This window comes from Canis lupus, chromosome 11 (assembly GCF_048164855.1).
Source record: "Canis lupus baileyi chromosome 11, mCanLup2.hap1, whole genome shotgun sequence".
In the NCBI taxonomy this organism is placed as follows: domain Eukaryota; kingdom Metazoa; phylum Chordata; class Mammalia; order Carnivora; family Canidae; genus Canis; species Canis lupus.
Window position 1 is genome coordinate 31,434,606 of NC_132848.1, and position 142,147 is coordinate 31,576,752.

At 48.5% G+C, this 142,147-nt stretch overlaps 2 protein-coding genes and 2 long non-coding RNA genes across 17 annotated transcripts; 2 read left to right on the forward strand and 2 right to left on the reverse strand.

Moving 5' to 3' along the window:
• Positions 1–14,133: 14,133 nt before the first annotated feature.
• Positions 14,134–54,059, reverse strand: TOM1 (target of myb1 membrane trafficking protein). Of its 3 annotated transcripts, none has more exons than XM_072844176.1 (16): positions 53,841–53,999; positions 37,615–37,699; positions 34,508–34,586; positions 33,477–33,626; positions 33,062–33,196; positions 32,822–32,968; positions 29,461–29,577; positions 27,115–27,248; positions 25,331–25,364; positions 24,903–24,996; positions 23,928–24,048; positions 20,045–20,120; positions 17,516–17,569; positions 16,163–16,222; positions 15,142–15,181; positions 14,134–15,058 (listed from the first exon to the last, which is right to left on the reverse strand). In XM_072844176.1, exons 1-16 carry the CDS (start codon positions 53,890–53,892, stop codon positions 14,907–14,909), a joined length of 1,530 nt encoding a protein of 509 aa, XP_072700277.1. In that variant the 5' UTR covers positions 53,893–53,999; the 3' UTR covers positions 14,134–14,906. The 3 variants fall into 3 exon arrangements, with proteins under 3 accessions (XP_072700277.1, XP_072700279.1, XP_072700278.1); XM_072844178.1 differs by lacking the exon at positions 53,841–53,999 and adding an exon at positions 35,994–36,273 and having other exon boundaries at positions 37,615–37,680; XM_072844177.1 differs by lacking the exon at positions 17,516–17,569 and having other exon boundaries at positions 53,841–54,059.
• On the forward strand, positions 20,424–28,422 carry LOC140642928 (uncharacterized). 3 transcript variants are annotated; one of them, XR_012039294.1, is made up of 6 exons: positions 20,424–20,647; positions 21,451–21,593; positions 21,833–21,923; positions 24,250–24,323; positions 25,546–25,659; positions 28,139–28,422. It is a non-coding gene; the product is annotated as an uncharacterized lncRNA (long non-coding RNA). The 3 variants fall into 3 exon arrangements; XR_012039293.1 differs by lacking the exon at positions 21,833–21,923 and having other exon boundaries at positions 20,427–20,647; positions 28,139–28,420; XR_012039292.1 differs by lacking the exons at positions 21,833–21,923; positions 24,250–24,323 and having other exon boundaries at positions 20,435–20,647; positions 28,139–28,416.
• On the forward strand, positions 53,690–58,895 carry LOC140642929 (uncharacterized). The gene is made up of 2 exons (XR_012039295.1): positions 53,690–54,454; positions 54,572–58,895. It is a non-coding gene; the product is annotated as an uncharacterized lncRNA (long non-coding RNA).
• On the reverse strand, positions 58,120–88,786 carry HMGXB4 (HMG-box containing 4). 10 transcript variants are annotated; one of them, XM_072844172.1, is made up of 15 exons: positions 88,646–88,773; positions 87,658–88,152; positions 84,034–84,132; positions 83,579–83,683; positions 83,232–83,380; positions 82,911–82,989; positions 82,689–82,803; positions 81,189–82,141; positions 69,311–69,392; positions 68,064–68,128; positions 66,982–67,087; positions 66,161–66,330; positions 60,735–60,857; positions 60,140–60,275; positions 58,120–59,796 (listed from the first exon to the last, which is right to left on the reverse strand). In XM_072844172.1, exons 8-14 carry the CDS (start codon positions 82,071–82,073, stop codon positions 60,231–60,233), a joined length of 1,476 nt encoding a protein of 491 aa, XP_072700273.1. In that variant the 5' UTR covers positions 82,074–82,141; positions 82,689–82,803; positions 82,911–82,989; positions 83,232–83,380; positions 83,579–83,683; positions 84,034–84,132; positions 87,658–88,152; positions 88,646–88,773; the 3' UTR covers positions 58,120–59,796; positions 60,140–60,230. The 10 variants fall into 10 exon arrangements, with proteins under 10 accessions (XP_072700273.1, XP_072700272.1, XP_072700270.1 ...); XM_072844171.1 differs by lacking the exon at positions 87,658–88,152 and having other exon boundaries at positions 88,646–88,705; XM_072844169.1 differs by lacking the exons at positions 83,579–83,683; positions 87,658–88,152 and having other exon boundaries at positions 88,646–88,722.
• Positions 88,787–142,147: the final 53,361 nt, after the last annotated feature.

Genomic DNA, 142,147 nt, shown 5'->3' on the forward strand with positions numbered 1-142,147 from the left:
CTCAGTCAAGACCTGCCATTCACCAGGGCTCCGATGGGGTTCTTTGTAGACATAAAGGAGTAGGCCCTCAGAGGAGAGATGGAGGAGGTGTCCGAAGCAGGCAGGGAGAAAAAGGGGTGGCTTGCAGAATGATGGGCTCCCCGCCAAAAGAGGTGCCCTGGAAGGTAGGCGGGGCTGGGAACTTTGCATCTGAAAATTAAAGGATTTAATTTTCCTTTTCCTTTTTCCTAATTAAAGGGAACACAAGGGTGTTTAGGCACAATTCAAGAACTTGGGGTACTATCGAAGCACCCATTGCATTACAAATCATTGTAAATGACAGCAAAAGGAACATCTCCTGGTGAAGTGCTTCCTGTATTTTTGATTATGGGATTAGATGGAAACCCTAGAGCAGAATTATTGGGCCGAGCATAGAACTATTTTGAAGGCTTTTGGAGTCTTGGGACGCCTGGCTGGCTCAGTCAGTGGGGCATGAGACTTGATCTCGGGGTTGTGAGTTCAAGCCCCATGCTAAGTATAGAGATTACTTAAAAATAAAATCTTAAAAAAAAAAAAAAGGCTTTTGGGGCACCTGAGTGGCTCAGTCAGCTAAGTGTCTGCCTTCGGCTCAGGCCATGATCCCCGGGTCCTGGGATCAGGCCCCACATTGGGTTCCCTGCTCAACAGGGAATCTGCTTCTCCCTCCCTGTCCCTCTCCCTCTGCCTCTCCCCTCCAACCCCCTTCTCATGCTCTCTTGTTCTCTCTCAAATAAATAAATAAATAAATAAATAAATAAATAAATAAATAAAATCTTAAAAAAAAATAAAGGCTTTAAAGAAAGGTATATTTACTTGAGAGAGTGTGCTTGAGCAGAGAGTCGGAGGCTCCACCTACTGAGCCACCCAGGCACTACCACTGCCTCCCCTCCCCTCCTGGAAAAAAGGCTTTTAGAGTCTTTTGCCTAGTTGTAGGTAAAAGTACACTACTTTTCATAACTTTATTGCTCATGTTTCAATAGTAAATATGACTTTGGCCACTGGTGCTTAGGGCAGGGGGCTGTTTGTCTCAGTTTGTTTGAGTGATGGCCAGGAGGAAGGACAGGCCCAGCATGGGGGTCAGGGTGCGGGCGTGGGGGTGTGTGAAGGCGCTGAGGGGTCTGGGAAGGAAGGAAGGACTGACGGACACTGGGGCTTCAGGAAAAGGCCTGTTACTTTGTACCCAGGGCAGGGAGGAGCCTTATCACAGGTTGGTTGGCATGACTTTGCCCCCGGGCAGCTGCCTGGGCAGTCAGGTGCACATGTTGTGTGTGCCTGGGATGGGGAGGCGTGGAGTGGGGTGGTGGGGAGAGGTGGCAGGAATGGGTGAGAAGGCTGGCCTTGGTGTTGAAGGTGAGGGAGGCTCTCTCTCTTGCTGGCCCTCTGGATCGCTTGCTCTCTTTCTCACTCCTGGCAGGTGCCTGCAGCAGCCCCTTCCTGCCTGGAGCTCACCTCAGTGCTCTGCAGGGGGCAGAAACATGATTTCCTGAAAAGCCCTCTTTGTACCCCACGTGGAGTTTGGGGTAAAGTTCCAGGAAGCCTTACTATCTGTTACAGGCAGAATTGGGTCCCTCTCCAAACTCATCTGTGGAAGCCCCAACCCGTAGTATGTGACCGGATTTGGAGATGAGCCTTTACAGAGGTGGTGCTCTTAGGACGGCCCTCAATCCAGTGTAACAGTGTCCTAGAAGAAAGATGCCCCGGCGCTTGCACAGAAGGCAGACAAGGGAGGACACACTAAGAAGGCTGGTGGGAAGCCAAGGAGAGGCCTCAGAAGAAACCAAACTGGGGCACCTGGGGGGCTCAGCGGTTGAGCGTCTGCCTTCGGCTCAGGGTGTGACCCCAGGGTCCTAAGATCGAGTCCCGCATTGGGCTCCCCGCAGGGATCCTGCTTCTCCCTCTGCCTGTGTCTCTGCCTCTCTCTGTGTCTCTCCTGAATAAATTAATAAAATCTTTAAAAAAAAAAAAAGAAAGAAAGAAAAAAGAAATGAAACCTGCTAACATTTAGATCTCTGGCCCCTCAGAACTGTGAGAAAGTAAATTTTTGATGATTTAAGGCCCCCGGTCTGTGGCGCTGGGTCACAGTGTTGCCAGCACCCTGACACAGGCTAGACTCAAGGCCGGAAGGGGCCCCAAAGGGGCAGACTCGGTCAACTTCTCCTTCCTCTCCTCTTCTCTCTCATCTATTTTGAAAAAAGGCGTGCAAAACAGCTGACACAAACAGCACACTGCGGGCCGGGGTGCCTTCCCCTCCAATCACACCTTGTCAATAATTTGCTGCTTTTGTGTCTCTCTCCTTTTCTCTATTATTATCTTTCCAGAATCATCTGAGGGTGCGTTGTGGACATCGTGACACTTCACCTGTAGGAGCAAGGACGCATGTCCCCGTTGTCATTATCAGAGTACAGATGTGATGCAGGCTCCTTACTGACCTTTGCTGTCAGTCCACATTCACTCTTTCCCAGGGATCCCCCAGAAACTGTCCCTTGGAGGACCCCCAGACTCCAGTCAGGGTGCATGCCCTCCATTTTGCTGCCATGTTTTTTTTAGGTCTCTCATGGCATTGACTCTTGAAGAATTGTTCGGAAGACACAGATCAGTTGCCTTGAAAATATCCCATGTTTGGATTTATTTTCTTTCCTCCCGATTAGATTCTGGTTAAACATTCTTGGCCAGAATCCAATGTGGTCCTGTGACATCTCCTTGTCAGAGAGAACCAAGGAAACTGAAACCCAGCCAGCTGAGGCCAGAGTTCATTTATTTATTTATTTAATAGATTTTATTTATTTATTTATTTGACAGAGAGTGAGCACAAGCAGAGGGAGGAGAAGCAGGCTCCCCGCTGAGCTGGGGGCTCCATCCCAAAGGCTCGATTCCAGGGCCCTGAGATCATGACCCCAGCTGAAGCCAGAGGCTTAATGGACTGATCCACTCAGGTGCCCTTCAGTACCGGGTTTTTTTTTTTTTTTTTCAACTTATTTATTCATGAGAGACAGAGAGAGGCAGGGACACAGGCAGAGGGAGAAGCAGGCTCGCTGTGGGGAGCCCGATGCGAGACTCAATCCCAGGACCCCGGGATCATGCCCTGAGCCCAGGGCAGATGCTCAACCACTGAGCCACCCAGGCGCCCCCAGTACCAGGTTTTTTATTTGCCTTGACGAAGCCTGTGACTGACCGCAGAGGACAGGAAAAGTGCCTTTGTGTCAAGTGAGGGGTGTTCTTAAACAAAAGGAAAACCGAATCTATTAATATAAACAAGGCTGTTCTCCCTTCTAGAGCCTGGTCGTTAAACACCCATGTAAGATGCAGCCCCAGATCTCTTCAGTAATAAGAGTCTCTGAACGTCCCTGGGCCTCGGAGTTCCTCTCTGTAAAATGGGGCTCATAGTGGTACCTAGGCTTGTGTGCTGTGGAATCATCCGTGTCAAATACTTAGCCTTGTGCCTGGCTTGTAATTAATTGTTCAGCATAATTATTCTCATGGATGTGTTTTCATAATGATAACTATTGGCAGATACAAGCGCTGTGGCTGTATCATTCCCGGGCTTCCCCACTCCCTGGAGTGAGTGAGCGGAGCGAGGGAGAGGCAGGTAAGAGCGGCCAGGCCAGGCTGTTGCTTAACTTGAGCGAGTCCCCCCAGGAGGAGGGACATGGCCTGGAGCCTGAGTGTCCCAGCTTCTCCGCAGGCTGCACAGCTCTCGGGGCACCGTGCCAGCCGTGGGTGCTGGAGTGGTGTCAGGAGCGTGTACACCCCCTGCTCCCACCCCCCCACCGGCCTGGAACCTGTCCACCTGCCTGGGTCCCTGAGTGCCGCTCCCCACCCGCCGGGGACACACGTGTGCCCAGGCAGCCACGCTTTTCTCAGGATGTGTCGCGTGCAAAGACTCTAGTCAGCAGCACCGTCTTATATATTTGAAAGTAGCTAAAAGAGCAGATCTTAAACGTTCTTTTTTTTAAAGATTTTATTCATGAGAGAGAGAGCGAGAGCGAGAGCGAGCGCAGGAGCAGGGGGAAGGGCAAAGGCAGAGGGAGAAGCAGACTCTCCCCTGAGCAGGGAGCCCGATGCAGGACTCGATTCCCGGACCCTGGGATCAGGACCTGAGCTGAAGGCAGACGCTCAACCACTGAGCCACCCAAGTGCGCCTCCTTTTTTTATTTTTAAAGAGAAACGAGACATTTTATATCGTTTTTGCAAACACTGGCAATAACTGCATTAAAAACAAAATAAAAAACAAAACAGAACAAAATCACTCCAGGCCTTGATACGGCTCTTGGCCTGCCAGTTTGAGATTTGAGACCTCCGGGTTTGGGGTTCCCTCCTGCTCTCCGGCTGCTTCTCTGATTGGTCAGTGATTCCTGGGGGGTCGGGTGGGGCTGATCCGGGAGGGGACTTCAGAGATGGTCATTCCTGGCACGTCTCCAAGCTGCCCTGGGTCACCCAGCATTGCCAGGGGCCCAACAGGCTGCATCCCACACACACTGTGTGTGCCGATCATTCAGGGACCAGTGTCCTCTGTGCTGCTGTCATCATTCCTCCCAAGTGAGTCTTCAGGGACAGGTCACCATGGTCTAGTCCTTCGGGAGATTAGTGGCCGGTCTGGGTTTGGACCCATGGAGCTGGAGCCATGTTTCACCTAAAAAAGAAAAGGAAAAAAAAAAAATCTGCTTGTTCCCTGTGTGTCTGGGAGGCCAGGGGCTGTGAGTTGCTCCCAGGTGGGTCCTCGGAGCCTAGCACAGAGCAGGACAGGGTCGCAGGCAGGATGGATGCGGGATCTGGAGCCCAGCCTCCTGAGCTGGGGGAACAGGACTGAATGAAGGGAAATCAGGGAATCCAAGAGGTTGGGGGTGTCTGTTTGTCTTCACCACCAGGTGGAGTTTTTTAAAAAGCAAACTTTAAAAAGGTCACTTAAAAGTAGTCAAAGTCACACAGCTCGTAGGTTGTGAAGCCCAGAAGCGGTGCTTTTTTTTTCTTTTTCTCATTGTGGTAACATACACATAATATAAAATTCACCATTTTAACCAACTGTTATGTAGTTAAAAAGAAAAAAAAAAAGCTTGCAGTTCGGTGGCGTTGAGGACATTCATATCGTTGTGCCACCAGGGCCACCATCCAGCTCCAATATTTTTTCCATCATCCCAAACCGAGACTCAGTTACACACTGAACAATATGTCAGTTAGTTTATGGCTTAATTAATGGGTCTGCGTCGGCGAAATGAGTTCCCATGGGAGGTGGTGAGTGGCCCATCACTGGAGGTATGTGTAAGCAAAGTCTGGACTTGACTAGCCGGATGGCACCACCAGTCTATGACTGCGTTCTCGTCCTTACCAGGTTTCTGTTGGAGGACGAGACAAAAACCTTACCTGTTGCTAACTGAGGTGAGAAGTTTTGCTGTGGGTTTTTTTTTTTTTAAATGTCCCAGGGGACATGATTTGACCTGCAGTTTACCTGTGTTAAAAACAAGCTGCCCAATAGTGAGGCTCCATATCTCTCACACATCCCCCAACCTCGTCAGGCCAGTCTGGGTCCAGCCCCCAGACGTGGCAAGTTCATTCATGCTCCTGCCCATGCCTCACCTTCCAGAAATGTCTAACAGCCCCCTCCACCTCTACGAGTAGCAGCAGAGTGTGCAGTGTACGGTCATCTGGGGGATAAGGTGGGTCGTCTACCCCCCCAGCCTCCCCCCCCCCCCTTTGATGACAGACTCCCAAGTTGTTCGTGATTCAAATGAAAACATACTCAAGGAAGGTGGGCCCGGTGCCTGGGCGTGAATCAGGATTGGTCTCAGGTGTGGACTCTAAGCCACCTTGTGGTTCTTCCGTTCCTCTTTGCCAGCACAGTCATGGAGGTGAATTCTGAGATGAATGACATGGTGAGAAGGTCTGGAGTGACTTGTCTTTTTTTTTTTTTTTTAAGATTGTTTTTATTTATTCATGAGAGACACACAGAGAGAGGCAGAGACAGAGACACAGGCAGAGGGAGAAGCAGGCTCCCTGTGGGGAGCCTGATGCAGGACTCGATCCTGGGACCCCAGGATCATGCCCTGAGCAGAAGGCAGATGCTCAACCGCTGAGCCAGGCATCCTTGGAGTGACTTGTCATGAGCTGAGTCCTGAAGGGTGAGTCTGTTAACTGAGGGCAGGGCAGTGCTAGAGGGAACAGCATGTGCAAGGGCCCTGTGGTCAGGGTGTAAACCATCTGAGGTATGAAAACCTGTGAGTGTACAGGGCAGAGATCTGGAGTGTGGCAAGTGTGGCCCCTCTGGGGCCTGGGAGGTGAGGCCAGGCCAGGAAGTGGGTCTTTAACCTGAGAGAGCAAGGGTGTGTGGTTGGGGTTTGACATGGGGGTGTTGTGAAACCCGGTCACATTAGGCTTTTGACATTTATTCATGGCTGCATGTGAGGAGGAGTTGGGGAGGGGACAGAGTTGATGCCACGTACGCGTCTGAAGCCCTGAAGATCTCAGACCTGGAGACTTAGGTTTGCACCCATCCCCTGCTCCTGCTTCTTCCTCAGTGATTCTGCTGGTCCTGTGCTGACTCAGATGTGAAATTTCACCCCTCTTCCATTTGCAAAATCCTACTCTTGACAAATCCTTGTGAGCAGAGGACTTACTAAAGGTCCTGAGGTCACAGAGAGGGGTGACATCAGGCCCCACGCAGAAGATGCTTTAGCGAGGCACCTGCTATAGGTCTGTTCTTTCCTTCTTCTTTTTTTTTTTTCTTTAAAGATTTTATTTATTTATTCATGAGACACAGAGGGAGAGAGGCAGAGATGCAGGCAGAGGGAGAAGCAGGCTCCCTGTGGGGAGCCCCATATGGGACTCCATCCCAGGACCTGGGGATCACGCTCTGGGCCAAAGGCAGACAGACACTCAACTGCTGAGCCACCCAGGCGTCCCGATAGGTCTGTTCTTCCAAACCTTTTGGGGATGCCCTGTTCCCTACCCGCATCCTCCCTGCATCCTCCCCCGGTTGCCCAGGGGTCCCAATCCCCTCCTCCCGGTGGCTCCAGAAGCACAGGATTCCCTCTCCGCCCCCTCCCCCGGTCTCCCCAGCTTACACACCTGAAGTCATCCTTCATAGACCTGGAAGTGACACGGGTTCACCCTTCCCACCCACCGCCCTGGGCCAGGTGCCATCGCAGCCTTTGTGATACCTCAGGTCCTTCTGCTAACTTGTCGCTTTCACACACGACCAGGTCCAGGCTCCAGCTCACTCTCCTCTGGTTTGATCCCCCTCCTACCTGCCACTCAGTACTTGAGGACTTTGCCGGAGGGACTTGGGGGTGGGGTCCCTGCTCCTCATCCCCCCACCCCGAATCTGTCCTCCGGGTCCCTCTCTTCTCTGGTGGGCTGTGGCAGGGAGGAGGGAAGACGGAGAGGTCTCTTAGCTGGTGCCAGGGTGGTTCTTGCTGTGTGACATCCGTCTCTGCTGGGCCCTCCGAGGTCTCTGTGTGGCAGGTGTCTCTGCAGGCTCTGGGTGGGTGAGGGGCGGGGGAGGCAATGGCTGAATCGGCATCCATTCAGGATGAACAGATGGCAGGGAGGGACCAGCGACAGAGGGCAGTGGGGCTAGAATGTTCTGGTTGTTCTCAGCCTCGGGGGCTCCACCACCCTCTCCTGGCCCTGGAGCTCTGCTGCCGCATCGAGGAAAGCCCAAAGCTGGTGGGCCAGGGGTGGAACTGCTGGGGAGATCAACTGGGGAAGGGCTTCTTGCTGGAAGTTGGGGGTCTGAAAGCCAAGATCCCCAAGTGCCAGGGGCACGGGGCAGCTGGGAGAGAACCAGTGGCTCCTCTGAGTCAAGGAGCCAGATTTGCAGAGTGGAGGGACCAGTGCAGAGGGCAGGGTGGTCCCGACGGGTGACGTGTGACGAAGAGTTAGGGCCAAGGTTGACGGGAGCCATGGTGGTGGCACCCTGGTCAGGGGGGGCGCTGCTGCCCTAAGCTCCGGCCCGGGGAGGCAGGAGGGCGCAGCGGGGCCGGTGAACAGGCCGGTGCAGTCCGCAGTCCGTTCCGGGGACGAGGCTGCTCATTCAGGCTGGAATGAGCACCTGCCCGGTGAGCCGCAAGGGCCAAGAGTCCGATGACGACGTGTTACAGGAAAAAAAAAACAAACAAAAAACAAAAAACAAAAACTGAATTCCTCAGTGCGCCGTAAACTGTTTTATAGACAACACACCAAAACGGGTAAGAAAACTTCCACATCCAGGGACCTGGGTGAGAGTTCACAACCTGCCACACCAGTTGGCCTCCGGATGCAGTATTCGCTGGGAGCCTGGAGCAGGTGTGGGGTGCCAGGGGCTGTTTCTGCACAGGCCTCCCAGCACCCTGAACCCCCCTTCCTGCGAGGGGGCTCTCCCGTGGGAGATCCGCAGTCCAGGCCCCTGGGGGGCAGCCCCCTCCCTGCAGGCGGCCAGGAGGCTCTGCACCTGCATTTGCCTGTGCAAGTGTGCACACACATGTGCTCTCACACGCACCGTGGGGCTTTTCTGGCTCCAGAGCAGCCTGGGCCCTGGAATAAACTACACCTCAGCCCTGCTCCTGCAAAGACCCTTTCTCTCCAGAAAAGAGCATCCGACAAGGCCTGTGCACTTCCCAGCTGTGTGACCTTGGACTGGCCAGTGGACCCTCCCGAGTCTTACTTTTCTAAAAGTAAAGTAAAATGGGAATTTCTTTCCATCCCAGGAGTGGTAAGGGCAGGGTCCTGCCACCCTAAGTGTGTCCAGGGGGCAGGACAGCCCCCTTGCCTTCCTCCTCAGTGGACCATCTGCTTCCCCTTTCTGGGGGCTAGCTTGGGGTGGGGCTGGGGGTGGGTGCAAGGGTGTTCCCAGCTTGGGTTTCACTTCCTTCCTGCCTCTGAGAACGGGCCAAGCCCCCCCTTCCCCTCTTCGCGGGCACCCAGCATGCTAGTGAGGGAGGCTGCGGGGGTGTGTGTGGGGGGGCTGTAACTCACAGCCACCTCTGCCTCCTCACCGATGCTGCAGACCTACCTGCCGGCAGGTGGCTCCCCACCCTGACCCAGGAGCACCCCCCAGGCTGGAACCACGTAGCCTCCAGCGACCTTGCACTGCGTGGGGGAGCAGCACAGTGCTAGGCAGGTCCGGCCCTTCCCTGGGCCCCTGTCTCCCTGTGTGTGACTCTTACCACCCAGGATTTGCGGCCTGGGTAGGTGCGGACTCCTCCCCTGTGTCAGCCAAGTCCAGAGGCCTAGCCTCAGGGTGGAGCCAGGCCGGAAGTGGGGGGAAGGGGCTTGTGGAGCCGCCGGGGCAGCGGCAGGGAGAGGCCATGGGCCTGAGTCAGAGGCCAGGGGACAGGATGGGGCCCCACCGGGGCGCTTCCCCACATGTCCTGCCCCAGGGGATAGAAGGGAACCCTGTGAACTCAGGGCTCTGGGTCTGCTCTAGAACATAATGGGTGGCTTGGGGGGCCAGGGGGGCCCTGTGACCTCTCGTCTACTCTCCGGATTCTGGTCCTTCTGGGCTCGCAAACCAGCTCACGCCTCTGCCCCGGGAGGGGCGGGCAGGGGAGGCGGGTGCTCCCGGGTGGGAGCAGGTGGGCCTGGGAGGGCGGCCAGAGGGCCCGGGCGCCCGCTCCTGATTTAGTCAGCCCAAGCCCTGGCCCCCGGGGCCTCAGAGTGGGACTGTCTTTGGAGAGAGGGCCTTTCAAGAGGGGGTTCGGGTTAGCCGAGGGCACAGGGCGGGCGCAGATCCGATCCGCTGGACGGGGGACGCTGCCCCACGCGGGGGCCGTGAGATCGCAGGGAGAAGACGGCACCCGCGGCCGAGGCCCATCGGGAGGCCTCGGGGACCCCGGCCCGGTCTGCGGCGCCGCGGGGGCTGGGCCGGCTTCTGCGGGGCGCGGGGCGCGGGGCGGTCGGGGCGCGCGGGCGGGGCGGCCGGGGCGCACGGTCCAGAACCGCACCCACGAGGGGATGGCTTTGCGGCAGCAGGGGCAGTGGGACGAGGGCACCGCCCGAGGGGCTCCCGCTGACCACCCCTGAGACTCAGACCTCCTCCCCGCCCCCGCCCGCGGGAAGTCAGCGGATGCGGGAGGGGCGCGGCCCCGGGGTCCCGGGAGGAGCCACCCCAGCGAGGCGAGCGGCACAGCTGCGGGGCGGCGGCCCCTCCCCGGGGTAAGGGGGTGGGGCCGGGCTCCGCTCTGGGGGGAGCCGCAGGGAGGGCGCCCGGAGGGAGCGGGACAGGCTGGCGTGAACGCGCGGGCGAACCGGGTCCCCACGATCCCACGCCCGGCCACTGGAAGCGTGGGGCCGGCGCCCTGTGCCCTGGGGGCGGGGGGGGGGGGCGCTGGCCGCCTCTGCAGCCTCCGGGGACAGGGCTCTTAGGTGCTGCCCCGTATGTCCCCGAAGCCCAGTGGGTGGGAGGGACTAGAGGCGCTGAGGTCCCTCGCCCAGACCCACGGAGGACCCCCCGACTGGCGCCCCCAGCCCCACACGGGCCGGGAAGGGCCGAGCTGGACCCTCGCGGTCGGGGCCGGGAGGTGGCCGCCTCGGTGGTGGGGGCCGGTCCCCACCTGCCCTGCAGGCCCGGTGCGTGCAGCGCTGCCGCCACCTCGTGGCCACCCTGCGAACTGACCCGAGCGCCGGCCGCTCCTGCGGGGAGGGGGCAGGGGCTCTGCAAACCCTCGGGTCCGGGTCCGGGTCCGGGTCCGGGTCCGAGCAGGACCACGCGGAGCAGGACCGCGGCGGCAGCAGCGAGGCCGGGCACTGTGGCAGCAACCGGGCTTGTCCTGGAGGCGGCGAGCACCCGGAGAGCCGAGGCCCCTGAAATGACCGAGTCAGAGGGGCAGTGCCCCGGCGGGGTGTCTGGAGCAGAGGCTGTTCTGAATGGGGGGTGGAGGTCCCACCTGGGCCCACACGTGGGGAGCATCTCCCTGACAGGTGCTGTGCTGTTCGTCCTGTTATTCCTTACCCCAACCCTATGAAGGAGCAACGGTAGAGTCCATTTTACAAGCGAGAAAACGGAGGCACAGAGAGGTTAATAACTTGCCTAAGGTCACACAGCTCAGAAGTGGCCAGGCCTGGATTTGCCATTAGGACAGTTGGAAAGGCTGGAGGCTGACACTAGGGTGAGGGGTGGGCAGGGAGGTCAGGGTGGGGTTCTGGAGGCTCAGGGAAGCCAGGAGGGAGTGGGGGGGTGGAGCCTCCAGCCTGCAGCTCTGCTGACTGCTTCCCACAGCCCCCAGGGGCTGCCTCCTACGTGCCCCTTCCCCAGCGCATGGGCTGAGTTCCACCCATGTCCCTGGCCTGCTGCCACCTTCCGAGGCAGCTGGGCCCAGCAGGAGCTGCTGGTGCCTCATTAATCCTGTCCCTGTCCCGACGCCCCCACCGGCAGCTGGTCCTCTTTCATGTGGGGCCTCCAACTTCCTGCCACTGCCCAGGGACGCCTGGAGCGGGGCCTGGGGCCTCAGACACAGCCCGCTGGGACCAGCGCTTCCTCATGCCCCCCAGCCCCAGCGGCTGTCTCTTGGGTGGGTGGGTGGGGTTCCCCAGTGTTGCCCCTGCAGGGAAACCTACCTGCGGGCCCTGCCACCTGTCCCACCATGCCTCTCCAGCCTTGGGGCCCTATCACAGGCCCTCCCTGACCTCCCGGCCCCATCACATCAGCGCCCTTCCCTTCATCCAGAACACGCAGCGCCTTTTGTCTATCTGTCCTTGTTGGCCCTTCCCTGCTGAGGGATGCCCCAGGCTCAGCGCTTAGAACCACAGCTGGCCCACAGCTGCGCTCAGGGGAACCACACCTGGGCAAGAAAAACGATGTGCCCACTCTAGCCATTGACGTGGCCACGAGCCCCTAGAACCAGCCATGGAAAGTTTCCTTTGCTTCTGCACTTGGATCCTTGTAAAATCACCACTCACCATGGGGGGCCCTGTGAAATGGTTCGGTCACTGTCCTGGGGGACAGAGGAGGGTTGCAGGCACTGGGGTGTGAGCTGAGCAGGGGGGAGAGGCTGCCGTGCAAAGGACTGGGTCCTCCTCTTCCATCACTTAGTGTGTGACTAGGCAAGACCTTGGTTCCGAGCCTCAGTTTCCCCACCTGTAAGCAGTGATCAAAACCGTCAACCACACAGGGCTGTTGTGACTGTGGAAAAGCCCAGGCCAGGGTCCGGCACACAGCAGGAGCTCCGCTGAGGGAGGGAGGGCTGAGGGAGCTGCAGGGGGGCGGGGGAGGGAGCCCACCTCTCACCCCAGGCTCTGGGGTCAGAGGTCTGGGGGCAGATGGTGCACCTGTCAGAGCTCATGAGGACAGTGTGCCCCACCAGGCGAGCAAGCATGAGCGTGTGTCTCAGCAGTCTGGCCAAGCCAGGAGCGGGGCAGTGACTGACCACTCCTGTCTGACCATAGGATGCTGCTGACCTCGGCCATGCAAGGAGCAGCTGAAGAAGGTTCACACTGCGGAAAAGGACTTTATCCCTTGTGTGGAATCAGGCACACAAATCAGCTTGCTGCTCCCGACGCTGGTGGGCTGGCGTGTCAGGGCAGCCAGCGAGGAATAGCCAAGGAAGCGATATGCTATCATGAGCACTGACCCAAGAGGGCGGCAGGCCTAGCAAGATAAAGCAGTCTGGGTCCATTCGGAGGAGGGCCAAAGTCCCCAGCACGTGGCCACTCTGTGTGATAAGGCAGGCTAAGATGGAGGGGGTGCTAACACCCCAGGGGCAGCAGGGAGCAGAAGTGGCCAGTGATAGTGTGGTACATGAACTCTGGCTTCTTCCCAGTTTTGGGTAAGAGTGGCCCGGGCAGGCTGGCAGGGCTTTGCACCCTGGCACGGGGGTCACCTGCCAAAGGACTAGCCCATGTCTAGGAGCCACTGAACACCTGGTTAAAACTGGAGTCTTCCCGTTGCCTGGGCTAATGTCTGGCTCGTGTGCGCGGGACACAGGAGGGAAGCTCCAGTTTGGACCAGCTGAGCCTAGCAGGCATGGAGGGCGAGGGCCTAGGGGACCTCTACCTCACCAAAGCCACTGGACCAGGCCCCTCCCCAAAAAGAGGTGGTTTAGGTTGGAGAAAGAACAGATGTAATGTGCAACTGCCACCTGCTTCCAGGCTTGGCTCATCTGCAAGCCCTGAAGCTTGGCTCAGACAGGACACCCCTGCCCCCCTGCTTAGGGAATGGACAGGCCCAGGGGTGTCCCTGGAGTTCTTTGCCCTACCTCCACCTGGTGGGCTGGCAGGGCTCAGTCTCCTGCACGCTCAGCTCAGGCCACAGCCCTTAGATCACTGGTGCCACCATCCTGTCACTGGTGGGAGCCAGTGGCTGCTCAGAGACAGGCCCAGGCCACACTCCAGGTCCTCCCAGCCCCGGGCTTCTGACCCCGCTGTCTTCCACAGGTTGACCTTTCAGGCAGCTCAACTGCTCTCACCACACAGCAGCCCACCGAGGGCTGGGCCATGACACTCCAGCCTGCCTTAAGCAGTGACTCTCGGGGAGCCAGGAAAGGTGGCTCCTCAAGACCAAGCTCTCAGATTGCCATGCATCGAATAAGAACAGACACCCTGTGCCTGGCTTGTGGCTCAGCTCCCGAGCTGTGTGCCAAGTCACCCGATCTGAGCCTCGGTGCTGTCATTTGAAAAATGGGGACAATGTGCCAATGCACAGGGCAACGCCCAGCACATGGTAAATGACAGCAGCTATGCGGTTTTCTCTGGGCTGGGGCAGCTCATGTGACCCTGAGTCACAGACTTGGCACCTGTGAGATGAGACGGTAACTTCACTTCCCCAGCATCACAGGACAAACTCCATGAGCCTGCGTGTGGCCTAGTGTGGTGCCTGGCACCTGGGCCCCAGACAGACTGTCCACACTGTCACACCCACTCCCACGGGCTTCCCGTTGCTGGGCTGGAGGCGGTCTGAGGGAGCCAGCAGTATGGAGGTGCCCCCGGCACGGAGGGATGCCACGGAGATGGTAGTGGGGCCTCCTGGCAGGGCAAGTGACTGCACCTGCCCGCACCTGCTCAGAGATGTTGCTGGATGCCCCATCCTGCTGTTCCACTTGTGCCATCTGCAGGTGCCTAGCTCCTGGGTGGCCCCCAGCCCGGCCCCAAACCGTCCTTGTCTGGTGAGGCCACTTCCCAGCTGGAGACTGAACGGCATTGCTAGCAGGATGCTTTTCTACCTTTAATTGGGTTACAAAAGACACCTCTCCCAGTACAAGGTCGGCCAACAGGTGGGTGGGCCCAGTGCCCGGGGGAGCCTCGCCTGGGAGGGACAGAGCGAGGATGCAGGGAAGGCAGTGGAGGTCATTGGGGTGCTGCGGGCAACCCCGGAAGCCTCCCCTCTGCAGCCTGGGGCTGGTGAGGCCTCCCCACACCGTGTGCAGTTTCGTACCTGGAGAGCGGGCAGCTTGGCAGAGGGCCACACACCCCGCCCTCAGCAGCTACCCAAACCTGGGGGCCCCACAAGCAGGTGCTGGGGAACAGACCCGGGGCTGTGACAAAGCTTGTGCCATATCCGGCCCCTAGCCAGGCCTCGACTAGCAGTGTGGGCTCCTCCGAGGTTGCATCCAGGAAGGGGATCACCCAGGGCAAGGAGTCACACCAGGGCTACCCGGCAGCCAGCCTGTCTGTCACAGGACCTCCCGGTTTTCAGCAAAGTAGTGGTCGGTTGGGGCAGAGGAGGAGGCAGAGGAGGAGGCAGAGGGGGGTCCAGCTCCCAACGGGGACCTGTCCTGTTACCCCAATTCATCCAGCTGCCCCTCCACAGCCCAAGTGGCGAGGCCCAGCATGGCTGGGTCAGCCCATCGTCGAGGAGGAGAGAAGGGGTAAGAAGCCATCCTCAACGCAGCCTTAACACCAAAGGAGGGAAAGCAGCCCTGGCCAAGGGGAATGAGAGCAGCAGGGGCTCGGGCTGCAGGCTCCAGGCCCCCCCACCCCCCCGCTCATAAGGCAAACAGCGTGTCCTCTTTCTCCTGGCTCTTCTTTCGAGGGGCAGCGCCACGAGCAGGACCCGGGGGGCCCTCGGCTGAGGGGCTGGAGAGGTTGGGCAACCGATCGGCAGCTTTGGCCCGTTCTTCCAGGAATTTGTCAAATTCTACAGGAACAAGAAGGGGACTAGGGTGGGTTCTGCGGCCACAGGGGAGAGGGGCAGGCGGGCAGGCGGGCAGGGCATCCTACCTTCGCTGGTGACGCCCTTGGGCTCCTCCGCGTCATTCCCCTGAGAAGGCAGGAGGCAGAGGTTACCACAGTGGTCCCGGCGGGCGTGGGGTGGGGGTAAGGGTGGACTCAGCCTCTGGCTGGGCCCAGGACCCGAACCTCGGCCCCACCCCTTCCTGAGCTGCAGACTTGGGTGTCACCTGACTGCTCCATGCCTCAGTTTCCCGCTTGGTAAAACTGGTTGTCGAGAAGCTAAGACGGTCATCACACTGAGTGCCAAGCCCAGGGTGGGGTGTGTAGCCCCTGGATCCTAAGTAGCAGTCCCTTTCCTGCCCGGTGTAGGTGGGCAGACTTGCCCTTGTGGTGGGAAGGGACCCAGAGGTGGGGACCACACAGGCTACAGGTGGGGTGAGGATGCCTTTGTGTCCACCTGACATGGGCCCTTGCCTGACCTGGGGCAGAAACACAGCCTTGGCCGCTGGCAGAAGGCAGCCTCTGGGCCTGGGAGCACTCAGGCCCTTGGTTGTTGGTGCCCAATGTGGGGGCGGGAGATGCGGGGGAAGGAGCCCGGATGGGACAGCGGAGGCTGGCTGCCCCTTCTGCTCGGGGCGGGGTGGGGTGGGGAGGCGCAGGGCTCTGCAGACAGCCTAGGCCCCTGCCTCCTCCGGGGCTCAGCAGTCTCCTGGTCTGTAAGACGGGGCTGCTGCAGGTGCCTCGCGGACAGGCCTGGGGGCTCAGCGCTGCCATGCTTACCCTCAGCCCCCCTCCTCCCCTCGGGCTGACGTTCCCAGGGACCCATGGTGGCTCAGGCAGCTGTGAGGTGTGCAGTGCCCAGGCCGCCTCAGAAGGGAGTGCCCCGAGGGGGTGGGCGGGTGGTGGGAGGTGTCCCACATGGATGCTCCCGTCCTTGTCCTTGTCGCTGTTCACCCTGCCCCAGCCCCGTGACCAGTCACTTCCTCATGAGAGAAACAGGGGCCAGCTGTCAGGTGGATGAGGAATGCGCCCGAGGCTTTGCTTCTGGGCTGGGGGGCCCCCGACTCACCACGTCAGTGGACAGCCACTGCTCGATGTCCTCCATGAGGCAGGCCTGGGTGACAGGGATCTGGAAGGAAGGGGGGGGGGGGAACGGCAGTGAGGGGCAGTGCACTGGGTGGAAGGCCCCATAAGCTTGGGGCCCATAGGTTGGCCGGCCTATGGCATCACCCCCAACCCTCAAGCTTCCTCACTTATGAAGTGGGGCCACATGTGCCCCACACCCTTCTGGGGAGGTCAAGATCCTGGTAACCCCTCCAACGTGGCTCCTGCCACCGTGCTGGGCTGTGGTCAAGGGGGACGCAGGGCCAGCAGCTAGGCGGGGGGGGGGGGGGGACGTGAGGAAGGGACGGACCCCCCTGCTGCCACATGCCAAGCGTGTGGAGGAGCATCTGATGGAAGAGTATTTGAAGTCCAGGGAGGAGCTGGCCTTCAGGGGTGGGGTAGGGAATGGCTTGGGCCAGGGGCGGCCGGCCTGTCTCCCGGCCCCTCTGGGGACTCTGAGCTCATGGTGGCGGGGCGGAGAAGCGCCGGAGTGCAGGGAGGTGCCCAAGTGCCCAGACAGGCCAGGCTGCTGACTCGGGGGCTGTGTGGCCGCTCACAGGGCCTTTGGCTCTGTGCCACAAACACGGGGGCTGGGGGCTTCCTTCTATGGTGTGAGGACCGGGGGGAGGCTTTGGGACAGAGTCGGAGACGGCAGTCTGTCTGGCCCTTCACACGTGTGGCTTGGGCAGGTTACTTCTCTGACCCGGCTTCCCCCATCTGCAGAGTTCACTCGTACCTACCTACTGTACCTACTGTCCAGGCTGCTGTGGGAATGAAAGGAGGGGACGGACAGAAGGACTCTGGCAGGGGGAGGTGCTGAGAAGCGCAAGGTACTATTCAGCTACTTTGGGAAGAGAGAGAGATGACAGTCCATCCCCAGCCAAGCCAGTTCTGTCCCCAAGTTCACTGTCCCCAGCACCAGCGGGCCCCAGTGGAAGCAGGGCCTGGAGCGGAGCAGGAGCCCACTTTCCGGCGGCAGCACATCCTCTAGCTGCCCACACCAGCTCCCTCCCCACTCAGCACTCTGCTGGCACTCAGCCCAGAAGGCCCAAACCAGACAGCCCGTCACCTCCCAGCTGCCAGGCGGGCCACCTGGCCTTGCTTCCAAGTCAGGAGCCAGTCAGGAGCCGGAAGCAGGCCCCAAGGAGCCCTGGAAGCGGGGGCAGAGGGGGTGGGACTGCGCTGAGTGCTGGGTGGGGGGTACCCACAGCACCCCTCATTCCTAACGGTCCCACCCCCTCTAACAGCACCCCCTAGGTGGAACCCCTGCTAGTGGCAGCCTTGGCTTTCGGGGTCAGCCAGCCTGGTCTCTCCTCACCATGCCTTGTCTCATCATCCAGGCACTGAGGCTCTTCTCACTGCTGCCTCCCATCTGGGTGAGAAAAGGTCACGCTGTGGTGGGAAGGGCAGGGACAGGGCCACTGGTATGCTGGCAGCCTTCTCCAACGTGGACGCTCCTTTTTAAGTAGGTAGGCCTATTACCACCTTAGGAGGCCTCGCATGTGTATGGGTGTGTGTGTGCATGCATGTGTGTATGCACACCTGTGCAGGTACTGGTGCTGCGGTGACAGGTAAGGGGACCAGGAAGCAGCAGAGGGTGTCTCTACAGAGGCCCTGGGACCCCAGAGTCCTGAATGTGCCGGGCAAAGCTTCTCCTCCCTTTCCAGAATGATCTTGGGGACAGACCTGAGCAATCCCAGCATGCAGGCAGCTGTTAGCCAGTCCCCTGGCTGTCCGGGGACTCTGATGGGTGTCCCGGGATTGGAACACTGGCTTACTCAGTCCCCTTGTGTTTATCGACCGGCAAACAGGATTCCTGAGGACCCGGATGATGGGTGGCAGAGGGGGACTGGAGTCCTGCCTCCCCAGCCCTGGACAGACCGGCTCAGAGTGGCACACGCTGTCCAGCACCCCCAGTCGCGGGACTCATGAAGCCTGGGGCAAACACTGGCTGCCTGTAGAGCTGGCTCTGGATTCCATGCTGTACTTTGCTGCTTGGAACCCAGCCTGACAGTTAGTGGGAGAAAGCCTTACAACCACCCAGCCAGATGTACACACCTTGGGAGCAGGTGGTTATGGACAGTTTTAAGAACATCATACCCTCATCTGATGGAAGCTGCTTAAATTTCTCGAGTGATCAGAGGAATAAACAGTAACTCAGCAGCTTCTGCTTTTTGGCAAGTAGAGGTGTGTGTTTTCTCCTTTTGGCTAACTTGCAATTGCAAGGTGGTGTAGGAGATCCAGGTTCTAGTTCTTTGGTGCCCCTGACGTGTGTGGCCCTTGCTGTGTGTCCCTGGGTGAGTGACACCTGTCTCTGGGCAGCAGCTCCTGCAGCTGCAACTAGAAGGGGTTGGCTGTAGAGTTAACCTCTGCCCCCGAGAGACCAGGTGGCCCGAGAGGGAACAGCTTCCTGCAGGCTTCCAGAGTGTTCACATTCATCTGGATTCCAGGAGCCAGATTTTCTGGAGAGTTCGCCTGTGTTCCTTAGAACTCTGCAGCCATCTGGGGCTCTTACTACCAGCACTGGCTGTGGGGCCAGAAAGACCAGCAGCTGTCAAACAACCTCGCAAAACCAAGCCTTGGTTTTCCCGCCTGTAGGTGGGGAGAAGCATCCAGCAGCACTGGGAAGGTGAAAGGCCTTACTCTGTGCCAGGCGCTGCACTAAAAATGTTAAACCTGCTGCCTCACTTGGCCTGTCAGTGGATCTCATCTGCCCAGGAGGATAGTAAGATGCCCTGAGGGTCTGTGTGAGGCCTCAGAGAGGCACACACAGGGCACAGGTTGCACAGATGACCACTTACAAAGGAAAAGAATAAGAGGCTCTGAGACACGGGTGTGAGTGTGCTCTGCTTGGTGCCCGGGCACAGTACATGCACGTGTGGGAGGCGTGTGAAGCTCGAGCTGCTCCTGCCTCCATAGTGCCGGGTCTTGCTCTGCTCTGACTTGGGAATGATTCCTGAGATGCTGGGGACACCTCTGGGGAGTCGCTGGGATGCCCTACCCGCAGGCATCATGGGCAGCTTCATCTTTCTACGTTCCCCTCCACTCAAGACGGACCATGACCTTCACCTCACACGAGGCTCCTAGCTGTCCCTCAGGCTCTGTCTCCTGTCACTCAGTACCACCCCCTGGCCTCAGAGGCCCGTGCTGTCACCGGCCCTCTCCTCTGCCAACCCTTCGCTGCTCCTGCCTCTCCGACCCCCGGGCCCTGCCGTTTCTAACTGCCTCCCCAGGAGCTACACTTACCGGAACAAGAATTCTCGCCACCCCAAAGGCATCCAGGGATGAATTCAAAGGGATGAGAACTATACTTGGAGTTCCTGCCAAGGTGGAGCAGTCGCCCAGAGAGGGTGCCCACTGGGCACCTGGCTAACAGTCCCCCATATGGCCAAGCACTTCGATGGAACTAAAATGGTTCCCAGATGGCCCCCTGCAGCTTTAGGGTCTGTCCTTTGGGCCTCTCTGTCCACACTCCTGCAGACAACAGGTCTCTGGAGGATGCTGACAGAGCTCTAACTCCGCCAAGCACCTTGAACGCCCCTCCAACGCATCCTACCCAAGGCCGTTACTCAAGTTGGCGTTGTGCCTCAGGACGCACAGCTGGGAAGCCGTGGCGCTGGGATGGGAGCCCAGGCTACGGAGTCCAGCTCTCTGGCTCACACTCGGGCTGTCCAAGTCCTTGCTCCAGCCCTTCCTCACTGTGAAGTGGGAATCACCACACTAGCTGCAAAGGGCCAACTGCAGAACCACGTGAGGAAGGGGCCAGGGCTCAGTGCACCAGGAGGCCGGTGGGCAGGTGTTCCCTGGCCTTCCTTCTGGACAAGGTGGTAGCGGACCCTCTGCTTACCGCTCCAGTGCTCTGCTGTCGGGCATCCAGGGCTCCCGCCAGACCATCTCTTGCTTGGGGGGCTTCATATTTCACCCTGAAACACAGAGACCCCCACAACCATGAATGCTGCCCTTGCTGTACCAGGTATGATGGGATGCAGGGGTGGGTGGGGACGAGCCAGACTCACATCCTGTGTGGACCTGCCTGGGTAACGGTTGACCTGGGCTCAGACATGTGACTATGACAGGTGGCGGCAAGGCTGAGGTGACAGAGGCTGGTGTCCGCCAATGGCTCTCACTCCAGGGATAAGAAATAGCCCCAGTGCCCCATGCCCATGGAGAATTTGTATCTCCAGAACCTTCTTTGAGGAGCTTCCACTTTGTGATGTAATAAATCGTGGTTCTGCGTAAGGCCACCTTTGGATGGGGAGTTCCCTTCTGCTACTCAAAACAGCCATGCAGACGGCTGGGTGGGATGCCATCCCGCATGGCTCTCCAGCATGAAGCTCTCCCCTGCCCTGCCCTGCTCTGGTAGCCTGGTGGAGGGGCCTCTAAATTCCTGGGTGATGCCAGCCAGCCAGGCAGGGCACAGAGCACCGGGAGGGTGTTTGCTGTGTTTGAGGTGAATCTCGGGGGGGTGGGGGGGGCGCCAGAGGCCTTGGGGACCCAGCCCTGACTCTGGGAAAGAGTACTTATTCTCCCTCTGAAGCATCAGCAGGAGGGGAGGGCTCAGCAATGTCCCAGCCCAGCCTTGAGGGGAAGTGCCTCACACAATCGCAGCCACAGAAGAAAAAGCCCTGCACTTAGGGGTGGGCCAGGTCAAGGCTTCAGAACTGGGGCCCCGTTGAATAAAACCCCTGCAATGCCAAATGGCCTTCCTGGGAATGGGGGAGACCTGGCACTTCAAATGGCCTCTTGAGTAAGACCCCGAATTCCCAGGCAGCTACTTTGACAGCCCTGCCACCCACTACCTCCTGCAGGATGCAGAGTTGGCCAGGAGAGTGCAAGCATTAGCTAGCTCATCCCCCAGTTACGTGGCTCCTTCCACTGGTGAGCTTCGGACTATCTGCAGGGCTGTGCAGGGGGTGGTGGTGGGGGTGGCAGGCGGGGTGCTCACGCCCTCCTGGACAGCAGCTTTGCAGGCCTGGCTGACTCTGGGCAGTGAGAGCCGCTGAGGAGGAAGTGATGGCTAAGACTGAGCCATACGTTCTGACCCAGGGAAGACCTGCCCACTCAGGCTACGGAAGTAGCCATGTTGCTTTCCCTCTGAGACACGGCAGGTGTGTCATGGAAAAAAAGTAGAGTAAGGCACGTCCAGCCCTACGAACATACAGAAACTGATCCTTTTCTTCACTCAAAAGAACTACATGTTCTTTCCCAATTACATCCCCCACCTCTGCTTTTCTGTGTCTCTCCAACCCATAGAGCCCTGAGGACGAAGCCTGGCTGTCCCCTGGGCCAAGCCTGTGGCAGTGGAGGGCTGAAGACACTCCCACCAGAGGAAGCCCACAAGGCCCATTCCCAGCTGTAGATGCTGGGCCGGTGTCTGCTGCAAACATCCAGTGCAGGCAGGAGTGGGGACGGCTACCCCTCAGAGGGGTGTGGGGGGCTGGTGGACAGGGGCTGGAGCTAGTGCCACCTGGATGACAGTGGCACTGGGCGGGGGGGGGGGGGAGTGGAGCGTGTCCCCAGGATGATGATACAGAAGAAGGCGAGGAAGAGCAATCCACTTCCAGCAAAGCCTGGCTAAGGCACTCTGAGTCTGGCTTATTGAGATGTTCCCTATTGCTCTCATTGGCGTCCCAAGTGGAAAGGCCTGGTCAGCTAGAGGCCACGATGGTGGCAGCTGCCGTCGAGGCTGGAGCAGAAACAGGGACTCACAAGGAGCCAGCTTCCTGGTGAGGAGATGCAGAGCTGGTACAGATTAGAGGGAAGTGGGAGGGATCCCTGGGTGGCGCAGCGGTTTGGCGCCTGCCTTTGGCCCAGGGCGCGATCCTGGAGACCCGGGATCGAATCCCACATCGGGCTCCCGGTGCATGGAGCCTGCTTCTCCCTCTGCCTGTGTCTCTGCCTCTCTCTCTCTCTCTGTGACTATCATAAATAAATAAAAAAAAAAATTAGAGGGAAGTGGGAGCCAGAGAGGCAGAGGGAGGTGTGGGTCAGACACCAGGTGGGCAGAAGAGGCCTCAGAGGATTCAAGTGCCCTGGGAAACAGATAGAGGAGGGGAGTCCAAAGGCCAGTCAGGGCTAGAAGATCCAGCTGAAGCTGGGGGGGGGGAGGGGCGGGTAATTACCAAGCAGAACAAAAAGGAACTCGATGTTAGGGCACTCTCATCCCTGTGGGGTGCTTTTTGCTGTGGGGGAAACTAGTCCCCAGGAGGGCCTGCGAGGACCCATGACCCAAGAATGTATATACAGGATGTGCCCTCCCCTGGCATCTCATGCTCCCCCTGCCTCTGAGCTTTGTACTCACTGTTCTTTAGCCTGAAATGGCCTTCTTGACTCTCATCCTGGAGGTCCAGCCCTGAGCCCCCTCTGTAGAGCTGCCTGCCACGACGTGTGTCCGCGGTGCCTGGCCTACCCCTCCAGGACAGCATGTAGTGTGGCATGGCAATGGTCTGTGCATCTTATTTCCCATGAGGTTGCAGGCTCTGGAGAGCAGGGACTAGGTAGGCTTTTCTCTGTCCCCAGGGCCTATTCCCCAAAGAAGCGATGGCACAAAAGCAGGCCTCAGCCAGGATGGCAAGCTGGACTACCCTCCAGGCTGCAAATCCCACTGGACTCATTAGCTTCCCTCCACACCATGATCTCACAGTGCCCCAAATTCCATGGCAACCGTGAGCTGCTGGGCCCTGAGCACCGCAGCCTGGGTGTGCAGACTCCCAAAGATGCAGCTCCTAGCCCGGGCTGCCTACGGTCAGCTGCCAGGGCTGAGTAGCCCCATGCAGCCAGGCTGGCTGCAGCCTAACGGATTTGACCTGGCTGTGGTGTGGTGAGGACATTCCAGGGCCCCCGGAGGCCCACTGACAGTTCCCAGATAGGGCAAGGTGGGGAGGTGAAGGCCATTCAAATGACCACAATGACCACTGGGGAGCAAGGGGCAACTGGTGAGGGAATCCCTTACTCTAGAGCTCTCCTTGGCTGTAAATCCTGGCTGCCCACAGCTTGGTCCTGGGTCCTGAACCAAGGGCTGAGAATAGCAAGCAAAGCTTCTCCTGACACACCTGTATGGGGCCAGTCCCGAGAAGCTGAGGCAAAGGGCCAGCCTTGGCTGCTGAAAGCACCTCCCTGAAAACACTTCCCAGGCAAGGACAGAACCCCAGCTCCAGTGCAGAGGGGTAGGCCCAGTGGAGCCATAGGGACTTTGGGGGGAAAGTTAAGGGTGGCTAGGGATTATCACAAATGACCAGACGAGTCCCCGAGGTCTTCTCAGGGATCTTCCCTGCCTGCCCTGGAGGGCCTGTTGTGTGGCCTCCATGTAGTGGTGGTGGCTCAGGCTAGAGATGCAGTTATGGAACTAGCAGCCCTGGGCTCTCAACCTAGTGCTGCCAAGGATCAACGGCCTGACTTGGGGCAAATGACCCAGCCCTCTGGGGCCTTGCCTTCCTCCTCTGATCAGATTATGTAAGATTCTGGCATATGGTGGTTCATCAAGGCACAGGGGACCCTTCCCTCGCCCAGGCCTGCCCAGGGGGCACCAAGTCTGCCTCTTGGCTGCAGGGTATCTAGGCCACAAGGGACTGATCTAGAAGATAGCAGCTCTGCCATCCCGAAGAGGGCAGGGGGCTGTGCGCCCTTCCATGTGGTGTGCCAAGCAGCTGGGTTCAGGGATCCTGAGCGGCTCTGCCCTGACAGGGAGCAGCCCAAACTGCAGGGAACAGGCTGGGCCCGGGGCCACTCACTCTTTCCGTTGGTCAGCCAGAGAGCTGCCCCGGGTCAGTGCAAACATGTCAAACTCGCCTTCCAGTTGGCCAGAGGCCTCCAGAGACTGCAGGCCAGCCCTTACGCTGCTGGAACCGAGGTCTGCGGGGACAGAAAGACACATGAAGGGCCCACCAATGGTCCCTGCATGCTAAGCAGCAGTTGAGCTGCCAGGCCCAGGGAGGACTCTGGAGAAGCACAGGGTGGGGGGTGGGGACAGTGCAGGTGTATGGCTGGGGCAGGCCACCTGCTGGCTGAGGGACCGCGGCCATGTGACTTCCTCTCCTTATGGTGGAGGCACAGGTCCCCGCCCAGGGCAGCTGTGAGAACAGGAAACCTGCCTCGCACATCTGGCACAGTACATGGCTGAGCATTGGGTGAGTGATCAGACGTGTGGCGGCGTTTTCAAACAGCCTAGTTGTAGCAGTTCAGAGCAGGCCCTTGATGACTTCCTAGGGCTTGGCACTGGCAGGCAGCCAGCAGCAGGGAGACTCATCACAGTGATGGTGATGGCAACTGCTGGCATGTCCCGGGTGCACACCTTGGGCCCCCTTCATGCGTGTGCTTACCCAGTCCTCACGGTGATCCTGGAGGAAGGGCCCGTTCCTGCCCGTTACACAGGAGCTAAGGGGACACGGGACATTCAAGTGACTAGCCTAAGCTCACCCAGATGGCTCATATCACAGAGGATTCGGTGTTGAGGGGCGACCACAGAGCAGTGGGCTTCTGAGGTCCAAGGGGGCTTGGGAGTTGCAGGCTGTGGGGGAGAGCCCCCTGCGTTCAGTCCTGGGTACCCAACCTTGCAGTGGGGCTCAGCCTGGTAAGGTGAGGTTTGGGCTGATGTTGTGCTGCTGGCACTCCAGCTCCACCAGTCTAACAGGAGGGCACCTCCAAGCTGCAGGGGTGCCCACAGCAACATGATGTGCCCTCGGCCAGAAGGGGCACACTGCACTTACTCATTCCTGCCAGCTGGGACGAGAGGCTGCCAGTGGCCACCTGGTCAGGGCCCATGTCGATCAGGTCAGCCGCCGCCTCGGCCTCTCGTGGGGCCTGGGGAGAAGGGAGATGCCACCGTTGCTCAAGGAGTGCCCCAGTGCCACAAGTGCCCCAGTAACCAGGACAGGGAATCAGGGAGTCATCCCCACTCTGCCTCTAGCTCAGCTGCACCCCCTGGGAGGTGGGGAAGAACCTTGGGCATCACCTGGTGGCAAAGCCTTAGTTACCTTAAAGGAACAGTGACATAAAACACGAGAAGGGGACTTCTCTCTGAGCCTGGATAAGGAGGCACATCCTATGCTGGATGTCCAGGGAGGGAGGTGAGCACAGCCCTCCTCCTCTTTCCCATCAACAAAGGCATGATCTGGGCCCAGAAAAGTGCCTTTACCTTGCCAGTCTGGCCTGTTCGGAACCGTTCAAACCTATGAAGACAGAAACGAGCAGTCAGAGAGGCAGAGAGGCCCCCTCAGCACAGGCCAGGCAGAGCTCTTCACACTGCCAGCCTCCAAATCAATGGTAGTGGGTCAGGATTAGGGTGACAGGTCCAGTTTACACCTGCTATCCCTGGGCAACTGTTAACAGTGCTCCTCATTTGCTTGTCAGAGTGTCTCAATCGAATGATCAATTCTCTGGCCACTTGTCATGACCGGCAGTAAACTAACAAACAGGAACAGGCTAGAACAAAGAGGAAAGTGGAGATGCACGGCACACGGCAAGGTAAGTGCTGTTTTATCAAATGTGTTCAGTGGTGAGTGAGCCTACTGACGTGAGTACGTGTCAGTGGCTCTCCTGAGTGGTGTCAGCACATCTCTTATGCTGCATCATGGAGCCACTGGGATTAGCCTCTGACAGGCCAACAGGCTGCTGAGGTGGCTGGAGAGAGCTGTGGTCTGCTGAGGCCCGGCCCTATCACCTACTGAGTAACTGTGGGTACGCCACCTCTGAACCTCAGCTTCCTTGTCTATTCCAAGGGGGTGATAGAGAAACCTGCCTCTCAGACACAAGGATCCAGTGAAGACACTATGAGTAGGATAGGGAACTAGGAGGCAGCAGGCGTAGGTCAGGCCTGATGCCTGTGGGTGTCAAGAGGCCCCAGTCATCCCCAGACTGGGCCCTTGGGCCACCTCAGCCCACACCCCAAAATGGCAGAAAGGGACTCTTCTATTCTACTGGGCCAGCAAGCAGGAAGTGCTGGGCAGCTGTGGCCCACAGGGGTCCCTCCCCTTTCTAGACTGACTCAGAATCACTCAGTGTCTTGCTGGATAAAGACAGGAAATGAACTGGTGAAGGCTGGATAACTGTCTTGGCCCAGACTCCACTGGCTGCTAAGTGCTTACAGGTGTCACTCTGTAGACTCTTAGTCACCCCACGGGGCAGGCACCACCATGAACCTCATTTTCAGATACAGAGAGAGCCTGGTGCCCCTTCTGTAATAGCACCTGAGTGCCCTCTGGGGTGCTGCTCGTCTCCCATTTCCTGTGATTCTGGTGCGACTGCCTTCAAGGGGCCCTCTTCCCTTCCCTAACTGGTGGGTATAATGGAGCTGAGCCAATCAGGCTCTCTTGGAGAGCTGACTCTTGAACAGAGTGACAGATAGTGGGTAAGTGTTTGAGGCTTATTTCCTGAAGGCAGCACCCTAGAGTCATGGTCCAGGAGTTTCTGCCCCGAGACCTCTGAGCTGTCCTGGGATCTTTCTTTCCCACACTGCGGGTGGGACTCGCTGTTGTACTCTTAGGATTCTGAAAGCTATCCGTTTCATAAAGGCTCTTCTAATGAATCCATTTCTTGCTAAAGTGAGTGTCATGTAATGTGCAAAGAGTCAAAGAGCCGTAGTTAAGTCAAGTAGCAGGTCCACGGCCCCAGAGCCAGGCAGCGGTGGAGTGAGCAAGGACAGTGAGCAAGGATAGAGCAGGCCTGTGTGCAGGGACACGGGGGCAGCACAGGGGGCAGGCACGGGGGGCAGGGCACACTCTGGCAAAGTGAGAAGTGGCTGGAAGGCGGGGTCAAGTTCATGCCCACTGGGGAAGGAGAGAGCTGAAGGCACGCGGTCTAGTGTCTGAGAGGGAGGCGAGAGGAGCTTAGATGGTGTAGAGAGGGAGCCAGGGGAGGGAATGGGCTAGGGCAGCTGGCCAGAGGCTGGTGGTGGTGGTGGTGGTGGGTGTGGTGGGCTACCGTTCGTGGCGCAGGAACACGTTGTTGAGGTTGTCGTTGATGATGAGCAACTCCTCGGTGAGCTGCTCATTGGCGATTCGGGGGATAAGCTCCAGAACCCGCTGCTGCATGGCGCGGCACGTCCGGTTGAGCTCCTGCAGGTGGAGGAAGAGAGATGGTCACAGCTCCAGGGCCCAGAGCAAGGCCAGGGCTCGGGCTCCAGCCTCTGTGCCACCCTGGATGATGGAGGGGCTTCCAAACCGGACTCCAAGCTCCACAGGGAGAGCTTTCAGGGTTCCATAAACAAGCCTCTGGATCCCACCTCCAGTGATCTACGCCAACACCGAACACGCAGCAGACAAGCCATACGCAAGACAGAGCAGCTGGTTTAACCTGGCTTTGTGCCGAATTCTCATTGCCACCTTTGCTTGGTTGAAAAACCAAGAATACAAAGCGTAACTTCTCTTTGGAACAGTGGAACAAAGCGTAACTTCTCTGGAGGACCAGGATCTTTTGGTAACCAAAACAAAAAATTAAACCAGACCACTCTAGCTGTTACCTGCAAACTCCGATTTTGAATTTTTCCCTCATTATTTTCCCTAAATTATTTGTTTTTTTTTTTTTTTTAAAGATTTTATTTTTTAATTCTTATTTATTTATGATAGTCACAGAGAGAGAGAGAGAGAGAGGCAGAGACATAGGCAGAGGGAGAAGCAGGCTCCATGCACCGGGAGCCCGACGTGGGATTCGATCCCGGGTCTCCAGGATCGCGCCCTGGGCCAAAGGCAGGCGCCAAACCGCTGCGCCACCCAGGGATCCCTCCCTAAATTATTTGAGAGCAAGACAGCGAGCATGAGGTGTGGAGAAGAGCAGAGGGAGAGGGAGAAGCAGACTCCTCGATGAGCATGGAGCCCAACGTGGGGTTCGATCCCAGGACCCCTGAGATCATGACCTCAGCTGAAGGCAGATGCTTAACTGACTGAGCCACCCAGGTGCCCCTTCCCTAATTCCTTTTTAAATACTTTTTATGTTGGAATCATTTCAGATTTGCAGAGAAGCTGCCAAGATAATAAAGTTCCTGTGAACCCTTCATGCGGCTTCTCCTCAGTCTGGCATTTATCAAACTGAAGACATTAACGCTGAGCCAATGCTATGAACTAATTCCAGACTTTCTTCAGCCTTGCTGTTTTCCCACTAACGTCCTTCTGCTCCAGGATCCCATACTGTACTTAGTCACCATGTTGTTGATTGATTTTTAATCATTAAGTTATATATTTAAGCTCCTTTGGGCAAGAGAAAAAAATGAAAAGCCACAGCAGTGTAAGTTTTTCATTTGTAAGACAGACTCTTTCTTCAGGTTCAAGCCACTAGGTGGACAGATGCCTGGGTCACATGTCAAGGTGCAAAGTCGTTGGCACTTTTCTCCAGGAGGCACCACGAGGACCAGACGCTGCTCTGCTCTTGACATTGGTTTCTTTTGCACCCTGTTACCCACCTCCTCCTAGAAATTCCTCATCTGCCTTCATGTGGGGCAGGGCGGGCCTGAGTGACTTGCAACACCCTGTAGACCTCCCCTCTCTTCCTCCTGTGACCAAGCACACTTGTGGCTTTGTACTCACTTCCTTACACCACCCCCCACCTCCTGCCCTTTAAGAGCAAAAGAGCAGCAACTGGAGCCAGGCTCCTGGGTCCAAATTCCAGCTCTGCTGCTTATTAGCCATGTGACCCTGGGCATACTCCATGACCTCTCCTTGCCTCAGTATGCTGATCAAGAAAACAGGGATAATGACAGTACCTCCCTCTTGTGGGGTGTGGTGAGGATGAAATGAATGTATGTCTATCAGGTGTTTACATCAGAGCCCAGTGCATGAGAGGTGCTCATTACTTATGAGCTGTCACCAGGAAAACCCAATCACTCACACCTGGGGACTCCTGGGCCCTGGGGTCTCCCAGCTTTCTTGGCACCTCTGTGAACTAACCTCCATGGGTAGGGTGGGGCCTCAATGGTCCCCAGCTGTGGATGGGACTGTGGGAGTATTGCATGACACCTAGAGCAAAAACCTGTGGCTCCCACCAGCCCCGGGGCCCAAGACCAGCTGCCCTCTCCTCTCAAAGCTGGAGCTGCTCTCACCCCTGCCTGCTAAGCTCTGTGTTCTGAAAGGGGGAAATCAGAACCATCTTATAGATGAGGAGACTGAGGCAAGAGGAGCTATTTTGTTCAAACCAGGAAATGCTAGAGCTCCGAATTCCCATGTGAGGGAGTCCAAAGTCCTTGATTTCAACCTCTTCCACTGTGATTTCAACCTCCTCTTCTTGTTCAGAGTAAGTCACAAAAACTGTGGCATGGGTGGGGAAGGTGGGGCTCACCTGTAGCAGCTCCAGGTCTGCAGGCTCTGCCTGGGTTGGCACCAGCTCCGTCAGCATCTCCGACATCACCCTCACATTCCCACTCACCATTTCGAGCTCACTGCGCAGCTTCGCAATCTGAAACACACCATGGGCCATGGTGAGCTAAGCCAGGCGTCCAGAGCCAACCACCGCCGCCAAGGAGAGTCTGGCACCAGTAGCCAGGGCAGGGGTGAGGGCCCCCAGAGGAGCCGACCGCAAGTACCCTCTGGGCTCCTGAGCCACAGCCCTGCACTAGGAGGCCTCGCGTGGGCTGCCCCTCGCCCCCAGACCCCCTCAAAGAGGTGCTACCAACCGTCACCATCTCTAAACTGGGGAGCCTGGGTCAGGGAAGACCAAAAGGAGTGGAGCTGAGAGTTAAGTGCAGCACAGATATGGCTGGAGGGTGCTAGCAGCTCCTGGGGCCCAGGTGGCAGCTAACGAGGCCCCGGGGGGGGCAGCTCCCAGCCACAGGGAGATGAGAGAGTCAGGAGGCCTGCTTCCCTCCCAGAGTGACAGGATCTTACTCCTCCTTCTCCTAGGACGGTAGGATTTTTACTCCCTTCTCCCGTCCTGTGAGGACAAGATGTTGTCTTGTTCCTGGTTTGCTACTCCTGGCCTATTCTGGTATCCCAGACTCTCCCAAGTGTGAGTTCCAGCGCCACTCCCCCACTGGAGTATGATACTCAGATTTAGTACACGTTAAAAAGATGTCAGCAGATTTTCAGTGATTGAAGGGTTCCGAGGTCTTGGCTTGGGCAATTGGTGGAAATCATGTTGCACAGTCTCCACACAGGTGAGGTGGTGAAGGGCCACTGGGCCAGTGTCTTATGCTGTGGGGCTCTGTGGGGTGGTGTCCTCAGGAGCACTGTGGACACTGTGAATGTCCAGGAAGTGATCGGTATGGAAGTTCTAAAATTAATCTGCACAGGGATGCCTGGGTGGCTCAGTGGTAGAGAATCTGCCTTCAGCTCAGGACGTGATCCTGGAGTCCCGGGATCGAGTCCCACATCGGGCTCCCTGCATGAAGCCTGCTTCTCCCTCTGCCTGTGTCTCTGACTCTCTCATGAATAAATAAAATCTTTAAAAAATTAAATTAATCTGGACAAAGAATCCCTTGCCATGGAATACCGCATGGGTCTAGTATTAAGTGGCCTACACTTGGAGAGATGCATGTGACCTAGCTGATTTCAGAACAGGAATGTTACTATATTAAATTCACGATGCCTGATAGCACCTACCATTTACTGACCACCTATGAAGTGCCGAGCATTTAAATTTTACTGCTAATTAAACTTTACCATAGTCTTAACAAAGCACATATCACTATCCCAGACTTTATAGGTGAAAAGAAATGGGGGCTCAGACAAGTAGTACATCCACCGAGATTCACAGATCCCTTCCAAACCCCACAAAAACATCTGGTGTTTGGCCTAACTGAACACTCTCGGTGTAAATTAGTGGAAAGACTACTGACCACAAGCCCAGCATGTCCGGGTCAGATGGGACCTAATTACAATGGAGTCCGGGAGTGCTATCACTGCCTACCTCAAAGCCTTCCTACGCCCCAGGAGACAAAAGGGGAGCTGCAAATTAACAACCCCTACCTGGTTTTGTTTAGCAAGAGCCTCTGGCAGTGGATGTAACCAGTCTTAATCCACACAGAGGTTAGACTTCAGGCAAATTGATGAAAATCATAACCTGGTTACATAAAATTTGGATTGTGGGGTGATTTTACAATTTTTATGTACCTTTAATTTTTTGTCCAGTTGGGAAAACTTTTCTAGTAATACTTGTAACTCTGGGAGGTGAGTTTATAACTTGCTGTAAGATATCGAATACAGGGCAGCTCGGGTGGCTCAGCGGTTTGGCACCACCTTCAGGCCAGGGTGTGATCCTGGAGACCTGGGATCAAGTCCCATGTCGGGGTCCCCCTGCATAGAGCCTGCTTCCCGCTCTGCCTGTGTCTCTGCCTCTCTCTCTCTCTGTGTCTCTCATGAATAAATAAAATATTAAAAAAAATATCAAATACAAAAGTTTCTCTTCAGGTAGGTTGGGATGGGAAGGGACGCTGGCAGGTCTGTTCATAAATCCAAATGAGAGTGCAGGAGAACAGTGGATGCACTTTAGAAGGTCAGGTTTCACTTTGTTTCCATCACAGACCTGCGTCTCTCTCCCCTGTACTTTTATTTATTTATTTTTAATAAAGATTTTATTTATTTATTCATGAGAGACACAGAAAGAGAGGCACAGACACAGAGGGAGGAGAAGCAGGCTCCACGCAGGGAGCCCGATGTGGGATTCAATCCTGGGAATTCAGGATCAGGCCCTGAGTCAAAGGCAGATGCTCAACCGCTGAGCCATCCAGGCATCCCTCCCCTGTACCTTTAGCAGCTAAGTTTTCACACTTAGCTGATATGATGGCTCTGGAGTTCTTACCACGTCTCAAAAGGGGGCACCCCAACAACACAAGGCCTTGACCCGCATCCCAACAGCCATGTCTAAAATGAGAGTGCACTGGGGCACCTGGCTGGCTCAGTCAGAACAGCATGCAGCTCTTCATCCCAGGGTTGTGAGTTTGAGCCCCACGCTGAGTGTAGAGATTATTTAAATCCATAAACAAATAAATAAATAGAACAAGCGTGCACCCAACACACACTGGTCACAGTGGCAGACATCCCTTGTTGGGGTGGCCAGTCTCAGCAGGTGGTCTTGACCCACTGCTCTCAGAGGAAGAGAGAGAGGAGCAGAAGCTAAGTCAGCGTGCTATGGGTCTCTGGTGGGTGAGCTGAGCCTGCAAAGCTACACACACAGCCCTAGGAAAACCTGCCCCGGCCCCCGGCATCTAACACTACACCTCAAACCTTCTTGAGGTTTATGTGGGAAGCATCATAAGGAAGAGTTTAAAAAATTTTTTTGTGCAGATAAGTTTAAAACTGTTTTTTTAGCCAGAACCTCTGTTCAAATGGAATCTTATTTGAGCACATAAATCCCACAAAGAAAATGCAGGTGCTGTGGTTGAAGAGGCTGCCTGTTGGGCACTCCCCACCCCACCCCCTCTTGGATGCTGCCTCAAGGGCTCCTCGGGGTACACGGTACACAGTACACAGTTTGGAGAACCGCTGGCTGGGGTGCAAGACAGAGCCTGCTGGGAGTCAGGCACCCTTGAGCTTGAATCCCACCACCATCTCTGAGGACCTGTGTGTGGCTCCGGGCAAAGGAGTTTGTCTAAGCCTCATTTTTGAAACAGGATGAATGATACATACCCTATGGGGCTGCTACGATGACATACCGAGAGGGGCCCTCCCTGACCCACGCGTGGCTCTGACTCAGGTTTCTTTACCTGCTCAGCGGTGGGTGTGATGGGTGTGTCACTGGGGAGCGTGGCCGGGATGGGCAGGGAGGTGGTGTGCTGGGTGGAGTCTCCTCCATGGCTGGCGTCAGTGCCCACGGAATTCTGCCCTGATGGTACCTCAGAGCTGAACACGGTCTAGATGGTGGAAGGTGGGATCAGCGAGGCCAGTGGGGTGGGTGGTGATCCCCCACCTTCCCTCACACTGCTCCCCAGGTGGCGTCTCCTCACCCTCTGGGGCGTGTGGATGGGTGACAGCATGTCCAAGTCGGTCATCGGGAATTCCAGGCCCTTCCTCCGCAGGTCCTCGTACACGGCCACCACACCTGTCAAGTCAGGTGAGCTGCGGAACGCGTCAGCCCAGGACTGAGAGGGGAGAAGGGGACACGGCCGGTAACCACTGTTCACCGTCTCCCTGGTAAGCCGCCTGCCCATCCCCAGAGAGCAAAAAGTCCCTCCCTGATTGTTGGTGTCTGGGTTACGGCCCTGCCAAGCAAGGCCACCCCACACTCAGACCCTTCAGTGAATGCATAAACAAGACGGCCCCACACGGCCCCGCAGGAGAAACAGACAGAAGCAAAGGGGAAAAGAGCAACAATGGCGGGGCAGCCTCCAACGCCCTCCCGGCCTGCCCGCCTGCACTCACCTGGATGAGGTTGAGCACCTTGTCGTGCACGATGGTGGGGGGGTTGTTCTTGGGCAGGATGGTCCTCACCAGCACGCCCTCCACAAAGTCCTGGCTGGCCACCAGCAAGTGGAAGCGATGCCCGCAGTTCTTGACGCAGGTTTCTAAGACCTGGAGGCCGGGAGGCACCCATGAGCACTCATGAGGGGAGGGGGAGCGCCCAGGACCCCATCCTCGCATTCGGTCTCCATCCCAGAGGGGCTGAGAGGGGGACCGTTTCCCTAGAGGGAGACTCTGGAACCCAGAGAAGCGGGGACCGTGCCGTGATTCGGGGGCTGGTGTGCTGGTTAGCGGCCCCCACTGAGGGGTGCCTATCCTGATGCTGCTTCTGAAGTGACTACTTCAGGGGGCGGGTAGCTCTCCAAGTGGAAACCAAAGTGAACTTTCATAATCAGTTGGTGACCCTGCAGCCCCAGAAAAAGGCACTGAACTTCCCTCCCTGCTTCTTGTTCCTACTGCTGGGCACGAGTGCCTTTTCAGCGTAGCCAGACTCCCTGGATGCGAGTGCTGCTGTAGGGGAGGCTGGGACACAGTGCTCTCATCTCCATCCCAGCCAAACTCCTGAGACAGCCAGGATGTCCCCTCTTGCCTGGCTTGTCCTCAGCCACTGGGATTTGCTTTATGTTCATTTTTCAGGGCATCCAAGGGCCAGTCAGCACCCAGTGTGGCCTGCCAGGCTTTCTGCCCTGCCAACGTCTGGGTTTACTGAGCTTCTATGTCACCTGGCAGGTTCTGTGGCACAAGCTCTCCGTGACCCGTTCTGGAGAGATGTGGGCCCCTCAGTCTGTTCCCCAGGCCAGCAGGTTGGAGAGAACTTTTCCAAGTGGCTTCTCATGCCACTCTGCATCTGCTAGCACACACAGGACAGCGCTTCGCCCGCAGACCTTTCCTTCCCAGCCCTTGCAAGAGGAGCCCCAGGGCGGCTGGAGTCCTGCTGGGCCTGGGGGGAGGTGTGGTTCTACCATGGACACACGGATGGACAGGGCACTCACCGTGAGAGCCAGCATCACCTCATGGAAATTCTTGTTTCCTACGATTCTCTTCTTCACTGCTCGGAAGGCATCTTTGGGACTGGGCAGGAGGACAAAGGGAAAGATGGGCTGAGGAATGGAACCTTCTTATCCAACACATGGGGCTGCCTGCCTAACTAAGGTGAGGAGGCATGGAACACAGGCCATGGCATTTATTTGTCCTGTGTCCTGTTGAACACGTAGGTTTGAATCACTACACAAACTGCCTGGCCCCCAGAAGTCCTCAGTAGGTCACAAAATACCTGGCAAGGATTCTCCGTGTATGGACCCTGGACCCCCTGCACCAGAATCCCCTGGCGGGGGAGGCATGATGGTTTGTCAAACACGTAAGCCCCAGGCTCCCAGCCTAGACCCTGAGCCAAGCCCTCGGGGAGGCTGTGTGCTCACCATGCCCCCGGGGGCTCCCTGTACACTGAGGTTTGAGAACCAGTCACCTGCAGGCATAGAGTCCCAGTGCCCCTTCCCTGGCCTCCCTGCCACATCCTTCTACTCGTCTAAGTAGCCACACATGCTGGCACCATGCTGGGTGCTGGGGACACTCTGGGGAACACGCGGCTCTGCTTTCAAGGACCACGTGTCCCGGGGAGACCCACATCCATGTGGGGAGGGAGAGAGGCCTGCAGTCAGAGTGGCTGTTGGGGAGGGGGCTCAGGGGAGTCCTCTCAGAGGAGGTGGCATCCCAGCTGGGTGTGAGGAAGTGATGGAGACAGCTGTGGGCGGCAAGGGAAGTGGTTCAGGCAGGGGTGGGAGGGACTGAAGGGAGGCCGAGTGGGGAGGCAGAGGGAGAGGCTGGAGAGGCCCAGTGGTCATGGTAGGCAGGATGGAGACACCCAAGTACGGGAGGGAGCCCTGAAGGCCTTGGCGGCAGCCTGAACCCCCACCCTATCGCCCACCCCACCAGAACTGCCTCACCCCTGCGTCCTGTCCTTCCACACTGTTTGGGTGAAGTCCATGTGGCCCCAACTGCTCTGGCCTAAAAAGCTTTGGGGCCCCCAACTTCCATGCCTACCTGGTGAAGGCACAGCTAAAACCTGCCTCACCCAAGGCTGTCCCAGTCCCCCATTTCCCTGGTGCGCACTGCATTGTGGCTCCTACCCAGGTGCTGCCTGGCTAAAGAGGTGCCTCCCAGAGGGCAGGGATGGCATCTCCTTTGACACTTTGCCTTGACAGAGCCCAGCCCGCTCCAGGAGCATGAGCAACGATTCCTATGTCTCCTGTGGCCGGATGTCTGCCAGCCATCTGTTCAGTGCTGACCCTGTCAAGGTCAAGTCAGGAAAGGCAGAAACCCTGACACGGGCCCCCCAACATGGGTGAAGGCGGCAGGGAAGGAGGGAAGGATCCATGGAGGCCTAATCAAGGCTGTGACGGAGAGGACATGCTGTATGTTCATTTTTCTCTGGCGGGCTGGGCCCCTCTCCCAGGACAGGGCACTGGGGCCCCTCCTCACCCTCAGAACTCCTCGCCTGCAGCCTCAGCTCTCTAAAGGGACCTGTCTCCGCTTCTCATAGAGGGGCCCATAGAGACTGGGAATCAGAAGTCCTGGCTGAGGTGCAATGGCTGTGGGGCCTCTTGTGTCTAGTAACAGGTCAGGAGCACAGAGTGGATGACAAGGAGGCCACAACACTGTGCGGGGTAGACCAGAGACTTGAGTTTAGATGACAAGCTTGGTGAGGCCAAGGGTCCCATCTGCTTTGCTCACTGCTGGTCCCTAGTGCCTCATGCAGCGCCTGCAACACAGGTAGTGCTCACATCAACGGCAGCAACTGAACCCACACTCGCATGAGCCCCAGTTCCACCAATGTTTACGAGGAAGCGGGGGCTTGCTTCTCCAAGGACATCCATGAAGCCCCCAGGCCTTCCCAGAGGCTGTGAGCATCCCTGCCCTCCACCTTTTATCTCGGTAGTCCTCGTCTGGTCCTCGTATCTCAGTGCTGTTGTCGTCTGCTCACCGCTCTCCAGTTGATGCACAGGAGGCCAGGGTGGCGCAGGTGTCCTCTACCAGCTGCTTGGCAAGAGCCCCGAGCACCACTGGGGATGCAGAAGCTGCCTGCAGCCACTGTGTGCTGAGCTGGGTGCTCCTTGCTCACTGCCTGCTTCCAGCCGGCCCCTCTCCCCACAAAGCACTACCTGGCTAAGAGGGACCTCACAGGCCAACTGGATTATCCCAGTGAGAATGGAAGAGGTCCTGCTCCGGCTGTTCTGATTTTCCAGAACAAAGGCCTTGTCAGGCCGTCCTTCCTGATGGCTATAGTGGTCACACCATATCCCATCCTTTCTGGGTTCTCCTGAGAAGGACACTGACCCTGCTTGGCCTCTCTGCCCCATTCAGGACCTTGGGCTTATTGCTGGAAGAATCTAAAAGAGCTTTACCTCTGAGGATAAAGACCTAGGGAGGTACAGTGACTTGCCCAAGGTCACACGGCTGGTCAGTGACAGCTAGTCAGAGACCAAGAACCCACGGCCACGATGCCTCCACCACAGCATGCGCCCCGGTGTGACCTGCATACTGGAAATGTTGAGGCGAGGCTAACGCCGATGGGTTCTCATTTCTGCTTTACTGTCATTGTCTTCTCTGTGTCCCCTGACCCCAATCTTAAGGAAATGAAAGTCTATTGCTCATAGAGAAAGCTGGGAGTCCCCCCCTGCCCATTCCAGGCCACAGAATGCAGAACGGTGCTTGGGGCCATGTCCCAATGTCAGGGGCTGCCAGCTGGCCTTGTCCTGGAGGATGTGGCCCAGGGATGTTCTAAGGGGTCTAGTTGACCAGGCCACCACTGAGAAACACGCGTGGCCTGACAACTGCCAGGGGCGTGTCTCTCTCTGGTCCGTCTAATGACAGTGTTGGGTGGGATTTTGGTTCCCAAATGCCTAAAACACCACACTTCTGCCTAGGGTGGGACCTGGACGATGTCTGCAGCCCTCCTGGTACCAAGGGCCACCAGCAGGGTCTACCTGTGTGCCACAGCAGGGATGGGACAGGAGTCCTCCAGAGGGGAGGGCAGGTTGGGCTGCTGCCGGCCATCCCTGGGCCCACCCATCCCCACTCCAGTCTCTCCTGCAGGCCTCACCCTTCCTCCGTCTCGTTGATGATGTCACATATCTCCATGTTGAGGGCCCAGTCCTCGCTCTGCAGGGAGCCATCTGTTGCCTTCTCTGCAGAGGAGAGAGCACAAGTCACAGTGTGTGTGTGTTGGGGGGGGGCGGCGGGGTGCCAGATGGACAAAGTCAGATAGCTGCGTGCAGGTGTGTGGTGCGGGGCCAGGGTGGGAAGAGCCAGGGCAGGAAGAGCCAGGGAGGAGGAGGAGGAGGAGGAGAATGACAGATGCTTTCTGGGCACCCAAGGAGGGCCAGGCCGTGTGCGAATGGCTACCTGCGTTGTCCCGTTTTGTCATTTAATGCTTTTTTTTTTTTTTTGGGGGGGGGTGCTGTACTCTATCTCTGTATATTTACTCTTTTAATTATGTTAAAATACACATAACACTTGCAATCTTAACCATCTTTTAGTGTATAATTTAGGGGCATCAAATATACTCACAGTGTTGTGCAGCCATCCCCACCAGCCATCCTTGCCACCTTTTTCATCTTGTAAACCTACAACTCTAACTCCCCACTCTCCCCTCCCACAGCCCTGGCAACCACCAGTACACTTTTTTTTTTTTTTAAGATTTTATTTATTTGAGAGAGAGAGAGAGACCAGGAGCACGAGTCATGGGAAAGGGGCAGAGGACAGGGAGAAGCAGACTCCCCGCTGGGCAGGGAGCCCAATGTGAAACTTGATCCCAGGACTCCAGGATCATGACCTGAGCCAAAGGCAGATGCTCAACCACTGAACCCCCCAGGTGCCCCAATACAGTCTTTACAGCTCTGATGCCCTACGTACACCATTACATGGAATCGTACAGTACATGTCATTTAATTCTCAACTCTGTCTACCTATGCAATGAATGGGGCCAGGAATCCAGCAGCCCTGGCCTTATGGTGCTTGTTTTTGACATGACATGGTGGTGATAGTGTTTTATTTTTGTAAAGAAAATGTCCCTTGTTGACTCTGTTATCTTTTGGTAACCATTCACATGGTTCAAAATGTAAACGGTTCCAAAGTGGCACACAATGGAGAGTAAATCTGTCTCCTGTGTCCCAGACCTAGGGGCCCTTCTGGACCAGTTTCCTCTCAAACCTCCCAGAGACATTCTTTACCTACGAAGCAAAGGGCCTGGAGTAGCTGAAGTCTCGCCTCCGTTACCAGCAGCTGGCCTGGCCTCTTCCCCTTGGAGCCAGTGTCTGTCTGAAGACTGGGCGGACACCAGCCACCCCGCAGAACAGCCCCAAGGGAGCGGCAATAATACAAACAAGGCATCTGCATGGTTCTTGCCACAAAATAGATGCTCGGTAAGGGGCAGCGGTTCTTTTATTTTTACATTGAGGTGAAGCCTGCATCACATAAAATTAGCCATTTTAAAGTATACAATCTAGTGGCAGTTAGTGCACTCACAATGCTGGGCAACTGTGACCTCTACCTGGTTCAGGCCAAATCAGAGGGTAGGATTTCCAGCCTGGAGTCAGCTACAACATTCTCAAGGCTGGCAAGGCCAGGGTCATTCCCCTCTGCACTCTTCTAGACTCTATCCTCATGCAGCCCAGTTTTTCATTTTTGTTTAAGTAGGCTCCACATCCAGTGTGGAGCCCAATGTGCGGCCTGAACTCACAACCCTGAGATCGGACCTGAGCTGACATCAAGGGTTGGACACTTAACTGACTGAACCCCCCGGGCGCCCCATTAGATAAGCTCCACAGAGCACAGAAATAGTCCAGTCTCCTGCTTTTTTGGGGCCAACATTCTAGCTTACAAATTACTCCTGGCTGGCATGCAATGTACCTTAGTTAGGACTGTGGGACAAGATAGGACCGGTCAATGTTTTAAGGTTCAGAGAGTAATAAGACCCTTGGTGTTCTGACGCTGGGCACTATCCACATCCCCCTCCATCACAGCCCTATCCTCTAGCTCCCAGACCTGGCTCCTGCTGGCACAGGGCACCTGCCAGCACGGTGCTGTCAGTGGTCTGGTGTCGACCAACAGCTCCTGAGGGACCAGGCCCATGTGGCTTGTTATCTGATGTGACTGTACAGCTGTCCTGCACAGGGGACCCTCTGGCTCTGTTCACCCAGAGAGCTGAGGCTGTGGGGGGCTAAGGGGCCCCTCACTTGCTGCACAGCTACTCATGTGTCAGGTCTGCTCCTGGCACTGGAGATGGAAGCAATGGTGGACCAGGCAGGCACATGTGGTCCCTGCCCTGTGGTGCCCAAAGGGGCTGAGGCAGACTGAGAGCCTAGGCCCTGTGACAGGGCAGGGCCCTTTACTAGCTGGGCAGACAGGCCCATTCTGCAGGACGATGCCTGGGCTGGGCTGGGCTGGACTGCACTGGGCTGGCAGTCAGCTCCCTAAAACTGGTTTCTATGATGTTGGTTTTGAAAAGGCCTGACCTTGGTTCCGCCTGAGGTCCTGTGGACAGACAGACGCTAGGGTACCTCAGGGTATGAGCCAGGCAGCTGGGACACCCAGGTAGGGACCCAGCAGCAGGGCAAGGTACTTTACTCCCTAGACTATGGCTGGGGGAGGCGATGAGGAAGGTTTCCTTTAAAAGGGCTGAAAGATGGGCTTGTTTGTCCCACAATGATGTCCTGAGTGTGGCTCCTTTGTGTCACATCGCCCACCCTTGGGGACTTGCACACTTACTGAGCCATGTGGGAAGAACTAAAGAGAGGTGGACGGGTACCTCTCTGTGCGGAGGGAGCCAGGCTCCTTTTTGGAGGATGTGGGGGGACAGTGGCTAATCAAACATGTGGAGCCTGCTGCTCCTTCAGAAACAAAACCTTGGTGACCCCCAGTCACATGGGCCAGAGGACTGTCACCCCCAGCTCCCGGCCACAACATTCTGCCAAGGCCAGCTGCCTTGACGACTCCTGCCTTGCTTCTTTCCCTCCATGTCTCCTGCTGCCCCAGAGTGAACTTTCTGAACCTAGAAGTGATCATGTCCCTCTTGTGTCCCAAATCCTCCAAAGGCTCCCCCCGGCTCTTGGCCTGACCCACCTGCCCTTCCTCAGAAACCCTTTAACTCCCCAGTTACAGATCAAGCACTGTGAGCTGTTTAAATAGGAACACAGCTGGATCCTCCTGGTCCCACGAGGTGTGCATCACTGACCCTACCTGAGGAGGGGACTGACACACAGAGTGGTCACACAGTGGTCCCCAGGGGCCGGGGAGCTCTGCCCTTCCAGAAGCATCCTCCTGTCCCCTCGTCCCGGAGCCCTGGCTCCACCAGCAGACCTCTCAGTGTTAGAACCCGCTCCTCCCACCCCCGCCAGTGACCCCTGAAAGTGAGGGGCACCTCTCTTCTCCTGGGGGAGGAGCATTTCAGTCTTAGAAGGGATTCAGGTCAGTTTGGAAAGGCAAGCACTAGGTAGGCTAAGGGGCAGCTGGGGGATTTATAAGCCAGAGGAACACCATGGCAGGGAATTGGGGGGTGCAAGAGGACAGGGAGCACAGGTCTGAGCCCTACCTCAGCAGAGCTCCAAGTTCTCCAGTCCTGAGGGGGCAGAGCCATGCAGAGGACAGAGTTCTTTTGGGGAATGGGGTGAGGGGGTCAAAAGGAGGTCTCAGTCAGCGTAACCAGGGAGAGGAAGAGGAAGAAGAGGCAGTGGAGACACAAGACCCACCCGGGCCATCTTGGCAGAAGAAAGGTGTGTCCAGAGCAGGACAGGCACAGCCTGTGCCTCGCATGCCAGCTCCCTGCAGCTCTGGGGAGTTTCCAGACTTCCTTAATGAAGAATTCCACGGAGTGGGCATCCTCCACTGAGGGCAGAAATTTAAAGCCATAGGAATCTGGGGATATTTGTTTTGTTTTTGTTTTTAACCACAAAAGTAACTCAGCTTGCTATTTTAAAAAGGAAGAAAAACAAAGAATGATAACCGGCTTCCCACCCTTTGGGCTATGGGTGGTAACCTTCAAAGGTCCCGGGCAGCTGTTCTGCTCTTGTCCCCAACTCCTGAGGACGCCAGGCCCTGCCAAGCCCCGCCTGGGTTCAGGCCGCAGGGCAGCTGTGCAGGGGCTGGCTATCCTTGGCTGTGGATCATGAGGCCCTTGTCTGCCTGTCCTCTCCGTGTCAGGCCTTGTGCAGACATCACCTTTCCGGGAAGGCTCCAGAAAGTCTGCCTGGCACAGTGGCAGGTCCAGTCAGGCTGGACAGCAGCACAGGCTGCAGGAGTGGGATGAGTCTAGCCCCATGTCCTAAGTTGGGGATTACAGGCCCACTCAGTCTCTGTTCCCTCCTCTGTAAAACCAAGGTAAGACTGCTTGCCTCACGGGCACTGTGACATTTCAGCCAGATGTCAGGTAAAGAGCAGTAATGAGTAACTGCTAAGTACCATGACTGTGACCTGGGGCGAGAGCAGGCAAGAGTGGCCACCACAGACACAGCTCTTGGCCCCTGGTCCCAGCCTGCTGATTCTTGGGGGAGAGGTACTCCCCACAGTTGGAAGACAGTGGCCTTCTCGGCTCCTTCCACTGCTTTGGAGAAGTCCACGTCTGTGGGCGCTTGGCGGAACCAGTGGTCAGCACCACACACTTAAACCTCACTGAATATTTGCTCCTGCGTCAGTCTTGGTGGGAGCAGCATAGAGCTTTCTCCCCACCACCCTGCATATTCAAATAGTCACCCAGTCTGTGAATTCTAGCCACTCAGTGCATCTCAGTTTGTACCCAGTCTGTCATCACAGTGGCAGCTCTTGTTCAGGCTCTGTCACCCTTCCCAGGCCTGGAATGTCACCTTCACACTCTTCTCTTCAAACATTATTTCCAACTAGAACATCCTTTCATCTGCAAAACCAATCAGGTCCTGCCCTCGGCAAGTCTATGGTCCAGCAGGAGGCCACCACTGCCATCATAAAGTTGAAAGTGACACGACAGAAAAGACTGGGCACTGAGATAGGACAGGGTGTGAGATCTGGATGTGCTGACATAGAGAAAGAAATGAGCCAGCTAATCCCTGCTCATCTTTTAAGGCCCTACCCCCATGCCAGCTCCTCAATATATCTGCCACTGGGTGGACTATGTCACTGTGACCTGGACTGTCATCCTGCACTGTGTCAGTAACACCATGAATAATAGTGACAAAATGACTGGCATTCACTGAATGTCAGCTTGTGCAAGCTGCTCAGTATACCTCCTCTCAGGTCACCTCCCCACAGCCTCTACCATGCATGGGGGCAGCTGGGGTCCAACACCTAGAAGTGGAGGAGTGGGGATGCACAGAGGGGCCTATGTGGCTCTAAACCCCAGCACCTCTCACTCTGCCCCGCCCTTCAAGGACAGCTCTACCCAACTAGGGTGGACCTGGAGCTCCTGGAGGCCTTACCTCTGGTGGCACAGAGAGCAGAGGCTTGTTGAGTGTTTGTGGAAGGCCAACGGCCCTCAGATTGCCCTGCTGCTCTGGGTTCAACACTGAGTAACTGCCCCGCCGTCCTGCTCTGATGCTATACAGTGTGTTTCTTGGATGGTAAGCTCCCGTCGCCCTTTCCATTTTGAACCCTTGTGATATTGGGGTGGCTCTTATAAATGATGACCTGGGCAGTTTTTTCTTTTCATTCTCCATGGCATTTTAGATTCAATGAAGTGCGGCTTGTGAGCAGTGAGGGATGATCTTCAAGGCCTGTGACAACCAGCTGACCTAGTCCCACCTAGGCTATGACAATGACATGGTGTGTCAGCTCCGAGTGGCTCCCACATACCTTCTTTTGAGACCCTACCCCAGCAAGGGCGGCACAGCCATGTTCCTTTTAGACCACATTTACAGATCACCATCTTTCCATTGGAAATCCCACCTGCTCATGTCACTCAAAGGAACCACAGTGATCCCTTTGGGGACTTCCTTTCAGTTTTTAATCTTTGGGGATTTTAAAAAACACATTTGTTTAACTTTTTTTTTGAGTGTATAATGGTACTATGGCTAAAGGTTATTTTTATTTTATTTTTCAATTATTTTTTTTTCTTAAGATTTATTTTTATTTATCCATGATAGACAGAGAACGAGAGAGAGAGATAGAGGCAGAGACACAGGCAGAGGGAGAAGCAGGCTCCATGCCAGGAGCCCGACGCGGGACTCGATCCCGGGACTCCAGAATCGCGCCCTGGGCCAAAGGCAGGCGCGAAACCGCCGAGCCACCCAGGGATCCCCTAAAGATTATTTTTAAAGAAGATATTCCTTACCTTTTAGAGATATAGGTATGAAATATTTATGAGTGAAATAATATGATGTTTGGAATTTGCTGTAAGCAATACCTGCCCTCTGTTCGCTTCCTTGTTCCCTATCAGCCATCTGCCTCTGTCCTCGGCCTAGTGCCCCCATCCCACCCACCCACCCTTCTACTTGCTTTCTCTACACCTTCTGCCAGCCCATCTCCCTCACACCCACCTCTCTGCCCGCCCACGACATTCTCGCAGCAGTATTATTTGTCCAGCCCTGTGGCAGGTGCAAGGGAGGCAAAGATGAAGAATAATCCTTGCCCTGCAGGAGGTCCTAAAGGTGGTCAGGGATGACAGATGGACAAACACTTTCAGAGCAAAGTGACATGATCGAGGCCAGCTCGATCAGGTGCCAGGGAGCCAAGAGACAGCCAGCTCAGGGTGCCAGAGAGCCAAGAGACAAGGGTGAACACCTGCAGAGGGAACAGGGAAGGTCTGAGCTGAGTTGAGTACAAGGTGCCGGGCTGGGCAGGTGGACAAGGGAAGTTCTTGGGAGACGTACAGATTTGCTGAATGAAGGAATCAATGATAAGTCGGGAAGAAGAGGACAGAAGGGCTTGCAGGTCAGTCTCAGGCACTGGGAAGAAGTGACCTGAGGGAAGGAGATAATCCCAGGGGGAGCAGGCAGCCAGAGGAGAAAGGTGAGGCTGCTGAGGCAGAGGGAAATATGCCCGCGGCCTGGGGTGGCCCATCGTCAAAGTTGGCACGGATCTGCACCAGAACCCACAGGGGCGGACCCTGTGCAGTCTCCCCAGCAGCTACTCCTCCCTTCTCTGCCCAGAGCAGCAATCCCATTCCCTTGGGAGCTGCTCTGGAGTGGGCAAGCGACCCTGTTCTGGTCCCTGGGGAGAAGTGGGGGGGTGTCTGCTGGGCAGCGGTGGGCAGGTGTGTCCCTTCTGGAACACAGAGGCACAGCTCAGGACAAAACCTTGAGTGTTTCAAAGACACTGTTGAACAAACCAACCCTGCAACTTCAGACCAAACTCAGCTGTGGGCTGGGGCTGTACTGGGGCTTGCCCGACAGGACTTGGGGTCCAGGCCCATGGCCCCCGGTACCGCTCCTTCAGGGCTGTGTGCTGTGAACTTGTCTCCCTTCCAGGAATGTGCTCCTGCCTACCTCCCCACCTTAAATCATGCTTGGAAGCCCAGCTCAAGGTTAGGTCACCATGTGGAGCCTGCCCTGACCCCCTCGAGGGCCTGCTCCTTCCCTCATGGGGCCAAAAGCATTTTGTACAGGCCACACCTTTAAGTTCTGCTTGGCGGGATGCTAAAATAACCCTACAGAATTGACTTGTTTCTCTTTCTCCCATTAGGCTGTGAGCTCAAGGGTGGAGATTATTATGGCTCAGGAATTTGGTACAGCAGACAGGACCTGGCCTCTGATAAACCTGCGGTACGTGTTTGCCGAATGACTAACTGAATGAAGGATGAGGTCATACACAGCAGGATAATAGACCTTTGTAACACTTTAAGTGAAACACTCCCACCCTTCAGCCTCTATGGATCTCTTAGTAGCTATTGTGTAGAATCCTAATCTTTCTCCCAACTTGCAGTACTTTCAGTGTTTTTAAAAAAGATTTACTTATTTACTTTAGAGAGGGAGAGAGGGAGGGGGAGCGAGAGCAAGTGAGCTCCTGGGGGCAGAAGGAGGGAGAGAGAATCTTCAGCAAACTCTGGGTGGAGCCGACAAGGGACTCAATATCCAGACCCTGATGAGATCATGACCTGAGCCAAAATCAAGAGTCTGTGGCTTAACCACCTGAGGCACCCAGACGCCCCGCCTTTGAATATTTTTAAAAAGTACCATGTCCCCTCTTTCTGTCCTCCGCACTAATGTTTTCAGTTCCTGTGACCACACCACCCTGGATGTGATCTCTAGAGCCTTTGCTATTCTGACTGATCCCCTCGGGGTGCAGGCCAGCTCAGCAGTCCTTCTGGAAAGGCAGCGTGGGAACTCCCGCACCTGCCTGCACTGGATCCTGTATTTGCATTAACACACTCTGGACTACATTAACTATTTGTTAATTTTACCTTGTGGAGCGGACTCCTACAGAATTTGTCATGAAAGCCACTCACTCTCCACTGGCCACAGCGCTTAGCTTTTCTAGCCTCCCCTGGAGCTAAAGTGGCCATGTGACACAGGTCTGGCCACTGAGAGCCGAGTGGACTCTCAGGCAGCTCCTAAGCAAGGCTCTGCTCCCCCATAAGAGAGGCAGCACAGTGTCTCCTGCCATGGGGGGTGGGAAGGGAGGAAGAGGACAGGCGACAAGCAATATGCTAATGGTGGCGGTGGGAGAGAACCACAGAAAGAGCCATTACAAACAAAACCATTCCAGATCGATCCAGGTATCTTCACTCAAAAGGAAACCCAGCAGCCTCCTTTCAATTCTAAGGGGAAGCAATGAGGTGCAAAAGTTAGAAGAGTGGGATCTGGACACAGACAAATTCTGCTTCAAGTCCTGACTCACTGGCTGTGGGACCTCGAGTGAATTCCCCTTTAAAGAAAAAATTATTTAAACTCTACACCTAATGTGGGACTTGAACTCATGACCCCAAGATCAAGCATCACATGCGCTACTGACTGAGCCAGCCAGGTGCCCCCATCCGGAATGAATTCCTTAAACTCTCCGCATCTCAGTTTCTCCCCTGCATCATGGGATTAAAAAAAAAAAAATCATCCACTTCCCAGGGCTGTCTGAGGAGGAAATGAGGGAATGCATTTCAAGTGCTTTGTATCCTACCTAGCACACAGCAATCATGAAAACAAATGTTATCGACTACAAAAATATCAATCAAACAATTAACGTTTGAAAGTTTCAACACCCAGCTCCACACTCAGCATGGAGCACAACATGGGGCTTGAACTCACGACCCTGAGATCAAGAGCCGAACTGAGATCAAGAGTAAGATACTTAATGGACTGAGCTGCCCAGGCAGGCGGCCCCCACAATAAAAGGTTTTTATTTTTTTAATTTTTTTTAATTTTTATTTTTTTATTATTATTATTTTTTTTAGGTTTTTAAATAACACACATACAGAAGCCATTTTTTTCTCGGCCAGCAAACTTGAGGCCTATGCTCCAAATGAACAAGTCTCTTCAGACCCAGTGGAAAGTTCTACCAGTTTCCTAAGTCGCTGAGCTGTCTTCCTTAAAACCCTGGCTGCCTCTCTCCTGCCATTCTGCAACCACAGGCCACAAGAGGAACTCTGAAATACCTTACAGAGGGTATTACTTCTGCAACCCACAATTTGAAAGTCAATGTAACTAACTATAGCCCTAACTGCAGAACATTTCAGTTAAGAGGAGTGGCTTTGGCGAAACTGTCTAGTAAGAGGGGGCAAGGCTGTGAGAGGAGAGGCTTGACGTGGCTGGCCAAGGTGCCCGTTACATTCTTTTCCCTCCTCCACTGTGAGTGTAAAAGACGTTACTGACGACACCCCCTCCCCCTGTCGGTTCCTCTTTCTCTCATTTCTCTCTACCTATTGAGATGAATCTATTTCTTTGGATTGGCTCACATGAATGTGGAGGCTTGGCAAGTTCAAAATCTGCATGGCAGGCAGGCCAGCAGGCTGGAGCCCTAGGGAACAGAGGAGCGTGAGTCCAAAGGCTGTCTGCTGGCGGAATTCCCTCATCTAGGGAAGCCAGCCTTTCTGCTATTACGACTGTCACTTAATTAGATGAGGCCCACCCACACCGTGGAGAACAATCTGCTTTACTCAAAGTCTACTGATCTCCTCTGAAAAATAACTTCACGGAAACATCTAGAATAATGCTTCGCAAATATCTGTGCATACCATGGCCCAGCCAAGTTGACACATCAAGTTAGACACGCCAGGGTTTATACTGTATCAATGCAAACAAGTTCCCATCAAACAGGGGACACCTGTGCACTCTTAGATTCTGTGGGTCTCTGCCCCATGCAGTCTGGTGGGCTCTGTTCTCTCCTTACCTCCCCCTTGGCCCTGGCTCTTCCCTTCCCTCCTGGATCTTCTCCTCCCTCCTCATCAGGAACAAAGCCCAGTTCCACCCACAGATCTCACACAGCAGTTTGGTTCTCCACAGCACTTTTCAGTGTTCTTTCCAATGTTCATGGAGGCAGGGGTCTCAGAGGTTTTGTCACCTGCCTGGGAGACACAGGAAGTGCCAGGAAAGGGCAGAGTGGGCGCTTGACACCAGATCTTCTGATGCAGGGTCTAAGTTCTGACCCTATTCAGACTGCTGGCATCAGAGTGACCCAAAGGTGTTTCGCAGGATCACGTCAGGTGGGCTCACAGGCAAACTTGGCCATTTTTAGAGTCACATATTTACTTTAAAGTAGAAGAGAAAAACAAACATGAGTTATTTCATGATTTCATGGATATAATTACACAAGATGAGGTCATATTAAAAACGCTGAGCCAATAAAAAGAAAATACTCTGAAAATAAAATGAAAGGTGGCACAGGACAGATATAAATCCTAAAGGTGGCACACGAAGGACAGCAGTCTACAGAGTGCTAGCCTAGACTGAGACCTCCTTGGTAAGGAAGTAAAGAGTTAACTTGTCCTGAATCCCGTTTCTCACGGGGTGATGGCTCCAAGTTAATTAGAAGACACTGAAGGTTCTGTTCTGTTTTGTTTTGTTTTCTAAAACCAGAAGAGCGGAAATCCGGCACTTTACTCTTATTTCTTTGAGCTCAGTGAGGGAACAAAACCTATTCACCAGTTCTATCCGCAGGATCAGGCAAAGGCTTTAATTCCCAGGGAAGAATCGGATCCACCCCACAGCCTGAAACCTGACCTGTCTATGAATGCGGCTGCCACCAGCCGGAGACTGCGCATGGCCCAGTGACACCAGGCCAACACAGAGGCTGCACTGGAGCCGTGGCACTGGGTTGATGCTTTGGCTCTGGCACTAATGTAGACTATGCCCCAGCGACGATGATAACACCAGTAAGAAAGATCACAGCAGCTAATAGCCACTTACTGTCTGGCAGGCACTGGGCTGAGTGCTTCCCAACACCACAACCTCCCAACACGGCAGAACAGCAGCCCCAAGTGATACGTGCTATTATTGTCCTTATCCTACAGAGGTGAAACTGAGGAGCAGGGAGGTTATGTAACTGGCCCAGGTAATGAAGCTGGTGGAGGCTGAACCAGGGCTCAGACCATCTTGTGCAACTCAAGAACTCATCCGGGATGCCTTACCGCAGCACGTACTATGTAGCCAGTTGACACAAAGTCCTTTCTTGACATCGTTCCCTATTACCCTTCTGACAAAGACTTGTACTCTGAGCTGGCTCCAGCACTAATAGATCGGGGCACTGGAGCTTTAAGACATGAGGGTGCCCCAGGGCACACTTTGGGAAGTAGGAGGGAGTCTGAGTCTCAGGGCTGGAGCCTCCTGGGCATCTGTGACGTGGGGTTCTTTGGGATCCCACTCTGAAGAATGCTGCCTTCCATCGCTCTGCATGTGGCCAGCTGGTCTGATCCAGGTCAGCAAACAATGAACACATGTGCCAAGTGAGAGTGCTTTCGTATGGCCCACAGGCTAAGAACGGTTTTCATAGTTTTAAATGGTTGAAAACAAATTCAAAGAGTATTATTTCATGACATGTGAAAATGATATGAAATTCACATGTTAGTGCCCATAAACAGTCTGACTGGAACGCAGTCCTGCCCATTCACCTACACAGGGTCCATGCTGCCTTTATGCCTAAGGGCAGAGCTGAGTGGTCATGACAGGGTCCACAGGTCCACAAAACCATAAATATTTACTGTCTAGCCCCTTCCAGAAAGTTTGCAAATCCTGGTCGAGTCCTTCCTGGCAGCCACTGTGGGAATCCTCCTTACAGCCTCCCTCCCCTCTGGCCTCTGCATTCACCCCTCCAGCAGTGGGGAGCATGCAACATATGTGCCAGATGCTAGGGTTGCCTGTGCTGATCCTGAGCTCCCCTCGGTGACATCGCTCTCTGCCCTCCAAGCCTGTGGAGCCGTTCTACCTCTCCTCTCAAGGCCCTTAGGCTCCCTTCTTCCCTCTAGTGTCCATCCTTCCCTGTCCTTTACCTGTCCCCTAGGCTGTTCCTCATCAGTGCTCTGAAAGTAGAAGGAGAGTGGTAGCCCATTACAGACAGGCTATGGGCAACAGAGAGGGGACATGCCATAGTCAGGAGCAGAACTGGAGCTGGGCCCAAGTCTCCTGTCTCCCAGCTTGCCATTCCCTAGACGACATCGCTTGAGCAGCCAATTTGATTTCCAGCTCATCACTCCCAAAATGGCACTCCAGAGGGCCCGGGGTGTTCTCCCTACTAACACGCACATGGCGTTTCCCCTCTACAACTCCTTCCTGCAGCTCCCCTGGCTTGGTCTTTGTGGATCCAAGGGCAGCTTTGCCTGACTTCTTCCCCTCTCCTGTCCATCCCAGAGCTTGGCCTTAGGCTCCAAGTTCTCCCATCATATCCAGTTACCACCATCTCCACCCCAAGCACTGGGGGCTGGTCCTCAGGGATTGCCCATATTTACAGCATCTGTTGTTTGCAGCTTGCTTTCTGAGTCAGCTGGATCTCTGACTCAAAGTGCCAGGGGTGAGCTGACGGTCAGAAATGGACAATGGGCTTCTTGGGTTGCCTTCTGACGTCTGTGTATGAAACAACCCATAGGATCTGTCCTCAGAGGATACTGGGAAGGGTTTTGAAATCCTTGCAAGAAGAGGGCTCTGTCAACACCATCTAGTGCTAATTATCTGGAACCCTTTCAGCCACAGGCTGCTGCTCTTGGGAAGCTCTCCTACTGAACGATAAGGCTGAGTGACCTGGCAATGTGCACAGACTCACGTGTATACCATAATCAGCAAAGCTAATCTGTGGCTCTTGGAAGGCGGGACTAACATAAATCCCAAGTATGCACTGATCAGCCAGATACAGGGTGGTGAGGGGTAGGAGAGGATGGGTGCTCTGGGCCAGAGAAACCTGGGTCCGGATTCTGACCCCGAGTAGCTGTGAGATGATATGTTCTCTCACACTTCTGGTAAAATGGAAAAAACAGCAAAACCTTATAGGGTCACCGTGGATATTAATAACCAGGGTACCAGCATGGTCCCTGGCACATGGTATTTGCTCACAGGAGGTCACTTTCTTTTTCCCCTTTCTTCCCTCCTACTATGGGCTAGCAACCATGCCAGGTGCCAAGGGTCCTGACCAGTAAGGTCCAGTCCCTGCTCTTAGGAAGTCTAGTTTAGCTGGGGAGACACATATGTGCAACTACTAACAGAATGGGACAGGGCTCCATTAGTGTGCGATGGTGGAAATAATAGAAACAATGATGAGGACAGCAAGAGCTAATTCACTCACAATGTGCCAGGCACTCCCGGGGCGGGGCGGGGTGGGGGGGTGGTCCTCGCTTCACTCTCACTACCACCCAACCCGGAGAGGCAGATGCTCTTGTAGCCACCATTCCACCCAGGAGGAAATAGAGGTTCAGAGCCCAAAGGCAGAGAATGAAGAAGCCTGAGGAATGGGGATGATGGAAGAGCATGAAAGCAACAGCTGGATCTGAAGGGGTCAGGAAGGGGGTCAGGGAAGGCCTCAGGGAGGAGGTGACAATGTCTGAGCTTTGAAGGATGCACACTGGAGCAGGCATTCCACGAAAGTGCTTGGGTATGAGGGTGGATGAGAGCTTTATGAGTTGAGTGACATCCCTGATAAGTACCACTGGAACTCGCTGTGCTCAGGGATGCCAATTCTACAGGGCCCTACTCACAATAGGGGGGTGGAGTTGGCAACCTTGAGATTATTTTACTACTATAGTTTACAGAACTACTAGGTCGTCAATAATCACAGGCAATCTCTTTCTCTAAAAGAGAAAACATGGAATACTGAAGGCATTTGCTCAAATGGCAGCTATTCTTCATTTAATTCTACTTTGAGAGCCTCTTCAGCTTTGGTTCAAATTTCATTGGTTCTGGGGAGTTCATCACACTTCACTACCAATTCACTGGGGGCCTGGGTGAGTCAGAGTCTCCACCTTTTCTCCAGCCTCTGTCTTCTCCTGTGTAAAATGAAGGGGATGGGCCAGAATGGAAGTTTTCAACATGTGGTTTCCAATCCAGTGGCATTAGCATCACCTGGGAATTTGTCAGTAATGCATATTCTTGGGCAAACTCCAGACCTACAGAGTCAGAAACTCTTGGGGTGGGGCCCAGTCAGCCATCTGTCTTTAACAAGTCTTCCAGGGAATTCCGATGAGAACCCTGAGTTAGAAGACCCCCAGGGTAAGGATCCTTCCAGGAGTAAAATTTGGTTTGGGCTCTGAAGTATTATGACTTAGTAGTATTCTCTTTGGACAGAGTATTTCTTGCCACAGACAGGCAACCCTCAGGATAGGAAGAGAAGCTGTTTTTTTTTGACTAGCTAAAGCCCAGAGCCCAGGTGAGCTTTTCTACAAAGGTTCAGCAAACGTGGCTGACTTTGAAGGTCAGAATTTTTTGTTTTAAAGTAGGAAGTCTCAAACTTGGCATGTGATGAGAGCAGTGGTATCTGTTGTTGGAGAAATAAAGATGAGGGGAGAGCCACTTTCTCTTTTCAGCTCCAAAACAATGACTTATTGCAGGGTGTGTGTGTGGCAGGCAGTGGGGAGGGTGTTCCTCAGAGGGCAGCTTCACCTCCCTGGTCCAGGAGCGCTCTGGTTCGCAAATTAATCCTGGACTTCTACTCTCCTCTTGGAGAAGTCTGATTACAAAACCTCACAAGAGCCACTGACAGCCTTGGTGCCCATGACATCGCAGAGCTGGGTTGACAGTTAAGTGAAGTTTGGCTTCCAAGACCATAAGAAAGGAAAAAATGTCTAAAAGGTCCAATTTTCCCAGTCTAGACTGAACGCTAAGGGCCATCAAGAGGTCGAAGGGAGAATATCACAGTTTCCTAATGCGGGGAGGCACATCCAGGCTGTCCCAAAGGGGAAGTGTTAGCGGTGTGGCCCAGGGCCTGTGGTTCCTCCCCGTGCTGATGCACAGCAAGGAGCACCTAGGAGACTCTCCACACAGCTATTTCCAGGGATTCCTGACCCTCACTTCCTGGCATCTCCCTAACAATGACGATAAATATATATTATCACTTTGTTTTATATTAGCAGGGCCATGTGCCAGGCACGTTCCCAGTACTTTACAATTATTAAGGAGCTGAAGCTTCACAACAACCCCACGGAAGCAGGGGCTATTAATATGCCCCTAATTATAGGTGAGGAGGAAACAGAGGCGGCGATGTCAACAGAGGGCAGGAAGAGTCGGGAGGCCGGGGCTCGGAGTGAGCCTGTGCCTCCGGCCAGAGTGCCTGGCCCACCCGCCTACGAGAAACGAAGGAGGCGGAATCAGGAGGTTCCTGAGGTCGCTTCCAGCTCGGGAGCCTGCGACCGTGCCGCCGGCTGCTGCTGGTCTGGCGGGATCGCCAGGGTCCGGCCGGGGGCCGCGCGCAGCAGGGCTGCCGGGCCTGGTCCCCGCAAGTCGCCGGCCCCGACGCCAAGCGCGTCTCCGGATCCTGGGCGAATGGGCTTCTAGCCCCTCTCCGGTACCTGTGTCCCGAGAGCCTGGCGAGCCAAGAGGGAGACGGCCAGGCCCCGGCGGCCGGACCCGGGCTGCGGAAGGGACGAGGGAGACGGGCCAGTGGCCCGAGGGCCGTAAACCACGCTGCCCCTTCAGCCCCCGAAACTTTCTCCCCGGATTCGGGACCCCAGCAGCCACGCATTGGCTGAGCCGCGGCCACCAGGACCCGCCCCCTTTCTTTTGCTATTGGCTAGCCTAGGCATCCACCACAAGGCGAGGCTTCCTAGTGGAGCGCGGCTTTTGTCAATCAAGGTGGGCGGGAGGCTGGGCGGGGCCAGGTCGGGGAGAGACACGCCAGCCTAGTTCTCCCAGCCTCCCTCCAGAGGGTGGCTTGGGACCTGGAGGCGCCCCGGGGCCCCCCGGGGACCGAGGCTGGGTGCGGGGCCCTGCGGCGGGGCGAGGCGGCGCTCCGGGGACTCACCGATGCGCTGGCCCACCGGAGAGCTGAACGGGTTTCCCAGGAGAAAGTCCATCGCTGCGGGCGCCTCAGCCGCCAACCGGGGGAATCAGCTGACGGCAACCGCCGCGCTGCCGACCCGTCACGTGACGCGCCGGACGGCCCGCGAGGAGGCGCCTGCGGAGGCGGGGCGTAGGGAGGCGAGCGTGGCCACAGGCCCCGCCCCTGACGTGAAGGCCACAGGCCTCGCCCCTCGAGCCGGGCGGAGGGCGATGACCTCACGGCAACTCGCTCGGCGTCTGCGGACGTCACGCACGACGTGGGGCTGGGCGGGCCAGGGGCGTGGCCTCTCCAAGCCCCGCCCCAGGCCTTATTCAGGGGCGTGGCCCAGCACCGCGAGCTTCAGCGGAGCAGGGTCTCGGAGCCGGGAAGTGCCTGGGGTAGGGTCACAGGGCAAGCTCAGACCCGGTTTCACGCCGGTGACGTCGCTAGGCCACGCCCCCACCGCCGGCGGCGACAGCATCTCTGGCTCGTCGTCTCCCAGCCCCGACAGAGCGCTTCCTCCCTGGACACAGAACCAGCCCAGTGACCCGCAGCGAGGAGCGGGCTGGAGCCCGGAGTAGCAGAGGCACCCGGAGGTGGTCACGGGTGGGCCTGGGACCCACCTCGGCTGTGATTCACACAGCGAGCTTCCATTTTTTCCGGATGCTGGAACTAGATCAAGGACTTTCTTCTTCTCTCTTTTTTTTTTTTAGGTCATAGGCTCCTTTGAGGACTTGAAGAAAACCATCAACCTTTCTGAAGAAAAAAGGGCAGAGAGACAATTTAACGTCAGGGACTTCCTAGGGTCCCAGAAGTCAGTGGACCCCAAGTTACGGACTTTAAGAATCTCAAAGGCCTTTCCTAGTTCTAGGATTCTGCTATCTTCCAACCTTCCTGTGTACCATGTTTTAGATATTTCACCTACACATTAGATCAGGTCGGACCTATTATGCTTTATTCTTTTGGTCATATGCAGTCTAGATACAATAATCACTGCTTTGGTAGTCTGGGCTACTGCTGGGAGCTTTAGTACTTAATCCACCACAGTATGTGATTTAAAAAAAATAAAAGATTTTATTTATTTATTTATCAGAGACATAGGCAGGAGAGGCAGGCTCACGGTGGGGAGACAGACCCCAGGACCCCAGGATCACACCCTGAGCTGAAGGCAGATGCTCAACCATTGAATCACCCAGGTGTCCCCAATTGGAAAGGCTAGGAATTGTACAAATATAGGATGATGGAGAACCTAAGCTAGAAGTTAATCACTTACTTATGTTGACCTGTTTGAGCATACAGGGGCTGATACCTTTACTGTACAATATAAGAACTTTATGGAAGTCATGTACTCCTGTGCTTCAACAGTGCTCATGAGACCTATTCATAAATGCCCTTCTCCTCACCAGGCTAGCTACTCCGTGAGGGCTGGGATACTATGTCTACTTGACTCACCATCATTGTCTAGCACAGTGACTAATATATGAAAACTTATTTATTTTTAGAGATTTTATTTGAGAGAGAAAGTGAGCAGGGGGAGAGGCAGAGGGAGAACCACAAGCAGAGTCCTTTCCCCCACCCCAGCAGGGCTGGATCCCAGGATCCTGAGATCATGACCTGAGCTGATGTCAGAGGCTTAACTGAATGAGTCATCCAGTTTCCCCTGAAAATTTATTTATTTTAAAATATTTTATTTATTTATTCATGAGAGACACAGAGATTGAGGCAGAGACACAGGCAGAAGGAGGAGAAGCAGGCTCCATGCAAGGAGCCCGATGTGGGACTCGATCCCGGGATCCAGGATCATGCCCTGGGCCAAAGGCAGATGCTCAACCGCTGAGTCACCCAGGCGTCCCTCCCCTGAAAATTTAAATCAACCTACCAAATAATGTATTTGGACTATAAAGGGGTGGGAGGATGTACATTTAAGATGACTTCCATGTCAGGTATCTTCCATGTTTTTCTTCATTTAAGCACATTGCAGTTGTATTTTAGCATAAACTTCTTTTGAATTCTTCCATTAGCAACCTTTAACATGCTCATGTTTCGTGGTTATTTCCCTGAATGAAGTTCTTACCTCCTTGCACCACTCTGGTTTAAAGTGATTATGGGCAGAAGATCTTGGATATATTGACAAGAATTAAACAGCCACAGGTTGTATCCTTCATGGTGAAAGCAGAAACAACACCCATACTCTCAAACAGGGAGTGAAATCATATCAATTTCATGCAAACAGAATACTGTATAGTTCTTAAATAAGAAATGGAAATATGTGGATTTGCCAACACAAAAGACAGGAATGTAAATGGCAAACAGTAAATGTAGTATAAAACTGATCAAAACCATATTTTAAAAGTGATTGCTGGGCACCTGGCTGGCTCATTGGTTGAGCATCTGCCTTCGGCTCAGGTTGTGATCCCAGGGTCCTGGGATCAAGTCCCGCATCTGTCTCCCTGTGGGGAGTCTGCTTCTCCCTCTGCCTGTGTCACTGCTTCTGTCTCTCATGAATAAATAAAATCTTTATTTTTTAAAAGATTTTTTATTTATTTATGAGAGATGTATAGAGAGAGGCAGAGACACAGGCAGAAGGAGAAGCAGGCTCCCTGCAGGGAACCCAATGCGGGACTCGATCCTGGATTCCAGGATTAGGACCTGAGCCGAAGGCAGACACTCAACCGTGGAGCGATCCAAGCGTCCCATAAATAAAATCTTGAAAAGTGATTGCTAAGGGGCGCCTGGTTGGCTCAGTTGGTAAAGTACATAACTCTTGTTCTCAAGTCCTGAGTTTAAGCCCCACACTCAGCATAGAGCCTTTATTTTTGTTTTGTTTTGAAGTGTTTGCTAACAAGGAACAAACTCATTTGGTAAACAATCTGCTTTAGTTTTTTTAAAAGTGTTTTAGTAATATTGATATCAAATGCCTTCTTGAGGGTAAATATGTCCTAAGACTGACATATTGCATAAATGGAATGTAATCTATTATATCCTTCAAGTCCTTTTAGACAAAACTCAAGATCCTCTGCCTCCAAAGTTGAAAGACAATAGTATGACGGGAAATGTGAGGCCTGCCTAGCAGAAGCCAGCCAGGACAAATGGACATTGGAACAATGGAAAAGTCTCAGGAGTCTTCCTATGATCCCATTTGCTCAGGACTGTAGAGAACAGAGGATTCTGATGGATTCCATACATGATCTGACTGTGAAAGTGATTTGGGGCAGAAAGGAGCCTAGGCCTGGATCTGCTGTTATCATGTGCTGCTTCTGGCTTTGCCATTTTCTAGCTGCGCAAACCCAGGAAGAGCACTTTTCCTCACCTGTCTCATTTGTAAAGGGGGTAAGGTACCTTTACCTTTACCTCTTGAGGCTCATGGGTGGATTCAGTGAGAGAAAACATGGAAATCACTTTTGTCACTTAGCACTCTTGGTCTCTTTCTTGTAGGCTCTCCGAAGAGGTCATATTCCACTATTTATGACTAGTAACACCTTGGGTTTATGTTGAAATTTTAACCTTAAGAGGTCAGATCTCCATATATTAAATGGTCACTGTGTTACTAGACATTTGTTTCAGGCTGGCTGGCAGTGGGCTTGGAGGTGGGAGTGACCTTAACGCTAATTTACTGGTGGGACTTCAGACACCTATAAAGGTGAAGGGACTTATCCAACATCACTCATTAGAGTCAGGACAGGACTAAAACAGCATGAAATGTATCATGTCTAAGCACGTGGTTCATATGTGATCCTTAATACACAACTGATATTTTCTTGTGTTAGGCCAACACTGTAGAGTATATACAACTTCATCTATCAGTGAATAGAGCCCCTCTTATCAGAGCCACTGGTTTTTAGTTTGCAAGAGAGTAAGAGACTCTACAATGTAAAAGTTAATAGAGACAGAGCAAGATGTACGTTAGGAAAATGGCTAAGGGGGTCCCTGGGTGGCTCAGTGGTTTGGCGCCTGCCTTTGGCCCAGGGTGTGATCCTGGAATCCGAGGATCCAGTCCCCACATCGGGCTCCCTGCATGGAGCCTGCTTCTCCCTCTGCCTGTGTGTCTCTGTCTCTCTCTCTGTGTGTGTCTCTCATGAATAAATACATAAAATCTTTTTTTTTTTTAAAAAGGAAAATGGCTAAGATCAGAAACTTGGCCTCATTCCAGACAGATTTTTCTTTTTAAGAAAATCGCAGTGGGATATCAGTAGAAAATGACAGGTTTTAGTATTTCACAGCAACTTGGTCAGCAACAGGGAAAAGATACCTGAGACTGGACTACAAATATTAAAAATGTGATTTTTAATAATATAAGTACAAAATTTTATTTCTTTATACAACTGTAATGGGATTTGGATCAAACCGCTAGAATTTATTTAAAAAACAAAATAAAACAATGATATAAAAACTCCAAGAAGGTCTGAATCCAAAGTTTTTCCTCTAATAGTACCAAATACCACAAGGTACAGATTATTATACAAATGTGTACAAATTTAAATACAAATACAGTAGGGTTGGGTTTGAAAGGAAAACAAACAGAAAGCAGGTCCTCATCAGGATTTCATTAATGTGCACAAATGACAAGGGTAGGACTGACTTCTTCCATGCTAATCCATGTCTTCCAGGCCCCTCCCTGATAGACCCTGGGTCAAACAGGAAACTTCCATTGGTACAGATGAGGTGTGGCACAGGGTCTAACAAGCGAAATCAAATCCAGTTTTCTGCTCCTTCTTGATTTTGGTTCCCAAACATACCCGTTTCCTTCTGTTTCCCCAGTTAAGCTTCATGACTGCTCTGAGCTAAGGGCCAGTCAGCAGCCAGAGTACCTTCAGGAAACAAAGCCCCATGAGCACACTGGTGGGGAGAAGGGAAGGGGTTAAGTCAGGTGCAGGCTGGCTGCTCAGTACTCAAAGATCTACTTTGACATGGTAGTGCTCTGTCTAGGCCAGGGGAAGAAAGCAGTTACCAGAGCTCGGTTTTGGCAGGGAATCTCACACCAAATTGAAAAACAACCCTGAAGTGCTCAACTGTCTTCTTTGGAACTGGGAAACACAAGTCTGGTTCTTTGGAAAAGTGGGGAGTTGGGAATGGTAACATTCCTTTTAATTTTGCTTTCTTGACATTATTGAATTAGAAAGAATTAGAATCCCGGCATAATGATTCCTTTTTGAGGCACGATACCTTAAAATGTAGATGATTTGGAGTTTTCAGAGGAGACCAGAGGAAAGGAGGAGGCAAGAAATGACAAATCTGTATCTTCCACATGCTGTTGCTGGTGGAGGCTTTTGTTATTAAATTATATATACAGAAATTTACAGGATAAATTAAAATCAAAGAGATTTTAAAGAGTTAAATACACATAATTAAAACACACATTCACACGCACACATAAATAAACCTACATGAGAATCGAGTACTTTTTTTGCAATTCACTTATGTGTGGAATGCAGAACACTGGGTATCTATCTGCCCACCAGGCGAGCCAACAGGATGAACCCAAGAATCATGCTGGGCAAAGTTCATCTTTCCCAACCATCAAGCAACTAAGCAGCAAAAACCTGTGAGGACTCCGTGCCTAAGCTAATGCTGCCGATGGAAGATACCAGCAGTTAGCTCTACAGATGAAATATTCTGGGTCAGCTCACAATATATGCAGTTCAATTTGTGCAGTAACAGCTTTACACTCTCCAAGGTGTTTTATGCTGCTGGGGCTCACATAACTCCTTGGCCCCTACTGAGGCTGCTAATGGTACCAATGATTACAAGAAATTTTGAGACATGGACACCGGTATAGCAGGAATTGGAATGAACCCCCTACGAAGTTCACCTAAGCCACTGCAGTAACTGTAAGATGGGAATGATTTCATCACTTCCTACCTAGGTCACTTCAAGTTGAAAGGCTTTGTACGTTCACTCAACTGGCATCTTCCCATAATCTTTCCTATTACATTTCCGACTGTAAGACAGGTAAGGCAAATGGTCAGTGATGGGTCTGGAGGTACAACTGAGTTTGGAAAAAAATCACATTTTAGCTGTCCATAAAGAGATGCCCTTGGCACCCTGAACAAGCCCCCAGCCCCTAAGTTACATTGATTTTTAAGGCAGATTTATCCACCACAGGAGAAAAAGGAATCCCAAGCCCATATTCATGCCAAGGTTTCTTCTTGGCTAAACCTTTGCCATTTCATAAAATTATTAAAAGCAAAGTAATTACAGTCCTATGTATATATTGTACACTTTATATATATATATATATATATATATATTTATATGTATATATATAAAAATTTAAAACCTACACCCAGAGGCCAGTGAAGGATCTGGAACAGTCATATATACACAAACCAGCAATGGAGGACGATAAGGTCTCTGTCCCGGGACTCTTTGTGGTCACAGTCCAGGCATGATGTAAGCAATGTTGTCTAGTGTGTTTGACTGCAAAACAAGGGAAAAGGTTTAGCTGAAGAGTACTTTACCCTTAGTTCCCTGAGGCCTAGTTCTCTGTTCAGAGGAGGGAGTTGAGAGTTGGAGAGAGCAGTGTGAGCTAAAAGCTGGCACACTGCTGTCTACTATGCTAGGAGCTTCTCTGCTGGCTCTTCCCATGAACCCTTGTGGAGATGCAGAAGACTTGTGTACTTTCTTTGGGTAGAGGAGAAGATAGGCACCAGAGGAGCTGCAGCTCCCTAAGGGCTGGACTGTTTTGGGAAATGGCCTGTTTTCTAGTTGCACTGAGGGCACTGTACAGTACCACATTCGTGGGCCAATATACAGAGGGGGCGCCATCTGCCGGGAAGCCTTACAAGCCTGTGCCTGATAGAGCTCGTTAAGGTAGGGCCTCGACGGCTCCCAAGGGGTCTGGCTGAAAAAAATCCAAGGAAAACAAGGAAAACTCACCAAGACCTGTTTGGGACAGCCGTTCAGTTCAGGTAGTTGTGTGGTCAGACACGCCAAGGGTCCAAGCGCACAGATAATGGAATCCAGAAGCACTGACAAACTGCCAGACACAGCCACCATGCCCTGAAAGGAGAGCAGGAAGAGACAGCAGGTTGTAACTCGAGTCCCACTCCTGATCGAGTTGGTTTCTTCACATTGTTTTTTAAGTCTTGCTAGTTCTCTGCAATTTGCAGCAGAAATGGAAGTTATCTGCTTTGATAACTCTGTGAATCCTTTAAAAAGAAAACTTTTACAATACCTTCCCAGGTTCCTTTTCTATGTTCCTAACTCATCTTACCCTCTGTGCAACGAAGGGTTATGACTTAAATCAATCTACTCTGGAAAGCTCCTGGGAAGATTTGTGGAGGTCATGTGTGCAACTCCACGAATATAGCTCAAATGTGCTAACTATGAGAGTTCTACAGCCCTACATGCTAACATTTAACGTAAACATATGTGTACTTCTCCACGTATGTGGTCTCTGATAGCTGATGATACAACTTTTCTGGGTTGAGTTGTTCACTCTCAGAAAGAAGTGAATCAGGTTCACTTCAAATTTTAACATCTTGCACAACTCACAATGTTTCTCCCCCTGTGATTCAAACAGGTAAGAAATAAGAGTACTTGCTGCCAGTGTGCCTATCCTGCTCTGGTATTATCTGCTTTCACCAGAAGCCCTGTGGGACTATGCCATCTAGGGAGGCAGCACAGCAGCGTCTGAGAGAGAAGAGCCCTGGGCTCAGGACTGTGGAGGGCCCTCACTCACTGCTTCAGTCCTGGGCCAAGATGCTTCTTATGCTGTGTCGGTTAATGAGCCTACGCACAGGGGATTAAGGGAAATAAAAGGTATAAGGTACTTGGGATTGTCCCGGTTATGTGGCAAGTGTTCAAAAAGTATTAGTAGTTATCATTATTACCAACATCTTCGTCTCCCAAACTGCACTTCTGGCTGCCTGCTAGGTCTCTCACTGTGCTTCTAGATCTCAACCTGGTATAAAGAGAAATCAATCACCTCTTCTACTCTTAGCATTTCTTCTCTGCTAAACTCACCACTATTCACACGACTGTCCAGTCTCAATGCCTTGCCAAAGCTGACTCTTCCTTCCCCCTCTCCTCCTCTCAAGGAAGGCTATGCAGCAAGGGGTTAAGAGAATGGACCTCAAGGTTGCACCACAAAATTCAAGCCTGTTTTAGCACTTGGGGCTGAATTCCAGAGCAAGTTACTTAGCCTCTCTGAGTCTTTCTATTTCTTCTGTAAAAGAGGGGGAACACAAATTCTGGCCCACAAAGCAGCAGTGTGAATTTCATGAAAGAATCCACATGAAGCACTCTGAACCAAAGACGGCTGAGAAAGCAGTCCAGACGTGACAAAGATTTGAATTAATTCAACAACTATTTAGTGAGGACTTACTATATGCAGAACACCAGTAGTTATGGAGAGGGTATAAAAAGGAATAGGATATGATTTCTGCCCTCAAGTTGCTTATAATTCATTAGGAGAATCAGACATAAAATATCAGCTACAGTTAACTGTAGGGTAACAGTAATGGAATAACATTATTAATTGCTAACTGGTCTGGACTGCCTTACTGTTGTTAGGGAACTTTCCCCCAGTTTGGGTCTCTCTTCATTCCCAATCTAAAATAGAAGATATTTTCAGAGAAAGCCAAATGAGAGCTCTGATCAAATCCCTCCCTACTCAAAAAAAATTCCTGCAGTTCCTCAATAGTAGAGTATAAACATTTGAGAGCATCTAAGACCTTCTATAATTTGGGCTATGGCCTTAATTTCCAGCCTTCCTTTTTGCCTTACATGTTAGATATTCTAAATTGTCATCATTTTATTTATTATTTATTTATTTTAAAGATTTTATTTATTTATTCATAGAGACACACAGAGAGAGGGAGGCAGGGGCACAGGCAGAGGGAGAAGCAGGCTCCATGCAGGGAGCCCGACGTGGGACTCGATCCAGGGTCCCCAGGATCACACCCCAGGCTGCAGGCGGCACTGAACCGCTGTGCCACCGGGACTGCCCAATTGTCATCATTTTAGCAGTAAAACCTTTTTTCAAATAAAACCTGATGTTAGGAAGAAACAAAACAAATGAACAATGGGGGAAAAAAAAGAGAGAGAGATGGGATGCCTGGGTGGATCAGTTGTCTGAGCGTATAACCCTTGGTTTTGGCTCAGGTTGAGATCTCAGGGTCCTGAGATGGAGCCCATGTTAGGCTTCATGCTCAGCATGGAGTCCGCTTAAGATTCTCTCTTCCTCTCCCTGTGCCCCTCACACTCATGCTCTCTCCGTCAAATAAGTAAATAAAATCTTAAAAAGAGAGAGAGAGAGAGAGGCAAACCAAGAAACAGATTCTTTTTTTTTTTTTTTTTTTTTCAAGAAACAGATTCTTAACTATAGAGAACAAACTGATGGCTACCAGAAGGGAGGTGAGCAGGGGAATGGGTGAAACAGGTGATGGGATTTCAGGAGCATACTTGTCAGGATGAGCACCAGGTGATGTATGAAGTATTGAATCACTATACTGTATATCTGAAACTAATATTACACTCTATGTTAACTAACTGGAATTTAAATAAAAACTTAAACATAAGAAACCTGATGTGGAATTCCAATATGTAAAACAGCTAGAAGGTTTGGTTAAAGTGGGAGTGGGGGGCCTATAGCCCCACTGGGGCTCCTCTCATCCATTTCTGCAGAAGATCCTGAGGTCGAGAAACACAGATGTGTATGGTTTTCTGGTTTTGAACCAGAAAACCTCTCCTGACTCCCCCTAACTCTCTTCGTTCTCTAGCTACTCTCTCTGCATCAGCTAGCACAGAGCAACAGAGGGAGCCAGGGTTAGGAGCAACACAGGTTGGGCTCTGTCACAGTGTATCAACTTGTAATAGTCACTTAATTTTATTAGGCTCCTGCTATCCAATCTATAAATGAGTGACATCCATGTTCCTTAGAGTATAGTATGTAATTTCTAGTGGCATATAGGTGAACATTAATTATCTTGATATATACCTACCGTGATATACAGTATTAAAAAAATTAGAATATCAGTTTTGTGATGTCAAGGATATCACTGTGAAAGCAGATAGATTTATTTAAATAAAAATATAAGATAAATAACAGTGTGAGTAATACAGGGAAATCGCAAAATTGTGAGGATATATGCAAGTGACTGAAGCCTGCAAAAAGGTGGACTGGAGCGGGTGGGGAATTACTGCTAATGGGTGTGGAGTTTCCTTTGGGAGTAAAGAAAATGTTCTGTAATTAGTTAGTGATGGGGCCACAATTCTGTGAATATACTGAAAACCACTAAATTCTACAGTTCCAAAAAGGTGAACTTTATGGTGTGTGATCTATATCTCAACAAGACTGTTACATAAAATAGAGTGGGCTGGGGAACCTGTGCAAGTTTTTCCCTTTTCTGGTCATGTGTATGTGTTACTATCTCAAAGCAGCTGCTCTCAGAAGCTGGCTTATTTTATTTATTTTTTAAAAAGATTTTTATATGTTTTAATTTATTTATTCACGAGAGACACACACAGAGAGAGAGAGGCAGAAACACAGGCAGAGAGAGAAGCAGGCTCCATGCAGAAGCCGGATGTGGGACTCGATCCCGGGACTTCAGGATCACACCCTGGGCTGAAGGCAGGCACCAAACTGCTGGAGCCACCCAGGGATCCCCTCTGGCTTGTTTCAACTGCCGATTATGTATATGTTCTACCTTTCTAGTGAGACTGTAAGTTTTCTAATGATACCATCAGGAAGCAACTCAGATTTTCTACTCCCCCACATTTTTGGAATAATGTCTACATACTTAATAAGTATTTGCCAAACTAAATGGAAATATCGGGGGAAGTGTGGAGTATGGAAGGTGCATAAAACAAATCATTTTTACTTCTAACTTTTTAGGAAACTAAGAATGACTAAGTATGAAAAATAAATAAGGATCCCAGAATATTTTACTCTGGAAATATCTAGATCTATTCAAATATCTGAGTCTATATGAAAATACTTAGTTGTTTTGAAATTTGCTAAGTTATTGAAATTAGCCAAAAAACTTAGATAATTTTCATTTTTTGTCGCCTCTGGCATTTTATTTGTTGCATAATAATTTGACTTCCACAGAGAAGCAAGTGAATGGTTTTATACTCCTATACTGACTTCTCAGCTTAGAAATAAATGGCTTTAGTAGCTGAGACTGATTTCTTTGCTGGAATGTCCTATTAGGACCCAGTGGAAACCTGAGATACACTACTGAGTTAGCCAAGGGGGCGATATCATTAGAAACTGAATATGGTAATAGAAATGGAACATGACAGCTTTGCAGGTTAAGTGATTTTGAAATTGAAGCTTAAAAGGACAAAGCAAAGATCTCCCTAGGGCACACAGCACTGTATAATTCAACGCTGAGTAATGAAGAGCTTGAGAACCTCAATTTCCCTACTTGCTACTTCTTTTCTTTTCTTTTCTTTCTCTTTCTTTCTCTTTCTCTCTCTCTTCTTTCTTTCTTTTCTTTTCTTTCTTGGATTTATTTATTTATTTATTTTAGAGAACATAAGAGAGAGCACATGGGCGGGGGTGGGGGACAGAGGCAGAGGCACTGAGCAGACTCTGTACTCAGCCCTGTGACACAGGGCTCAGTCTCACGACCAAGATCTTGGCCTGAGCCAAAAACCCAGTCAGACCCTTAACGGACTGTGCCACCCAGGGTGCCCCTTGCTACCCATTTTCAGAGAAGTAGAGGTACTCTTAATCCCCCATACAGCTTACTCTGTTTATTCGAGACTTTATTGGAAATGTGCAAAAATTCAAACTTAGTGATTAAAACTTCCATGGGATTTGTATTCATTTTTTCCCCATTGCATTTTTAAAAAAATCAAAATGAGTTACAGGATTATATGTCAATTGTATCTCAATAAAAATGGGGAAAAAAGTTATAGGAGATCCTTTTTTTAAAAAAAAAATTTTTTTATTTATTCATGAGAGACAGAGAGAGAGGCAGAGACATAGGCAGAGGGAGAAGGAAGCTCTCTATGGGGAGCATACATGGGAATCGATCCCGGTACACCGGAATCATGACCTGAGCCAAAGGCAGATCTTCGGCCACTGAGCACGCAGGCATCCCAAGTTACAGGAAATTCTAACTCCTTTTTGTACCATTGTTCAATAGGATGGTGTAAGTGTAAACTTTGAAGGCCAGTAGGAAGATTCCAAATCTCTAGATGTTTTTACTAGCATGTATCTTCTTTGTCATTGTCTCCTGAGCACCTGGCATAATCTAGCACACAGTAGTAGTTGCTCAATGGATGTATGTGGAAGAAGTAAATGGATTCACATCCTATCAGAAATAGGCTATGCTGACAGTCACACTGACCTCAGTTTCCTGTAGGCGGTGTCCAATGAGGCTTAAGGACTCTCCCAGTAGCTGTAGATGAGCAGCAACATCAATGGGTTCTGTCTCAGGGGCTTTGGCTGGAGAGGCTGGCAACAGCATGGTGGTGGGTGGGGATTTCTTTTGGGGTGACAGTACTCCTGCAGAGGAAGCTGAGAACAGAGATGAAACAGAGAGATAAAGCTCACCTGTGGCCTGGCACACCATACAAATGTTCTTACAGTTTTCCTCCTTTATGAGTTATACCTGGAATTAGCAAAGCTTTGGACTGTGGGCCAGATATGGCCCATCACTTGTTTTGTACAGCCTGTAAGCTAAACATGGCTTTAAATTTTTATATGGTTGTAGAAAAAATAAAGAAGAATATGTGACAGAGAATATGGACATAAAGACACAAGACCTAAAGTATTTACTCTCTGGCCTCTTAAAAAAAGTTTGCTAACTTCTGATTTACATTTTCTACAATTTTTTGCAACCTGTAATATTCAGTAATAACATCTGGGTATCAAGATCTGCTTCTGATGTAGCTGCTCTCCCGATTTCTAGTAAGGCAGCAAGATTCACAACACTCTAGGGATGAGAGGGCTACAGTCACTACCTTTCACTTTTTTTTTTTTTCTTTTAAAGAATTTATTTATTCATTCATGAGAGACACAGAGAGAGAGAGAGAGGCAGAGACACAGGCAGAGGGAGAAGCAGGCTCCACGCAAGGGAGCCCAACGTGGGCCTCAATCCCGGGTCTCCAGGATCACACCCTGGGCTGAAGGCGGCGCTAAACCACTGAGCCACCTGGGCTGCCCTACCTTTCACTTTCACAGGAACTTCTGAGCAGGATGCTTTTCTTTTCACAGTTGTAGCTTCTGCTTTGTTCTGTTTGTGTTGAAGATACTGAGCTTTTTGCTTCCAAATCTGTAGTCAGATCAGGGCCAAATAAATTATGATAAATGAAACAAGACAAGACGTAAAAGGAAAAGCAGTCATGGAAAGTGAAGGAAAGAAAGGGAAGCCTGGAGGTGGGTAGGCAGGGGTTGAAAAGCAATTTTGAAGCTGAAGGGTTACCAGATAGCCCTCAGATGCTAACTACAGTGTAACTTAATGGAGAACTATAAATGTGCCTCTATGCTAATGGGTAGGTCTCGGCATCGATTTTGCAATCACTCGTGGATCAAAATGTAAAATCACAGGGTAAACATGTGGGTCAGTATGATGCCCATGGGGTTCAAATAGTTATCTTAACCTGCTGGTTGGTAACGCCAATCACAGGATGACAATGACATGGAAAATGGGAATGGAAAATAACCTACGTGGGTGACAAATATTTTTGTTTTACCCAGATGAATTCCCAGACCACCTTTACAACAGCTGGTTGGGGAGTGACTGGAAATGATTCTGATAGGACTATTACCTTGTCTTCCTGTCTTCTTGAAAATGGGGTACATTATTTGGTAATGGCCAATGAGGATGATGACCTGCAACTGGCTCACCTAGGAAGCACAGCCCCTATTTTTATTATTGGCAGTAACCAGGAGGCAGATGACCTTCCTCCATTCTCAGACATAGCCTCACCAGTGGCTGTTTGCAGGAAAGGGCTGATTTTAGATTCTCTTTTGACCCTTAATCGCTGCCCAAGTTAGGTCATCTTTTGGCTCAAATGTAAGGTTGTTGGAAAACAACTAGGTGAGGCTAGAAAAGATGGCTTCCCTGAGGCTGAATCTTCACTAGAGCACACTGGCACAGCCAGTGTTAACACCCTCTGACAAACCATTTTCTATTGATTTGTGATTTTTTTAAAATGTTTTCACTGTTGGCTGGATGGGCTATAGGAGAATTACACATTTTGGAAGGCATAAAGCAATGAAAACTGTGTGTAAAAAAGTGTACTTACCAGTTTGTCCTTTTCTGGCAACTGCTTCCACACCTCAGCCAGTTTTTTACTAAGTTCCCCAAAATCTGACATAGAGAGTAAAAAGAATGTAACACAGTAAAGGTCTGACTATAAACCAAACAGAAGATTGGTAAGAGCAAAAACTAGAAAAAGGATTTTCTAGCTCGGATTTAAATAGCACAAGGTTCTTTCAGAAAACCAAACTAAAAGCCCATCACTTCTCTTGATTCTTTTCTCTAGGGAGGCAGAGGGCTATTTTGGTGGTTATGAGATAGGCTCAAATTCTCCCATATCTATTCTCCAGGGATTTATCCCTTGAGCATCTTTCTGGTGTCTTTTAATTTGATCTCATTTTATTTTTTATTTTTTAAAGATTTTATTTATTTATTCATGAGAGATGCAGGGAGAGAGAGAGGCAGAGATACAGGCAGAGGGAGAAGCAGGCTCTATGCAGGGAGCCCGACGTGGGACTCGATCCCGGGTCCCCAGGATCACGAAAGCAGGTGCCAAACCACTGAGCCACCCAGGCTACCTTAATGCGATTTCATTTTAAGAGCTTATCAACTTAGGTTAAAGAAAACACGTTCTATAGAATTTGATAAAAATGGTTCAATTTTTACCAAGTTTTGAGAGCAGAGACCCAAAGGATTTCCCTCGAGCAGCCCAGAAGCAGTTCTCTAGATGTGCAAAGTTGCCCTTCCATTTGTGCGGCAAGGTCATGCTTTATAAAGCACTCAGATCTTTCATGGTACTTTCCCTGTGCCTCACAACAACCTTGACAAGCAGGTTGTGAAGCTATTGTACACATTAGGCAAATGAGAACTGTAGAGGTGAAGCCACTTGTCAAGGTCTGTGGCGGAGTCTTTTTCTCACCTCACTAACTTCTGACACAGAGACAAATATGAGCAATGTAAGGCCTCTCGCTGTAACTCACACCCAAGAGCCAGATAAAGGGAAAGGTCAGCTGTAGGATCTTGGAGATAAACAACTACGGATTTATGTACTGTGCTTCAGAACATTTATTTTTACTCAGTTTCCCATTTTATCAGTTTAAGAGCTATCAACAGAAAACTTATCTCTTTTATGGATGCAGTGAACTTGGATGAAATCTAAAGCGACTTCAGAACCGAGGAGAAAAATGAGATTTGTGTTATTTTAATAAGATAGGAACAAGGTGCCTGCTGACTGGCACTGCTGCAGAGATATAAATGGAAAGTAAAAAAACTGAAGATTGGAAATGTTCTTACCTATACCTGGATGGTCAGCCACGATGGTTACCCGATACTCTTTACAGAAGACCTGGTAGGCTGACATGTTCTTCTTTTTTGGCTAGTATCACATAAAAATAGAACAGGATAAGACTTCATTAGAATACAAGTCAAGTAACCTTGAATCCATGGTTACAAAACAGAAAGAGACCTCTACTTTTTCATTAAGGGAAGAGTTCTAAACCCCTAATCAACTTCTCAAGCAGGATAACTTTTAATTATATTTCATTTGTAATTATATTTAGTATTTATTTAATAAAATCACATGCTAAATTATTTTTAGATTTCTCAGGTTGTTGCAGCTACTTGATAATTACTTGTAAGGCCATTCATTCTTCCTACACAAAATCCCATGTTACACATTTCTTTGAAAACTACGTGCTGAGAAAACCTTTACCTCTCCTGAGCTATTTTGCTCGCCTTTGAAAATAAGAACCATGTAATTTCCCTTTACCCTGGGACCAGAAAGCCAAGAGCCAAATCTATGTTCATTTTGTTCCTCTGGTTTTGATTTCTTATCTTATAGTTTCCTGATCTTGCTTTTCCTGTTGCTTGTAGTTTATCATTATGTTATTACTCACATTCTTGTGGTCCAGTGCAAGAAGTAAATAAATAGCTGAAGACAATTCTTTGGTAGTCAGTGTAAGATGAGCCCCTCTCACTTTAACAAACTGCTTTGTGCTACCTAAAGCATGTTCATTCTTCACTGTATTATGACACCTCCACAAGCAGGGAGAGAGGAGTTACAGGGTTTAGCAAGGTGGTACAGCAAAATGGAAAGATTGTGGGTTTTGAATGCCACCAGATCTAGGTTAGAATCCTGACCATACTACTTATTAGCAACACAAACTGTTTCATTTCCCTGATCTTTAGTTTCCCTTTAGTTTAAACGTGGGTAATACCATTTAACCTAGGGGTGGAAATTAATCAAACAGTATCTGGCACTTCCATAGGTACTTGATAACATTATTACAGCATTATTTTTCTGGTAGGCAGAATTCTAAGATGGCTCCCACGATTTCGGCCCCTGGTGTACACTGCCCTGTATAATGCCCTCCCCGTGAGTGTGGGCAGGACCGGTGAATGTGGTGGGAAATCACTCTCTGATTGTTGTTATATGGCAAAGGGAACTTTGCAGACGTAGTTAAGGTCCCTAGTGAGTTAACCTTTTTTATATGTAAAAAATTATTTGAGAGAGAGAGTATGGACACGTGTGTACACGCATAGAGTGAGCAGGGCGGGGCTGGGGGGTACAGAGAGAGAATCTTAATCTTAAGCAGACTCTGAACTAAGTGCAGAGCCGGAAGCAGGGCTCAATCTCACAACTCTGAGATCATGACCTGAGCCAAAATCAAGCGTTGGATGATTAACTGACTGAGCCACCCAGGTGCCCCATGGCCCTAGTGAGTTGATTTTGAGTTAATCAAAAGGGAGAGCATCCTGAGTAAGTTTGACTTATCCTGAGTAAGTCAGATGAGCCCTTGAAAGAGATGAGACACAACAGCAGACACCCTCTTGCTAGCCTTGAACTTGAGGAAAACAGTTGCCATGAGTTCTATAACTGCAAGGAACTGAATGCTGCCGACAGCCTGAAGAGGACCTCTTGTGTCAGAAGAGAACCCTGCTCGGGGAACACCCTGATTCAGTCTTGTGAGAGACCAGCAGAGAACCCAGTTGAGCCCTGTCTGGACTTCTGATCTATAGATCTATGAGATAATAGATGTTGTTTTAAATTGCCAAATTTGTGGTAATTTGTTAGGCTACAATGGAAAACCAATTATTAGCTCTTTTCTATTCACTCTGTATTTTTCAAAATAGAAATTACAGCAACCAAAAAGCCAATACAAGGTTTTTTTGTTTTTTTTTTAACATAAGGAATGTTGGTAAAGAATAACAGGGTAAAATCATTTGACCTCAACAGATAAAGGAAACAGTAGCAAGGTCTTTACTTTAACCATTTCATCTACATAGAGAAGGTCCTATTTATGGAGATTTGGTGAAGCCAGTCCTGTTTTAAGATGCTATGGAAGTGAGTTCTGGGTGCATCTTTAATATTAATTTAGAAGCAAGCTGCATATCCCCAAATGTTCTAAGGGTTCTAACTAAGGCTCAATTCTTTCAAATCCCCTTTTATGGGCCACAGATACAATGGGGTAGAGTTCATATAAGTTCTATATTTGGCCATTTGTGAGAGAGAGGGATGGACTGATTAGTCTAGATGATTCCATGAACTTATTTTCTTGGAGCTAGTGTGACAAAGAGCATAATCCTGCTTTCCTTAGAAAGTTCCTGTATATCTTAGTGTGTGCAACTCGCTAATCAAGTGTGATTCTGTTATTTGTAGCTAACATAATTTTAAAAATAATTATGGCTCCTGAACCAATGCCAATGACTTCACCTGGTGCTGAGAAGAAACCAGCTGCACTGGGCTGACACTCTGTCGGACCTGGAGTCTGTCAGCCTTCGTTGTGAAGCTGGCCTTCCTAAGGGATTTTCAGGGAAACTTGGACCCCTTACAATTTTTACCTTATGTGCTGACCTGAGATCCTAACCTTTGTGCTAAATGCAACCCTCTGCTCTGTGTACTGAAAGTCTGGAATTCAAACTGAAGTGTTAAACTTTCTCCAGGGCACAGAGATTTTTCTGAATGTAGCTTAGTAGTTAGAAATATACAAATAATGATGATCTCTATGCATACAAGACATTTCCACATGGTTCTAAATACAAGGCCTTACTGGCTTTCTTACTTACTTACAAGGCCTTACTCTAGACTTTCTAATGCAAGAAAACATTCAGCATTGCAAAAGCATCACAGTGTTTATATCTGGAGTAACAAGGACTCCCCTTAATACAATGTTAATATTTCAAAAACTTGGATACTTTATTATTAGTAGCAAGTGACTCCCAACAAATCCACTTGCTAAGTATGACTCATGATGTTGTAACTGTGCAGCCAGAACCTCCTTTTAAGTGTTTGATGACATATAGCACAATACTAAGACCTTTCAAAGAGTAACTTCTTAATGCTCTTTATAAAGCAGTCATGTTTATAGTTTTATAACTTTGATGATCTGAGGAAAATCTCTTCAAACCCACCCAAAACTCTAGTTTGAGAACATTTTTAAAGGATAAAACATCTGAGGGTTAAGGCAAAACATAACTTGTAAATCTTAAAAATAAAACTTGGAATAAAAAAACAAAACAAAACAAACTTGGCTTGGGGCACCTGGGTGGCTCAGTTGGTTAAGACTCTTGGTTTCAGCTTAGGTTATGATCTCAGGGTCATGAGATCAAGCCCTGTGTTGGGCTCCATGCTCAGTGTAGACTCTACTCAAGATTCTCTCCCTCCCCCTCAGCCCCCCTTCTGCTTGCGCCCATGCACGTGAGCTTTCTCTTGCTCTAAAATAAATAAAAATAAACAAAATCTTAAAACAAAACAAGGGGTGCCTGGATGGTTCAGTCAGTTAAGCATCCGACTCTTGATTTCAGCTCAGGTCATAATCTCAGGGTCATGAGACTCATAGGGCTCTGCACTGGGAATGGAATCTGTTTAAGATTCTCTCTCCCTCTGCACACTCTTCCCCTCACACCCCAATAAAACAAAATGAAACGAAATGAAGCAAAACAAAACCCACAAAAAAACCCTTGGTTTTCTTCTGCTGATGACAAAAATCCAATTGCTTCAGTGATATTAACACTATGTAGGAGATGATGTATAAAAGCTTTATCTGTAGAAACTCATTTAAACCTTACAGCAACCCTATGAGGTAAATTATTATTGCCATTTTATTTTTAATTTTTTAAATTTTTTAATCTTTCCACCCAACTTGGGGCTCACACTCACAACCCCAAGATCAAGAGTTGTTGAGCTCTACTGAGTCAGGTGCCCCAATCCTGCCATTTTAAAGACAAGGAAACTGAGATCCACAGTCATACATGTAGGAGTCAGCTAGCACCTGAATGAATGCAGGCAGTCTGGCTTCAGAGCCCGTACTTGTAACCATGATACCATCTGATGTTCTTCTGAACTAATTTGACCGAGATCCCTAAATCTGATCTGGCTAAAGGAAAGGGTGCCAAAGTAGTAAGGTTTTCACACCAAAGCTTTTATTCAAACCATTCTGAATGGAAATATTTCTAAAACATACTCTATACTTCTCTCTCATAATACGCCACTGAATACTAAACAACATTTCTATGTGGTGGAAACAGCATGGATCCTGCAATCACAAAGACCTGGGTGCAGATTCCTGCTCTGCCTCTGAACAGAAGGGTGCCCTGGGCGGGTTATTTCACTTCTTGGAGCTTATTTTTGAGAAATGGAGATTATACTGCCTTTACCTAACTGGGTTCCTGTAAAAATTCACTGATACACCACAGATAAAACACTCAGTGCAGCCTTTAGATCATCTTAAAAACCAAAGACAGAGCTGTTCTGTTGGTAATTTACTAATTGTGACTCTGCTCCACCATTGCCTTCTAGAAGGCAGGTCCACCCTTAGGAGCTTTATCTAATCTGCTGGCTCCACTTCAGTCACAAGGACTTCCTGCAATTCTCTGAACGTCCTCAGCCTTCTGGTATCTCAATACCTTCATTCACAATACCTTTCATTCCTCAAATGAGATGCCTTACTCCTCATCTCTACCTGTTACTTCCTATTTGGTCCTAAGATTCAGTTCAGATGATAATAGCCCGCCCGAGGAGACCTTTTCTGACATCCCAGGCTTCCCTTGTACTCACCCCTGCCCCTGGCACCCCGCACAAACCTGTGCTAGGGCTCGACTCACTGAAATACTTTCTGACCTCTTCCTACACCCAGAGTGCTCTTTGATGGGAAGCTGGCTGGCACAGCATCTTATTCATCTTTAATCCACTGCACCTGGCCACTGCCCGGCACAACTAAAGAGCGGAAGAAACATGCACTAGATGGATAACAAAGTCTCAGAATTGTGTGTGAAAGGGGCAGAGTTTGAATCCACTTCATTACCTCCTCTGATTTTCATAGGCCCCTAAAGGTGCAGCGGGCTGGGTACTAGTTTGCCCTTCTAACAAAGAACAGGAAAGGGTCAGAGAGGTCACGTGATTCATCTCTGGCCAGCCTGCCTTCCCCCTGCACCCAGGAAACGCTCCAATGAGCTGCGGGAAACTTGCTTTTGCTTCTTGGAGACCCTGTTTTCTTTCTAGATCTTCACGGTTGTCTGAACAGGTGAGATAACTGCAGAGTCTGCTTCCTACGTGGTGGGTGTTATACAATAAAGAAGAGCAAAACAAACACAAAACCATAAAAGCATAGTCCCCTTGCTTGGTCTAATACGAGAAATGACCAGATGAGGAAAAAAAGCTTTAAAAAGATGTTTTCAAGCATACGTTATGCGTTTGAAGAACTTGAGATAAAAAACAGTAATTATAACCATGGGTATTTATAGGGCCAGGCCCTGGACTGTGTTATGTGTATCTGCTATTAATCTAAACAGCTGCATTTTGCAAACAAGCAGTGAGGAAGCATCACCAAAGAATAGCTGGTAAGCAGCAGACTAGAACAAGGACCCCAGGCTGTCTGCACTTCATCATACTCTGCCTCTTTGACTTAGAAACATCTCTATGTCTCACTTAGACTGATCTCAGACACTAGCACATGGTGTTGGTATCCTTTGACCTAGAACCTACTCTCAGCTTTGACAAAGACACACAGCACTGGACAACCATCTCTGGAAGTTTTAGAAAGGTATGTGGTATAGCTGAAAGAGTTCAGGTGTGGGACTAATGAAACCTCTTAAAATTCCAGCTCTGTAATGGGTATTATATAAGGGTGATGCATCACTGACCTCTACTTCTGAAACTAAGAATACATTATATGTTAATTAATTGAATTAAAAAAATCCCAGCTTCACGTCTTTTCTTCTCAGCTTCTTCCTCTGTCAGATGGGGCTACTAATACCATCAGTCAAGACCGTTAGAGATGCCAAATGCCCAGGAGAGCCTGGCACACAGCAGGCACGCACTAGACGGTAGCTACTGACTTTTACCATTTATCACTGTTGTCACTCAACTTCAGTTTTACCAGAGGGATAATGTGTGTAATGTCATCCCAAGTCTAGCTATAGCTGAGACTTTAGTGTATCACTCCATCAACAACAGTGTCTCAGTGTGCTGGATACGAAGCTATCTGGCTGGCCTCAGCTTGCTTAGAGGAAACATGAACATTCTGGAAACATACAGATAACTGAAGGAATGCTTCTGAAGTGGCGACATCACACATATTATTTTGAGTGGTAGTGAGTGGGCTTTTATTGATTTAGTAAAACCCAAAGTAAGGTACTTTGAAAAGTTACTGGATCCTGTTCCTCTAATACAAACAAAAACTTCCACTCCACTGGGATGACCTTAAAGGGGACATCATCAAGGTATCACCAGATGATTGCTCTACAACTTCTCAGAAAGCAGGATTCAACAACAAACCAACACACAAGCAAACAAATAAAAACCGCACAAAGTCCCTCCCCAAACAAAATTCAGCACTGAGAGCATTACCTTTCACCAGAGGCAGAGCCCAGTCCCTTCACCTGTATCAAGATTGTCCAATTAGAGTTCTGCCCCTGCTGCCTTAGCTTCTCACTTCTGTGTGGACTGTGCCAGGCTGGCTCCCATTCTCCCTGCTGCAGTGGAACTCCTCATCCTCTCTACTGGGAGTCCAGTCTATTCTCGAACAGTCTGCTCCCTGACTTCTGTGACACTGGCCCCTCTCTGGTTTCTCCTCCAACACCACTGGCTCCCTCTTCCTTCTCTGGTGTCCCAAGGTGCACGCTTTATAGGATTCTGCTCTGGGCTCTACTTCCTCTTATCAGCTCATGGATTTCATTTATTGTATAGGAACACTCCAGTTCTCACCCTAGTTTCAACTGCTCTACCGAGTGCTAGGTCTTGCATTTCCAATGCTCTCTAGAATGTCTCCCGAGTTTAAGACTGTAACAAGTAACTTTTATCAAATGCTCACTAATATGCAAAGCCAGAGTTCCTGAACTTACCTAGGTGCCCATGTGGGTTTTCATGCGGTACTTGTTTTTTACCATAGCTACCATGGAAGACTAGCTTTGAAAAGACATGGTACTGAAAGGAATATAACATGATAAGATGTTATAACCATGAATTACCTCAAACTAGTAGTTCCTAAGGTTTCTGACTGATGTCACATACTATTTCTCTTGAAAATTTAATATATTTAAAATATCCAGTGGTGCCCCTGTGAGTTGGCTGTGGCCCCAGGGGGCCTTGGCACACTGTGGTCCTAAATAAATCCCTTTACATTTATTATTGTTTAACCCTTAACAACCTTATTGGGTAGGTTTGTTGTCATCGACACCTTCTATATGGAGAAATTATGCAACTTGCCCAACAGCATATGGTTTCTAAGTAGCACAGCCAGGATTTGAACTCAAGTGGTTTGGCTCCTTAGCCCACACTCTTAACCTTCGATATGCTGAATCTCCTGACACTTCTATCTTAAGAGTCTAAACCTGACTTATCTTCTTTTCCCAAAATAGCCATTCTTCTTGATTCTCTCTGTTGTTCCAGTCCTGGTCACAGGACCTAAAGTAGAAAGGGCACACAGAGGCTTTTAGCACTCATTATCAGTTGGCTTTCCCATCTCTGTTTGTTGTAGTTGAGGGAACACTATTCCTGAGACCTTCCTTTCTATCTCTAGGTGGACTTTTAGATAGTTCTTTTTTACTGAAACAAAACCAAGGGAAGGATTTTTTTTTTTTTTTTTTTTTTTTTTAAACTCTACAGAATGGGGCACCTGAGTGGCTCAGTCAGTTAAACGTCCGACTCTTGATTTTGGCCCAGGTCATGATCTCAGAGTCGTGAAACTGAGTCCCATGTTGGGCTCCACACTGGGAGTGGAGCTTGCTTGAGATTCTCTATCTTTATCTGTACCACCCCCTACCCTCACTGTGCATAAGCATGAGCACTCTCTCTAAAAAGCAAAAAACACACTCCACAGCAAGTTTTCCTGCATAGGTCAAGTTTTAAAAAACATGGTACATGTTCCATAAATACTTGTTCGATAAATGACTACATTCAGAGTATGACTACCTCAGGTTTGGACAGTCATGATCAAATACTGGTTCCTAATAAATTTTTTGCTATAAACAAAAGTACCTTTTTTTTTTTTTTTTTTTTTTTTTTAAACTAGCAAGTGCTAGCCACATGGAGGAATTATAAGTAAGTCCTGCACCGGAGGAGATTATAATTTCAAAATCTTCGGGGCCATTTTTATACTCGTTTATGCTTCTGCTTTCCCAGATCTGAGTCCTATTGTCAGATCTTGTCAGTTTTTCCTTCAGAGATTCTCCTGAATCTGTCTCTTCAGCTGTTTCTATCGGGCTTTTATAGTACCTGATACCTTGGCCTATAATAACCTCCTGGGTGGTCTGTTACAATCTCTCCTCAGTCTCACCCACCTGCTGCAGTGCTATCACTTTATTCTTAAATGATCACTGAGAGTCTATCTAAGTCCTGCTCATAAGCCCAAAGTGCCTGCTGCCAAATCCTTAACTAACTCAAAATTCTTTACAATTTGCACCTGACCTACCTTTTCAATACTGATGTTTGCATCCATATAGTCTATCACAAAATGCCTAGCAAGGACATTAAGGAGCTGAAGGTAGGGTGACTAAGACAGTCCCCAGGGAGCTTACAGTCTTTAATAAAGTAAACGGAATATGCACAAAGAAAGCTCCAACACAAGGGACAAAACGTGCAGTGACTTCCCACAGCCAAGGTGTTATGGGAAGTCAGAAGTTAATTCTGCCTGGAGGGTCAGGATGTCTTGGAAGAGGCAGCATTTGATTAGGTCTTGAAGGGAAGGCAGAGCTTTAATAGATGGAGAACAAAGACTGCCATAAAAACAAGCAAAGGAACAGAGGTAGAATGTAAGGGCCAAGTCTGGTTTCCACACGGTACATGTGAGGCAGACTAAGAGGTACAGCTGAGAAGGAAGATTTAGGGCTAAATCCCAGATAATTATGAATGCTTGACCAAGAGTTTGGACTCTGACATTTATTCATTCCTTCAGCAAGTACTTATGGACTAACTACAACAGGCCAGACTGTGGGTTCAGCACTAGGTATGGAGTGGAGAGCATGACAGACATGATCCTGGGCCTCTCAAAGCTTACGCTCTTACGTGAAGGCAGTAAGGATCCACTGAAGATGGTGAACCAGATGTCAACATCAAAGTGGTACTTAAGAACATTCTGGCATCAGTGTATACTAATTGCATTGGGGAAGAAACAGAAAGGAAGCCATGTATCACATTAAGTACAGGGAGGGATGAGGCCCAAGTTGGGATAGTGGTAATGGAGGACATAAAGTCATGGAAGTTATTAAGGAGGAATAATATTAGGCTCAACACTTGAGTGGATATAGGCAGAGGAGAGGGAAAACAGGTAAGAGACAGATGTAAAAATGAAATATAAAACTGGGAAAAAAATCAGAATAGTGGTTGGCTCCAGGGGTAAGGACTGACTGGGAAGGGGTATGAGAAAGCTGTTTCAGATGATAGTAATGTCTGTATCTTGACAGAGGTTTGGTCACGTTTGTGCGCATTTGTCGAAACTCACCAAATGGTATATAAACATGTGTACGTTTGTGCATAAGTAAATTCTAGTGGAAAAAAAAAAAAGCCCTGAATTCAGATATTAAACCTAAATTAATGATATGCAGGCTGAAGTCTTTAGGGGTGTGTATGGTATCTATAATTCACATTATAGATGTATAATTTACATTATATTTATAATACATTATAAAAGTTGGATTGATAGATGGACAGGTGTGTGATGAAGCAAAGAGCAAAACAGTAATTACAGAATCTCATTGGGTGGCATATGGTGTTCACTGTACAATTTCAAAGCTTTTTGTTTGGAAAGTTTCATGATGAAGTGTTGAGAAAAATGATTATAAGCATATAGTTTCGGGGCAGCCCAGGTGGCTCAGCAGTTTAGCGCCGCCTTCAGCCCAGGACCTGATTCTGGAGACCCAGGATCGAGTCCCATGTCAGGCTCCCTGCATGGAGCCTGCTTCTCCCTCTGCCTGTGTCTCTGCCTCTCTCTCTCTTTGTATCTCTCATGAATAAACAGATAAAATCTTAAAACAAAAAAAAGCATATAGTTTTGAGTTTGGGTTGACTGGAAGGACACAGGGAACACAGAAGCAGGTGGAGGAGGAGCTGCAGGTTTGGGAATCTGGATGATGAGCATAATTAGTGACACACGGGTATGAAGAACCCAAGGCATCTAGGTGGAAATATTTATCAGGCAGTTAGAAACGCAGGATTAGAGTTCACTTGTTTTGCTAGGCTACTTCGTAAATGTCTTTCTGCTTTCTTGTGTTCCCTTCCACTGAAATCCTTTCTCTTCTATAGGCTTTCTCTGACCACCCTGCCCTCCTCTATTCAGTGCTGTAAGATTAGTTATGGCTCTATCATATATTACTAGAATGGAAATTCTCAGGAGAAATAACAATCTTACACAGAATATGTATGATTTAACGAAGCAATTTTCAAATAAACAAATGAATATAAACCTGACCTAATAATTGACTATCCAGTTCTTTATGCTTACACTCATTCTTGGCTTGGAAGGTATAGTTTTGCTTTTAATTTCTGAGATATACATACTTAAAAGGCACTCTTTGGAGTACCTGGGTGGTAGAGTCAATTAGGCATCTGCCTCTTGGTTTCAGCTCACATCATGATCTCAGGGTGTTGAGATCGAGCTCTGCACTGGGCTAAGCACAGAGCCTGCTTAGTTTCTCTCTTCTTCTCCCTCTACTCCTGCCGTGCGCACGTGCTCTCTCTAAAATAAAGAAATCTTAGGAAAAAAAAAGATAACTCTTTGTAGTGGGAAACATAATTTACACCTCAATTACAGACTGAAGTGAAACTGCCATTTCCAAATTCTTAATATACTTGACTTTTTCCTTCTTAATATCGCCTCTTTAATCTGACATTTCAGTTTGCATTACTCTAAACAAAGGAAGAAAATGGTTGTCCTTAGGTGGAAAAACTAAGTTTTTTGACCTTCTTCTTTCCACAAGTCTGAATTTCTAAATTTCTATAAAATTAATACATTACTTTGATAACAGGGGAAACAGCTTATTTTTTTTTTAACAGAAAACCTTTAGTAACATAGTCTCAGCCCTGAAAGTACAACTGCTAGATTTCTTGAGCTGCAGGAAAGTTCAACCAAGGTCGCTGATTTCTCCTTCCTATCTCCTCAGCAATCAGTGTGCTCCTGAAGGTCTGGAGCTATGTCCTGCCCAGCTTGGCACCTCTCTACACCACCTAGAGCACTGGGCTGGGTAAACAGCAAGCACTTGCCTGTTGAAAGAACATACATTTGACACTAAAAATAATACCAGAAAGTGGCCCACACCAGTTAGCGGAAGGCCATTAATTCATTCCATTAACCTGGGTCATTATTTTCCTAATTTTGAAAATGTGTTTCCCAAAATGAACTAGAAAATACCTTTTCATCTCTCTCAACTGCCCCAGGCAGACAGTGCTGCCCAGTGAAAGGAACTGGGTTCGGCTTCTTCCGTGAATTCCAATTTCAACGGTATCCCTAAACCTATGCTTGGCACGATGGGAGACCACCATTATCAAAAAACCCATGAAAAATTAAGATTGCTCCTGTTTTTGAACTGGAGAGACTTGGTCCCTGGCAATATCTTACACCTCATGTCATCCCATGAGATTGGCCTCACCACACTCCCTGCGGTTCACCTCAGCTGCCTAATTCCAAGTCCACTTACTACTATCATCACTCACTCCCCAACACTTAAAAAAATGGTTTACCTTTTCTCCTCTCTCTCTCTCTCTGTCTTTCTCCTCTTTTTTCTTTTTTTTCTCACCGTGCCCATCCGTGTGGAGGCTGGGCAGGGGAGGGGGAGGGGCAGCAGCTCCAGTGTGTGGGACGCTGGGAGGAGGAGGGCCAGGTGTGACCTCTCCTGCTGGGGCAGCTGCAAGGCCTGAACTTCTCTTGGACTTGGAGTGCCGCTTCTCTTTATGCTTCTCCTTGTCCTTCTTCTTTTTGCTCTTCTTGGACTTCTTTTTCTTCTTGATTTCCCGGTAAGAGTCATCAATGACTAACTCCCCGGCCTCTAGCTCCCCACCAGAGGAGGAGTCCGATTCTACCAGAATAGGTTCAAGTCCTGAAAGATCAAGGTTAGCACTGTGGGGCTCTGGGAACTGGGAGGCATCTGACCCACAGCCTTCGGGGCCAGGAGAGGAATGTGGGTCTGAGGAGGACTTGTGCTTCTTCCGGGCTGTTTTCAGAAAGCTCTGTAACTCGTGTCCTAGGAGTAAAGCACCTTGCTCATCCCGAGCTGATTTCTTAGAGGATTTTTTCACAGTAGCTTGTTGAGAGGGGTACTGAAAAGGCTCCTCATCAACTGAGCTGCTTCCCTTCTCCTTTGGTGAGAGAATTAGTTTCATCTTTAAGCCATCAGGCTCACGAAGGGTCAGTGTCTCTGTGTTAACATACAGCGGTTTCATTTTTTTTGATTTGTGGGAACCACCGTCCTCCAGGGACAGGTCCCCACTGCTTCCACTTACTTTCTTCCTGTGGTGTTCTTTTTTACTCTCTGAATGACTTGAAGAACTAGAGGACTTTTCCCCTGTCTTTTTGGAGGGTTTGGAGCCTGCTGCCAGTGGGGAAGTGATGGCTTTCAACAGGTCCATGGCTGTATCGGCAGATTGCGGGCTGGACTTTTTCTTTTTCTTCTGTGACGATTCCAAAGACGAAATGTCTGGAAATAATCAAGAGAAGTAATGTCCACATGACAAACCAACTTCCAACAAGTTTCCTCTCTCACCAAAAACACTCAACTAATGTGAGGAAGAGGCTAAGAGAAATGATTTGAGGGGAGTCCCTTCAACTGATTCCTGATGATACCCGTGTGCTTCTTGGCTTGGTAGATGTTGCCTGACCCTGGACACAGTTCTTGCCACTGAAGTTGTTTCTCTGCACTGAGTCTTCACAGTAACCAGAGAGGACAGACCCGGAAGAATGGACTAAGCTGTGGGATTACGAGCAGTTACAATTTCGGTTACACTGCAGACAGAGTGTCATTTGTTTCAGTGTTCAGGATAAGCCCATTCTAGTAAAGGGTTAGTCTCATCAGCTTTGCGTATAAGAGAGCTAAGAAAAACTGGTTTTGTGAGTGGATATGCACTGGACTAAGAAGTAACCCACAGGTGCAGGCCAGAGGGCCCAGGACTACATATGGCAAAGGGGTGCTAGGTAATAATGGGCAGAAGATAAGTGGATGATTGAGGGGAGAAGGAACCTGGTACCTGGTATATCACAAATGAAGACTGTTCTTCTATGCTGAATCCTCCAAAATACCAGCCCTCCACCTCTCTCCTCCTTCACACTGGTTTATCGGCACTCAGAACAAGAACCACTGTCCTGTTAAATAGGCCACTGAGTCAGCAACATCTGGATCCCTTTCCCCTACCCCGACTCCAAGAACCAGTGATGTGTTCATCCCACCTGCTGCCCTTTCCCCTCCTTACCTCCATAGTAGTAATCATCAGAGGAGTGCTTCCTCTTCTTCTTATGCGTGTCCGTCCCCAAGAAATAAAGTTCACTATCCTGGAATTGAAGAGGAAGAAGAATTGACCAAGGAGTAAGACGATGAAGCAAAGGCAGTTTGGCACCAATTTTGTTCTCTGAGTTCTGACTTAGGAAGACAGAGCAAAACACAGGAAATATTAAAAATAGCGAACGATGTTTATTTTTTTTAAGGTTTTAAAAATATACTTCTTTCCTCAAGTACTAGGACATAGGATGGGAGAGAGTTAAAAACTTGCCTAATTCAAATGTTTCGAATTTACCTTTAACTTCTTCTTGGAAGAATTTCTGACCTGAGCAGCGATTTCTTCCTCTTCCCTTAAAAAATCTTTGTAAGAACGTTTCTTTTCTCGTTGGCTTCGTCCAGCAGCTAGTCCTGTGTCCTCAGAGTTGTGATCACCATCAAAGCAATCTGAAAGCCAGGTTCGTTTGGGAAAGGAAATGAGAAAGGTCAAGTAAGTGACAAACAAATCACCATGTATGTAATCCAACCGTCCCTCCATTTCCAAGTTAAAATAAGGTTTCAACAAGTCCACTGGAATATAGGACTAAGATCCAAGGGGACAAGAGTATTTTTTGATGACCTGGCTGCAAATGACAAGAACCAAACCTGAAGAAACAATGCTTCCACGCTATGCAAAGGCCCAATGTGCATCCTCAGACATGGTTTCTTAGTTGTGATTTGGCAGGTGGACACAGACTTGCAGAGGTAAGGCTGAAAAGAATAAGGATTCATGTGCTGTGCTGCTCTGTGGGAGTCCAAAATGTGATTCCTATCCCCAGACTCCTGCACACTGGAGCTGGCAAGGACCACGAGTGCTGCAGGCGATCACCCCAATAGACTACAGAGACTTATATTTCAGCTCTCATGTTGGAACCCTGTCCTTGTTTTCGCTTCCATGGGCCCAGTCTGGGGATGATGTGGAGGCTGAGTGCCTTAATATTGCTCTGGACCATCACTGAGAGTCCAGGCTGTGATGGCCAGTCCTGGTCTCTATGTCCATGGGCTGCAAGAATCGAAGAGGAAACCCCCTTTGGAATGCTTCTCAGATTAAGGGGTCATACCTTCTTTCTTCACGGAGTCATCATAAGCCATGGCGGTCCCGCAGGGCCTTTGTGAATGTGTCACTGTGTCCAGGCTCCTTCCCGTCTACAGGACCAGGTCTGAGAAACAAAGAAGGAAAACCCTCCTGTAATGCGAAATCACTGTGGAGAAGCAACCTTCCAGATGGAAATGCGTAGTGATCCAAGGGCAGACTGGAAGGGCAGCAAGAAATAAAGGAGTGTCTTGTCACCTCCTCATTCTGTTTGTAAATACATTGGGGTTGAAACTGCAGGAAGTGTGCTGGGCTTAATTTGATTTATGAGTTAGAGTTGTGGTTTGGTGAAGTATATAAAACACCTCTCATGTAATAAAAAATAGCTCAAAATTATGAGAATTTCTGAAATGCCAACAGGGCTGACAAGACTGAGATGGTGAATACTGACATTAAGTCAGTAGGAAAGGTTCAATCGTGGCTACAAATGCACAGATAAAGCAAGATGCAGAGGAAGACAGATTACAGCAAACATTCCAGACCGTAAAATCCTACCATGTGGATTGGTGACAGGTTAACAACTATTGTACTGCAATTTACATATGAAAGACATTTAGAGTGTACTTTTTTTGGTATGCATTTTGTTGGCCTGTACGAATTTGCTCAAAACCGTGGAGGTGTAAAAGCAAAGACACTTCTTATATTAGTTGGCCACATGATAGCTTTCAAGGCTATCAGGCCTTTCTAAAAGGCTAGGTGAAAGTAAAGAAGAATTATCATTTGTCCATTGGTGGTGAAGTTTTTATGATTATTAAGATTTTCACTGATTTGAAGTTACTATAATGTAAATATTCTAAACATCATTTTGAATTTGTTAAAATCTTTTTTTTGGATGTTCAAGTCTACATGTCTACTTTGACTTTGACAATGACAAGCCACAGACTGCACTCTAAGGTAAAGCTCTTCAAGTACTTTAAGGACAGGCAATGTCACAAATCCTGCAGGAAGTCTTCGCAGGAAATTTAAGAATGACATTCTAAATATATGAGAATGTTCTCATCCAGTTAGTGAAATGCTTACAAGGTGATCGGATTGGTTACTTATTACTTATTTAAATTTTATTTTACCTTCATTGCTATATGGGGATTTAGAAATGCTGAAGGGGCTCTTCAGTGAGACATTGCCAGTCTCTTCAGGTGGGTATGAGTAATATTGAAGCGCGTAACTTTTGTGAAAGAAAATCTAATTAACAAAGGGAACTCTCTTAAGAGTCACATTTAAAATAAACAGAAAGAAAAAAAGGCTTAATTGCACAAGTCAGATAAAATACAATGCACACACATGCCTAAGTTGAACATACAAAGAGAAAAAGCATTACCAAGAATGATTTACAAGGAACATTAAGAAAAGTAACATAAAAAAGCATTTCTCCACTTCCCTGAGAAGGAGAAGGAAGAAAGGACTTAGTCAAAGTTAAGAAAATCTAGAGTGAAGTAAAGAAACCAAACGAACTGAATTATTTTACTGATAAACCAGAGAACTGCTTGCCCTGAGGGCTTTATAAGGTCAGAGCTCATGTAGAAAAATGAGGCAGCATACATATATCATGTAGCCAGCTCTTCATGTTCCAGTATTCTCAACTTTCTCAAATAGAAATTCCTGCCTTCCCCTTTCCACACAAGGGGTGCTGACTCCAAACGTGGTGAAGGAAGGGGGAATGTCATTGGGAATCAAGTCCATTCATTTGAAAATCTTATCTCCTCTCACTGGCACTAAAACATACTGACTTTATTAGAAAAAAAAAAAATATATATATATAGGTCGGTCCCATTAGTTTTCATAGACCGACTGGTAATGCTAAGAAATACCACAACTTGAGACCTCAAGTTAAATGTTTTCATGCCAAATGAATTTTGACTAAGAATGTTTAATAATAATCTTAAAACATTCAATATCATAAATATGGCCACCAGTCTGTTGTCAACTAGAAAATACACTTCTAACTGAAGCAAAGGCAGGCCCTGAGACTTACAGTTTGGCCTTCTTTTGAGTAACATCAAAACTAACATAAAACAGAGTTAACAGCAGAGTGGGAGTAACTACCTCCAAAGACGGTATGAGAAAGAAAACCATGATGTGACTTCTCAACTACGAAAAAAGTGTTCATGGTCTCATAACTGACTTCTCTGAAAAACAATGACTGGATTTAAAAAGTTGTGAAAGGGAACAGGAAATTGAGTTGATCTTCCGAAGCACAGGCCAACAGAGAAAACACGAACTGGTGTTAGCATTATGTATTGGAGTTAGGCCTGCTACTATTTAAATTTTCATAAAAACATTGAGAAGCATTTTATAAATTACATGCCTAAATAAGTTGTAGAGAAAAACTGAGTGGGGCCTGAAGGCAAGGCTGATTCACTAAAGAAGTAGAAGAGGCAAGAGTTAAAAAAACTAAAATTAAACACAATGGACCATGCCACTCACAGCTTGGGCAGACTGATGGACCTTGAATTTTTAAGTTCTTTAAAATCAAGATACTGCAGTTCAGGGGTTAGTTTTGGTTGCTGACTCACAAAGGAAAGATGAAACCAGATAAAGAAGTCTCAAGCAATAGTATGGAAGAAAGGCAGAGTTAGGACAACATTTATAGAGGATCAGATGATCCTCTGATATTCCTTCCCGGTCTTGAATATTATCCATGATAAATTCAGAGTTCAGGGTTAGGCAGCAGATTGTGGGATTAACGAAAGTGAAAATACTAGATTTGATTTTCACATTGGAAAGCAGGGGCCATAATTACATTAAATGTTGGCAAAAGTAAAACAGGTGTTAACACCCATTCTCCTGAATTCCATCATGTAGGAGCTTATAGAATTCAATGTTGTCAACTTTAAGAGGCAGGGACAGTTTTACGATTATGTTCCTCTCCGTGTGCTAAGCAATGACAGCGTAAGTGAAAGTTCATTATTTAATGTCGCCTATGGAGGCCAGAAACATGTCATCACAAAAGATGTGTACTTATGCAACGTGCAAATTGTTAAATGGCTCTTCTGGGACTCTTCTTCAGGGTTTGAAAAAGGGGGAGGCGCAGCTGCTGGCCCACTTGTAGAGAAGTTTGTATGCATTTTGTCCAGGCACAGCTTTGGGGATAACCAGAGTGATGAATGAAAAAAGCAAAAATCATCAGATACAGTATTTTCTTATGTTGCAGGTCCAAACGATAATCATTGGGGAGGTGGTGGTGGTAAAGTTTCAGAAGGTGATTTGTTTGAGGTAACCTGAGCCTCAGCAATCGCTAGCAAGCTTCTTCATCCCAGAACGTAACTGTGTTGAAAGAGAGGGAACAAAGTAAGCCCCCTGATCCACGTGGCCGGCAAAATCCCGGAACTCCATCCAGGTCTAGCGCGGGGTGGGGTGCGGGCCTGGCTGCAGGGTCCGCGTTCTCTTCCAGCACTCCCTCGGCGGACTCAGGCCGCCTGTCCGTGCAGGCGAGGGAAGCCAGGTGCGCGTCCAGCTGTAGCCAGTCTCTGACTCGTCGCTGCTGTGGTTCACTTCCAGGAGCGCGCTGGCCTCGTCAGTTTTGCAGAGCTCCCCTCCAGTGTCAGCACACAGCCACTCCGAATTCCTGCCCCTCCCTTCTCCGGGAACCTACCTATGCAGCACTCACAGCCCCTGCCAGCTCGGCCAACTGCGGAGATCCCGGCAGCCTGGGATGGGGATTGAACCCTCTCACTGCATGGCAGCTCGGAACCACGACCACCGCACAGACTGGCTGACAACACACATTTCCAAAAAGCCACCGATACAAATTTCGACAAGCTCTGTCCAATCAACAGGCTTTCCTTTGATTTTTTTTTTTTTTTTTTTGTTCTGCTCTAAGGGAATATAATCAGCCACCTGCTTAACCGGCGGGGGGGGGGGGGGGGGATGGTGCTCCTCTAAAGCACCATATAGAGTGAATCTCCAAGTAACAGCCGTGGGGGGAACGGGCCCGTACGGAGACCACACTGAGAGGCACGTTCCGACAGGACGCGCCACAGCGGGCTACTTAGACAGGGAGCCCCCAGGACCACCATTTTTGCGGCCCCCACGCAAACCAATGGGATTCTCCCGGCCGTTTTGCAGCAACAGCTAGTTCAACAAAGCTCTGTGAAGAGGAAAAGAAGAGAGCTCCTCGCATCCTCTCCTGCCAGCCCAGGGCCCTGCCCTCCCGCGCCGGCCCGGGCCCCCCGCACCCCGGGTCCCGAGCCGCACCGCCGCCCCGACTCGCTCCCCGCGGCCCCGCCGGCCTCCCGGCGCCCCCGAGGGCGGAGACGGCCCCGGCAGGGGGAGGGGCGGCCCCGGCCCGCAGGCCCCCGGGGCGGCCGCACGCCCCCTCCCGGCCCCGCAGCTTTCCCGCCTTCCCCATTTGAACGGCTCCCGCCCGCCCTCCTTCCGCGGCCCGCTCCAGCCCCTTCCCGGGGGCGGCCTGAGGCCGCTACTCCAGTCCCCGGCTCGGCCCCGGGGCTAGGCCGCGCTGGGCCTGCGGCGCCCCCGCGGCGGTGTCGCGGGCCCCGGCGGCGGGTGGCGGCGGGGCGGGGCCGCGGCCGCCTCGGGGAGGGGGCCCAGCCCGGCCTCGTGGGGGCTCCGCTCGCCGCTACCTTCACTCGGCTCGCCCGGATCCCGCCTCAGCGCCGCCGACCGCCGCCATCTTGGAGAAGGAGAGAAAAGCGCGAGCGGCCAGGCAGCCTCAGTCGAGCCCAGAGCGCAGGCTCCGGCTCGGGAAGGGGAATCCCGCTCCGCACGGAGCGCCGAGCGCATCGAAAGGAGCGCGCCGCTCGCGGAGCCCCGGCTGGCGGAGCCCGGGCCCGGGAGTTGATGGCGAGTTTTCGGTGGGGCCGGGCGTGGGCTGGAAGCTTTACGACCCTTGTATCGTTCAGTCCTCGCTGCGTCCCCCGTGAGGTAGGACGCTGGCTCACATTTCACAGATGAGAACCAGGCTCAGAGAGGTTAAGTGACTTGCCCGGCCGCGCACAGGTGGTTGCAGGAGGAGCCAGGTGCGACTCCACGTCTTCTGATTCTTAACCAAGTGCCCTTTCCTTCGAGATAGTTTTATACGTAAATGCCGTCCCCGAGAAGCCCACATCGTGCAGATTAAGAGCAGCGGGGCTTATTTGGAGTTTGGCATTGCTGTTCGGGTGCTTGGCATATTTCGGATGACGGGGAAGCACATATAAAATAATTCGCATGGTGAATCGTCTGCATTTCTCCTCACAAATGATCTGCATTTAAAAGTGGAAGCAGGGATCCCTGGGTGGCGCAGCGGTTTGGCGCCTGCCTTTGGCCCAGGGCGCGATCCTGGGGACCAGGGATCGAGTCCCACGTCGGGCTCCCGGTGCATGGAGCCTGCTTCTCCTTCTGCCTATGTCTCTGCCTCTCTCTCTCTCTCTGTGACTATCATAAATAAATAAAAAAATAAAAAAAAAATAAAAGTGGAAGCAGTCTTCAGACAAACGAAGGGATGCCACACACAGGAGAGAGATTTGCCCTGATTTGCCCTGGAGAATTTGGACTCGTAGGTAGGAATCGCTGTGTGAAGATCTCCGTTCAATATGAAGATAAGCTCATTTATCTAGAGCCAGGTCAAGGGTGTTTGGCTACTTTGTTAGGTAGTGAGCTCCCCGTTGCCAAAGGAATTTAAGAAGCAGCAGCTCGCGTCCTAGTTACTGTAGAATGGATAGGTTGGAGATCTAGGTTGGCTTCTAGAGTTGTGAACCCCATGAAGCTCTGTGCAAAATGACGTGTCCGTACACCTGTGTGTTTTCTGGGGTTTAGATCCTGTCAAAGATCAGGAATCCCTATCTTAGTGGGCTTTCTAGGCCAGAATTGGATGGGTGCTTGCAGGGGATGTAGTCATTCTGCACACTTGCAGGCTTAGAAATTGAGACCAAGAAAAGCGGGTGATTTGACTCAGAATGCACTGCCGCTTCGTGATCAGATACGGATTAGAAGCCAGATTGTTGGACTCTTAGTTCAGTGCTCTTTGCACCAAGCGATGCTCTTTCTCCCTCTGCACTGAGTAGAATGTTGGATTCTATTGGATTCTAATCATTGTTTTTAAGTTTGTAGGATGCTGAGATGTTCAAAGAAACATTCAAAGTTGTTGAATTTAGTCCCAAAGTGTAACTGTGAATAATAAAATGACCAGAAAGGCCCCATTCTGCTCACCAAAAAGATTGTCAGTAAGTTTCGCCAAAAGATATGGGATTGCTCTTCCGGGATACCTTGCCCGACATTAGGCTTCTCTGTGAGGTATTTAAGAGCGGTGAGGATGTATTTCCCCTCCTGTTCTTCAGTATGGGTCAGGATGCTTTCAGATGGAAGCAACATAATCCCAGTTCAAAATAGTTTGCTGGGAAAGGAGAATTTATTGGCTATTACTGAAAAGTCTGGTACCTGTGGGTGTGGCTGGATCCAGGGAGGGACTCAAGTCTCTTGACAGAGGTGCTTTCCTCTGAGTTGGCCTTATTCTCAGGCTCCAGGTGATGACTCCACCTCCAGGCTTTAGCATCCTTGCTACTGCTCAAGTCCCTGGACAGGCAGTTTCTTTTACACATTTGATTTGTTTTGGGAGACTCACTTGCCTGAATTGGATCACGTATGCAAACAAAAAGCAGTCGGTATGAGCAGAGGTGCGGGGTGTGCTGAGGATTTAAACCAGGTCACATGCTTACCCCTCCCCCCCACAGCAGGATAAACTCAGGAAGTCAGGGGTATTGTCAGATGGGTAAAGGAGTCCCAGGCAGGCAAGAACAATAGGCGTCCACCCAGCCGTACCACTCGCGTGGGCCTGCCTGCCCCAGGGTCCCGTTTGTCCAGTTCCTTCTTTTATCCCACCTGAGGTTGGGCATACTGAACTATCGCCCATCTTAACCTCCTGGAGACCTTAAGTCTATCACTCCTCAGTCTGTTCCCTTCTTCCAATCTTGTATCACTGCATGTGCAGTCATTCATTTAACAAATATTGATTGGAAACATGACATGCGTCAGGCACTCTCCTAGGTGTTCAGAATAGAACAATGAACAAAACTCAGAGTCTTTGACCCCCCCTGGAGCTTACATGCTAATGGGGGGGGGGGGGAGAGAAAATAAATAGACACCATGTTAGATGGTGATCAAAAGTGGAGAAAAATGCCAGGTGGGGTAAGACATTGCAGGAGGGAGTGGCGGTAGGGATTGTTAATTGAACTAGTGATCAGAGAGGTTCCTCTGGTGGAGTGGAGGCTGGGGGCTCCTCTGATGAGGTGGAGGCTGGGGGCTCCTCTGGTGAGGTGGAGGCTGGAGGCTCAGGCTGGCCTTCTAGTCAGAAGGGGGCTGGTGGTGGCGGCTGGGAGGCCGTAGTTCCTGGAATGGGATACAAGGCCTTCCTCCGAGCCTTGATGGAAAAACATTCTCGACTGAGTATCTTGCCACGGTTCTTTTGTTTCTGTGACTTGGAAAGGGAGAAAGGAGGATAGCTTGGTAGTCCAGGGTGGGGAGGGGCCTGGTCACAGTGGGCTTTGTGAGGCAGAACACCCTGTCCCGTGATGACACGAGGATGGCATCTGAGATGTATGAAGATCGGGTGCTGCCAGGGGCCGGGGCTGTCCTCTGGCCCACTGCACCTGAGTAAACTGCCCAGTGCATGGTAGTAGCAGGTGGCCCATCCAGTTGTGCTGGATTTGGACACTTTCACCTTCGAGTTGTTTTTCCAGACTTTGCCCTCTCCAGCTGTGTTTGGAGCAGCTTTGTTGTATGAGGCCCAAAGGATATGTACATGACAGGGCCCTTTTGGCGGGCAGTGATGGGACCTAATTAAAACTGCCATAAGCAGCAAGAACTTTATGGCTCATGTGAAAAAAACACCACGAGCCAGAGAGAAGCTAGCTGTCTAGGCCTCCGGGTCCAGAGTTTTCAGATCCCTTCCTCCTAGGTCTATTCTCTCAGGTTGGCCATCCTCATGGGCCTGGAGTCATGGCCGCAGGTAGCCCAGGCTTCTGTGTTCGCAGTCTCCCAGAGATCGGAGAACAAGGAGGGCTTCCCAAGACCTGCTCCATGGGAAAGAATCCCAGGGAAGAATGATCGGTTGGCTTGGAGTCATGTGGTAATTCTGTCTTGTGATGGCCCATTCCTGGCAGAGCCATTAAGTTGGAACAACTAACAGAGAGTCCTTCCACAACTAACAGAGGAATCTATTCTGGGAGGACAAATAGTAAACCCTCTGTAATAAGGCAGTGATTCTCTGTTCCTGTTTTTGAGCAGCACCTATTTTGTGCACAGCCTTGATTCTTCATGTGCCTTGATACCTGCCCCAGCCTCACTGACTTTCTCCCGGTCCCCTGGGCACACGGTGCCCTATGGCATCCACCCCATTGTGCACACGTGTCCTTGTCTGTAGTCAGCCGCCCCGTGCCCCGCCCCCCGCCCCGCTCCTCTGCTTTTGCCGACTCTGTACCCAGAAAGCTTCTATTTATTCTTCATGATGTAGCTTGAATCCCCTCTCCGAGTCGTGCTCTGTGTTCCCACACGCTTGGTTGCGAGCTTCTACCCCTGCACCTCCCACCCTGCGCTGGGGTAACCTTTTGACATACGTCCTTTCCCCGTTCTTTGGGGATAGGATCTTTGTCCCTCCCTCCAGCCGCATGGTAGGTATTCAGTGAATCCTTTTGATTGTGTGTTGTTGAAGGAAGAGTGGGACAGACCATTTTTCTTGGGACTCAAGGCGACAGAGGTGAAAGCTGCTTTTGGGAGAGTTACAGAAGATGTGTCAGGGACGGATTTGGTTTGCCCACTCCATCGCTTCCCTTCTGCAGCAGAGGTCAGTGCTCAGACTTCAGGGATGGCCACATAACTCCAGCCTGGTAATCATAATCCCCAGCTTGAGCTTTCCTGGGGCAGGAGCTTTCGTCTGAGAAAGTGAGAAGGCACTGAACAAGCTTGAAAGTACTCAGTGACTGGATCAGACTGTCCCCTGCCCCTTCCATGCTCTATTGTATAGCCAGGGATCCCCCCGCCCCCCCGCCCCTTGGTATAAGCAGGGCTCTTCTGTCCTTTGGAGCCCAGAGGAGCTCCCCAGTCGCCAGGCTCCAAGAAAGAGGAAGCCCTGGAGCTGGTCCTTGTCTGTGGGGTATGGTTGATTGCATAGAGTGAGAAGGCATTCTTGGTGGAAGAAACTGAGTAAAGGGAGGCAAGGACACTCAGGACCACGTCATATCCTCAGAATGACAAGCAGTGGGATCAGCAGTGGGAGTGCTGGGGGAGGTCGGGGCCACATGGAGAGTTTGTCCTTAGTCTGGAGGGGCAGAGCCAGCACCTGCCCTCTCCTCCCCACTTGGCTGTGCTCTCCCCCACTGCACATTTCTAGTTGACAGTGGTGACCCTCTGTTTCTTTTTTCCTCCCCCAACCCCTGCAGGAAAATATTTTAAGTTTATAAACTCAGGGGCACCCGAGTGGCTCAGTAGTTGAGTGTTTGCCTTTGGCTCAGGGCGTGATCCCAGGGTCCTGGGATTGTCCCGCATCAGGGTCCCCACAGGGAGCCTGCTTTTCCCTCTGCCTGTGTCTCTGCCTCTCTCTGTATCTCTCATGAATGAATAAATAAAATCTTAAAAAAAACCACTTACAACTTCAAAATACAAATATTCATGTACCTACCTCACAGATTAAACAGATGTTAACATTATTCTACTTATATTAGCTCGTTTTAAATTTTTATTTAATTTTAATTTTTTTTTTTAGGGAAAGAAAAGATGAATACAGGTTGAGTCCCATCTCTATCTCCAGTACCAATAGCTCATTCCCTTCTCTCTTTTCTCAGAGGAATTGAAATTGGCCATGTTCTGATCACATATATGCATGAGAGGTAAGAGTAGCCTAACTAATGATTAAGGGCATTAATTCAGGAGCTGGACTCACTAGGTTCAAGTCAAATTCCATTACTTTCTAGCTGTGTGACCTTGAGCAAGTTCTAGACATCTCTGGGCCCTAATGTCTCTCTTCTCAAAATGGTAATAAGGAAAGTGAAGCTCTTACACAGCAATGCCTGGCTGTTCTGTGTTAGTTATTATTATTCACAAACACTATATGGTGTTATGTTGTTTGTGCTGTACTAGCACTGTTTCACAAAGCTATCTAAGTAGTATAGAACCATTTGGTAGCACTTTGTGTTTTTTATTCAACATACCACGTTTGGGAGACTTTGCTTCTAGCCAAATTGGAATAACAGGGATGAGATTTCTCTTGTTGCCCAAAACAATTGAAAAACAAACAAACAAACAAACAAACAAAAATAACCCCAAAACCCAAAACAGACAACATATAGGAGACAGGAGTTTTCGGACCTTGAATATTAGGCAGTATGGGACAATGATCTCTAAGATGTGGAGAACAAAGTGAACCCTATGATTGCCTTGGTTACTGCTTGAAGTTTCCAGACTTCAGTGTAGGGAAGGGTAGCCCAGGTAGAGCCTGGTGGTCTCCCCGAGTTGAGGAGATGGATCTGGGAGTTTGGAGAGGTCGGGGTGGCTGGGATTCTCAGGCAGAGTATGACTGAGGAGAGCCCTCCCCAGGAAGAGCTCTGGAGCGCCATAGGGAGCCCCCCCTCGAGTCTTCTGCTGATGACCCATCACTGCATGTGTGTCAGGAAACTACCTAAAGCCAGGGAAAGAACTGTTTGAAAGTATTAGAGCAATCCCTGTAGTTCATGCAGGGCCGGGAATAGTTCAGGTTCTCATCAGCCCAAACAGAAAACCCTTGTAATTCCTGGGGTGTCTGTCAGAGCTCAGTTGTGGGGGAAAGCTAGCTCAGAGTAGAGGCTACTCTGATCCTACCTAACAAAAAAACAAACCTTGGAAGGATCAGACTGTTTCCAAGTAACTTAATTGTATCATAGACCAAACTCTAGGACTATCTGTAGGAATACAAAATATCCAGGCACACCCAAGCTAAAAATTCACAATGTCTGGCAGTCAATAAAAATCACGAGGCATGCAAACAAGCAATAAACTATGACCCATAATGAGGAAAAAAAATCAATCAATATAAACAGACCCATAAAAGACATAAATGATAGAATTAGTAGACAAGGATATTAAAAGAGTAATTATAACTATATTCCATATGTTCACGAAGAGAGAACAAAGATTAAGCATGCTAAGCAGAAACAGGAAAGGTATAAAAGGGATTCAGGAAGTCACCTAGTTCTGGGCAGATCCTCCCACTAAGTACAACTAAAATCCCCCAAAACAGGGGCGCCTAGGTGGCTCAGTGGGTTGGACATCTGCCTTTGGGTCAGGTCATGATCTCGGGGTCATGGGTGATATCAAGCCCTGGATCTCAGGGGAGCTCAGTGGGGAGCCTGTTTCTCCCTCTTCCTCTGCCCCTCCCCCTGCCCCCTGCTCATGGTCTCTCTCTCTCTCTCTCATAAATAAAATCTTAAAAAAAAACCCCAAATAACAAATATAAGAAGACACTGATAGGGGCACCTGGGTGGCTCAGTGATTGAGGCTCAGAGCGTGATCCCAGGGTCCTGGAATTGAGTCCTACATCGGGCTCACTATAGGGAGCCTGCTTCTCCCTCTGCCTGTGTCTCTGCCTCTGTGTGTCTTATAAATAGATAAATGCAATCTTAAAAAAAAAAAAAAAAGACACTGAAAGATGGGGAGAAGAAGGTAGATTTCAGAACCCAAACAATGTGTCCTTCCTTTATCTTATACAAAAATCAACTCAAAATATATTAAAGTCTTAACTGGAAGACTGAAAACTGTAAAACTGCTAGAAGAAAACACAGGCAGAGAGCTCCTTGACATTGGTCTTGGCAAGGATTTTTGGGGGCTATGATGCTAAAAGCTAAGGAAATGAAAGCAAAGATAAACAAGTAGGACTCCAAATTAAGGTTTCTGCACTATAGAGCAAACAGTCAACAAAATGAAAAGGTACCCTATGGAATGGGAGAAAATAATGACAAGTCACACACACACACACACACACACACACACACACATATTTGAGGGTGGGGAGCAGAGGGATAGGGAAAGACTCTTAATCAAGCTTCACACCCAGCTTGGACCCCAATTTGGAGCTCAGTCTCACGACCCTGAGATCATGACTTCAGCTGAAATCAAGAGTTTGATGCTTAACCAACTGAGCCACTCAGGCACAAATCATATATTGGGTAAGGGTTTAATGTCTATGTACATTTATGTACAGTTATGTACATATAAAGAATTCATGCAAGTCAATAGCATCAGAATAGATAACCCAATTAAAAAATGGGCAAAGGACATCAATAGACATTTTTCCAAAGAAGACCCACAGATGGCCGACAGAAGCATGAAAACATACTCAGTGTCACTAATTCACAGGGAAATGTGAATCAAAAGCACAATGAGAGATCACTTCACACTCGGTAGGATGGCTATCATCATAAAGTCAAAAGATAACAAGTGTTGGGAGGATGTGGAGAAAAGGAACCCCTTGTGCACTGCTGATGCAAATGTAAATTGGTCTATCTGCTGTGGAAAAGTGTGGAGGTTATCTTCAAAAAATTAAAAATAGAACTACCATGTGATCCAGAAATCCCACTTCTGGGTATTTACCCAAAAGAAATCAAGGGACAGTCACCATCTCAAAGAGATACCTGCATTTTTATGCCCACTAAAGTATTATTCACTATAGCCAAGATATGAAAAAACCTGAGTGTTGACAGATGAATAGATAAATAAAATGTGATATATTATCTATATATATATCTGTTTATATCTATATATAGATATTTATCTATCTCCAAGGACATGTGAAGTGAAATAAGCCAGAAAGAATTATGTGCCTCACTAAATAAAAAATACCAACCCTTCTCCCCCAACCCCAAACTTATAGTAATAGAATGGTGGTTACCAAAGCTGGAGATAGGGGTAAGGAAAAAGGAGGGATATTGATCAAATGGTACAGACTTCCACTTAATAGATAACTAAGTTCTGGAGACCTAGTATAAGGTATGGTGACTATAGTAAATAACAGTGTATCATATACTTGAAATTTGCTAAGAGAGTAAATCTCAAGTTTAGGACACACGCACACCACATGCGCGCACACACACGTGCTGACTAGGGAGGTGATAGATGTGTTCATTAGTTTGTGTTCATTGTTTCACTATATATATATATATATATATATATATATATCTCAAAATTTTATGTTGTATACCTTAAATACATATAGTAGTAGTATTTTTACCTGTCTGTAAAAAAGAAAGAGTCATAAACTTGCAAACGTACATAGAGTTGTTCATAATATTTCCTTATTCTTTTGGTGTCTGCAGGGTCTGTAGTGATATCCCGTTTCATTCCTGAATTTGTGTTTTCTCTCTCCCTTTGTCAGTTTTATTGATCTTTATTTCACTGATTCCCTCCATCGTTTTTATGTTTTCAATTTCATTGATTTCTGTTCTTTATTGTTTTCTTTCTGCTGACTTCAGGTTTGATTTTCTCTTCTTTTTCTAGGTTCTTGAGGCAGAAGCTTCAATGACCAATTTTAGACAAATCCTTCTTTCTGATGTATGCATTTAGTGCTGTCAATGTCCCTCTTAGCTGCCGTCCTGTGAGTTTTGATATATCGTATTTGCATTCAGTTCAGTGCTTTTGTGTATTTCTTTGAAACTTCCTCTTTAACTCAAGGATCATTTAGAAGTGTGTTGCTTAGTTTTCAAGCATGTGGAGATTTTTCTGTTATCTTTCTCCTCTTGATTTCTAGTTTGATTCCACTGTGGTCCATGAACACAATAGGTAGTATTTCATTATCTTGATTGTGGTGATTGTTTCATTGCTTACCTATGTCAAAACTCCATCAAATATCACACTTTAAATATGTGCAGTTTCAAACATGTCAGTTATACAGCAAAAAAGGTGTCAAAACATAAAAAGAGACTCAATTTCTAGAAGCATTTTCATGTCCATTGTGATATTATGCATTATAGTCAAGATATGGAAGCAACCTAAGTGTCTGTTGACAGATCAATAGATCATTTATCTATTGATAAATGAAATGTAGTGTATGTATACACATACATACATAAGGACATAATGTGAAGTGAAATAAGCTGGAAAGAATTACATTGTGGAACCAAAAAAAAAAAAAAAAAAAAAAAAACAACCTCACTAAAGCAACTCTCCCACACCCCAAACCCAAAATCCTTAAACTTATGGTAGTAGTAGAATGGTGGTTACCAGAGACTGGAGGTGGGGGTAAGGAAAAAGGAGGGATATTGATCAAAGGGCACAGACTTCCAGTTAAAAGATGAGGAGTAAATTGGACAGCAACATGCAGGAGAATGAAACTGGACCCTTTCCTCACACTACACACAAAAATAGACTCAAAATGGATGAAAGACCTAAATGTGAGACAGGAATCCATCAAAATCCTAGAGGGCAGCAACCTCTTTGACCTTGACTGCAGCAACTTCTTGCTAGATACATCTCCAAAGGCAAGGGGGAAAAAGGCAAAAATGAACTGTTGGGACTTCATTGAGATAAAAAGCTTTTGCACAGCAAAGGAAATAGTCGGCAAAACTAAAAGACAACTGACAGAATGAGAGAAGATATTAGCAAATGACATATCATAAAGGGCTAGTATTCAAAATCTGTAAAGAACTTACCAACACAATATCCAAAGAATAATCCAATCCAGAAATGGGCAGAAGACATGAACTGACATTTCTCCAAAGAAGGCCTACACATGGCCAACAAACACATGAAAAAATGCTCGATGTCAGTTGGCATCAGGGAAATACAAATCAAAACTGCAATGAGATACCACCTCACACCAGTCAGAATGGTGAAAATTAACAAGTCAGGAAACAACAAATGGTGAGGATGCAAGAAAGGGAAACTCTCTTACACTGCTGGTAGGAATGTAATCTGATGCAGCCATTCTGGAAAACAGTATGGAGGTTCCTCAAAAAGTTGAAAATAGAGTTACTCCATTACCCAGCAATTACATTACTGGGTATTTGCCCCAAAGATACAAATGTCGTGATCCGAAGGGGCACCTGCATCCCAATGTTCACAGCAGCAATGTCCACAAATAGCCAAACTATGGAAAGATCCCAGACATCCATTGACAGATAAGTGGATAAAGATGTGGTGTATATACATAATGGAATGCTACACAGCCATCAAAGACCCAAAATCTTGCCATTTGCAACGATGTGGATGGAACTAAAGGGTATTATGCTAAGTAGGATAAGTCAATCAAAGAAAGAAAATTATCATGATCTCATTCATATGGGGAATATAAGAAACAAAACCGAGGATCATAGGGGAAGAGAGAAAAAATAAGACAAAATCAGAGAGGGAGACAAATCATAAGAGACTCTTAATCAAGGAAACAAACAGGGTTGCTGGAGGGGTGGGGGTGGTGGATGAGATAACTGGGTGATGGGCATTAAAGAGGGCATGAGATGTAATGAGCACTGGGTGTTATACAAGACTGTTGAATCACCTCTATCTCTGAAACCAGTAATACATTATATGTTAATTAATTGAATTTAAGCAGAATTAAAACTAAACAAAACAAAAATATGACTAAGTTCTAGAGACTTATAAAAGGGGTGCCTGGGTGGCACAGTTGGTTAAGCATCTGACTTTTGCTCAGGTCATGATCTCAGGGTCCTGGGATTGAGCCCCATGTTGGGCTATGAGCTCAGCAGGGAGTAGTCTCCCTCTCCCTCTGCCCCTCCCCCGGCTCCTGCTCTCTTTCACTCTCTCAAATAAAATCTTAAAAAAAAAAAAAAAAAAAAAAGCATCCATAGAAAAAGAGGATGTATGCACACAGGCTTGCCTCTGTAGGCCCAAGGCTACTATCCCTAGAAAAGTCTACAAGTGAGTTTGGCCCTTGGCTGGTGTCTGGGAACTTGGCTTTTGGGGGTGCTTCTCAGATATGATGAGCTGAGAAGGACACTTCACCTTCTTCCTCCAAACCCACAATCTTGGCCTAGTTGTAAAAAAATACACAAACACACTCTAAATTGAAGACATGCTACAAAATACCTGACTGGTACACCTCAAGACTGTCAAGGTCATGAAGAAAAAGAAGATAGATAAACCGTCACAGACCAGAGGAGAGTAACACAACTCAATGCAAAGTGACATTCTGGATTGGACCTCAGAACAGCAAAAGGTCAGTGATAGAAAACTGGTAAAATCCAGTCTACAGTGTAGTTCACAGTAATGTACCCACATGGGTTTCTTGGGCTTGATGAATTTACAACAGTAATGTGAAATAATAACATTAGGGAAAGGCGAAACTGAGGGGTGAGTGAGAACTGTCACTTTTGTCTGTGTGAGTTTTCTGTAAGTCTAAAATTATTCCAGATAAAAGGCTTATTTTATTTTATTTTATTTATTTTATGTATTTATTTTTTAATTTCATTTAAATTCAACTTGACATCTAGTATAACACCCAGGTCTCATCCCATCACACGCTCTCCTCAGTGCTGGTCACCCAGTTACTATCCCCTCCACCCCCCTCCCCTTCTACAACCCTTTGTTTCCCAGAGTTAGGAGTCTCTCATGGTTTGTCTCCCTCTCTAATTTTCCCCCACTCAATTTCCCCCTTCCCTTATGGTCCTTTCACTGTTTCTTATACTCCACAAGTGAGTAAGACCATATGATAATTGTCTTTCTCTGACTGACTTATTTTACTCAGTGTAATACCCTCCAACTTCCTCCAAGTAGAAGTAAGTGGTAGGTATACCTCCTTTCTGATGGCTGAGTAATATTCCATTGTGTGTATATAGACCACATTAAAAGGTTTATTTTAAAAAAGATTGTCCTTTGAGGAGGTAAATACAGTTGATGAATCTCTAGTTGGACTGATCAGGAAATAGAAGAGAAGGCATAAAATACCAGCATTACAGATCAGGCTGTAAAAGGCGAGCACACACAATTATCTTTGCTCTCAGCCTACCTTGGTGCAGGTACATCCAGGTAGTTAATTTTCACAGCTGTAGAGTACTCTGTTTTTGAAGGGTGCCAGATTTGATTTATTCATTGTCATCACTACGGGCATTTACATTGATCCAATTAAATGATTATGATAAGCAGTAGCACAATAATCTTGTTCGAGTCCCTTGTGCATTATTATGTGAGCATTTCCTTGAGGAGACTCCTGGGAATGGAAATGTATCCTAGGGCATACATTTACCTTTGCCGGAGATTGCCAAGTTTCTTTCCAAGTGGATGAATGGATTTCTGTATTTTTTCTACCTTTGACTTCCTAAGGTCTGTTCTACTTGATTTGCGGGCTTCTATCTCTCTCTCTGCTCCACTCCTCCCCTCCATGAGATGGCTTATCAAAGTTGATCCTAGGTGATGGAAACAGTGTTGCCCCCTTCATCTGGACCTGAAATAATCTTAATTACCTCTTGAATTTCATTCTTCCAAAATATCCTCAAAGCTGCAATTTCCTGGTTAAATCCAGCATAAGAGAACTCAGCATGGTGTGTACATATTTGCCCATTCCCCAAGCCACCCAGGAATCTGAAGATCATGCTCATAGATACCAGTCTGTCTGCTTGGTAGCTCCAGATATATGTCTGATTCCCGTAAGAACTCCTTTTGGTACCTGGCTGGTCTCATCCTGTTGGTTTCTCAGATGAAAGTGACATTCAGAAAGGTTAAGTGATATATCTAAGGTCACACGATAAATTGATGGCAGGATACATTTTTGGTGTTCTTACCAAAGATGCATAACCAGAATCTAATTGTGAGCAAACATCAGACAAACTCGAAACGAAGGACATTATTCAATGTGACTGGCCTGTACTCTTATAAAATGTCCGTACCAGGGGATATGTGAGAAATCTGTACCTCCCTCTCAATTTTGTTGTAAACCTAAATCTGCTCTAAAAATAGTCTTAACAAATGTCATGAAGCATGCATGTATACATACAGACACACACAGAGATGAGTAAGGAATTATTGCAGGTTAACAGAGATAGCAAATGAGCACAATAATAATCCTGGAATTTTTTTTTTGCATAGATGAGTTTTTTGGGGCAATTGGTGACACCCAAATAAGGTTCCTGCAGTGGATGGTAGCATTGCATTTATGTGAATTGTCTGTGATCATTGGGCTACGGCTGTGTAAGAGAATGTCTTTGTTGAAAAACATGCACTGAAGACTTGAGGGCAAAGGAGCATCACACTTGCAACTTTCTCCAGATAGTTCGGAGATGACACAGACACCCAACTATCAAGAGGGATGAACGAAGAGAGGGAGAAGGCATGTGTGATACAAGTGCACATGTGGGGAATTTGAGGGAAGGGCACTCGAGAATTCTTTGTGCTATTCTTGAAACCTTTTTCTCAATCTGGAATTATGTCAAAATATGTCAAAAAAGAAAATTCTCCCTTAGCCGCATCTACCTCACATTGCGTAAGGGCCCTCCAGGCATCCATTCACATGGTGGCCTTTTTTTTTTTTTTCTTTCTTAAAGCCTGTGATGGCTTGGGAGACAGAGAAATGCTGGGGTGGGAGTGGGTACTCTGGAGATGAGTACACTCCCCCTCACTCTCCTGGGGTCTGCAGAGTGGTGGGTGATGTGGACACACACCCTTTCTACCCTGCACAGTGGAACTGGGGCCTTGGGTGGGTTTTCCTGAGTACATAGCGCAGGTGATTTCTTCAGAAGAGTTGATTCAGAGGCAGAAAAATATGCCAATGTCAGTACATTATCCTTAAAAAATAATTTACATATCAAAATGCCCTTTGTATTAGAAAGCACTTACATGTGGGTCACCGTATGGATTCTTAGAACCACCCTTGAAGTAGACACTTAATCGTATTTAGATACATCTTAATTGCGGGAAAAGAAACCGAAGCTCAGAAGGGTGGTTACTTGCTTCAAATCAAAGTACAAGTAGCTGTACATCTAGATGCTGATCTCTGAGCCTCTGATAATGATTCTACAGCTCTGGGGGTGGAGGGTGGGGCTGCAGGCTGCAGAGGATCCTGGAGGAAGCTGATGGCGGAACTGACCCTCCTGGCTTTGTGCCCGGCAGGTGCACTGTCAGTCGGGCCCAGGGCTCCTTGAGGCCTTCCTCCATGTGGCCCCTAGAGGGTGCTGCCGGCCCAGTTTAGAAGTGATTTTCCCGGACCTATGCTGTGGTCAGAGGAGGAATCAAGCTGAAGTTTCAGGGTCCTTCACTTGCACAGACCCCTTCTACTTTTGTACCCAATTTTACATTCATAACGGACTATTTTTCCCTAAGAGGGCTCTCTGAATGAGCTTCCCTAAATCTATATTCTTCTGGTTGGTGCAAATACTTTAGTAGCTCAGGGTACGGAGCCTGGACGCTTGATGCTCTTGAGCTGCACAGACAGTAGATTGCTCAGGTTGCCAGGTAGGGGGATGTTGGATAGACTTAATCTCTAAGTCTCCTTCCAGCCAGATGTTTACTCTAGATTCTCTCCGTGTCCTCTCTTCTTTCTCTGCTCTGCCACCTTTCCTTTGATTCCCTCCTGCCGCCGTTTCTGCTGTCCCTTCCGGCCCATGCGTAGCGTGGCCAGAGCCTTCTTGGCTCAGCTGCCAGCTTTGGGGGAGGTCTTGAGTCCTCATAGGTGTGGTGTTTTGGGTTTCTGTGTCTGAGAAATCAGGGATAACACTGGGTGAATGCAGCGGGCAGGTGGAGGGAGGGGGTGAGTCAACCATTCCTCTACTATCCGTGAAGCAGCAGGGAGGACTCTGCTCCCTTCCTCCTTGATCCTCCTCGCTGTTACCCCTGGCTTTTTCTTCCAGTCTGCAACCCAGGCTGCCAGGGTCACAGTGGCCGGGGAGATGTCAAGGACCTATATAGAATGGCCCTCTGCTCACTTCTTGGACCTCATTTTTGATTTCAGTTCCACTGCTCTGATGGTTCTTTTGCAATCTCCTTCCTGAGCTTGTCCCTACATCTTGCAGTTCTGCAGGCTTGCACCCTCCCTTTTTTTGTACACCCTCCCTGGGTAACCCTCCACTCCCTGGGTGTCTACCATAGACGTCTGGGTGACCTACAAATCTCTCTGCAGCCCAGGTGCTTCCGCTGGGCTCCAGACCCATCTTCATCATCATACTCTGCTGCCTTCAACTCAGGGCGGTCAAACATTTTATCAGCTTTATCGAAGTATGATGTATATACGATGTGGTTGACCATTTCAAGCGGGCAATTTTAAGTGTGGACAAATGGTAATGATACAGAACATCTTTTTTTAATCATCCCCTGAAATTTCCTCATGTCCTCTTGCCTCCCTCACCTCTTTTGTGTGTGGCTTATTTTCACTTGCCATGTTTTCAAGATTCACCCACATTCTGATACATCAGTAGTCCTTTCCTTTGGTATTACTGAGTAGAATTCTCTTGTATGGGTGTACCGCAATTTGTTTATCCACCTACCAGTCCATGAACAAGGCATCCAAAATTAATCTGCAAGCCAGACAATCTCACCTGGGTTTGAGTTTAGACCCTGCCATGTATTACTTGTATAATCCTGGGCAAACTGTGTTACTTCTCTAGGCCTCATGGCTCTTGGCTTTGCCGTGGGGATGTAATACCTTCCATGGAAGGTTGCAAGGAGGATTACATAAGCTCACCTGGGAGAAGCACCTGACATTGCGTCTGTACTCAGTCACTGGTTGTCAAACAGATGTACCAGGCCTTGTCAACCAGGTGGGGTACACAGTACACCTCTGACAACACCGCAGGCAGGTCCCGAAGCTCTTTGGTTATTTGCATCCGAGAATAGGATGCAGTTCCATGTTCTCTCCGGTTCAGGTGGATCTGCAACCCCAGGGACCTGCCCTAGAAAGGGGATGGGGAAGGTTGAGAGCAAAGGACCCCCATGCAGACGTGTGCTCATTATCCTGCCCTCTGACCACCCTCAACCCATTGCTGGCAGTGGGGCTCCCTGCTTCCTGCCCCTCCACACTTTCTCCAATTCTGCTCTTCCCTCTTCGGTTAGACCTGGATGGGAGGTCAGAAAGTCTGTGGCATTGGCACAGACTTGGTTTCCTTCGTTTCAGGTAGCTGGGAACATGGCTGGGGTGCCTTGCCTTTCTTGACTCTACCAAAGTGCTCACCAGCTGCTTTCTCGGGCAGCCCTGAGCCCCTCGGCAGTGGTGGCAGCAGGAAGTGTGGACAGTCAGCCGCCAGCAGCAGCCCCATCCCAGGACTGATGAGTGCTGGTGGTTCCTTTGTCCCTTCGGGCGGTGGCTCTGGGACTGCTTTTCCTCCCGGCCCCCAGCGCTCCGCAGCAGGGAGGACTTCCCCCTGCCCAACGGGCCGCTTGCCCAACAACCACACCCTTGTCACTGCCTCCCTCCTTTTGCTTTTAACTCCCGTGCTGGTGTTTTCTGGGTCATCTCACACATAAACCTCTTGTTTATGGAACCCAAGCTGACAGAGCTCTAACCTTTGTGAGAGGCTTTCCTGTATTGGCTGGGGTGGAAGAGGAGAAGGGGTACAGGGAGAGAGAGAGAATCTCAAGCAGACTCTGCATTGAGCACTGAGCCGGACCCGGGGCTTGATCCCACCACACCGGGGGTCACGACCTGAGCTGAACACAAGAGTCAAACGCTCAACCACTGAGCCACCCAGGGGCCCCAGTTTCAACTCTTCTATTCCTTATTTTGGGAAATACACTCTTCATCCCTAATTCCCTCCTCTCATATCCAATCAGACACCAAGTCTCATCAGTTGTACCTCCTAAGTGTCCCCACATTCTTCCCTGTCACTCCATAGCCTCTCTAGGTCAGCCCTCCTCATCCATATTGGTGAGGAACGAGGACCAGACAGCTCTGCTCTGGCGGCCTAAAAAGGCAAAGGGTGTTTATTTATCATGTGCAAAAAGTGTGGGGCAAGCAGGCCAGAAGTGAGGCAGAAGCCCTGCGACGTCAGCAGGGACTTTGGCTCCACCGTCCTCAGACCTCACAGTCACAAGATAGCTGCTGCTTCTCTGAGTATCGCTTCCACCTTCCGGGCTATAACTAATTGAGAACCTTTGTCTTTTTATTGGGGAAAAACCCCTCCCTAGGGTCTCCTGTCTGTATCTTTTTGGCTAGAACAGTGTCACATGAGTTCCCCTCATTGCAAAGGAGTCTGGGTAGGTGAGTGTTTCACTTTACAGCCTCAAAGTAGAGGGCGGCAGGGGTAGAAGGGTACAGATGGCTTTGGGTGGCTGGTCCCAGCGTCTGCCAGGTCATCCCTTATGGCGGCCGCCTCCTGACTGAGCTTTCTGTTTCCATCCTCGCCAGGGCATTCCTGCTGATGACCGCCTGTCTCAGCGGCATAAGAAACCCCTATATCTAGTTGCAATATAAATGGTAGTAATCATGCTAATGGCAAATGTTTATTAGGTGTGTAACTTGTATGTTGACATCCAGGACCTGTGAGGTATAATCCTCAAAGCCACTTTATGGTTGTCTCCACCCCCCACCCCCACCCCCGTCCCTCGTCCCTCTAATTCTGGCTCATGGAGAGCTGTCTCCTCTCTGGTCCTAGTTGGAAACTCAGGTGGTCCGAGTGGCTGTACTGGTCAGCTGAGGGAAGAGAAAGTTCTATGGTCACTTTAAGGTGCAAAACAGACCTATATTCAGAAGTCAGAATGTCCAATCTATCAGTGGGGACTTTGGTGTCTTGCCAAGTAGTGTGCCTTTCTCTCCAGTGAGGGGCAATGGCAGACAGGGTGCTGGCTTTAGAAAGGGTGATAGTTTTTCTCTCTTTTCCACTGAAAGCTGCTATTTCTGATCCCTCTGGGGTTCTGGAGCACTGGGGAAGGCGGTTGCGGGGGAAAAGGGAAGGGGATGGATCAGGAAAGTTCTTACTTGTCTGGTAATGTCATCCTATGACTTCCTGAACATGGGTCTGGCAGGTTGGAGCTGACTTTCTGTGCCAGGCACCGTAGGAATCTTCTGGAGACCCTCCTGCTGTCCTCAGCTCCTGTCCTATTTCCCTGGATACTTGCTGGCCCATCAGCTCCTGGATTTTCCACAGCCCACTCCCACAACCCACTTGGTTGACAGAGGTTTTCTGACTGCACACCTGTGTCCTTCCCAGAGGGTGACCCTGAAATGAACATTCGTGTCCAAATGCTTTATGAAGTTGGTGCTCCCAGGAAAAACCTGTAAGCAAATTGGGCGAGGAGGGGGAAGGGAAAGAAGCCAAGCTAACTCTCGACTGTAGGTCAGCCTGATTCCGTGAGAGGCTCAGGTGTGTCTTTTATTTTTTTTATTTTTATTTTTATTTTTTTAAATTTTTTTATTTATTTATGATAGTCACAGAGAGAGAGAGAGGCAGAGACACAGGCAGAGGGAGAAGCAGGCTCCATGCACCGGGAGCCCGACGTGGGATTCGATCCCGGGTCTCCAGGATTGCGCCCTGGGCCAAAGGCAGGCGCTAAACTGCTGCGCCACCCAGGGATCCCAGGTGTGTCTTTAGAGCTCAGAGCCTGTCCCCACTCTCAGCAAGGTTGCTGGGCTTTCGTAGTCTGACACAGACTATCACTGGCTAAGAGCTGCCCCTGAGGGGACCCCCAGCAAAGCTGCAAAGCTGCAAAGCTGCTCCAGTAGCCCCTGGGGCAGGCTTCCAAAGAGAGTTTGCAGCTTCAGCCTTTAGGAGCAAAGCAGTGAGAGGCTGGGAGGTGGGCACAGGACTGGGAAGAGCCCCCGAGGGAGTAGGAGGGGAACAACAACAGTGTCCCCAGTACCATCCTTCCTGGCTGGTTTTATTTTGTTTCCTAAGCTGATTTCTTTTCTTTTCTTTTCTTTTCTTTTCTTTTCTTTTCTTTTCTTTTCTTTTCTTTTCTTTTCTTTTCTTTTCTTTTCTTTTCTTTTCTTTTCTTTTCTTTTCTTTTTTCCATCAGCCCCCTCCTTTATCCTTGTGGCTTTAATCCTCTTGGAGTTTCTCCGCTAAGACTCCCTTTGAAGAGGCTTTCCCAGTTGCCTGGGGAGGGAGGGCAGGCAGCTAGTGTCTGTGCCTGAGGCCACCCTGTCACCCTGCCATCCTCCCACCATCCATCACAGCTTGCCACCGTTCGGGTAAACTTGGACACACGCTTTGTGTATTTCCATAATGTTGTCAGCTGCCCATATAGCATCGAGAATATATTTCCCCATTTTAGAGTGCTGGTAACTCAATTTATAGCAATTTATTCCACAAAAGCAGACAGTAACTCAACTGGCAAGAGGAAAAAAAATCCTACCAACCCACCACTGTCTCTCTGCGCTGGAAATCAAAATGGTAATGCATGGAATAGATTTCTGCAAGTAATAGGCTTGGTCGGCAGACGTGTGAGCTGAGTTAAATGCCTTTTAAGTAAATCTCCATGTGAGTTATCTGTTCACTCAGACGTGCATGCGTGGAGACAAGGAGGCTGTGTGGACGGTCGGCACGCGCTGTAACTTCCATTATCCCACACTGGGATGCGTTGTTAATAACCACAGCCGAGGGGACTGCAGATTTCCCCATCACTGCCAGCTGGCTACCAGTGTGATGTTGAGGGATTCATTCGTTCATTCATTCGTTTGTTCATTCACCAAGCCTTTGTGAGACCCAGGGTGCACCAGGCTGCATGCCAAGCGTTGGAGGTGCAGAAACACAGAGATGGAACCCGACCAGACCCCAGCACAGAAGAGCTCACAGTCTGCAGGGGGAGACAGAGGCACAAACAGGTCCGGTAAATAATAGAGTGTCCGCTGCTATGAGAGTGGGCAGGGTCCGGGGCTCTGGAGTCAGACTACTAACATTTGAATCTGGGCCTTGCCACCTACTTGGGCAAGATGCCCAACTTCAGTTTATTCATCTCTAATATGGGGATAGAAATTGTTCCTCCTGGGGCACCTGGGTGGCTCAGTGGTTGGGTGTCTGCCTTTGGCTCAGGGCATGATTCCAGGGTCCTGGAATTGAGTCCCACATTGGGCTCCCCACAGGGATTCTGCTTCTCCCTCTGCCTGTGTCTCTGCCTCTCTCTGTGTGTCTCTCATGAAAAAATAAATAGAAATCTTTAGAAAAAAAGAAAAAAGAAATTGTGCCTCCTGAAGAGTGGATGGGTGGAGTAAGTGACAGATGCATAGCGTGGTGCCTGAGTATAGTATATGCTCAGTACATGTAGTATGTGCTCAGTAAATGGTTGTTGCTATCATAGGTGCTGACATCCATACAGGGCCCCGTATAAGGAGGATCAGGAAGGTTTTCTTTTTTCTTCTTTCTTTTTTCTTTTTTTAAAGATTTATTTATTTATTTGAGAGAGAAGGAGAGTGTGCATGGGAGGGGGGCGGTGGCAGAGGCAGAGCGAGAAGCAGACTCCCTGCTAAACAGGGCTCCATCCCAGGACCCGAGGACCCCAGGACCCTGGGGTCATGACCTGAGCCCAAAGAAGATGCCTAATGGGCTGAGTCACCCAGGCACCCCCAGTCAGGAAGGTTTTGATGGAGGAAATGATGCATCTCCAGAGATTTGATGTTACTGGCACATCTATGCCAGGGAAGGGACTGAGTTAGGGGAAGGTGCTGGTGTTTGTAGGAGTCTGCTCAGACTTCCAGAACAAAGTGCCACAGACTGATGGTTTCAACAACAGACATTTATTTTCTCACATTTCTCACAGTTCTTCTAGCTAGAAGTCCATGATCAGGGTTCCAGCTGATTCAGTTTCTGGTGACAGCTCTCTTCCTGGCTTGCAGATGGCCACTTCCTCTCTGTGTCCTCACGTGGTCCTTTCTTTGTGTGGGTGTGGAGAGAGAGAGAGACAGAGAGAGATCTCTGTGGCTCTTCCTCTTATAAGGACACTAGTCCTATTTGATGAGGGTGTCACCCTTATGGCCTCATTTAACTTTAATTACCTCTCCCAAAGCCCCATCTCCAAATATAGTCACATTGGGGTGTAAGGCTTTAACATGTGATTTTGGAGGCACACAAACATTCGGTCCAAACAGTGTGGTTGGAATGCAATCTAAGGCTCCTGTTTCCCTACTTACTGCATAACCTTGGGATCAGTCATATTTGGTCAATAATATTTGGCTAACTCTGGGGACTTTTTTTTTAAAAAAGATTTTATTTATTTATTCATGAGAGAAACAGAGAAAGGCAGAGATATAGGCAGAGGGAGAAGCCAGCTCCCCTCAAGGAGCCCAATATGGGACCCAATCCTGGACCCTGGGATCAGGCCCTGAGCCGAAGGCAGATGCTCAGTGGCTGAGCCACCCAGGTGTCCCTCTGGGGACTTTTATCTGGATTAATTCAGGTAAAGCTTTGTGTTGGAGAGATAGAAGGTGTTGAAGGCTATGGTTATTCAGTGCAGTGATGGAGTAGGATGTGGCTCCTGACAGCAGGGAGACGCAATGAAAAAAACAGAGAATTTTGGTGCCCACCCATGGAGAGGTTGTCCAATCCAATGGCTCACTGCCCCACAGGAAAAGTCAATACTCAGGTGTGTGCAGCGGTTTTAACTCTGGTTGCCAATCAGTCTGAGATTTCCACTCCTGCTGCTTAGGACAACCCACGCTGCAAGAGCGATTGGGCCTTTGGCATTACCAGATGCCACACCTGTCACTGACCAATCAAAACTACACAACAGGGGCACCTGAGGGGCTCAGTTGGTTAAGCATCTGCCTTCTGCTCAGGTCATAATCCTAGGGTCTTGGGATTAAGTCCCACATTGGGATCCTTGTTCAGTGGGGTGTCTGCTTCTCTTTCTCCCTCTGCCTCTCTAACTTCTTGTGTTCTCTCTCAAATAAATAAATCTTTTTTTTAAATTTTTACTTATTTATGATAGTCACACACACAGAGAGAGAGAGAGAAGGGGGGGCAGAGACATAGGCAGAGGGAGAAGCAGTCTCCATGCCCCGGGAGCCCGACATGGGATTTGATCCTGGGTCTCCAGGATCGCGCCCTGGGCCAAAGGCAGGCGCCAAACCGCTGCGCCACCCAGGGATCCCAAATAAATCTTAAAAAAAAAAAAAACTCAAAAAATGTGGATCCCTGGGTGGCGCAGCGGTTTGGCGCCTGCTTTTGGCCCAGGGCGCGATCCTGGAGTCCCGGGATCGGGTCCCGCGTTGGGCTCCCTGCATGGAGCCCGCTTCTCCCTCTGCCTGTGTCTCTGCTTCTCTCTCTCTCTCTCGATGTCTATCATGAATAAATAAATAAAATCTTAAAAAAACTAAAAAAAAAAAAACTGTGCAGTAGACCTTCTCATTGGTCCTCTCTCATTGGTGCATCTGGCCTCCTTCCTCAGCAGTGACATGAATGAAACACAAAAAAGAAGACTGCACAAGCTAACAGGACCGGATAACAAGCTGATTGTAGATCAGTGAACCTCAGGAATGCCCTCAGCAGCTCGGGGTTACAATATGGCAAGCTAATTCTATGGAATAATCATCTTGGCAAGACAAGTGTGTTTTGAAGGTACCATTGCCGATGGACTGATGTTAGGGTTTCCTACAATGTTAAAAAAAATCATAACTTATATAAATTGTAGGCCACCTTGTGTCTAGTCTCAACATGAATCTCATGCAAAGAACTATCAGTCCAGAATCCAAAAGTAACTGAAAAGGTAATTACTTTTTTATTGCAATCCCCTTGTGAAAATGACAAAGGGAATGTACATTGAAAGGCACAGCAAGACTTTTTGAAGCTCCTTTACTGTTATTTTTTGTACTTTTCATATCTCTCTCACACACAACATCCCTCTACCCCATCTGCTGAGCTATAATGTCCCTCTTGGTTTTGTCCCCTACAATCCACTTCAATAACTCATTTATTCAAATTTGTATTGAGTCTCTTATGTACCAAGCTCTCTGAATACAACAGCACACCAGATACCTGAAGATCTTGCTTCCTCAAGTTTACATTCCTTTCCAAGTCAGTTTTGTTGAGATATGATTACATTTACACTCTTTGATAATGGATATCTAGTATCATCTACACCCTCCCTAGAAGATTCCTAAAAGTTGCTTGTCCTACATGAAATCAGTAACTTGTAAAGGACCATTAGGGCAAGAAAAACAGATCTTAGATTCAGAAGGGACTTTAGAGATCATCTAGTCCAATGCCTAGAGGCCTAGATTGAGGGGGTCCCACCCTCTGTAGTACTTTTGGAATCACATGGCTTTACCTTGGCTTATACAGCATATTGTCTCAAAGAGATAGTTACCTTTCTATGCTGTTCACTGTAGCAATCCAACCACCTGGAACAGCAGGTGCTCCATAAATAATTGTTGACTTTTGGATGGATGAGGAACTCCTGATTATATGAGGCAGCCTCTCACTACTGAACAATTCTAACTTTTAAAGAAAATTCTTGATATTGAGCCCAAATTTACCTTCCTATCACAAAGTCTTTTTTTTTAATTTTTATTTATTTATGATAGTCACAGAGAGAGAGAGAGAGAGAGAGAGGCAGAGACATAGGCAGAGGGAGAAGCAGGCACCATGCACCGGGAGCCTGATGTGGGATTCGATCCCAGGTCTCCAGGATCGCGCCCTGGGCCAAAGGCAGGCACCAAACCGCTGCGCCACCCAGGGATCCCCTATCACAAAGTCTTATTCTGAGTTCTGCCTGCCCAGAATGGCAGCTGTCAAAGCTACCCTAAGACCAATTTAAGACAATTTCTGCAGCATCTTTTTAGGAACTGTTTCTTGGTGTTTATTGCTGAGCCACAAAAGGGAATTACGCTTGGTGCTTTGTCTTAACATCAGTGTTCTAGTCTTTTTTTTTTTCTTTTCCTTTTCCTTTTTCTTTTCTTTTCTTTACTCATGAGAGACACACAGAGAGAGTCAGAGACACAGGCAGAGGGAGAAGCAGGATCCCTGTAGGAAGCCCGATGTGGGACTCGATCCCAGGACCCTGGAATCATGCCCTGAGCCAAACGCAGATGCTCAACCACTGAGCCACCCAGGTGCCCTCTAAAGTCTTTTCAGTATTGGGATTTGAAGTGCTCCCCATATTTGGACCAACAGAGACTCAGCTGTCTGGGGAGGGCTTATGTGGGTTGTAGAAATCAGTAAGCTGAAGCTTTTATGGGACTCATCACTCTGATCAATATATTGAACTTGAGTGTATAGATACTGTTGCTATGTGCTAGATATTTTAACTTATTTATCTGTTCATTCAACCGTTCATTTGTTTATTCAACCAGCATTTATTTAGCACTTACCATGTGCCAAGCTCTGTGTTAATCACGACAGATCCTGGGAAGAATGGAAAACCTCTTTCTCAAGAACCTCAGTCTGGTGAGGGAATCAGACCTGAAGATAAATAATTGCAATACCTTGTGATACATAGTATAATAATCATCTGCATCAGGCACAATGGGAGCTCCAGAGATGGAGGATCGATTCTTCTTAGCAGATGGGGTCAGGGAACTCCTCCCTGAAGAATTGACACTTGAGCTGAGTTTTAGAGGTGAACCAGATATGGCGTTGAGGAAGGTATTGGAAGAAATCCCCAGGTAAAGGTGCAGACAATGCAAACATTTGGACGGGGCACAAAGAAGCATCATGTGCCTGGGGAACTAGATGTGGTTTTGGATGGCAGTGCTAAGGCATGTGGGTAGGAAAGCAGCGCACTGGAGAAGGAGGCAGGGACCTTTCAGGACAGCCCCATCATTGGCTCAGAACCACTTGTGTCTCAACACACTTTCACTCAATCTTCTGTGTTTCATGTGGAGTTCTTGGCTTTAAGGGGATAAGAAAAGGGTGGCCAGATTTTAAAAAGTCATTCAAAAATTGGAATATGCTTGAAAGTTGAGATATACTGCAATGAATTTTCATATATTCATCACTCAGATTCAACAATTACCATGTTTTTGCACATTTACTCTATTCTTTTTTTCCCCTATTTTCTGTCTGAAATATTTGAAAGCAAGCTTCAGACATCATGGAATTTCATTTCAACATCCCAGTACTGTTTTATGTATTTCTAAAAAATGGTCTTTTTCTTATATAATCACAATGCCTTTAACACACAACAAAATTAACACTATTTTTGTCATATCACCTAACGTATAATTTATATTAAAAATATTCAAAGTGCCTTGAAAGTATTTTTAGGAGGTGGGTTGTTTGACCTGGGATCCAGGCAAAGTTGGTGGGATGATTTTAATCTGAAGACTTTGCTCAATAAATGTTATCAGTAAGGGTGTTAATGGGCAGGCTTGTAGGGTGGCTGTAATAATCCCCACCTCCTGGCACACATGCCCATGTGTGATTCCTCCACGTGAGTGGAAGGTTAGAGGTATGACTGCCTCTAACCAATGGAATATGGGAAAGGTGAAGGGATGTCACCTCTGTGAATATGTTCTGGAAGATTCTGACTTCTGTTGTACTGAACGATTCCCTCTTGCTGGTTTTGATGCAGCAGCTGCTGTGCTGTGAGCTGTTCTGTGGAGCAGCTCTCTTGACAAGGAACTGAGGGCAGCTTCCAGCCAACAGTCAGCAAGGACCCCAAAGGTGTAACAACCAGAGTTCTTTCAGACAAGACCCCAGATCCAATGGATACCTTGACTGGAGCCTTTTGAGAGATCCTGAAGCATAAGACCCACCTGTGTTGTGTCTAGGTTCTTGGCCTCCAGAAACTGAGATAATAAATGGTGTGTGTTGTTTTAAATGCTTAAGTTTGTGCTAATTTTATGCAGCAATAGATAACTAACAGATGCATTTGGCTGCTAATAATAGAAAGCCGAACTACCAGTGGCTTAAAGTATAAGGAGATTAATTGTCTGTGTTACGGGAAATTAGGTAGTTACAGGGCTGTTTCAACAACTCAGGGCTGTGGTCACAGACCCAGATCCTTCTGCCTTCCTGCTCTGCCATTCTCAGTGTGTTGGGCGATGTCTCCTATGCTCACATCAGCTTTGAGCATCACATCCTCCCTGCCAGTGATGAGGCAATAAGGGAGAGGGTGTCCCTCACTTTTCAGGGAGATCTAGCTTTCCTAGAAGCGCCTGGTAGACCCTCCTCAGCATCTTAATTTCCAGAACTGCATTGAATACCCATACATGGATCTACTACCTGGCAAAGGGGAATAAGATTGCATGAGTTTGGACCAATCAATTGTGGTTTATCTCTTGAGCTGGCTACTTTGTCACTTGGAAAAACTGATGTTTTACTGAGAGGAGAAGGGAGGAAGGGCACCTGGACAGGCCAGAGTTATACTGCACGCCAACAAGAGGATAGGTTTGATCTTTCCACACACTGAACCTGTACACCAGGCCTCTTCCCTCAGCCTGGCAGGAACTAGAGGGAACTTTCTCTCCATCTGGCTGACAGCAACAGCCACCACTGGGCTCCTGTCTCTTGTATCGTAATGGATCTGATGATAACAAGAATCCAGCCATCAGGGCTGGGCCCCTTTGGAACATGTATTTGTTTGTTTTTCTAACTCAAGTGAAAAAAAAAAATGCCCATGCGTTGTTGAGACCGAGCATCACAATCAACTGGGTCAGTACATGTCAAACTCTGGTTCTGTCAGTATCATTACTATTAAATTGGGAAAATAAATTCCATGAGCTTCCATTGCCTAGTCCATAACATGGGGATAATCGTGTCTACCTCACTGACTTGTTGTGTGGAGTAAGTAAGAGGACACATGCTAAGCGCCTAGCACGGTGTCTATGCTGTAAGTAAGTGCTTCCTACTGCAGTCACTCTGTTGGCTAGTCAGGAGTCTGCTGAAATGATGCTGGGTAAGAAGCAGCTCCAGACTCACTGGCATGCAGCACCAAACATTTGGTCCTGTGAGTCAGCTGTGGTTCTGCGGGGCTTTTCTGAGCTTGGCTGTGCTTGGCTCCGGGTTCAGGGTTGCTCCACATGACTTTGTTCTGAGACCAGCATCTACGGAGGACATGCTCTTCCCAGGGCAGTGATGGAGCACAAGAAACCAAGCCATGCCACATGGTGCAAGACCATTTGAAGTCTCTGGGCACTTCACGTCTCCTCCCGTCCCTCTGCCTGAGACAAGTCATGTGATCAAACCCAACATCAAGAGAGGGAAGACATCTAATGGGAGATGCTGGAGAATCACATGGCAAAGGGCATGCATTTCTAGTACAGAGAGGGAGTGAAGAACTGAAAATGATCCAGTCCACCTCAGTAGAATGTCTGGAATACAAAAAATAAGTGCTTGTTTTAGGATTCTGAGTATTGAAGTTAATTGTGCAGCTTTATTACTGTAGAAACATAGCCAATACATGTGCTCTCCCTCCTTCCTATTGTATCAAGAGAACTTTGCGCCCCTTATATTCTTTGCTCGGAGCCCCACCCAAGAGGTGCCATCTCTTGGGTCCAGTTGAGGGACTCCGGTTTATAGTAGCCCCCTACCAAGATGCTTTGCCTGGTGAAATTTCCCTACGGTAGTCAGTTGCATGTAACAGAAACCAAATTAAAACTACTTCAAGCAAAAAGGGGGTGTTTGGACTCAAATGATCATGAGGAGGGACACAGCTGTGTTTCAGAGACAATAGGAATGGGGTCTTGAATGTTGCAAGGATTCTCTCCCCATCCCATTTTTGCTTTCTTTGGATGTTGGCTTTATTCTTTCAGGCTGGCTTTGTTCCCATACTGGGAAATGTGCTGACACTCCTTTCCTCACATAGCTCACATTCCCCACGAGAGAGGAACTGAGGTTCATTCTCTCTGCCCCGATATCCCAGGGAAGGGCTCTGATTGGCCTAGAGTGAGTGAGAAGCCTGGCTCTAGGCCAACCCCTTGAAGCCAGGGTGATGGGAATCCCACAACTGGCCCACATGGAGTCAGGGCTTCTTCCTGAGCCTGTCACCAGTGGCAGGAGCACAGAGTCTGAGGAAGATGGCAGCTCCCACGGTTGGTAGAGTTAAAACATCATCCTGAAGGTAGTTATTGACTCCAGAGTAAGGGGAATGTGGTTCTCTAGATAAAGTAATATATATCCACCCAATACCTCTTGAAGTCCCCAAGCACAAGAGTATGTTCAGAAGTGGTGGGACTCTTTATTTATGAGAGGAGTTTTAAAGGAAGGTACAGAAATTTCCCATACATCCCTTGCCCTCTCAGTCTCCCCCATTATCAGCATCCCCCCACCACAGTGATGCACTTATGTGACTGATGAATCTATGCTGAAACACCATACTCACCCCAAAGTCCATAGTTTACATTAGGGTCCACTTCTGGTGTTTTATGAATTTGTACAAATGTGTAATGATATGACGGAACTGTTTTTAATTTTTGACTTGCTAGCAGTGCTCATAGGTCTTCTTAAATAACAATTCTTCTAAAGCCAGGGTTTGAGGTTTCTAAAGGACTCTGCAAGTGTTTTACCTGGGCACTCCTGGGGACTTAATTGGGATCCATTGGCAAGGGCCTATGCACTGCATTTGGAAATAGAGGCCTGAAAACCCACTTCCGATGGCCAGAAATTATTTTCTTTCTTTCCAAGAAGTACAATGCACATTTTTTTAGGAGCACATCTGGTATGTGGCTTCATGCCATGGTTCAGAGACAATGGTGACTCTCTCAATAGGATGGGGGCGGGGGGCAGATGGACTTTTTAGCAAATTCAATCTAGATGAGGTTTAGCTGGGAAGAGATAGGAATGTCCGTTTATGTATTGTGAATGAGTGTGCCAAACCTTACATATCCAAATGAGTGGAAACTCCTCCAGAATGCTCCCCTGGGGAGGGGCACAGCTCAGGACCTAGCTGGCCTGTCTTGTTTAATTAGAGCAGCTGATAAACCAGAAGTCTGGAAGCAGAGCCCTGCTAAAATAAAGTGTGTACTGGATGTAAGGTCTGGCACAGCTGTAGGGGCTGGGAGGATGTCCAGGAGACCAGCAATTCTCAAATGCCTGGTAGAATCATTTGGCAAGTTTATAAAAATTTGGATGTTCAGGCTAAACCCCATACCAGTTACATTGGAGTCTCTAGGAGTAGAATCAGTAGCTTGTAAGACTCCAGGTGATTCCAATATACAGCCAAATTCGAAAACCAGTGATCATTTCTAGACCAGAGTCTGCAAACTTTTTTGGTAAAGGACCAGATAGTGAATATTTTGACTTTGCAGGCCACGTGGTCTCTATTGCAAACACTCAACTCTGATGCTGCAAAAACAGCCATAGATAATGTGTAAATAAATGAGTGAAGTGGTGTTCTAATAAAACTTTATTTAGAAAAAACAGGCAGTGGCCTGGATTTGGCCTGCAGGCCCTGGTTTGCTAAACTCTGCTCTCCACCCTGCTATGTAGCTTGGGCTGCAAGCATCGCCTGGGATCTTGTTGGAAATCTAACTTCTGGGCCCCTGGACCTGCATCTGCATTTTAACAAGATTCTCCAAGTGAGTCATATGTACACTGAAGTTTAAGAAGCACTAAAATAGACCAGTGGTTCTCCAACAGTGGTCCTTGGATCAGCACCATTGGTATTCCCTGTGAACTTGCTAGAAATGTAAACCCCCTCAGTCCCTGCCCCAGATGTCCAGAATCAGAAACTCTGGGGAAATTTCTGATGTACCTTAAAAGTTGGGAACTGCTGGTATAGATAAGTGGTTCTCAAACATCAGCTCATCTCAGGAGATTTAAATAATCCCCAGGCTCAGAATCTCTAGGATGGAGAGCCAGGCAATTCCAAGATGTATGTAAATTTGAGAACCAGTGCTACAGGCAGAATGGGGATATTGAGAATATGGCCATTGGCTTGGGTGGTGCCTTAGTGCCACAGACTGTGGTGCGAAGGCCCATCCTGGGAAGCAGAGGTGTGACACACACTGTTAATTGATCAGCCAAAAGCTTCCCCTACTTTGTTTCCTTGCTCGGAGAAACTATGTGCTTTATTCGATGCTGGGCCATTTCTCAGCCCCAGGGAGGAGATCATGATTGGCCTGACCAGTGAACAGTTTAGTCATTGGTGTATGATCCAATCGTGGCCCAGGGGACTGACAGCAAGTCAGTTGTTTGTTGCTCTGGAAAGCTAAAAAGATAAAAATAAAAAAGGATACATGGTAGGAAACTCCTTTTTATCTGAATGTGTTGTGTGATGCCTGGAAGTGCTGCAGCCTTATTGGGCCTATAAGGCATGTTAAACATCGCAGAATAGAAAGCAAGCAAAGCACCTGGGGCCGTGAGGATGGTGTTGAACCATTGAATTTACTACTCTTGGACTTTTTTTGGATTTCTTGTTATGGGAGATGATAAATTCCTTATCATCTGAGCCACTTTAAGTCAGGGCTTTTTTTTAAAAAAAAAGCTTTTATTGATTTATTCATGAGAGACACAGAGAGAGGCAGACTTCATGCAGGGAGCCCGATGTGGGGCTCGATCCCGGGACTCCAGGATAATGCCCTGGGCAGATGGCAGACACTAAACTGCTGAGCCACCCAGGCAGCCCCTCAGTCGGGGCTTTTATTACCTGTGGCTGGGAGCATCCTAACAAATTAAGGGAAGTGATCACTGATTTACAATGTCAGGATCATGAGGGTTTGTCTGTAGGTTTGACACAGCTGTCTATGGAGGGCCATGGAAGTAGAACTAACATTACTGAACACGTGTCTTGAGTCAATGGCTTTTTATTCTGTGATTCATGAAATACTCCTAAAAGTGCTGCATTGGAGGTTTCTTTCATTTCACAGGTAGAACTTGGAGAGTTTGCAATTTATTTCAAGTTAAATAGTAGATTCATGATTCAAACCTATGCCTTTCTAGTTCCAGAAACTATCTGTGATCTATAGACATACAGGATCATACTTTCTGTTCTGACAAGACTGCAAGATTTAAGACCGGGGCTCCCAGTGGAGAGCCTGGGGCCAGTAGGCAAGGGTCCCCTCCCAAAACATTTAGTCATAGGGAACAATGCTAGTAACAAAGGATAGAGTTATCAACAGTGGGATGTAGGTAGGAATCCCTCTTGGAGGCAAGAAAAACTCTAATTTCAGATGTAAAACACATGGGAAGGATCAGGCTAGGAGCATGGGGGACCACAAGCTGTATCCTTAGAGAAGGCTTGAGGCTTCTGTCACTCCTGTGTGTCCTCTGGGCATCTTGTCAAAATGCAGATTTGGATTCAGTCAATCTAGAGAGGGGCCTGGGATTCTGCATTTCCTTTTTTTTTTAAAAAGTGATTTCCTATATTTTTAAAGAATTTTTATTTTTTCTTTTTCTTCCAAATTTTTATTTAAATTCTAGGTAGTTAACATATAGTGTAATATTGGTTTCAGGAGTAGAATTTAGTGATTTATCGCTTGCATGTAACACCCAGTGCTCATCATAACAAGTTCCCTCCAGAATACCCATCAACCATCTGTCCAATCTTCCACCCTATCCCTCTATCAACCCTCAGTTTATTCTCTATCATTAGGAATCTTTTATGGTTTGCCTCCCCTTCTCTCCTTTTTCGCCCTCTTCCCACATGTTCATCTGTTTTGTTTCCCAAATTTCACGAGTGAAATCACATGGTTTTTTACCTTTCTCTGGCTGACTTCTTTAGCTTAGCTAATTATCATCTATCTATCTATCTATCTATCTATCTATCTATCTATCTATCTATCTATCTATCATCTCACATCTTTATCCATTCATCAGTCAGGGATTCTGCATTTCTAACAAGCTTTCAGGTGACGCTGATGGTGTGGGTCTGGGAACTCCACTCTTGAGTGTTAAGAGCTTGAATCCATTTTGCTGAGGCTCAGTCCTCATTCTGTGTCTGGCCAATAGCAGGAACGGGTTGCTAAATGGCATTGGTTGTGGGGAGAAGAGGGTTCTAGGGACTGAGGTCCAGGCGGGATCTGTTATTGGACCTCTGGTGAATCTAGTGCCATTGTCAAAATAGTTTCTGATACTGTCAGGGAATCACCTTCAATCCAGTTCTGCCATCTTAGCAAGGGAAGCAATGGTGTGAGAAGGAAATTCAGAGAAGTCTTTTTTTTTTTTAAAGATTTTATTTATTCATGAGAGACACACAGAGAGAGACAGAGACACAAGCAGAGGGAGAAGCAGGCTCCATGCAGGGAGCCCGATGTGGGACTCGATCCCAGAACATGATGAAGACATGATTTGAGACACCCATGTGCCCCAAGAGAAGTCTTTAGGAAAGATTTAGAAGTAGCATTTGTCTTGGGGTTGATGTGATGTGGCAAAATAAGTAAGGGTTTTGGAGTCATTTATTTATCTGTCTACTCATCCATCCATTCATGAATGCGTGCATCCATTTATGCAATAGCTATGTACCAGAATTGTTTTAGGTTTCCTTCTGGCTCTGTCTTTGGCAAAACATTCTATTTATCTGATTCTGAATCTTCTCCTCCATAAAATGGGATGAGCATAAAGGTCACCTCACAGGTTTGTTGGAAGGACTAGATGAGACAATCTATAAGGGAAACTGCTTCTTAAGCCATGAAAAGACATGGGAAGTTGTTTTCTCATTCACCATATTCTTCACCAGGTGCTCCTAGAAGCAGCACTGGGGTGAGATACTCTCTGAACTAACGCCTTGTGACTGGGACAGGGAAATATATTACCATGTGACACGACACCTGTGCCTCCCTCCCCAGGCTGCCCAGGGGGCTCTGTTTTCATCAGGTTGATCGCTGGGCCTTGTGCAGGGCTGAGATAATGAGTCCGGGCAGAAACAGTCACCCAGGCTGGTTGCCTTGATTAATGCTGGGAAGAGAAGGAAGTGCAGAGATACAGCTGGAAGCCAGAAGAATCCATCTGGAAGATGCAAGAAGATGGAAGAGAGATGAGGGAGCTGGACTGAGATGGGACAAAAATTGGGGGAGTCTGGCGAAGGCGGGAAGAGGCTTTGGGGGCAGTTCATGGCAGATACTGAGGGCGTTGGGGCAGAGGGGCATAAAGAGGTTGCTGTGTGTTATGAACACACGTTCCTTCTTTGGAGGTTTGTGAGACTTTGTGTAGGATTTACATTGCCTTCCAAAGGAAAAAGACACAGAGCGGAGACTACTTGGAATACACTGCTGGCTCACATGCCACAGATGTCTAGGCAGGACCAGGCGGCTGGGCTTTACAGGGGTTACATTTATAGGGGAAATGAAAATAAAGATGCGGCCAAGAACTAAGATATGTAGGGGAGGGGGCGGAGAGAGAGCGGTTTCAGATGCTCCCAAGGAAAGGGGTCTTCGACATAAGGACCCTTCCTCAAGGAGATGCCCAGCACCCGCACCTGGTGACCTTAGCGCCCTCTCGGCCATGCCTCCCTCACGGGAGCTCTGTGAGAGGCAGAGGAAAGCGAGAGGCAGAATCGCACCGGGAACAGGGAGGTGGAGAAGCCCTCCCAGGTGGAGATGGAGGCCTCGCAGGGGCTCAGTCCCTCTCCATACAGAATCTGAGGTCAGCTCAGCTTTCGGACTATGCCCCAGCCTTGGCCTTGGAGGTGGTTATGCGTAGTGCAAGGCCGCTGTGTTGCGAGTCTGATGGGAAAGTCCGGAGAACCACCGGGACACAAGCTGGCTCCCTCCTGTCAAGGAGCTGCCAATGTATCCAGCCTAGGAGCATGTGACGTAAGAGGAGCCTCCCATTCTGTGCTGGGTCAGGGGAGACGGAGGTGGGGTCTTGCCAGGAGCCCATCTTGCTCCTGGCCACTCTTATTTGCCCGTGGGCAAATGTACACGGGGGCAGATCTCCTGAGCTTCCTCTTGACTCCTGAAGCCATGCCAGGTGACACTGCATCCTCCCGAGAAGTGTCTCTGTCTCCACCTCCGCACTGAGTGTGGCCTGACTGTGGGATTTCAGGGGAGTCGGCAGGGGAGTCTGCACACTGCACAGCTGGCCCTGGGGGCTCTGAAGAGTTAGGCGTCTAGAATTCCTGAGACCAGTGTCCTGGGGTTTCATCTGGGAAGCCGTGGCTATTACCCGATTTGCCTTCTGTAGGAACTGAGAGTCCTATGGGGAGGCCTTGGGGCTCTCCCTCCCTGTACCCCATTACTGCCCAAAGTGAGCCTCAGAATAGCTGCTGAGATGGATGTTGATCTGTGCTGTTAGTCAACATCAGTCATGGCACACCCCTGCCTACCACCCCCTGGGGAGCAAAATCTACCCAGGATGCGCCTCCCAGGCTATTATTGATAAGGAAATTCCATAGTTAGCGGGAAAGGCCGAGCGGGGTCAGCATGGACTGGTTTTCTGGAATCTTCCATGCTGGCAGGGCTTATACAGAACAGCTCTGAAAGCAAGGAGCCTCCCAGAGGCTTTTGCCTGGGCACGGTCCTACACAGAATAGCATCATGGCACGAGTGCAGCCCAGAGCGAGTGCTGTGTTCCTGTCTCCAGTAGTTACCAGTTGGTAATTAGGTCATGTAATGTCTGGGAGACTCACTTTTCTCATCGGTAAAAGAGGAAGACAATGCATAGGGTTGCCAGGGGAATAGGGATAAGCAAGATAATGGATGGGTAGAGGATGGATAGATGTTAGGTTGCGTTAAGACTGTGTCTGGGTTTGAACCCCTGTTCCTCCCCTTCATAGCTGTGTGAAGCTGGACAGGGGCATACCTTGGAGTCTCAGTTTACTCATCTGTTGAATGGGTTATTAATAACACCTCCATGATGGGATCATTAGGATTTATAAAGATAATGTAGGTGAAGCTCTTAGCACAGTGTCTGGTGCATGGTAAAGTTTTGTTGAGTGTTCTACATTATTGCTACTACTATTAGTTTAGGTTGTGTGGATTCTGATTGGAAGACTATCCTGGACACACCCAAGCCCTTGGGGAATCAGCAGTAGGAACAAGGAAAGGGAGCCCAGGAGTCTTGACCTTCAGTCTCTCTGATTCCCCCACGGTCATAATTCTTTTCCTCTTAGACCAGGCTCTAGGGGCTCCAGTGCTTGGTGCTATAGTTATAGAGCGGAGCAAGGAGCTGGGGGGAATAGCCTGTTGTCTCTTTCTGTACCAGCCCTGGATATTTCTGTAGAAGCCATAACCTGACTCAGTGTCAGAGCTACAGATCATCTGGTTCAGTGCTTCTCATTTTATAGGTGAGGAGACTGAGTTCACAGGCCCAGTTGTGAGAAAATCCTGATCATCTGACTCCCAGGTCAGTGCTTTTTCCACTGCCCTGCACTGTTAGCTGGTTTATTTGGCACCTCACCAACATTATCTCCCATCAGGCCTAATCTAGAGTACAGCTAGGTGTGTGGGTGTGATCCCATTTTAGCCAATGAGATGTAAGTGTAAGTCTGCTGGGGGTGGAGTTGAGGTTTTTGAGAAAGTGTTTGCTCTCTTGGTAGAAGGGATAGGTGGGGTTGTCCTTACTCTCCTCTGCCTTTCATCCTGCCTGGAGTATGGGCATGATGCCTGGAACTGTTGCAGCCATTTTATAACTGTGAGGGAAAGGACAAGAGAATGGCACAGACACTGCCCTCACATCATTGAGCCACTGAATTGATTCTGGCAGCCCCTTGTTTGTGTTCCTCAGGTGTCCTGTTACAGCAGCAGAAAGCATCCCTAACTGATAGAGCTCCCTTGCCTTCCCCCCTGTTGAGCTGCTCTTATAAGTGAGGGCACTGAGCCCTTCAGACAGGAGGGAGGCCCTGTGGACTAACCCTTTGATCTAGCCATTTTTAGAAGCAGCATTAGGATTTCAGTAGCCTCAGGGGCTTCACTCCAGCCTGTGACTTTGGGCTGAAAGCTCAGTTACCAGTTAATAACACGGGCTGCTGCAAGGTAATATTTGCAGGTGCTCCTTGCTGAACAGTGGTCTATAAATACACAGTGTTATTATTATTAACCCTCCCCTGGCCCCCTGAGCCTCCAGGAGCCAGTGAGAGCGAACCGTTTCACTTGTGTGAGAGATAGCAAGAGAAATGTAATTTTAATTTAATTCTTGGTCCCTCTGGAAGGTGCCTGTCCACTGTTCAGAGGTGGGAGGAGAGAGTGCAGCGAGGACACCTCATGGATGGGGAGAAGAGAAATGGCAGCGTGAAGGAGCATCAACTGCCATTTAAAGGCCATTTTCCATGTGGTACTTTATAAATTAGTTCAAATATAATCTTGAATATGACCAGCAATCTGCTTTCTGCTCCCTCCCTGCACTCCCCCGCCTCCTGCACCGCCAATCCTTGAAGGAAAAGATCTTGGGTAAGGCTCCTCTGCCATTGGGTCCCCTGGAGTTGCCGGAAGCTGAAAGTATGGCTTATGCGACCTCTTAGCTTAAAGGAGGATGAAGCCATGCTGACCACGGAGAGGAGACTGTACGTTTGGCTTCTGTGGCCCAGAGTGGCTCCTATGCCCCCAAATGTAATGGATAGGTAATTAAGTATTAGGTGTGGACACTCATTCTGTTTCAAGTCTCTGGTCACTCTCTGGTGCAGAGACTGCCTTGCTTAGTTCTTTGCTTGTTTAATTTGTGGTGAAGTGGCCGATGTGCTGGTGCCTTACATCCTGGGGTCCATCCCTGGCTCTGCTACCTAGCTCCGTGAACTTGGGTGAGTTAATTTACCTCTTCATGTCTTCTTTTCTTTCTTTCTTTCTTTTTTTTTTAAGATTTTATTTATTTATTTATTTGGGAGACAGTGAGTGAGAAAGAATACAAGAAGGGACAGAGGGAGAGGGCAAAGCAGACTCCCTGCTGAGCGGGAGCCCAGCGTGGGGCTCAATCCTAGGACCCTGGGATCATGACCTGAGCAGAGGCAGATGCTTAACTGACTGAGCCACCCAAGTGCCCCTCTGTGCCTCCTTCTCTTATCTGTAAACTGGGGATAATAATAATATCTACCTCTGGATGTTGTGAAGTGTAAATGAAATAGTATGTGTAAAGCTCTTAGCTTTAGCTCTGAATGGGTTTGCTGTGTCCCTCACTGCCCCTGGCATAGAGCAGGGTGGTTAGGACTCAGGAGGAGCACTTACAGGGGAAGTGGTGGTAGAAGGAGCAGCTAACAATGATGGAGCCCTTACTCTTACGTAGGCACTTTCTTAGGCGGGTTGCATCCATTGTCCCATCTAGGTCCAGTGCCAACACAGCTTACTCATTGGCTCACTCACCATGGTTATTGGATACTGTACTGTGCCAGGCACCATGCCCACAGTGGAGAACCCAAGAAACAAGGTCCCTGCCTCAAGTGAGTGACATTAGTGTGTGTTCTCTTGGGAGGCAGATGATAAGCTAACAAAAATGCAACCTACAGGAAATGTTGTAAATCGACAGGTTAGATGCTCTGCAGAGAAGCCATGTGGCCTGAGAAGCAGAGCATCATGGGAGGAGCTGTTTTAGACAGGGTGATCAGGGGGTGCCTCTCCATGGAGTCACCTGTGTGGGGACCCCAATGATGGGAGGGAGGGAGCCATGCTCCTCACTGGATTGGGAGAGTGTAGGCAGATATCCCGCTCTCAGGGGACTTCCGTTATGGTGGGAGAGTCAGCTATGATGCCTGTGCCTACAACCAGTGGTGACAGACTTGTCACAGGAAAAATGCAAGGCACTCTAGGGACTCCAGATAGGGGGGTCAGAGTGATCAGATGTCTCTCCCATGCAAGTGGCAGAAAAGCTACCCAAATGGATTAATGAAAGGGGGGGACTTGCTGGCTCAGGTAAGTGGCAAGTTGGGGTGGCTGGCTTCAGGCATGGCTCAGTCCTGGTGTTCTAGTAATGGCTTCGGGATACATCTCTGCCTCATCTCGCAGCTCAGCCTCCATGTCGGCTTTGTTCTCCACAGGGTCCCAGCATGGCACCCTCAGTCCTCACACTGGTTGCTGTGGTCAGGATGGTTGGAGTGCTCTGCTTGCTGGGCCGAGTCATGCGCCTCCCCTGCCCTCCCCTGAGAACCAGCAGTAGATTTCCAGAAGGAAACTCAGGCTGGTGATGTAGGAGAAGGTCTACCTGACGGATGGAGCTAACCAGCTTCTATGTAGTCTGAGGGCACAAGGCAGGGCTCCTGGTGGAAGTGCTGTTCAGACAAATCCTGCCGCTGAAGTGGGTAGGGAGAGGCTGGGGGTGGGGGGGAAGAGAATCTCAGGATTAAAAGAAGTCTTTAGGGACGCCTGGGTGGCTCAGCAGTTGAGCCTCTGCCTTTGACTCAGGGTGTGATCCTGGGTCTGGGATCAAGTCCCACATCGGGCTCCTGCAGGGAGCCTGCTTCTCCCTCTGCCAGTGTCTCTGCCTCTCTCTCTGTCTCTCATGAATAAAAAAATAAAAATCTTTAAAAAAAAGAGGTCCTTAAGTTAGGGGGTACATATGACTTGTCATTCACTCTGGGATACTTCTGGGAAGGAAGAGAGCCCTGTTAATGACCTTGGGACAGCTGTCCTAAGGACTGTTGTGCATGAACTGCAGTGGAGGGCCGGCTACCCTGTGTAAAGTGATCCTTTTGGCCCTTTCCAAACTGATTCTCAGTCCCCCCCCATATCCGGGCTAATTGTTCATCTTACCTTGGCTTACATGCCCTCAGGGCTGGGACTCACTACTCCTTGCATAAGGTGGGTTTTGGGGTTGCTTTTTTTTTTTTTTTTTCTTTTTTTGGTTCAGCTTTGCTTATTTACTTCTCTGTTGCACCCAGATTGGTTCCTCTGAAGCTTACCTCCATTGAGCCAGGTCCTGAGTTTACACTTGGGAGTGCCACAAATTTTATTCCTCTTATATGAACAGCCAATTAAAAACAATTTTTTTAAAAAGGGGGCTTAAACTCATGGCCGTGAGATCAAGACCTAAGCTGAGATCAAGAGTCAGACAGATGCTCAACCAGCTGAGCCACCCAGGTGCCCCAACCAATTAAATGTTTGAAAATGAAGATAAGGATTATACATGCCCTGGAAATGTCTCTTCTTCAGTCTAAACCTGTGAAGGTTCTTTGCCAATAAACCTTGGATGGTGACAGTTACTGTTTTGGCTGACTCTTTGGCTCAGCTACATCCAAGCTGGTGAATCAGATCATGTTCATGATAGAGTCTTCTCTACTTTTGCCTGCTCCAAAACCCACCCATCCTCCTTAGTCTGGGCAAAAGCTTGGGTTCCCCAGGAAATGTTCTCTGACTTGATTCATGCAAACAAGAGACCTTATCTCACACCACTCCCTCCCCTTACCCTACTGCATCTACACTGACCTTGTCTCTGACCTTGGGCGTACTAAACTCATTCCAACCTCAAGGTCTTTGCACTTGCCTGTCTCTCTGCCCAAAATGCTCTTCCCCAGAGCTCTGCTCGGCCCCTCCTTTCCACCCAGGGTACAGACTTACGGCCTCCTCTGCCCATCCTCTCTCTGACTTCAACCGCTCATCCAGCCTTACTCTTTATACCATGGTCCTATTTTGTTTGCTACATAGCCGTCATCACTCTCTGACAGCATCCTGCTAATTTATTTACTTGCTGTGACTGTCATCCCCACCAAAATTAAACGTCATGAGGGTAGGACCTTGTTCCCTTCTGTTTCTTCATTGACTAGCTCAGTGCGTCCCATCTAGTAGTTGTTCAATAAATATTGGCTGGATGAATGATCGATTATTTCCTATTCTTGCACAATCTGAATTGTATACTTGCTGTATGTCTTGGGTTCCCTCCTATACCTTCCCTTCCCTCTAGCATGAATAGCTGTTTAACATCGAATGGTACACAGCGCATCGTATGTGGGTGTGGGAGATGTGGGCCCCAGTCCTGTCTTGGCCTTTACTCACTCTAAGAGACTTGGAGATTTCATTCACTCTCTGTGTTTCATTCAGTTTCTTAATCTGTAAAATGACAATAAAAGTGCATAAAGCACAGAGAGAGTGTGAGGATCACATGAGGCTGTGGGTGTGAAATCATTCTGCAAACTGGAAATGCTGTGCACCTTTTAGAAAATGAGATTGCTGTGGACAAACCTGCATTGTTAGTCATTATGTGACAGCATGAGGAATTACTGACACTCAGCCATTTTGATGTGCTAAAAATGGTAATTTCATGTGTCTCAACCTACTATAATTATTTTTCTGCCTAAAACATAATTTTCCTCCCCATATCAAAGAACTGGCTAAGTTCTTTGATAGTCTCCTCAAAGCTTAGTAGAGTGCTCTGCATACAGTTCGTGCTTGCCCCTGTGTGTTTAGATAATTATGCCTTCCCATAGACGAGGGAGGGGTTCATTCAAGAGGAAGTGCTTATCTCTGCTCAGAGGGCTCAAGAAGCTTTCCCAGAGTGGGTAACAAGTGAGCTTGGTCTTGAAGGATGAGCGGAAGCTCAGCAGGAAGACAAGAGGGCAAGGGCATCCCATGTAGAAGAGTGGCCACTTGCAAAAGTGGGGAGGTGAGGAAACAGGGTGCATTCTGGGAACTCCAGGTCACTGTCTCTGGGCAGCTTAAAACCTTTCTAGATGAAACCGCATTGTTAGTATCCCTCCGTCCCTGACACCCCAGTCCTACTCACTGTCTCTCCTGTTCCTCAGCCCTTTGCTCCTTCCTCTGTTGTGGTTACTGTTGGTTTTGACCTTCATCCATGCTCTCTCTCCCAGGCGTGGGTGAGCACCTGAAGACGAGGAGCCTGTGTCATGCCCTCTGTAATCACCTCAGGAGTGTGATCACCCATCGCACTGTGCTTGCGGTTGTCAGATAAATGGTGGTTCATTGGAGCACTGGTCTCGTCCCTGGGAGATTTCCAATCTTAGGTTAGCTCACGTTAGGAAGAGCAAAGCCTTCTCCAGCTTAACCTTAGTCTGGCGAACAGGGAGAGAAGGGGACTTCCTTTCAGTGAGTGTCCATGATGGGCCACACAGAATACTAGGCAATTCATCCATCCATCCATCCATCCATTTTTTAAGAAAATTTCAATTATACAACGCTATGTTATCAACTGTAGTCACTATGTTATACATCACAGAGCTTATTTCACCATGGAGCTGAAAGTTTGTACCCTTTTACCAACCTCTCCCTATTTTCCCCATCCCCTAGCCTCTGGCAACCACTTTTTTACTGTTTCTAGGAGTTGGACTTTTTTTTTAAAGCTTCCATGTATATGTGATATCATTCAGTATCTGTTTCTCTCTGTGGCTTATTTCACTTAGCATTATGCTCTCAAGGTCCATCATGGCAGGATTGTGGTGAATGGCAGGATTTCCTTCCTCCAATATCCTGATATTTCATGTGAAATATATATATACACACACATATAATATCTTCTTTATCCATTCATCTGTTGACACACACAGGTTGTTTCCATGTTTGGCTATTGTGAATAATGCTGCAATGGACTTGGGAATGCATATCCTGTTTTCATTTCTTTTGGATATTTATCCAGAAGAGGGACTGCTAGCTCATTTGGTCATTAGATTTTCAATTTTCTGAACAGCCTATGTACTGTTTTCCACAGTGGCTGCACCCATTTATATTCCCACCACCAGAGCCCATTTCCCTGTTCTCTACATCCTTGCCAACACTTAACCTCTTGTTTTTTTCTTTGTTTCTTTCTTTTTTTATGATAGCTATTCCAACAGGTGTGAGGTGATATTCATTCATTCATTCTTGGGAGCACCTAATACGTGCAAGGCACTGTTCTACACAGGGTACACATGATAGCAACCAGCCAAAGTCCCTGCCCACATGGGGTTATACTCTAATGAGGAAGACAAGCCATGAATGATGAAAAAGATACAGAAGATCACATAACGTAACATGATACAATGTAATATAATATATAGTATGTAGGAATTTATCATAGACAAGTGGACCTTGTAATATAAGTATGATTTTTTTTTCATTTTAAAGATGAGTAAACCAGGGCTGAGAGAAGTTAGTAACTTGCCTAAAATAGCATAATTGCTGTCTGACCCCATTACGGTACAGCCTCTTGGGCTTTGACTTGGAAAATGTGCACTTGCATCCCAGCACTTGGGCACAGTGTTTTCCCTCTGTAAGCCTCAGTCTTCCCACCTGTAAAATGGGTTAATAGATGCGATCTCCAGGAGGGTCACTGTGAGGATAGAGAGTAAAGAAGGCTGTTTGCAAAGTTCTATAAAAATCTTCAGCCTTCCACATCTTTCATGATGTGCCTCAAATGGCTGGGACAGTGAGAAATTTGCCCTTAGTGTCCTCAAATTGGCCCTTTGTGCACAATTTCTTGGTCTGTTCCTGTTGCTTTGAGAGAAACCAGCTCCAGAGAGGACGGGCCCAAGTGCCGGGCCTGAGTATGTGTTAGAAGGGAGTGTTTCCCCAAAGTTCTCTGGTAACAACCTGCCCACAGACTAGCCATTTCTCCTGCTATAAATAAAGGTGGCCCTACTGGCTCTGTGAAATATCAATAACATGACTAATTATGGAAATTGCATAATGCATCATTAGTTAGTAATTATGATTTTGTCAAGTGCCTGTTAATTTTTATGTAAGAATCACTCAATGTGTGACATGGAAATATTAGCTTGTCATCTGGCTTTCCTTTCTGGTAGGGGAGAGTGATCTTGGAGGTTTAGGTTAATGATGTGTCAGGGTGAAAGAAGAAGAGGAGAGGGAGAAGGAGAAGCAGGAGGAGGGGAAGGATGGGTGGGAGAAGAGGAGGAGGAGAGAGGGAAGGAGGGGGAGCCGAAGACTGTGTAGTGGGACAGATGTCACGTGTGGAGAGAGGCAGGTGGGAGGACTTCCGAGCTGGCCTAAGAAGGTGAATCATGTCAAACAGGCCTCCTGCTTCTCATCCCAGAACCAAAGGGATGCGTGGGGTGTTGACACATTTCCCTAATAAGATGGCATTATCATTTTACAGCCTCCCCGGAGATTCTTGGCATGTCTCATTTTGCTTGAATAAATTATTAATTTGGTCTAATTAGGCTCATCCAGCAGCTGGGAGGCAGGTTGAGCTAATCTGGGATTCCTGTGTGAGTCTGCATGCCTGCATGCCTTGGAGAGGGGGTTGGGGCAAGAGGGAGGGCACTGGAGGGGGGAGGTAAGGTTTCATGCAATTCCAGGCACTTGGCACTATTTCTTCTCAGGCACCTGTCACTGGGTGGCGAGTGCTAAGAACCCGTGTCTTTCTTTGGACACCTGGATTCTAATTCCGCTGCAGAGCTGCCTGCGTAAGAAGAGGACATGGTTCAGTAGAGTAGATGGTGTTAAGTTGTCCTTCAGTCCAGTGTTCACGAGGCTGCTTCACAACCAGGCATGTATTTACTGGGTTTATTCTCTTGGGGTTTTAGCACAGGACTTAAAGCAAGACCGCTCTGGGTTCAGAATGTGCCCCCCCCTCCCCCGCCAGCCCTTTGAACTCAGGAAGTTATGTCAGCTCTGTGGGCTCAGGCGCAGTGAAATAGTAACGACCAGCCCTTGGGTCATCACTGTGAAGATGAATCGAGATGATAAATACATGTAGACTTCCCAGTGTGGAGCCTGGCACATGGGAAGTTCACAAGAGAAGCAGGACAGAAGCAGGTACAGCTATTTTATTATACACCGGGAAACTGAAATCCACAGAAATGCTATTACTTACTTAGGACAGATGAGACAAAGTCCCTATCCATTGTTCTGCCTGTCCCACTGGGCCACTTCTCAAAGTTGACATTGGCATTTAGCTATTAATTTCATTTTTTCTTTTTATTTATTTGAGAGAGAGATAGCATGAGTGGGGGTGATGGGGAGAGGGAGAGGGAGAAGCAGACCCCCTGCTGAGTAGGGTTCCCGATCCAGGACCCCAAGATCATGACCTGAGCCTAAGGCAGACGCTTAACCCACTGAGCCACCCAGGCGTCCCTGTTAATTTCTCTTTCAACAGAAGTTAGTGTTTTCATAGGGAATGACAAAACCAATGTGCTTAAGAGCACTGATTATGTTTTAATGGCATTCAAATCCCTCTGACATTTCTCCCCATGTAATAAGGTTTCAAGATTTAACTTGTTTTTGAGAGAACCAAATCATCTTCATGGGTTTCCCATCTTCTGGTGATCAACAAGCTTTTCTAGGCAGCAGCTCTGGCATCCATCGAACCCCCTCGGGGGCCCCAGAGCTGGTGTGCGAGCTCAGGCAGTGTGCCCATGTGGGATCGACACTGTTTCTTTATGTTTTAGTGTCCCAGGCTGGGCTTTGAGCATCTGGAAGAGATACTTCTTCCCCCAGGTCAGGGGCTGCAGACGGGGCACCCTTCCGGGCCAGGAGCTGTCTCTCGCATCTCAGGGGCCCCCGCTCGGTGGATGGCACTTGGTAGCTTTTCTAAAACTTCTTTATGATGAGAGAACACACAACAACAGAGTTGTAGTGGCTGTCATTTCATCTTTCCTCAGCGCTCAGGAGGCACCATAGCACCTCAAGGCCACCCGTTTAAATCCATTCACAGGCATACTAAACATCTCCCACCATTGCACTGCTGCTGTGCCCACATGCCAGCCTACACAGTCAGAGGGTCAGAGACTGTCCGATAGCGGGGAGGGGGTGCCTGGGACTGAGGACAAAAGAAGGAATCAATTTGTGCAACTCTTATTTAACTATATTTAACTCTTCCCTCTCCATGGCCCCTCTCATCAAACTGGGCTGACCGGTTGATGCTTACATACATATATATATATTTAAAAGTTTTCTTTAAAATTTTAATTCCAGTATAGTTAACATATGGTACAGCTCATTATTATTTTAGTTTCAGGGATACAATATAGTGATTCAGCTCTTCCATACATCACCTGGTGCTCATCACAATTGCCCTCCTTCATCCCCATCACCCATGTACCCCATCTCCCGCCCTTCTCCCCTCTGGTGACCATCAGTTCTCTAAGACTCTGTTTCTTGGCTTATCTCTCTGTCTCTTATTTTTTCCTTTGTCTGTTTGTTTTGTTTCTTAAATTCCATGTATGAGTGAAATCATACACTATTTGTCTTTCTCTGACTTATTTCACTTAGCATAATACTCTTGAGCTCTATCCGTGTTGCAAATGGCCAAGATTTCATTCTTTTTTTATCACTGAATAATATTCCAGCCAATAATACACACACACACACACACACACACACACACACACACACACACACATATCACATCTTCTCTATCCATTTATGTATCGGTGGACACTTGGGCTGTTTCCATATCTTGGCTATTGTAAATAATGCTGCTATAAACACAGGGGTACATGTATCCCTTTGAATTCTTTGGGAAAATATCCAATAGAGTGATTTCTCGATCAGAGGGTAGTTCTGTTTTTAACTTTTTGAGGAGCCTCCATACCATTCTCCACAGTGGCTACACCAGTTTGATTCCCACCAACAGCACATGAGGGTTCCTTTCTCTTCTCATCCTCTCCAACACTTGCTATTTCTCTATTTACTCCCCTCTCCACCACTTCATATCAAGATTGCTGGGACCCCTCCCCACTGGTCTTCTTGTTTTTTGTCTGTTCCATCTAGGGTTCCTTAGCTTTATAAAGGTTAACAACAGATTCCCCTAAATAAGGTATCTTTGTCTGATTCCACTTCTTAAAGGAACCTACTGTAGCTGTCTAATGCCTTTTCCTTGTCTGAGGAAAAAAATCTGTACAAACTTGCTCAAGTAATGTGTGTACACGTGCATAGGTGGGGGGGCTTATAGAATTTGTCCAGCTGCTTAAAAAAGTGCCCAATACGTGGTGCTATATGGACATTTGTTTCTGCTATTATTATTTTTGTTTAAAGATCTTATTTATTCACTTGAGGGAGGGAGAGAGAGAAAGAGCACAAGTAGGGGGAAAGGCAAAAGGACAAGCCAGGATCCCCGCTGAGCAGGGAGCAGGGATGTGGAGCTCGATCCCAAGACCCCGAGATCATGACCTGAGCCAAAGTCAGATACTTAACCGACTGAACCACCCAGGCACCCCTTATTATAATTATTTTAAAGTTTTATTTATTTGTTTTAGAGAGAGAGTGTGTGTGATTGGGAGAGGGAAGAGGGAGAGGATCCCCAGTAGAGTTCCCACTGAGTGTGGAGCCCATGCGGGGCTCGATCTAAGGACCCTGAGATCACGACCTGAGCGGAAATCAAGAGTGGTGCCCCACTGCTGCTGTTCTCACTGTGTATGGTCGCTTTTGTTGTTAGAATTATTCCGTTGTAATGGAGCATGAGGGTAACAAACCAGTGCCCTGGGACCTCATGAGAACTGGAATTGAGACTCTGCCAACGTGTTACACATTCAGGAAATGTTGCTGACAGAGCTGTGCTTTGGTTGGATTCTCAGAGTGGCCCACAACCCCCCAACAGTCACGAACCATAATCCTAGTTATTACAAACTTTGTCCTTGAATTGAACCAGACATCAGAGAGCTGTGTATTTGGACTTCACTACTTCATTGTCTTGGCCCTTGTAGAGTTGCTTTCACAGTGAAGGACATTGTAAGAGACTGGGGCAAACAAACAAACAAAAATAGGTCCTTGGATTTGTAGAGGCTGTAACAGAAGTAGTGTCCATTCCCTTGCCTACTTTCCCTTTACTGGGGACTAGATTCTGTGTAGTCTCCACACCGGGAGAGCTGTCATTCTCCTGACTGGTTTGTATTTAATGCTTTGGACATTAGCAATGTTAAAATAATGCCCATGTTTCCTCTGCCTTTGCTGCTGGAAGTCTCAGAGTCACCTCTCCACCAACCTCTGGCGAGGCTTTCTGGATGCATTTTGTATCCTAATCTGACTTACCATCTTTCCACCGTATTTCCATTTTGCTTTGATTTCATCATAGAAAAATTCTGTTTTACTCTGTAAAACCTCTGTAAGCCACACTGATTCCTTTCAGATCTTAAGTAGGCTATCGGTGAACAAATATTCATCATTCACACAGTTCTGTACCATATAAATGAAATCTGCAGACCCTGTGTGAGCGGACCCCTGTGGTTCAAACCTGTGTCGTTCAAGGGCCAAGTCTGTGCATTTGGAATTTTCACTTGATTCTTTATTACTCTTCACTTTTTAATTTTCTCCATTTCTGGAGAAAATGGGCCTCATGGGCCTTTTGGCTACTGTCTTCAAATTTACCTTCTGTTTTGCCCATAGTCTCTTTAGCTGATTCTAATTCAACTTCTTTGCTGCGTTTTACATTTTAATTATATTTTTACTTCTATAATTCTATTTAAAACATACACCTGGTAATCCTGATGATCTCTTATTTCCCTGTCGTCCTTTGAATTCCCTCTGTCCTTGCTTTACATGACATCTTGATGACTTCCTGTAGCGTTAACGGTAATACCTTGGAGTCATATCATGAGAGTCCTCCAACTTTGTTCTTTCTAAAGACTTCTCTGGCCATCTTAGGTCTTAGGTCTCTTATTTGTCCATATATTTTAGAAGCAGTTTATTAGTTTCTTTAGAAAAGACTGCTGGGGTTTTAATTAAGATTGCATTGAATTATGAATAAATTTGAAGAGAAGGGACATGGTATCTCCCCATTTACTTAGATCTTGAATTTTTAATAGAGAGGCCTTGCACATCTTTCATTAGATTCATTCTTTGGTAATTAATTTTTGATGCTATTTTTAATTAGGTTGTTTTAAGACAATTCATCTTCCAGTTGTTCCCGTCTAGTACATGGAAATACAACTGATTTTTATGTACTGGTCTAGTGTCCTGTGAACCTGCTAAATTCACCCAGTAGTTTTATTAGTGTTTTTTTAGATTTCCTTAGAATTTTCCATTTAAACAGTCATTTCATCTGTGGACAAGTCTATCTTTATGTCTTCCTTTCCAATCTTTGTGGTTTTTATTTCACTTTGTTACTTTATTGTTCTGGATAGGATGTGGTGAGAATGCACACCCTTGCCTTATTCCTTATCTTAGGGAGAAAGCGTTCAGTGTTTCACACTGTTTTATGTTGTTATGATGTTAGCTGTAGGTTTTTCTTAGATACTCTTTCATCAGATTGAGGAAACTCCTTTCTGTTTCTGGCTTTCTGAGAGTTTAAAACAATTGTAAATGGGAATTGAGTTTTGTCAAGTCTCTTTTACATCTTTTGAGATGATCATGTAATTTTTACCCTTCATTCTTTTAGTGTGGTGACTTAGATTGCTTTCTTTATTTCTTTTTTTTTCATCACAACAAGTACCCTCCTTAATACCCATCAGCCATCCAGCCCACCCCCCACCCACCTCCCTCCATCAACCCTCATCTTGTTCTCTATCATTAAGTGTCATTTATGGCTTGTTTCCCTCTCTCCTTTTTTTCTTTCCCCCTTCCCATGTGTTAATCTGTTTTCTTTCTTAAATTCCACACATGAGTGAAATCATATGGTATTTGTCTTTCTCTGAATGAATTATTTTGTTTAGCATAATACATCTATGTTGTTGTGAATGGCAAGATTTCATTCTTTTTGATGGCTGAATAATATTTGAATATCTATATATCTATATCTCATATCTTCTTTATTCATCAATTAATGGACATTTGGGTTCTGTCCATAGTTCAGCTATTGTTGATAATGCTGCTATAAACATTAGGGTGCATGTACCCTTTCGAATCTGTATTTTTGTTTCCTTTGGGTAAATAACTAGTAGAGCAATTGCTGGATCATAGGGTAGTTCCATTTTAAACTTTTTGAGGAACCTCCAAACTGTTCTCCAGAGTGGCTGCACAAGTTTGCATTCCCACCAACAGTAAAAGAGGGTTCCTCTTTCTCCACATCCTCACCAACACCTATTGTTTCTTGTGTTGTTAATTTTATCCATTCTGACAGGTGCATAGCAACTTGGTATTAGACATGTCACTGGAGGCAAGGGAAACAAAAACAAAAATGAACTATTGGGACTTCATCAGAATAAAAAAATTCTGCACAGCTTTCTTTTTTTATATTAAACCAATCTCAGATTCCTGGAATACACACCCTTTGGTCATGATGTATTATCCTTTTGCTATATTGCAGACTCAATTTGCTAATATTTTATTAAGGAATTGTGCATCTGTGTTCAAGAGGAGTATTGACCTGTAATTTTTGTGTCATTATCTTTTTCAGTTTTTGTTATTGGATTTTGCTGGCTTCATAAAATGAGTTGCAAATTGTTTCTTCCTACTCTCTGAACAAGTTTGTAATGGATCCTATGTTATCCCCATCCATTCCAGATAGCCCTTTGAGGAATGAAGGACTCATTTTTTTCCAGCTTCTGGGAATGGCACCCACTGATGGCTCCTCCCCTAGAATTGACCTTGGACTGGTGGAGCTGTCGTGCCCACTCTGCATCCAATGACATGGTTGATGTAGGACTACAAAGATCTGGACCACTCCTTTGTTTGGGACAATTTTAAAGAAGCTGAAACCTCTGTTGCAATTCTTTGTTCAATTTCTCCTGCTCAATCTTCCTCCTTTTGCTCCATTATAGGTATTCTTTCCAGGAGCATCCCCCCCCCCAGTAAACCACCTCACTGAAACTCTGTCTTAAAGTCCATTTCTTGGGGAACTCAACCTATGACAGAGTCTATGTATAATTGGTTTTATTCATTTCTTAAATGTCAGAATTCATCAATTAAATCATCTTGACCTGGAATTTTCCTCGTGGGAAGGTTTTGGATTAAGAATGCAATTTCTTCAGTAGATATAGGATTACTCAGACTTTCTATGTCTTCTTGTGTTGATTTGGTAATTTGTGTTTCTTGAGGAATTTGTCCATTCTACCCAATATTAATATGGGCACACCAACTTTTTTATGTTTAGTGTTGTTTTTTTAAAGATTTTTAAAATTAATTAATTAATTAATTAATTTGAGAGAGAGAGAGAGAGAGGCAGAGACACAGGCAGAGGGAGAAGCAGGGTCCATGCAGGGAGCCTGATGTGGGACTCGATCCCACGTATCCAGGATCAGGCCCTGGGCTGAAAGTGGCACTAAACCACTGAGCCACCTGGGCTGCCCTTAGTGTTTACATGCTATGGTTTTTTTTTACATTTTTATTTCAATCTGTTAGTTTTTATATTTAAAGTATTTTTGTTACATATAGCATGTAGTTAGTTCTTTTTTTTTTTTTTAAAGATTTTATTTATTTATTCATGAGAAACACAGAGGGAGAGGCAGAGACACAGAAGGAGAAGCAGGCTCCTCACAGGGAGCCCAATGAGGGACTCGATCCCTGGACCGAGATCATGCCCTGAGCCGAAGGCAGATGCTCAACCACAGAGCCACCCAGGCATCCCTAGTTAGTTCTTTAAAAAAAAAATTGTGATGACAATCTCTGATTTTGAATTGGAGTGCGTAGTCCATTTACATTCAATGAAAATATTGATCTTCTATCTCGGTACATGTTTTCCATTTGTCTCATCTAGGCTTTGTTCTTTTCTTCCTACTTTTTTTGGGTGAGTTGAGTAACTTTCAGTGCAATCTCCTTTATTATTTTTACCTGGACTTCTTTGTGTGTGTATGTTTTAGTGATTGTTCTAGAGATTATAATATGTATCTCTAACTCATCACTGTACTTTACTTTCCAATGATATGATTCTATTTCATAATATAACAACCTTGAAACAATGTTTTTCCTACTACCCTCTTCTTGCCTTTTGTACTCTTGGTGTTACATATTTTTTTCTATATATGTTCTTTATTTTTTAACCCCTCCCCTCCTTCTATATATATCCTAAACCCCACCATGAGCTATTATTACTTTTGCTTTAAACAGTCTTTTAAAATATGTAATACATAAAATGAAGATAAGTAAAATGGCATGTAAACAATCACCATCATATTTATCATTCTAAGCTATTTCTTCACACATATCCAGACTTCCATCTGATTTCATTCTCCTTCAGCTTGAAGAACTTTTTTCAGTACTTCTTACAGTGAAAGTCCACTGGGGACAAATTCTCTTAGCTTTCTTGTCTGTCTGAAAATGGTTTTCTTTCATTTTCATTTTTGAAGGATGTTTATATTGGATATAGACATCTTGGTTGACATTTTCTTTCTTCTAGCACTTGAAAGATGGTGTTCCACTGTCTTCTGACCATCTTTGATTCCATGGAGACATCAGCTGTCATTCTTATTATTGTCCTTTCCATATATGATGTGGTATTTTTCTTTTGCTACTTGTCAGATATTCTGTTTATTTTCCCAGCACTTTGACAGTAATGTGCTTAGATGAGGGTTTATTTGTAGTTATTCTTCTTGGTGTTAACTGTTCTTATTGGATCTGTGGGTCTAAAATAATATTTTTTCTTTTGGAATACTGTGGTACCCTATATGCTTTTATTTATTTTTAATTTTCATTTCAATATAATTAGCATACAGTGTTACATTAGATTCAGGTGTACAATGCAACAATTCTATATATTACTCAGTGTTCATCATGATAAGTGTATTTTTTTGTATATTTTTTTATTGGAGTTTGATTTGCCAACATATAGTATAACACCCAGTGCTCATCCCATCAAGTGCCCCTTTTAACTTTAAACTTCATCTCAATGTGGGTGATGGGCACTAAGAGGGGCACTTGATGGGATAAAATAAATTTTTGAACTTCACATTGAGATGAAGTTTAAAACAAAGTAAAAAACCCCCGAACTTTGATTGATTTACAACATAAAGTCTCTTTTTAATATATTGGTAAGAATGCATTCATGGTTTAAAAATTTTCCCACCACAGGAATGATATGAGTCTTCTGGAATTGAGGAAGAGAGAGTAGTTAGTGAAGATTGGAACTTAGATGTTTAGTCCCTAGGAAGAGCCCTGCCTGTCCTTTCTTTCCAGGGCAAAATAAAAAAGAGGGGAAATGACAGAATTTCCCATTAGTTTTGGTACCCGATATCAGGGGGAACATGTACCTCTTTTCCTGCATAAGTGCTGGGAAAATAGCAAGACCCCCCTGATTCTCAGATGCTCCATTTGGCCTGAGTGATTGAGTAGAAATGGTTCCAGGTGTCTGTCCAGGTGTCACCCATTATTGGGTGAGTGTCATAACTTTTCTGGGGAGCTAAAGAATGACTTTTCTGGATCCCAGCTACATCACAAGGTCAAGAAAAGCCTTAACCTTGCCCAGAATGTTTGAAGGTTCTGAGTGAAATTTAGCTGTGAGAGAACCTGAGGGCTTGGCTATTGGGATGAGGACACACAACAGTGCAGACTCTTGAAAGATGCTAAAGTGCTTAGATGATAATGTCTTGAGGATCGGATTCTGCTCTTGATACCTGTGCTTGGACTTTATTTAAATTTTTGGGAATATGGGGACTACCCAGTAAGAAGGCAGACCAGAAACTGAGTGAGGTTTAGCTTCTGTCATCAAACAAAGCAAAGCTTAAGAGAGAAATTAAATTCAGTGATGGCAACATAGGAAGTTTATGCCTTGTATCCCTGAGATTTTTTACTGTGATTCCATGTGTCATTGTGACTGTGATTATCATTGGGATGTCATGTGCTTTGCCCAGGACCTTCCAACCCTCCTTACCTGTCTGATTATTAGGCAAATTTCACAAGTTTATTTGCTGTACCATGTTATGTGGTACCCATTACTTAGTAGATGTCCTCTATTGATTAAGCCACGTGGTTGAATTCTTGGATGGATTAGGCTGACTGAACCTGCGGATTTACCTCTTTGATGCCTCATTAACTTTCTGTTTCACTGCTTTCTGGGTGTTTTTGGCTCCCTATTTAGGCAGGAGCCAGTTGGGAAAACTCAAGGGGATGGGGAAGCTCGGTGGGGAATATCCTAGGTCTTTACCTAGGGCTACTTTTTTAACCCTCCTTCTTAATCAAACCTCAGAGCATTCTGTGTTCTTTTTCAGTTCATGGGTCACTTCCAAAGTGTATGTAAAGTGATACATATGCAGTGATATGAGAGATAAGGCCAGACCAGAAATTTGGAACCAGATCATAAAGATGACAATGCCAAGTTAATGTGTTTGGACAGAATCCTGCAGGCTTACCGGGTGCAGAGGCATTGCATTTTAAACACTTGATAACAATGGTGTTGCTTTTTTTGTTTTTGTTTTTGTTCTTGTTTCTTGTTTCAGAGGCAGAATTTAGTGGTTCATCAGTTGCGTATAACACCGAGTGCTCATTATATCAAGTGCCCTCCTTAATGCCCATTAACCAATTATCACTTCCCCCAGCAAACCTGTTTGTTTCCTAGAGTTCAACATCTCTTAACGGTTTGCCTCTCTCTCAGTTTTCATATTATTTCATTTTTCCTTCCCTTCCTCTATGTTCATCTGTTTTGTTTCTTAAATTCCACATATGAGTGAAATCACATGGGATTTGTCTTTCACTGACTGACTTATTTTACTTAGTGTAATACCTTAGTTCCATCTGTGTCATTGCAAATGGCAAGATTTCATTTTTG

Bases quoted from the DNA above. Each gene is read 5' to 3' on its own strand.
- TOM1 (XM_072844176.1), bottom strand. From the start codon at position 53,892: ATGGACTTTCTCCTGGGAAACCCGTTCAGCTCTCCGGTGGGCCAGCGC. The intron at 34,587-37,614 runs GTGAGGCCTGCA...CCTCCTGCCCAG, and splicing joins ATCAACGAGACGGAGGAAGG to TCCCAAAGATGCCTTCCGAG. The intron at 24,049-24,902 runs GTAAGTGCAGTG...CTGTCCCCGCAG, and splicing joins GTCCCAGCTGGCAGGAATGA to ACCTCGGTTCCAGCAGCGTA.
- HMGXB4 (XM_072844166.1), bottom strand. From the start codon at position 84,064: ATGGCTTATGATGACTCCGTGAAGAAAGAAG. The intron at 82,990-83,231 runs GTAAATTCGAAA...CTTCAATTCCAG, and splicing joins CTTCCAAGAAGAAGTTAAAG to GATAGTGAACTTTATTTCTT. The intron at 60,858-66,160 runs GTCAGTGTGACT...CTCTCCTTTCAG, and splicing joins ACCGCCTACAGGAAACTGAG to GGCATGGTGGCTGTGTCTGG.